This window comes from Rhinolophus sinicus, chromosome 14, assembly GCF_057876585.1.
Source record: "Rhinolophus sinicus isolate RSI-liver-muscle chromosome 14, RSI-T2T, whole genome shotgun sequence".
In the NCBI taxonomy this organism is placed as follows: Eukaryota; Metazoa; Chordata; class Mammalia; order Chiroptera; family Rhinolophidae; genus Rhinolophus; species Rhinolophus sinicus.
Window position 1 is genome coordinate 26,101,047 of NC_142514.1, and position 141,493 is coordinate 26,242,539.

Consider the following 141,493-nt stretch of genomic DNA (forward strand, 5'->3'; position numbering starts at 1 on the left):
GGCTGAGGCACTGGAGGGGGTCAAACTTGGGTAGCTGCCCTGTGTGCTATTTCCTCCTCTAGTTTTCCTGGTTCCAGGAGCTCAGAAGCTGACGGGGAAACCAATGAGTATGCAAATTCCCGCTTTGTTGGGAAATGGTCCCGGGGAGCTCACAGAGGATGGCCTCCTGCCAGTCCTTCCCTGAACCCCCACAGGCCCCACCCTGGGGCTCTCACCCTGGGCCTGACCCTGAGTTTTCTTGCAAGTTGTCTCACACACAGGTTAACCCCGCCTGGGGAGCAGGATGCCTGTGGAGACCTCAGCCTCCTTGGCAGAGAATGAACTGGCCTACAATGGGATGAAATTCCCGGTCCTGGGTGTCCCCACCCACTTCACCAGCCTGAGGAAAATCCAGCAGTCTCTAAAAATCTAGGGACCTAAAATAGGAGCAGGAGAGCTTTAGGGCTTCAAGGGGAGCACCTCTCCCAGGGCCTTCCAGTGCTGCTAACACCCCAAACATGGCTAATCTCCTGCAGGGTAGTGTGGGGGAGTGGCTGCGAAGAGGTCACCGCTCACCACTGCAGCTGCCACTTCCTCCCTCTTCCTACCAGCCCACCTCCCCCATGTCTCCTGGAAAAGCCAGAGTCTGTCTCCCCAACACAGAAGGGGAAGACTCCTGCATGAAGGAAGTGCTGGGCAGGTCTCTGTCGGAGACAGAGTGAGTGAGCAACAGAAAAACGGGGATTCAATGGACTACAAATCTAGGAGAAGGGGGTCCTGCCAGCCACCTGAGCTCTGGACCCAGCTGGTCCTCAGGGCTCATGCCCCCAAAGGCAGGCCAAGGGTTAGTTAGTACTTTTGCCCCACAGCTTCTCAAACTTCTGGCTCATTTTTTCCCCCTAGAACATAGCAGAGTGGGTGGAGTAGAGGGCAGTGAGTAAGAGCCTGTTCTGGGGACCTCCTAGTTCATGGGAAGGGTGTGGGAGATTTGGCTGAAAGAGACAGGAAGTAGGGCCCTACAATTAAGGAAACCCAAGCCATCCCAGGCCATGGTATGTAAATCCTTCCAGCTAGTTCCTGGAGGGGGAGTAGGCACCAAGCTGTCATCCTGGGGTGTGGCCTCTTGAAGCCCAACTCAAGGCAGCTGCTGGCAATCTTAAACTACTCACTCATTTAAGAAATGGCTGCAAAACTAGGTGGGAGAAAAGGATCAGGCAACCCCACCCCCACCTCTACTGAGCTGGGCATGGTGCTGGAAGGACAGGTCACTGGAAAAGAGCCCAAAGGCTCTGATTCTGGCTGCTCTCCAAAGAGCCTAGCAAAGGCTAGGGCCATCCTGGTGCTCTACCTGCCACCTGCTGGCTCCTACTGGTATGACTGCCTACGGACCAGGGGGCCAGCTTAGCCACCCAAGCCACCAGCACTGGCCTGAACAAAGGGCCTAAAGGATCTTCAGCAGGATCTGAAAACAATAAAGAGAATAATATGGAAAGTAAGTTCAAGTTCAAAGGCAAAAACATGGAATTCTTAATGGCATCCTGCGGCTCTACCCTGGAAAGCAGCACCAGAGGTCACAGTCAAGGCACCTACAAAATTTAAAGCTATAGAAAATGCCAACTGTTCTGAGTAACAAATTACCCAAGTAAAATTCTCCTTCCATCACCATATAGTTGACCCCCTTTTCCCTCTTCTACCATCCCCTTCCCTCTTACCTCTGGTAACCAGTAAATTGTTGTCTGTGTCTATGAGTTTTTGTTTGTCTTGTTCCTTTGCTGCTTTCAGTTTTACATCCCACATATGAGTGAAGTCATATGGTTCTCGACTTTTTCTGTTGGATTTATTTCGCTTAGCATGATAATCTCAGGATCCATCCATGTTGAACTGACTCTGGGCGGTGAACACACAATGCAATATACAGATGATGTAGTATAGAATGGTACACGTGAAACCTATGTAATTTTACTAACCAATGTCACCCAATAAATTTAATTAAAATGTTTAAAAAGAAACTTTTGAATTACAAAAAAAAAAGCAATGTAAAAAGTCATTCCAACAAATAGGACTATGTAAAATAAAAAGGGTAAACATCAATGGGAAAAAATTCTCAAGAACTGAAGGAACAAGAAAGGAAAAGAAGAAAACTACAAGCATTCGTTTTTAACAAATGATCTGGAAGATGAAGTTACAATGAGATCTGTGTGTTTTAATCCTTTGACACACAACCTTTGGCTCAGCAATCACACTGCTAAGAATTTATCCTACAAGTACTTCACATACTTGCAAAATGAGGTGTGTAAAACACGAGTCTGAAACCGCGAAAGATGGCAAATAACTGTAACGTCATCAGTAGAGGACTGGTTAAATACATTTTGGTATACACATGCAATGGAATATTAAGTAGCCAATAGAAACAATGAGGCAGCTGCTATGACAGAACATTCTCGAAGCTGTACTGCTAGATGAAAAAAACCAAGGTTCTATCAGTGCACGTCGTACACTACCATTTTTGTGAGACACATGTACGTGTGCATATTGCTCACATATGTACCAAGTTCCTCTGGAAGGATACACAAGAAACTGTCTCTGGGAAGGACAGCTGGTAGCTGAGACAGGTGGACTGACGTTTCGTTGACTCAATTCAGTACCGTTTGAATGCCTGCCATTTGAAAGACTATACTTTCAGGGATCATTTCTATAGTTTGTTACTAGAGAAGTTTCTCTGAACGTTTAGAGTACCTGACTGTATGCCATTTGTATTGCTCGTTTAAATTAAAATTGTAAAGGCCCCTTGGAGAACAGAAGTAAGTTATGGGGGTGCAGGTGGGGATCTGGGGCGGGTTGTACTGTCCTGGGGGTCTCTAGTTTATTCTTGTACACGAATAGTAAAACCTTGGAGCATATATACCTCTACTATGCGTATGTGGTTAAACTGTGATGACTGTCATTTTTGAAGATCAAAATGGTTGAATATCAACAATTGCTTGTAGTTCAACCTTTCATTCATAAATCATCTACATGTACTAATAAACTAACATTTAAGTATAGTTTATAACACACTCAAAGTGAGGAACCGAATAAGGTTGAGCCTGAAAGTAAATATAAATCAAAGTCTTGATATATTCTTCCCACCGCCCATGAGCCCCCCTCCAAACCCTCCCCACTGGGGACGACTGCCCTACAAAGTGAGGGTCAGAATCAACTCCACCACAGCCCAGCTCAGTGGTGAAAACTTCTACTCTACAGAAGCAGTTTTGCAAAGTGAAAACTGTTTCAAATTGTAAATCTTAGTGCTTATAAAATTCAGACGTGATAACATTAATTTAGATTAACACAGGAATGAGTCCCAATCCCTTCTTTTCATTATCTCTGCATCTTCCGCACACATCAATTTCCCAGGCACTGACTATGTCACCAACCTGGGAGAAGTAAATGTGTACAAAGCAGCATGATCTGCTCTCTCCACACCGCAGCCAAACCAGAGCACTGCCCCGGGGTTGGGCTTCACGTGTGAATTGTTAGTGTAATAATGCCTCAGTAATTTGGAGTAAGGTTGAAGGACAGAGAAATCAGAAAAGCAAAAACTAGGTCATAGTCTATTTCAAAACAGCATACTTACTGCTTTCAAGCTCAGGCATTTCACACTTGCCTGGTTCCCTTATTTATTGCGTAGGTCAGGATGTCAAGAATGCTGCTTATAGAGTACTTAGGTCACCGCAGCACACAAAGACTCAAGCTTGGAGTAATAATTCTGGTGCCTGCTTCCTACTCTTTCAAAGCAAGGGATTTTTTTCTAAGCAGAAAGTATAAAGTCAGTTGTGGGGAGACTGTTTAACAGCAGAGACCATTTCTCAATGGGTATCACAGACAAAGCTGGTGCCAGCCAGTGTGGGGGGAGACATTTGTTCCAAGAAGGGAGAGATTCAGTTAGCAACTTGATGGGATTATAACCATGTCTTGGTCTTCCTGCAGTTCTGTTACTGGTATTTTTGATCAATTCCTTAGAGCACTCGAGCCCAAAATGTGTATTGCGACTTTGAAAGTCCATGCTCTCATCCCAGTGGCCCTGTCCAAATTCATGCTGCCTCCCTTCAGTCCCCCACCCTGGCCCTATGGAAAACCATCTTTTACTTTGTCGATTGTTCCTGCAAAGTTGCTGTAGGCAACTTATAGGGTCTGAGGGTGTTTAGAATATTGAGTTTGAATAAACTATTTCCTCAGCCCCCTGGGAGAGCATACTTGAGACTTGCCAGGAAGCTTGGTACAGACACCACCTTCCCAAGATAAGACATAAAACGTTAACTACAGTGTCTGGACTTGTTTTTAATGTCTTAAAACTACCAAAAGGAGCAAAGGACAACCTATTTCTATCTAAGAGTTGAGAAGGCTAAAGTACAGAAAACCAAGTTTGCCCAGATGGCAGAAATCCACCAGCATGACTGCCCTCAGCGCCCCCTGCCCTCTTGTCCCTCTGGATTACAGGACAGGGAAGAAGGGAGTCATCTTGCAATTTGGCTCTCGTTCTTTAAGCCGATTCATTTTCTGTCCCTCAGACCTGAAGCAAAGTACTATTCTAAACCCAGCTAACATGGTGAAGCCATGGCCAGGAGGAGGCATCTTCTGGGTGGTCCTGGCAGTCGTGCCAGTTCAGAGGTCGCTGGTGGGGGCTGCTAAGATGGGATATCGTAGGCCACCCAGCAGACTACCTCTCCCAAACCTTACAGATGGGTGCTCGGAAGGCATCTGCCACCTAAGTGACTGTGTCCTCCTGGGGTAGCACCTTTGTTCTTTTCATCAATCACTTGATCAAAGTCATTACCTTACCTCCTTTTAAAGTCAGGCAAACATAGTTTATAATGGAGGTTACAAGTATCACAAGCATGGTAGGCAGGCAGCCCTTGGTGCCTCTTTCTAAACCACCCCAGTGCAGAGAATCTAAGCGATCTCTCCGGACTTGAAAAATCTCCAGTACACCTGGGCAACTTATAGGAAAACTGGGAGGTTCCCATAATCAGTGATTAAACTTTGTAGAGAAAGTAAGTATAAAGCAAGCAGCACGACTCTGCGATCAATATACATGTGGGTATATTCATATATATATATACACACACAGATATGCTTTTAAATAATATACTTTTTAAAGAGCAGTCCTACCCTACCTTTAGCAAATGTCAAACTATGAAAGTCAAATATTTTCAGGTTTGCCATATACTTCTGGCAGAGTTAAGGGAAGTGTAGGTATCCCACCCCCACCCCACCCCACCCCGGAAAAGGAGACAAACTGATAAGGATATAGACTGTTTCTGGTTTCCATTGTTACTTGTTGTTTTTTAAAATTTTTTTTTAATTGGGGAATATTGGGGAACAGTGTATTTCTCCAGGGCCCATCAGCTCCAAGTCATTGTCCTTCAATCTAGTTGTGGAGGATGCAGCTCATTGGCCCATGTGGGAATTGAACCAGTAACCCTGTTGTTCAGAGCTCGTGCTCTAACCAACTGAGCCATCTGGCCGCCCCCCCCCCCCCCTTTTTAAGGAACAACCTAAATATAAGAATCTATTTCCTTAAAAACCCTGACATTGGGGGCAGCTAGTTGGCTCAGTGCTTAGAGTACAGTGCTCATAACACCAAGGTCGCCGGTTTTATTCCCACATGGGCCAGTAAGCTGCGCCCCCCACAACCAGATTGAAAACAATAACTTAACATGGAGCTGATGAGCCCTGGAAAAACACAGTTCCCAAATATTCCCCAATAAAAAAAAAACAAAAAAAAAAACACAGAAAACCCTGACATTGGAGTTCTGCTACCAAAGACATAGCCAACGACACCTAAACAGCCAGAGTCCAAAACAAAACAAAGTTTATTTGAGAATAAGAGCGAAAGCTTCTGCACATCTGACAAGGTAGAATTGTTTTGATAATAGACATCACCCATATTCAGCTCTACCAATATCATCACAAATGGAACATATTTTTTCTAACAAAGATATGGGCATAAGTAAAGGACTATGACTAAATAGAGGCAAAGGAAAGGTAAGGCCCAAATCTTACCCCTTAGACTGCTTCACCACAGAGGCTTTCAATCACACCACCCAGTCTCCTAACGTAGTGGTTCTCAGCTCGGCTTCCTATCACAATCCCAGGGACTCTTTGAAAGGAAATTCCCTAACTAGATGGTACCCTAGTCAAGAGTCTCTGGGGGGTGGGACCCAGATAGCAGTAATTTTTTAAGCTGCCCCAGTAATTCCAATGTACAGTCAAGCTACCTTGACCACTGCTCCAGAAGCAGGGAACAATCACCAGCGAGTTCCTCGGCCCATCACGCCCATAAGAAAGGGGGACCTGTTGGGCACTGATGGTTCTCGTTGATCCTATCTTTCACCCTGTTCAAGAGTTCCATACGTTATCAGCTTTGAGCACAATTTTGAGGCTTTCCATATGCCTTAAAGATTTTAAGAGCAATATTTAATCAGGCAAATACCAGCAAAGAGAAAAAAGATGGAAAAAGAAATTTTCGTAAGGCATGATACAAATAAATAAATGAAAAAACAATCTCAGGTTTAAAAGTAAAGCATGAGAAATCAAAGCCTATGAAATTTTATTTATACAAAAAAATAAAAATATCTATTTTAAAAGGACTGATTAAAACTTAGTTTTTCACCTTTTCCTCTTCCTTGAATATGAAACTGCTTCCAACTCAGAAAGATTTAAGATAGGTAATTATTAAATAAACACTCTTTACCTTTCCCCTGCAACAAAACAAAGAGCCAAGTTCCTCATTTTATTTGTGGTCAACCAGATTACCTTCAGTTAAGAATATTGGCAACTCCACGAAACAGATTATCAGATATGTCAGCAGGAAGGTATGAGCTGTACAAAGGCATTACAAAAAAAGTCCCAAAAGAAAATAAGATGATAAAAACAACAATAGAAAAATGATAAAACACAAACAAAATAAGAAAATGCCAGGTATTTACAACCTCCCTCTGAAATGTAACCTGCGTTCTACTTTCAGCATAAAACAAAAGCAGAGACCATTTCTCAATGGGTATCACAGACAAAGCTGGTGCCAGCCAGTGTGGGGGGAGACATTTGTTCCAAGAAGGGAGAGATTCAGTTAGCAACTTGATGGATTATAACCATGTCTTGGTCTTCCTGCAGTTCTGTTACTAAAAATGACACAAAGTAAATGATCCGATGTGGTCTTACGAAAACGACTTGTTTGTCACCACATTTCAGAACAAACTACTCAAGAGTCACAGGCACTGGGTCTGGGAAAGCAGAGGTGGATGGCCACACATTCAGGTGAGGGATGTTTATCTTTGTGAGGTCGGAGGAGGGAAGCAGGGCTCTACAGCCTGGAAGCTTCTGCACTAATGAGTCTTCTAATAGTCCTAAAGAGAGAAAACGAAGTCCCAATTAATTCACAGAAGAACGCTGGTTTGAACCTAAAGACAAACAAAATCTCATAAACAACTCTGCTAGGGGATTGTCCTGTAGCCAAAGATTCTCTCTTAAATGTAATGTACAGTGGTACCTCGGTTTTCGAACATCTCCGTTGACGAACATTTCGGCTTACGAATGCCGTAAATTTTATGAATCTATGGTATCATTAGATTGTAAAATTCACGCTAAATTTGCAGTTTTAGGGGTTGATTTTAAAGGTATGGAACGGATTAACCCATTTTGCATTACTTTCTATGGGGAAACCGTGCCTTGGGTTTCGAACGTTTCAGAACTCGGTCTTCCGGAATGGATTATGTTGGAAAACCGAGGTACTACTGTATGTTATTTCGTATCTGAAAATAGCCTGTCTTCTGAGTCCGCCAAGGGACTAAAAGACCAATTCTGCCTTCATTAGACATCCTGAGCTCACCAGTCAGGAAAAAAAGCTAGTATAACAATTCTTTATTTAATCAAAGAGAAGGTATCTTCAGTAAAAATGTGCGACTCCTTTCTCTCTCCAAAATATAAAAAAAAGTTAACACTTAAAAGTTGAAGTGGGTACAGATGGACACCCCAGATTTTAAAATGAGAGTCATGACCCCGGATTAGGAACATTCAAGCTCTGAAGACAAATACATTTTTCTAATCATCTCCAGAATTACCAGCCTCTCTAAAATGGTCCAGCTGATACTTACGGCTCGTGGTTTTTTGTTTAACTTCAGATCAATCCTGTATAGGAAAGATAAAAGATATTTGCATTTTAATTTACAGAAAGAGTCCAAGAATCAGCTACTGCATAGGGCATAAGCTATAATGAAGACTATTTGGTTAAGTAAAATCCACATTCTTCATTAGACTATGTCATATTTAGTTGTTTATCCAGTTATTAAGCAAGTATTTAAAACATGAGCAAATATTTTTGCCACAAGGCAAACTTAGATGACTCAAAAAGGAAATACATAGCAGTTATGAAAGCCATATAATTTTTAATAGTGATTCCAAAATTACACGTTAAAGAGATTGGATTAAAAGGGCATGCTCTACGTTAATGTGTTAGCTCTGTAACTACACCACTGAGAGTCACTGCGACACACAGTGATTACGAACAGGAAAGAGACTAGGAGTTTGTATTTCTGGGCATGAAACACAAAAGAAATTAAACAAATTTCAATTTTTAAATCTTTCCAAAGCAAAATATCAAGATCTTAAATTATTAAAATCCTTATGAAGCAAAGCCAGAAAATCAATTTAAATAAGAATTAAAGTAAAAGTTATCTATTTTAAAAGCAATTAAAATGCATAAAAGTGAAGTTTACTTAATTTTGCTGAAGTTATTAAATAAAATGTTACCTCCATCACGTTTTTCTGTTTTTAAAAAAAACTTCCCAGCCTAACCTAATATACATACCTACAATTAAACAGATAAACTATGGGTTAGAAAGGTCTCAAAAAGGCACATTGGTCTCTACACACTAAACAACACAGCACAAATACTAATTCAAATCAAACTTACTCAAAGTCATAATCAAACATGCCAGACGGGCTGAGGGGCAGCATTTGAAAGGAAGAAAGCAATAGAAATTAATATACTAATTGAATAAATTAGTCGATTAGCCACCCTAACAAGATTTGTAGAAACAAAATCAGCTTTAAGAATCTAAAGCCATAAAGTTTCAAACATCAAAGCACCAAAGATTTTGTGGTTGAGATTCCCTTCCCTCAATGGTTTTCATATCAGAAGAACAGACTATGAAAGGAAAAGTTATTGCATTAGAAATTAGATACCTGCAGGCCTTGTATTAGCGGTCAGATTCAGAGTTAGAACTTTGAAAATATTTCATTGTAATGACAAATAGAATTAGGGCATTAGAAGAAACAGAGAAAGAAGGGTTTAGTCATATAACAAAAGGTGCTTTGAAGACAGTACTAACAACTCAGCAAAACATACTTGCACTACAATAAAAGATAAAAACATTATACATTTTTTAAAACATTATACAATTTTTAAAAAGGAAACATTTTACAACTTTTAACTCCAGTTATATGTTCTACTCATGTCCAGGGATCATGGTACTCCTTTTCTACAGCATTCATTCTAGAAGCCAAGGGTCGAGTGAATAAACTTCAGTGATAGGTGAGTCTTGTTCCAGAAACTGCAGAGCCTGCCCTGGTGATGGCAGTTAACTGTTTATGTCAGGGCTACAGTTATGGAACACTCAAATCTGCTGCGCCCCTATGAAAACAAAGGAAAGTTGACACCCACAAGCACCTAAGCCTCGTGGATCTGGATGGGAGCAGTACGAGGAGGAGGCCATTTGGGGCCATCACTGCTGACAGACCATGTCTGGACAGACCTCTATAACAAACATGAACCTGGAGCATGACACCACCAGCTTCATAGGTGGCTCCAAAGCTTTTCAGATTATAGACAGGTGGTAAAACAACATGCAAATGTCTGTTTTTTCCTCCTAGCCAGTGTTTGCAAGAGTGAAGCTGGAAGAAAGAGGATACAGTAAGTGTACAAACCAGGAACTATCAAAAATTTAACTTTCAATCTTACTTAACTTTGTTCACAAATTAAAGTAGACTGTACCTACTTAATGAAAAATTTACAAACTATCTTAAAGAATTCTAGAGTTTGGTATAGTAGTTTATCTAAAAGAAAAGCTGTAAGTTATTATTTTAACTTTTTTCTTTAAAGATACTGGGACTTAATCATTCAGATATGTAAAATATAAAAACTCAGAACAGCATTTATGAATGCTAAAAATTAACTGATAAATTTTCATATTCCTGAAGAGAACAAATTCAAAAGTACTTCCTTTTTGCTAAGTACCATATGTATTTCCCCTTTGCTTTACTCACCACTAAACAGTGCCTGGCACATAGTAGTTACACACTTGATGAAATAATTTACTATTGGCTTTATCTGACTATATGGGGTGTGGCACGTTGGAGGAGAAACTAGTACTGGACTGGGTGCAAACTTAGAAATGTGTGCCAAGTGCTCCACCCTCAGCTCCACTCTGTCAGACCCACTAAGACATTAGCCAGGGGGCGAGGCGTCTGGGCCAGACACATTGCTTAACGAAAGGTGTCAGGAATCTGCTGAGACCCTTAACTGACTCCGGAGGTGCCATTCGGGCGCTCGGAACCTGTTTTCCCTAGGAAGAAGGTAAATCAGCTCCACTCTGCTCCCTTGGAGCAGGCGAGTACCTAAGACTAAGGGAGTAACCCAGCCTGATTAAACCAGGAAAATAGCCAAAGGATCCCGTTTCCCAAACAAAAAGCACTTATTTGTGAAAACAATAACTAACATCAAAGATCTTTATAAATCCTAGTAATTTTTCTGAAAGGAGTTAGCTTCCAGGGACAGGAGAGAAAAGGATAGGAAGAAGTGCTGTTCCTATGGAAATCTACTAGAAACCTGCAAGAAGTATGTTAAGTTTAACGCCTAATCCCATTTTATCACCAGGTCCCTATGGAAACCATAGCTATCTAGAGTCTATTTGTATCAGTAATGGGGAAAAACGGTCCCAGAGACTTTCATGGGACCCCCTACTCTAAACACTGTGAAACAGGGAAAACATCATTATTTTAAAATGACAGTGGAATAAATTTAAGAAAAGCAACACAGAACGTGACATTTAAGTATCCTGACAACTGAAAAACTATATTTTTAAGAGTATGGTTCTCTGCTACTGTTTATGATAAGCTAGCATCGGTCCTATCAGTGATCAAACAACATGTCGCCTTTACAAAAAAGAAAAGATACGTAATTTGTTCTATGTCTTACTGCACTTATGAGATTGGCATGATGATCTGTGGTTTGCAGAAAAATGCTAAGCAGCAGTCCTTAGTCACTGTTTGGAGGAAATACTAGGTCTGCAATCTAAAAGCTACCACCACCACCAAGAAAAAGTCCTAAACGAATAAAAGAATCCGTTGATGCCCAGGAGGCTTAAACCCGTTAGAGTTAATTCTGTGTTACCCCCAAGTGCCATGCCCATGGCACCAGCAATTCAATACCTTGGGTGCACGAAGGAATACCCCACATGTTTGTAAAGCAACCCACCCCGGAAGCACACCGGAGAACAGGGAACCCCACCCATCCCCTGCACGCCTCCTTTCACCTCCTCCGCACGCAGGCTCCCAAGAGGAGCGGAACAAAAGCTGCCTTATGGATACCTGGTTTCCATGCCTTCCAGAAGGCCTGAGGCCAGGGCAAGATTCCTTACTCTAGAAACTATGCATTATCCTCTCTGGGTGCAGCTGTATTTCCCATTATCAGAGTTAATAGGCAACTGCATTATTATACAAACCCCAAGCAGAGTGAATGCTAAAATCCTCTCTGGGTGACACCTGACCTCTCTGTCCACTGATGTCATTCCTAGCTCATTATGCACTGCAAAAAAACACAGTGGACAAACGTTAATCTAGGAAGGCACTCTTACGTCTTAGACTTTATGTTACTCCTCTGATATCTGAAATCAGCATATTGCAGATACATAAAAACAGAGAAATCACAAGCAACCATAGAACTTGTATTTGAAAAAAAAAAAAAAGGAATGTTAGTTCTCTGCATGCACAAGGGAATAGAGTAGGCAGGAATCAGAATTAAGAGCAAAGGACTTTATCCTACTTTGCAGCTTCCCAACATGGACGAGTGGCATTTTTCAAACACTATTACATAGGTTCTGCTTCTATTTCCCCTTTTCCACTTCTAAAAGGATTCCAAATTCACCATATTAAAGTTTTTATGGAATAAAATTCTTTTACACTAGAAACAGTGAGAAGTCTGTCCTTCTGCACGGTTACACTAATGTCTACCAATTCAGCCCTCAGACAAATTAGTCTGTTTCCTTTGGACCAATGGAACTTCTTCCCAATAGCAACAGAAGGACAGAACCAACCTTGAAGAATTTTTATTCTAGTAAAGTCCCTTCACAGCAACAGTCCTGGAAGCTTTGGGTGGATGGGGGTGGGTTGGGGGGTGGGGAGATACAGGGTGTGGGAGGTGGTCCCTGCCACTAACCTGTGCCGGTTTTTATTCTTTCGTTTTTTATGGCTGCTGTGATGACTCCCTGAGGAAGTAGAAGAAGCAGCCTTCTGAGGTTTCACTCCCTGCACAGAACCATCCAGTTCCTCAGGGTCTTCCTGGCTGGGCTCATTTTCCTGATTGTGGAAGTCTGGAGAAGTATCACTTTCTGTCCCACTTCCTGGTTCCCCTGGAAGGGATAAACACAAGCCCCCAGAAACATCATCAGTATTCTTCAGGCAATCTGTCTGTCAGTCAGGAGAGATGTTTTTGAGCACTAATGTATAGGAAACGACTATATTTCTATCCTCACTGACCATACCTTCTAACTGACAAGAAGATACATACAGACAAAGCATTAAAGCTAGCCGAGTTTCTGAAGAATGTGTAATTGGAAACAGTGAAACCAGAGGCAACAGATCTAAGGACTGCTGGGAGACGGGACCGTACAACCAGGATAACCTCAATGCATAAAGGTTATTTAAACACAGATTATATTAATGGGATTAACAATTATACAAGAAGCATTACCGAAAACAGTTCTTTGGGACAGGTGAGGGATGACCGTGGGAAAACTTCCTATAGCTGGTCCTGGTTCTTTCCCCAAAACCACACAGGAATCCTGTCTTTCTATCAAGAAAAGGGGCCCATGAGGAGAGCCCCATTACCTGAGTTACTCTGAGAAGTCTTAAGAATAGTTTTAAAAAACAGTAATCATACTCTTTAGCTGACACACAGTCCCAATTTTAAAACATCCTTTAGCTATATTAAACAAGCAAGTTCAAGAATTATTTGTATAAATATGTGTATATATATAAAGAATAATTACATATATTTTGGTAAATGCATAGTTTTTTCTTTCCTGAAAGAAAATTTCTTCAAACTGATAGGTAAGGCTGGGGTTAGACGTGCACTTTACTCCGCTGCTGAAGGCTCCTCAATATGTACATTATCTGCTTCCAAAATGGTTAAACGAGGACAGCAGGACCAGGGACCACTTTTCCTCTTTTGATGTTTTTGTATTTTAAACTGCTGGGAAGACTTCAAATTGAGTAGCACATGAATACGATTAGTGAAAGGAAGAGATGGTCCCCACAAAGCAAAAGAGAAACAGAACCAGATCTCAGAACTCATGAAACTATTGTTGAACACTTCATGAAAGCAACAGAAGAGGGAGCTCTAGAATTATGAGTCTAGAAAAAGTATATTGACCAATCCGGCCCTTCTGAAGTTCAAGAAAACGGATTTTATATAAAAATTTGCAAAAGAACTGCAAAACTTACCACATTGAACTACAGTAATCAAGACTGTGTGGTCCTTGCATGAGAACGGACATACAGATCCAGGGAAAAGAATTCAGAGTCCAGATATAAACTCTTAACATTTATGATCAATTGGTTTTCAACAAGGGTATACTGGCCAATCCATCCCTTCTAACATTGATGGGGCAATTCTATTAAAAGACACTGATGAGCAAAATGAACTATTTATTCACTTTGGGCCAGATGCTATGGGAGTATTGAGTAAATGGATGAGGTGGTCATATTCTGTAAGTTAAGCACACGTGCATACACACGTGTGCAAACACATACAAAACAGTGTAAATTGAGCCAAAGCCCTATGGAGAATCCACCTATGTTACCTCTAAAGAGGTTAACATCCCAGGCAGTAACCTATGTGCCAAAGTACTGATACGGATATTAAGTATCATGTGAGTCAGAGAAGAAAGAGTGTATTATGTAGGAAAAGCTTCATTGAAGGGGTGAAATTTAAACTGGACCTTGAAAAATGAGAAGCCAAAATAAGTGAAAAAAAATAGCGTAAGCAAAAGTGCAGAGGTGGGAAAACACAAGGTATATTTGGGACAAATGAATCAAACAACATCATTTGAACAGAGAGCTTGAGAAATAAGAGGTGAAATGGAATGACAGGTTAAGAGGACTCATAAATGTCAGATTAAGGGATTTCATCTAGGGAGACAGTATGAGGTGATGGTTAAGAGAAGTGACTTGTTGCTTAACCTTTCTGAGCCTGTTTCCCCATTTGTAAAACAAGAGTTATGTTTCTTTTATGTGTTGACTGTCTCTTATGGACCAGGCATTGGGCTACAGCAATATTCCCTGTTCTCAAGCTTTAAGGATTAAATGAGATCATGCAAATAAAGTGTTTGCTTAGTGTCCAGAACACAGTAAGTGTTCAAATCTCAATATCCTTGAGGTCAACAAGCATGCAAGTCAAATTCTAAACAAACAGTAAATACTATTTGCAGTAAAACAGTTGTTAGCAGGACATAACAAAGCGAAGCTATCAATCTCTGAATATACAAAAATCCATTGCATTCCTCTACACTAACAATGACATTTCAGAAAAAGAAATTTAAAAAAAAATTCCTTTTGCAATTGCACCAAAAAGAATTAAAACTTAACAAAGGATGTGTAGGACCTATACACTGAAAACTGCTTAAAACATTTTTAAAAGAAATTGAAGACACAAAGAAATGGAAACACATTCCGTGTTCATGGATTAGAAGAATCAACATAGTTAAAATAGCCGTATTACCCAAAGCAATATACAGATTTAATGCAATCCCCATCAAAATCCCAATGGCATCTTTTAAAGAAATAGAACAAAAAATCATCAGATTTGTTTGGAACCACAAAAGACCCCGAATAGCCAAAGCAATCTTAAGAAAAAAGAACAATACTGGAGGTATCACACTCCCTGACTTTAGCTTGTACTAAGGGCAACAATAATCAAAACAGCATAGTATTGGCAGAAAAACAGACACATAGACCAATGGAATAGAATTGAGAACCCAGAAATAAACCCACATAAATATGGACAGATAATTTTCAACAAAGGAGCCAAAAATATACAATGGAGAAAAGAAAGCCTCTTCAATAAATGATGCTGGGAAAACTAGAAAGCCACATGCAAAAGAATGAAAATAGACTGCTATCTGTCACCATGTACATAATTAACTCAAAATGGATCAAAGACCTAAACAAAGGACTTGAAACAATAAACTGCATAGAAGAAAATATATGTACTAAACTTATGGACCTTGGGTTCAAAGAGGATTTTATGAATTTGACCTCCAAGGCAAGGGAAGTAAAAGCTAAATTAAATGAATGGGACTATATCAAACTAAAAAGCTTCTGCACAGCAAAAGAAATCATCAACAAAACAAAGAGGCCACCAACTGAATGGAAGAAGATACTTGCAAACAATGCCTCCGATAAGGGGCTAATATCCAAAATATACAAGGAACTCATACAACTTCGACAACAAAAAGACAAACAATCCAATTAAAAAATGGGCAGAGGACATGAACAGAAACTTCTCCTAAGAAGACATACAAACAGCCAACAGATATATGAAAAAATGCTCAACTTCATTTGCTATTAGGGAAATGCAAATCAAAACCACTATGAGATATCTCACCTCACACCTGTTAGAATGGCTATCATCAACAAGACAAATAATGACAAGTGTTGGAGAGGCTGTGGATAGAAAGGACCCTCCTACACTGTTGGTGAGAATGTAAATTGGTGCAGCTGCTATGGAAAACAGTATGGAGGTTCTTCAAAAAATTAAGAATAGAATTACCATACAACCCAGCAATCCCTCTCCTAGGTATCTACCCCAAAAATCTGAAAACACTTATCTGTAAACATATATGTACTCTGGTGTTCACTGCAGCATTATTTACAGTAGCCAAGACATGGAAAGAACCAAAATGTTCTTCAATAGATGAATGGATAAAGAAGTGGTGGTATACATACAAAATGGAATACTACTCTGCCATAAGAAAAGATGAAATAGTGCCATTTGCAACAATATGGTGGATCTTGAAATCATTATGCTAAGTAAAATAAATCAGACAGAAAAAGCAGAGAACCATATGACTTCACTCACATATGGCATATAAAACTAAAGGCAAAAAACACACAAAAAACTAACTAAAGGCAACAAAGGAACAAGACAAGACTCATAGACAAACAACAGTTTAGTGGTTACCAGAGGGTAAGGGGAGAGGGAGGTGGTAGAAGAGGGTAAAGGTCAAATACATGGTGATGGAACGAGAACTGATTCTGGGTGGTGAACGCATAATGCAATATATAGATGATGTACTATAGAATTGCACACTTGAAACCTATGTAGTTTTGTTGACAATCATCACCCCAATAATTTTAATTAAAAGAAAAAACACTCCAAAAAACAAACAAACAAACAAAAAGAATCTCTGAATAGAGATTTACCCAACAATGACTACTGAGTTCTCTGTACAAATCCACAGTTTAGAATTATCGGGCTAGAAGTGGTTTATAAGAGGGTCTGGAGCTAGGGAGACTAGATTAAACACTGTTCAAACACAAAGTGAGACACAAAGTAAGAATAATTTTCTTCCTTGGCACATGGAAGCAGAAGAGGAGTGACAGCAAAAGGGGTGGGTGACAACATCTCAAAGTGCAGCAGCAAGTCAGCCAACCGAATGACACTGCCACTAGGGGAAGACATATGAGTTTGTTTCTCATTGACATAAAAGTGAGCAATTGATTTTTAGAGCAAAGAACATCAGGTTTTGATTAAGTTTAATACATCTTCAAATAAAATACTCTACTTATTAAAAGAAAGGAATAGCTTTTACATAGTGTCAATGCAATAACTTCTGAGCAGCACAAGTTTAAAGGAGCTAAGGAAGATACCCAGAGCAACAATTCATGCAGTCGTCTACTTACCCACTGGAATGACATAAATGTTGAGGAGAAATTTGGTTTGATGAAAGCTTCAGAGGAATCCAGTAAAATAAACAGTAGAGATCCGTTAAAGGAAACTGGATAAAATATGCCTGTTTTGTTTTTCTTTTAGTCTTTTAAAAAAAATATGCAATGCTTCACTAATTTGCATAAAATTCCCCTCTGGGGACCATGCGAATCCACTTTATCATTCCTTAGCCAAAGGAAACAAAAATTAATGCATTTTTTAGGAAATTTTTCAGAATGGTTTCAAAATAAAATGCTGAAAGTGCAAAATTCTAAAATTCTTGAGATCTAAGAATATGCAAGTCAAAATTCAAGAGAAAAGAATGTTCACGTCATTGCCACCAAAGATAAAAAACAGAAGTCATTCCAAAAGATTTGTTGTACAGAAATTCTGAGCCATTGAAGAGATTCTGTACAAAGGAAAAGAAATGAAAGGCAAAGTAGACCATTCCACTCATGGAATTAAAACTTCATTTGAATCACCTGGGTCATTTAGGGACACCCAAGCCTTGAACTTGGTCTAAAGAGGTCCGCGTACCTAGCAGAAGCAAACACAGGTCTTCTCTGGAAGACAGCACCTTCATCCTAACCCTCAACTTATTCTACAAATACTTTTAATAATAATGAGCAAGACACAAAGAAAACCAAGCACACAGGAAATTAGATTTCATGAGTAATGACCAGCAGAAAACAGTAGCAAAAACAAGTCCTTAAAGACTTCAGAAATTGAAATTATATACAGACTATAGAATGACTATGCTTATCATACTTAAAGAAATAAAAGACAAGTTTGAAAATAACTACAAAGAAAGCTATTGAAAAATTACATAACAATTTTTTAAATAATTAAGTAAAATTTTTGGAAATAAAAATGTAATAACAAAAGGTTTAAAATCAAGGGAAGGTTTAACAGCAAATCAGATTTAATTGAAAAGAGAATTAGGAACTGATAAGTCAGAAAAAAATTACTCATAATACAATACAGAGACAAAAGGATAGAAGATATAGAAGAGATAAGATAATGAAAGACTTAAAGGATAAAATGAGAAGGTTTAACATACATTTAACTCAAGTACCCAAAGGAGAGGAGAGAAAGCATAAAACAAATGTAGTATCTAAAAGGTAACAGCTGGGAATTTTCCAGAATTGATTTAAAAAAAAAACCAAAAACCAAAAAAAAACCCAGTTTCATGAAGTTCAGTGAAACCCAAGCCAGAAAAAAATTTAAAAAATAAAATCATACTTAAATACATTGCAGTTAACCGCAGAAAATCAAGACAAAAATATAATAAAGTCTTAAAAATAGCAGTGGGAAGTGGTAATAGAGGTGGTGAGATAAAATGCAACAGAATTACTTTAAAGGGGCTCTAACCATTTGAATTAATGAACTCCAGTATTTATGTAATACTCTATATTCTGCTTTATTCCAAAAAGAATTCAAGGCAGTTTACTGTGATTCGTATAATGAAATTCAATAAAACAAATTTAAAATGAGATATGTAAGGCAAAGACGAATAGAAAAGGAAAGTAAGCTGGATGCAATACTAAGATTCAGTCCTAAAATGCATGCTATAAATTCCAATTTGCTTTCTAGAGAGGAACCACAAATTTGGTTTTAAGCACTTTAGCAGTCAATTACAAGATTTTCAGTAAGAAACACCTAGTCAGTCAGGGAAAACTATTCCTAAAGGAGATGATAATTAGAATGATAGTAAACAACATTTGCAACATCCTCTTACAATAGACACATTTTACAAGACCAAACACAACTTTATACAGAAGGCCAAGGAACACCAATAGGAGGTATTACAGAGGTGAGGCTCAGCCCAGGAGGAAGATCTTAGAGTAATGGGCGGTCAGAAAATCCTTAATACATAATGGACTTGCCTCAGTCAAACTTCTAGTTTTAAGAGTCTTTTCCTAGGTGTAGCTATTCTATGTGAATAATTAGGTACAGAGCCATATACTAAACTATCTGATAAGCCAGGGGCAGGATAATAGGCTCTTGTGAAAACTGAGAAGTCAGGTATCATTCCTTCTCAACTCACAGGAGTGAGATCCAGAATGTTCCTTAACTGTCTTATTTACTGTACAAAGCAGATGAAATGCCTCTACATTCTAAAAGTGGCATTAATTGAAAAGAAATAAGATTTAACTGACAATCATAGCAAAACAGAAATCAAAAAGACTTGGTACAGCTGATTAGGTCGGCAGAAAAAAGTAAAGATGCCTCCAGGGGCGGCCAGTTAGCTCAGTTGGTTACAGCACGATGCTATTCACACCAGGGTTGCCATTTCGATCCCCGCACGGGCCAGTGCGAGCTGCGCCCTCCACAACTAGATTGAAACAACTACTTGACTTGGAGCTGATGGGTCCTGGAAGAACACACTTAAAATAAAAATTAAAAAAAAAGAAAAAAGAAAAAAGATGCCTACAAAGTTTTGAATGCGGGAGAAGTACCATAACAGAAAAATTGGGCAGACATGTGGTGAAGGAAATAAAACAGCTCGGTTTTAGACAAAATGTTCGGGTTGAAGTATCTGTGTGGAAATGTCTAGAAGGCATTTTTCTAGAATGTCCTAGAAATGTATGACTAACGCTCAGAAAAGGGTTAAGGATAGAGCTAAAAATTTAGAAATCTGTACCTAGAGATAATTGAAGTCACTGAGTAATTCTAATTTCCAAACTACCAAAATCGCTTTTCCTCAAACTACTGCCCCAATGCAAACAAAAGAACTGGATCCCACAACACGATATGCCACCTGAAAGAAGTACACAGCCACAATACAAAAGACAGGTTGTATTTCAAAGTGAACCAATACACAGGGACACAGAGTCTGACTCAGAAAGGTAAGTGTACAGGTCTATAGCCCATCACTAGAAATTAAAACAGAATTAGGCTATATGGCTTACATACAAAGAATGACAATTTCTCTACAAAGTAAATGCTACCTACACTCCACTATTATATTTAAGAATACACAGGTACATTCTATTTGCAGGATCAGAACTTCCTACGAATTATTAAATTGGGTATGTGGGGAATTTATTAGATTAACCTGAAATTTTCCATGATAAAATACTTAAACTTTAAAAAAATTCCCTACGACTTATTAGGAGTGAAGACATATCTTTATGTCTTTGAGCAGCTATCATCAACATACCTGTGATAGAAGAGGCAGGAAGGAAGGACATGATAATTTCTTTCTCATAAGAAAGACATGATTAAAGATATGCAAGAGAGTTACTAACTTCTAGAAAGACAAGAGTATAACAGATACAGTCTTCAGATACACAGCTGGATAGGAGTTAAAGATAGTTACTATGGTAGCTTCAAAATAAACTGATGAGAGGCCAGCCCAGTGGCTCAGGCGGTTGAGCTTTGTGCTCCTAACTCCGAAGGCTGCCGGTTCGATTCCCACATGGGCCAGTGGGCTCTCAACCACAAGGTTGCCAGTTCAACTCCTCACCTCCTGCAAGGGATGGTGGGCTGTGCCCCCTGCAACTAACAACGGCAACTGGACCTGGAGCTGAGCTGCACCCTCCACAACTAAGATTGAAAGGACAACAACTTGACTTGGAAAAAGTCCTACAAGTACACACTGTTCCCCAATAAAGTCCTATTCCCCTTCCCCAATAAAATCTTTAAAAAATAAATAAATAAAAAATAAACTGATGAAAAAGTAAAAACATAAACTTACTCTTTTCAATGAGCTGGTCCTGAACTCCTGCCAATGCACTTACTGCCTGAAGAAAAAAACCACGCGTTACTAGAAAGATTATCACAGACCTCAGGAGAGCACTCACAGACAGAAGGGAAAGAGAAAACTCAGAAATTTAACTGAGGGCTTCCCCAACAAAGGGCCACATAAAGATACCCCGACCTCACTTACGGCTGCTGAAGTAACTGAGGATTTACTGAAGAGCCGCTCAGCTTCCTTAAACTTCCGGTTCCTTCGATCATTTTTGCTATTGGAGTTTCTAAAACACACACAAGAATTCATGATAAGCACCAAGCTCGGTCTACGGTTCAAGTTGAAGCTGTCCCAGGGCAAATGTGAGAACTGTTTTTCATTACCTCCACACCACTCAGATTGACCAAAATAAGCTTTACACTGAATGCCTATGAAGACACAAATGTTTTCCAATGGAAGGTACTCCTCTGTGATACACGAGATGACTTCAGCGGGTTCATAATCATTTTCATTTTAATATGTAGTTAACGACTATTAAAAACAACTAGCAGACTATTGATATGAAGTGTCTCTGTTATGCAAACTTAATTTTTAAAATTTAAAGAAATAAACCAAGATTCCTTAGAGAAATGGCTGATAATTAGGTCTGAGACAATAAAAGGACATGACAGGAAAAGTGCTGAGACTAATAGGATCATATCAAAAGGACAAAGGCATCGGGTTGAGGAGGCTGCCTCTGGCCACATTCGGGATAAACTAAGCATTAAAAAGGATAACAACGGGTGTGTTGGCTTTGTGAAGTCACTGAGCTGTATATTTATGATTGTTGCACTTCTCTATCAATTTCAGTAAATTAATTTATACTAAAAAATAAAACCTCAACAGTAAAAAAGGGACAGCACTAGATCCCAACACCGATTTAAAAAAAAATAATTCATGAGTCTATAGTGATGCTAAAGAGGGACAGAGATAGAATGAAAGGGAGAGAAGATAAAAGGGGAAGGCTCTTCTTTCAGAATACCAGTAATAAATGTAAAAGGAACAGTAAAATTAGAACCACCATTTTGCAACCTCCAGTATAATAACTGATTCAGGTAGGAATCAACAATGTATAATAAAACCACTGAATAAAATTTGGGAGGAGCAATATATTCCCAGTCTAAAAGTATAAGCTCCAAAATTACTTGTCAATTACAAAGAGAAAAAATAAGCTTTCATAATGGAGAAATCATATCATCAAACTTAAGCAGCACCAATAATGGGACAATCTGACATTATGTGCCGCCTAATAAAATAAAGGTAAACAACAGGAGGTACACAAATCACTAATGCAACATTTCTGCCAAAAATGTTTAAAGGATCGCTCATGAAGTCACAATAAGAAAAATCTAGAATTGGGACAATCTACAAGACAATGTTGTAAACCACAACTTCACCAACAAAAAGGGTGGGAGACGCTCTTATTAAGAAACCAAAAAAACATCAATGCAACGAAAAACTTTGACTGGATCAAAACAAGGTAGCAAAGCATGTTGGGGACAATTAGGGAAATTTGAATAAACACTGCGTGTTAGAAGATACTATTAACGTAGTGCTAATTTTCTAGACATGATAACTGTGGTTAACTAAGAAAAATGTTCTTATTCTTAGGAGATAATTGCTGACATAATTAGGGACAATGTGTCATGATCTCGGCTTCTAACTTTTAAATGGTTTAGGAAAAAAAACAAACCCAAAGTATAGGGCAAAAGGGATACAACCACACAGGGGTAGAGTTAGGTAACAGATCTTTGTGGTGATGGAATAGTTTTGTATCTTGACTGCAGTGGTGGTTATAGGAATCTACACACAATGATAAAATGACAGAACTACATATACACATTGTACTCGTTAATTTCCTGGTTTTGATGTTGTACTATAGTTACATAAAAACGATCGGGGAAAACTGGGTGAAGGGTACATGGGACTTCTCTGTATTATTTTTATAATTTCTTACGTATCTATAATTATTTCAAAATTAAAAAAAAATGTTTTTAAAATGTAAATATAGGTATGTGTGTTTATATATATTATAGTGAGGAAAAGAGAAAAGAGCAAGAAAGCAAATGCAGCAAGTTAATCGGTGAATGCCGGTGAAGGGTTTCAAGTGTTCATGTACTATTCTTTCCATTTTTCTATAGATTTTAAAAATTTCAAAAAGTGTAGAAAGTTTTCAGGAATAATAGCACTAAATAAATAGTGGTAGGGTTGGCACACAGGTCTGGCAACTATTGTGAGGGTGGAACTCATGACGACTTAAAATGTGGAAGACACTAATAGAATGCTGTGGTGTAAGGTAGTATAGGCTGTATTTCATTTCAGCTTCACACATCCCTGTGCTATGGACCAGACCTTCCCTAGTCTATGGATGTAGGCTTTGTCTAGCATGACTCAGCGAGGCTGAGCCAGAGTGCAAAGTTCAAGCGCAAACCGCTTTCCACACTGCTTATTTCTGCCTCCCTGCAAAGTTGCCACCAATATACACAGCATTAAAAACAAGTATTAGTAGGTCACAGTACAAACACTACAGGCTTCTGACACTCACTTTTGATTGGTCAGATACCTATCCCAGCCACGAATAATATTGCCATACATCTGAGTGTCTTCCAGGTAGCTTCCTTCAAAAGCATAGATTTGTCTCTCCAAGTTTGCCAGTGTTTCCTGAGAGATGAAAAACAAGGAAACGGATAATGCCTTTTAAATGCAAATATTAAGTCGGACCAAACTGAAATCTTAATATTAGACTTAGAAACTCAAGCACAACTACACTAAACTACCCTTGTGGAGAGACAGATGGTATGGGAAGGGACAAGCTGTTTCAGACTAAGACAGTTTAGACCTGTCTTGTTGGATCCTTTTGAGAATAGAATGAAATATAGAGAGCCTGTCCCCTGAAAAATGTACACACATGCAAAATTTTGTATATACTTCAGAGGGTTCATGGAAACCCAGCTGTCAAAAACCCCAGCTCAGGCAGGCTCCACTCATAAAAGGCATTGCCAGTGGGGAGGGAAGGGGGAGCAGCCTTCCAGCGCCAAGTCGCTCCCCGCCCCGCAGGCTCAAAAAGGCTGCCTGCAATGGTCAGCCAGTTGCTATGGAAACATGGAAGGGCAGCTTCAGGTGAGATGAGCCTCCCAGGTGCCCAAGCCAAGACTCAGGGGGGGAGGGAGGGCTTAGCCACCAGGGTGCATGAGACCTTGGGTCACATTCCTATTCCCGAGATTGAATCCGCTCCCCTCGGCTGTCACCTTCTAGATATTCCCAAACACGTCACATCCCTGCCCATCAAAAATTCCATCCAATGGATCTACTCCTAGTTCCCAAAAGGACATGCGCCCCTCCATCCTCCAAAGACCAGACTGGATGACTGGGTCCCCCTTCCACAGCCGCCTCCTACCCCACCCCGCCAAAGCCCACAGGCAAGCCCGAACCAATCTCCTACAGCCCACCGATACGCCCGCCCCCCAACACTCAAAGATTACGAACCACCCGCCCTCACCCACCGCCAAAGCTCACGGACACTGCCTTTCCGGGGCTCCCACACCTAAGCACCCCAGCCCCACGCGCCATCCTTCCTCCACGCCCCCCGCCCGCCTCGTCCCCCTCCCCCTTCTTCCTTCCTCTTCCTGGCTTCTCGCCCCGCCCTCGGGGCCCGGGCTCCCGCACCGCCAGGAAGCCGAGGCGCCGGCGAGCCGCGGAATGCGCAGCCCAGGCTCGGGCCGCCGGACTGTCGGCCGCCGCGCAGCGCCCGTAACGGCCTGGCGCGGCGGGGCTGGGGCCTGGAGGTGGGGGCAGGCGCGGATCCTCCACCGTGCGTCCCCGATGCTAGCCCCTCACCGCCAGCTCCTGCTTCCTCTTCACGAGCTCCGCCAGCTCCCGCCGGGTGTCCGGGATCTGCGGCGGTGCCGCCTTGTTGTGCATCGCCATGTTGGGCTGAGGCGGCAGCGGCGGCGCCGGCTTGTGGGGGCGGTCCCTGCCCGCCGCCGCCCGCCAGGGGGCGCCCGCGCCGCACTGCGCCTGCGCTCGCGGCTTCCGGAGACGCGGGCCTGGCGGCGCTCTGGGCCTCGGTCCCGCGCGCGCCTCACCTGGAGGCCGGCGGTGATGGGCGCTCTGCTAGTCTTGGTACTACAGGCGTTTCTGCCCCTCATGGACGGCTGACGTTTCCAGGCACTGCAAATTCACCGTGCCAAAACCAGACTCCTCCTAAGTCACATCAGTGAATGATTTAAACTGCCCGCCGAATTGCCCAATTCAAAAACCTGGGTCTCATCCTCATTCCTTCACCCCTTAATCCCATACAAAACGAAGTCCCCTGGGCCCTGGAAGAGCCCGCAAATCCATTTGCTTTTGTTTGCCATCTCCCTCGGTCATCCCGGCCTTCCCTATTTTTGGCTACATTATTCCAACAGATTCCTGTTTCCACACTTAAACTGCATTTAATCTCTTATCCACAGTGGTGCCAGGATAACTTGTTTTTGGAAAATGAATGTATCGCTCGCCTGGTTTCAACATTTCAGTGGCTTCTCATTGCCCTTTAGAGAGACAAGTACTGTATGTGTGGTGGTTAAGGACGAAAACCGAAAACCGGAGCCAGAACTACCTTGTTCAAAATCCGACCTTAGCGTCCACTGATACGCTGAGCCACCTTGGGCAAGTAACCAAATTTCACTGTCTCAACTTCCTTATCTCTAAAATGGAGGTAATAATAGTACCTACTTAATACAATTGCTGTGAGGAGTAAATCACTTTATGTCTGTAAGGGGCTTAGCAAGTAATAAGGACTACGTGAGTGTTAGCTTTATTCATTAAGTGCAGTCTCCTTAACTTTGTTTTCACTTGGCCCCTGCTGCTCCAATTTTCAGTTATGTAAATTTCACTATCGTTAATCTCGATAGGATTTTTTTTCTTCTTTTTTCTCTTTCCTTTCTCCTTCCTTTCTCCTTCCTTTCTGCCTTCTTTCCTTCTTTCCTTCCTTCCTTCCTTCCCCCCTTCCTTCCTTTTCCCCTTACTTGGAAGTCTTTGGGTTTCTACAATCTATAGTTTGGTATCTTTCACCAGTTCTGGGAAATTCTCAGCTTTTTTTCTTCAGATAATGCCTCTGCCTCATTTTCTCTCTCCTTCTAGATGAAACATAATAATCCTTCAATTTTTTTTACCCACTATCTTTTTTGTCTCTCTCTGCTACAGTCTGGATTTCTTTTGTGTGTTGATCTTGTAACCTGGGATCTTGCTGAACTCCCTTATTGGTTTCAGGAGGTGTTTTTGTAGATTCCTTGGGATGTTTTACATAGATAATCATTTCCTCTTCAAATTGGCAGTTTTATTTTTTCTTTTCCACCCTGTATGCTTTTTATTTCCTTTCCTTTCCTTACTGTGCTGGCTGGGACTTCCAGTTCTATGTTGAATAAGAGTGGTCAGAGGGGACATCCTTGACTTTTCTCTGTCTTAGGAAAGTAGTGTCTTTCACCAGCAAGTATGATGTTAGCTGTAAGGTTTTGGTAGATGCTCTTTATCGAGTTGAGAAATTCGCCTCTATTCCTGGTTTACTGACAGTTTTTATTATGAATGGTATTGAATTTTGTCAGATTCTTTTCCTGTACTAATTGACATGATTGTGATATTTCTTCCCTATCCTCTTGGTATAGTGGATTACACAGATTCATTTCCAAGTGTTGAACCAGCCTTGCATATTTGGAATAAACCCCACTTGGCCATGTTGTGTAATTCTTTTTATATATTGCTAGATTCAATTTGCTGATATTCTACTGAGGATTTTTGTGGCTAAGTGCATGGGGTATTGGTGTGTAGGGTTTGTACTTTCCTGTCTGACTTTGGTATCAAAATAATAACGGCCTTCTAAAATGAGTTGGGAGGTATTTCCTGTTTTTCTAATTTCTAGAAAAGAAGGTACACAATGGTGCTAATTCTTCTTGTAATGTTTGGTAGAATTCTTCCACCATTTGGGTGTGGCTATTTCTTTTCAGCTTTTTAATTACAAGTTCAATTTCTTTAATATCTGTACGACTATTCAGATAATCTACTTCCTATCAGGTAAATGTTGGTAGTTTATGGTTTTTGAAGAATTGGTCCATTTCATCTAGCGGCTCAGGCTGGCTGCCCACCACTCATGGCAGCCTGCGGCAGCTCATGGCAGCCCAGCTCCAGGGAGAGCTGTTGTTCACAATCTTAGCTGTAGAGGGCGCAGCTTACTGGCCCATGTGGGAATCAAACCAGTGACCTCGGCATTAGCAGCATGAGTCACCAGGCCAGCCCGTTATTTCTGTTGTTTCTCACCTATAATGCCTTTTCTTGTTCATTAATAAAAATAATTGTATTTTGGGGGGGAAATGTGGAAATAACTAGAGGGGAGATAAAGAGTCCCTTCCTCCAAAGATGAATTTCATTTGTTTCAGACACCTGGAGGCACAAGGTCATCCTAAACCAAGTTCAAGGCCTGAGGTTTCCTGAGCTTCCAGGCTATAAATACCTGGGAAGATTCAATTTCTTATCCACTCTTTTATTCTAAAAGTTATAGACCTCTGATATGCCAGCTTTTTGTGGGAATCATGTTCTATTAGACTATTGCCTGTGGGCTTTGGGTTTTGATTTCTGTCCCATTCAAGCGAGGGTAAGATCTGATTTGCTAGAATCAAATGTGGTTTGCCTTTAGACCAAAGGTGGCTTCCAGACATCTACGGTCCATCTCTCTCTGGATTCTTATTTATCTTCACTTTTTGCCTGACAACTGTTTTACTAATTTGTAGGTTCTTGAATGCTTTAAGAAATTGTTTTGCTTATATTTTATCCAGAAGTTTGAGCTACTTTCAAGCAGGAGGGTTCAGAAACCAATAGTCTCACTCATCCTTTTTTCCCTGTTGAACTTCAAGTGCTTCCAAAGTTTCATTAGTTTGTTACTTCAGGTCTTTTTGAGTGCTAGTCTATCTGCCTAGAAATTCATATGCCTTTCTTTCCTCATCCCCACTGGCCTCTTCTGAGTAACTGACTCCTAAGGCTTTATTGAATACTGTTTCTCTGTGCTTCCATAATCCCCACTGCTTCTCCTCTCTAGCACTGTTTGTAGCTCCGGGTTATGTTGCTCTGTGAGGGCCAGATCTTGTAACTCTCATGGCTACAAGAAGCAGTATATCACAGTGGTTAAGCATGTGGCATCTGGAACCAGGGTGACTGGGTTTGAATCCTGGTCCTACCTACCACTGTGTGATTTGAACAACTCTGTGCCTCAGTTTTTGCATCGGCAAAATGAAATGGTAAGAGAAGCCTGCCTCGTAGGATTATGAGGAAGAAGTGTGAAGGTATCAAGGTACGCGTCAGTGTACATGTAAAATGCTTAAAGCTATGCCTTATACATAGAAAGTACTCCTAAGTTTTAGCCAGTTTTATTATTGAGCTCTCAGTTCATGGCAATTCTTAGCTACCCGATTATTGAATATTTGTTTACTTTTATGAAAACATAATGATTTCCAAGCAGCTCTGGCTATGACTTGCTGAGGTGAGGATTTGCCTGAGCCACTCTTTATCCCTGGAAATCCCAGCCATTGTGATTTCCTTGAACCCCCTATGAATGGACAACCTAATGAACCAGCTCAGCTGTCTTTTCCCTCCGCAGATTTCTTCACTAAGCTCTGTTAGGCAGATGGGAAGCCACAGTCCAGAGGAAAGACCACTGAACCGGGACTGAGGTGGGTTCTCATCCGAGCTCTTCCACTAATTTGCTGTGAGTCTTCAGGTAAACAGCTTAATGTTATAGGATCCTTTCCACATCCTCCACTCCCGCTCTGCTGTCCCCTGGACTGCTCAGTCTGAAACAGTGCCCTCCCTCTACTGATTCAAAATCCACTTCATCTCTAAGGCATACCTTAAATGCCATCTCTTGCACATGGTGCAGCCCACCTCTAAATTACTGCTCGCTGCTTCTAACTCACAGCTGTAAATCAAATGCGAGCATGGTAAGCTTATGCAACTATTGATTTAGTGAATTAATTCACTTTAACTTTAGGGTACATGTGAACAAATTAACTGTCTTAAAATTGTTTCCCATTTGATAAATATACTGGAAACTTCACCCAGGAGACCAAATGAAGCTTCCAATTCCAAAGCTTTCATTTCAATCAAGTAGCCTTTTCAGTTGATATAAATTCACATACCCAGGATCATCGTGGTCTCAGAACGTCATCTCACAAGCAGTCATTGCTGGTGTGTGGTGTGTCACACTTAGGCTTTGATTAATATAATTTCATTCCTCACATCCACAGATTTCCACAAAGGGAAGGATGTTAAAAAATATCACCATTTGGGTACAATATCAACTAATAACCAACCTGAAAATATGTTAAGTTCTAAGCCTTTTAAAACCAAGCTACATGTCTATTGTATACTGACATACTCAATACAAAATTTTTTTAATTTCAGTTGTCTGAATTACTGTGCTTTTACTTACAGCACCAGCTGCAGTTAATGAGCTGTCCTTTGCCAATATTAGAATGAGGAAACTAGATGACCAGAAAAAGGTTTTATGGGGAAAATCTGAACACTCTGTCCCATACCTTGGCAGGACTCAGACCACCAGAGGATTTGGGGGAGGGGATCAGAAGCAAAGGGCTATTTTGCAGATAGCTTGATTTCGACAGCAATAATTTGTAGACAAGCCAGCCAGGGTACAGAAAAGGTGGGGAATAAAGTTGCAAATACGTAGCTTAGATGAACATGAGTTTCTAAGCAATGAATTCATTCAAGAAAGCTTTAGGATTTTGTCAGCTTCAAATGAGAAGTCTGCTGGTGATATTTGGCTTTGGAGATGGGTAGTATCTTTTCCTTGACCATCTTTCTTAAAAAAAGGTGTGTGTAGGAGGGACACTTTCCCAGATATTGGGCATGAAGACTCTCTTAAGCCACAGGAAGCAAAAGTTTACTCCACAATTGGGACCTGTTATGGAAAAATGTAGACAAAATAGTCATCTATCACAGTGCCCACCAGGCTGGTGTGTGAGGCAAAGCCCAAGGCCTGCAGGAAGCAATAGTACGAATAGAACAGACTGAACAAGGAGGCCTTGGAGTGAGATGCCAGATTAGGCCTAATCCCTGAAAGAGAAAACCATCACTCTGGATCAAGAGAAAAACTCATCAAAACAAAACCCACCTTTTAGACATGCACAGATGTAACATATGATCTATGTGGCACAATTAAATTGGGAAAATATTAGTTATAGTGGCCCATGTGCAACACATTGGGGGGATGCTAATTGCTCTTCCGTTGTCATGTCATCTAACCTTTCATCTGAACCTTATTGTGTTCACTCTTCAAAGAGGATCTTTCCATTTCTTTTGAATAAACATTAGCCAGCTGCCCCTCCCCACTCTAGTCAACATTTAGCCGAGTACACATGTGTACGTGAGACCTCAATGGAAAAACAATTGTAAAGAAGACAGTCTAACATAAGTTTCGACCCGAGAGGAATAGTTAGCAGTAGCACTGATTGCGAGTTGTTATCATTTCTCCTTTCTCCCCATTCCACACCCCAAGGGTGAAATAGCCAGGACAGGGATCAACTGGGGTGAAGCCCCCTATATGTAACCTGTCCCAACTATTCTGGGAGGGAAAACCCCTTCACTGCCAATTCAGAAAACACTGCTGCTTCACCAGGACCAACACTCCATTGCCGAGATACGGGGCTATATTTACAAATTTTATTACCTTTTTTATCCCAAAATACATATAAATGAAACCTGCTCTTCAAATGCAGGGAGGCCTTTGCCTATAATGTAGTATTACATTTACATCACAAAACATTCTCATATGAAAATCAGTATGCAACTCTTTCACACAATTTTATATACATATATACAGTGTACACACACAGAGAGATACAATATATGTAAGTAGTTATGACTTTTCTACTTACATATATTCCTCTAGTGGAAAATTAGGAAATTGGACAATTCCCATGCTTTCCAGCCTTGGAAAGGTAAATACAACCTTTCTCAATGTTTTCTTTTAAAAAAATGAAACATGTAAACTATAAACTACACCATCTCCTTTAGACATATACACGTTAGAATAAAGCTAAGACCCTGCCACATAAATGACAGTGTGTTTCTCAAAAGAGGAAGAGATGGGCTGGCCCGGTGGCTCAGGCGGTTGGAGCTCCATGCTCCTAACTCCGAAGGCTGCCGGTTCGATTCCCACATGGGCCAGTGGGCTCTCAACCACAGGGTTGCCAGTTCAATTCCTCGAGTCCCGCAAGGGATGGTGGGCTCCGCCCCCTGCAACTAGCAATGGTAACTGGACCTGGAGCTGAGCTGTGCCCTCCACAACTAAGATTGAAAGGACAACAACTTGACTTGGGGGGGAAAAAAAAAGTCCTGGAAGTACACACTGTTCCCCAATAAAGTCCTGTTCCCCTTCCCCAATAAAATCTTAAAAAAAAAAAAAAAAAAAGAGGAAGAGATAACATTTGATTAAAAATGCAACGCTGAAGAACAGATAAGATGATCAAAATTGTTATGTACATGCTCCATGGAGAAATCAGAATTCTTTCACAGAAAACACATTCTCGACATATTTCAGCCTTTTGTGACATGAAATCAGCACCCACTGGCAGTAGTCATGATCTTCCTGTACAGTCATCTGCTTAAACAGCCTCCATAAAGCATCTGTTTAAATCCAAGTCAATAATGAGGTCATGTGGTCAATTCCCACCTCCCAAAAAAGAAGTGCAAAATCAAACTGTGACTCAAGAGCTCAACCAGATCAAAGCTTTGGTATATACTGGAGGCTGTTCTGGTGATAACCAAAGCTTAGTAAGATTCTGTTAAGGGGTTTGCCCCAGAAACAAAAACAAAATCCAGTCCACAAGGTGATAAATAAAGTAACTGTACAAAGAGAACAAGCCACAATTCCCCTTTAACCAAGGGTTTATTATTTCCTAGGCAGCAGTTCTGAAAGCACCAACTAAAGCCACAGCGCTTCTATGAAACAATGTGTTGGTGAGACTGTTCTGAAAACGTATGTCCACAGGCATGTGGCTGATGTGCCACAGAAAAAAGTTCAACCAAACATAAGTCGGTTTTCTTACACTAACGTAAGCTGGTCAGCCACCGAGGAAAGACTTAAGGCAGTAAAAGGCATTATGGAGCCCACCGCGGTGCTCTCTGAGTCAGTCCCAACGCCTTCGAGGAAAGACCGGTCTCTCCAGAGTCTGGGCTCTTCCGAGTTGCTAGCTGTCGGATACTTCCTCCTCTTCCTCCTCATCCTCATCTTCTTTCCTGTCTACTTCAGAGGTGTCAGAGGACTCATGAAGCAGAACATACTCTCTGCTGCTGAACCCAAATTTAAGTACATCTTTTTCCTTCAGTTCGTAGTATCTCTGTGGCTCAATGCGCTTATTGTTCAAGAATGTTCCATTGCCTGAACCAAGGTCAATGATGTAGGGCCTCACTCTGCGGCCAACTGTCCCATCAGCACGGGTGTATTCTACAAGCCTAGAAAAGATGACGGAGAGATACCTGTGAGCAAAACCCTGTCTCAGATCATCCAGCTTTTTGCTGGATAACTTGGCTTCAACACAGTTCAAATTCAAACTCTAAGAAATCAATGGGAAGGCATGACCTTGGACTTAGAAATTGGGGGCAAGTTAAGTAATACTTAACAGAAAAGGTGAGAACTGGTTGCTGGAGGGCGGGAAATTCATGGTATATCAAAAACTTAAAATGCAGAATTCAATGCCTCTTTCCATACTTCAGAAAATTTTAATACATTTTTTTGTGTTGTTTATAATCAATATAACGCTTCTTTCACCTATATTTCAACATATTTGATCTCCTATCACAATGGGAAGAAAGCAGTGGATTTGGACTTCAGAGTTAAGGGAGCTAGATTTGAGTCAGAGTTCTACTATGGTGAACATTTACTAGGCAAGTCACTTGGCTTTACTGAGCTTGTCTTCTCACCTGGCAAATGGGGATATTAATACCTGTCCTATCCTCCTCACAGGATTGTTGTGAGCATCAGACAGTAACAGATGTACTATGCAAACTGTCAAGAGACAGATGTGACTAACATATATGCGACTAAGAAACAGATGTGGCCACCCAGGCATTCTCATTTATGTTTCCATTTAACCCTCATAATAATAGTCCCGTGAGGTAGGCAGAAACTGAGGCCCAGAAAGTGGCTTGCTACAGGTCAAACACCTGGTACGTGACCGTGTCAGGATTCAAAACTTGGATTCTTGACACCACGTTCAATGCTCTTGTACAAATATAAGTGATTACTCAAAGGGCAGTTAGGCTAATACTCCTTAAGGCTAGTGTCAGCAGTGAGGGGTATGGGTTCTTCTGCACATACATGTACACAAAACTTAGCACCTCTAACTACCTGAGGCATTAGCTTCTGCTCACCCTTGAGTTTCTTCCCACAAATGTATACCCACCGATACTGAAAGACCGCGTGCTGCTTTGAACACGAGGGGTGATCGATTGGAATGTCAGCGATGCGGCGGTGGCGCCCCAAAAGGTAGGCGCTCTGTCGATGGATGTACATGACCGGGAGCACCTCATCGTTTTTAAAGGGGTAGAGACGCCACCGTTTTTTGGGGATCCGTGCTTCTGGGGGCTCGCTATATTTAATGACTACACCCCGGAAGGTGTTGGTGTCCTCAAGAAGTGCCCCAGAAAGTTCAAAGCTTGGCTTTTCCTTAGCGGGCACCTCTTTATCTTTGTTGTTGCCACCAGTTCGAGGAACCAGCTCCTGAGACTCATTACTGCTGGCACTAACTTCATTCTTCTGGCGATGCTCCCGCCGGCGGGCGTTATAAAACTCCCGCTCTGCTTCCTGAGCCTGTAGGTTCTGAAGGTTTCGGTCCCGTCCCTGAGCCTGCCCACTCCCAGGCCTCTCGTTAGACGTTCGCCTCTGGTGGGAATGGCCCCTGTGCCGGTCTCGGTCACTGTTCCTGGCTCGCCTGTGTTCCTGTCCTGATGCTTCCCGGTGCTGTCGATCCTCCCGTCCTCGCCGGGGAGGATGATCCTCCCGTTCCTGAAATTCAAACCCATTCAGGAAATCAAAGGCAGTTCACAGCCTATGAACAAGCCACATTCAAAAGGAATGTGATTTGGACTTTGGCCTTCAAGAGCAAAATGTCCCACAGAAATAAGGTTATCAGTGGTGGTGATGTACCTGTCCAAGGTCACACTGTGTACCCCATGCTGAAGCCCAGCTAGAGCTCTAACAGTGCAAGCCCATGTTCAGAGCCTTAGAAACAAGAGCACCTGCAGGCAAACTTATAGGGGAGCATATACAGAAGAGAGAGCTAACAGAGAGTTAAGGAGTCATGTACAAGACAAATACGTAAAGAAAAACAAGCTAGCTTTCTCTTATGCCAAAAATGAAAATGTGATAGTAATTTTAAATTATTTCAACAGTAACAAAAGTCATTCAATACCTAGGAATAAACTTAAGAAATATGTAAGATCTGATGTGACAAAATTATAGAAATGGACAACAGAAGTTGCCAGTTGAGGGGTACAAGTGGGAAAGAAATGGGTGTGACTGTGAAAGGACAACACAAAGGATCCTTGTGGTGGTGATGAAAATGTTTTATATCTTGACTGCGTTAATGTCAATAGTCTGGTTGTGATATTGCACTCGAATTTTGTATGATATTCCCACTGGGAGAAACAGGATACAGACTATATGCCTTTATTACTTTTACAGCTGTATGTGAATTAATAATTATTTCAAAATAAAAAGTTTCACTTAACAAAACAAGCAGAAAAACCCCCACCCAGTTTTGAGAAAAGCCCATTGCAGGTATAGGTGAACATACACACAACACTCCAGCTAGGATGGAAAGAGGCTCCAGATTTGGACCCAGTATCAAAAAAGCTCAATCCACTTACCAGCTTCACTTTGACTGTTGAGTGGTGAGGACTTCGGCTTCTGTTACTTCGAGGAGACTTGCTTCTTCTCCCTGAGGACTTTTTCTTTTTGGCTGGGGATCTTAAGAGAATGAGACACACAGGATTTTATCTCAATTTCCCTTCCCTGTATACATTACGTTCCGATATCAGGCTTACTACTACACAAACACCACATTTGTGAAGGTCTCTGCTTTTCACACTGTAGGAGTTAGGAGCTTCACTTTCCTAGCCCTAACATCTCCCGAGTTCCAGACCCACAGACATAACCGCTTACCAAACCGTCTCACTTACCATGTTTCCCTGAAAATAAGACCTAGCTGGACAATCAGCTCTATGCGTCTTTTGGAGCAAAAATTAATAGAAGACCCGGTATTATAGTATATTATAATTTTAATTATATTATATTATAATACCCGGTTTTATAATAAAATAAGCTGGTCTTATATTAATTTTTGCTCCAAAAGATGCATTAGAGTTGATTGTCCGGGCTAGATCTTATTTTCGGGGAAACACGGTAGATATGTAACATAACTCTGGATTACCAACCCTTCAAAACCTTTCCTTTTTGCCATCTCAGTAAATAGCATCACCATCCACCCCGCTACTCAAGCCAAAAACAATAAGTCAACCTTGATTCTTTTTTTTCTCACCACCAACAGCTTCCCACACCCCTCCCTGCAATCACATTCAATCCATCAACAAGTCCTCTGGCTCTGTCTCCTCTCTCTCCCACCTCATTCCAACCACTCTCTTTGATCGCTACACTGGATTTTTTTCTATTTCTAGAACAATCACAATTAATTCCACTTCAGGTTCTTGGCACCTATTGTTTTCTCTGCCTGGATCTTCACAAGGCTGGATTATGGATTAGTCTTACTCAGGTCTCAGCTCAAATGGCACCTTTTCAGAGATGCATTCTCCCCTTTCCCTCCAATTTCTATCGCATTACTGTTTTAATCTATCCCTAATACTTGTTACTAACTAAAACTATTTTCTTTATTTGCTAGTTATTTTGTCTCAGGGCTAGAGCATGTTAATTCTGAGAAGGTAATGACCATCTACCTTGTTCACCCCTTGTGGCCCCAGTACCTAGGGCACATAATACTCAGTAAAACTATGTTGAATGAATAAATGAAGGAGTCTAGCAGGAGACTTTTCCCCCAGAAGTTCTATCAGGTAGATCTCCTAGGCCTTCCATATGGAAATCTTTGGGGCCAGGTTCAATGTAAAGACAACACTCGCACTCCACTCGCAGGCAGGTGGGGAAAACCTTTCATTTCAACGTAAACGATCCGCTGGGTCATCCTCGGCGGAGTGCTGAGCACACAGAGATGAAAGGGCAGGATACCGTGCATTAGGTGCTTAACACCCAGCTACAACCCAGGTTGACAGGTAAACAATAACACAAGCACCACCCCGATCTCTTTCACCCCTTAGAATGAAGTCCAAGCCGCTGCGCTCAGCATTCAAGGTGTGTTTCTGACGCTACCTCGGTCCCCCTTTCTCAACGACCCGACCTAAGGTCCCCTCCAGGCTGCTTCCCACTTACCGACTACGTCCTCGGGCTCGGTTCCCGCGGTGACCAGGACGTCCCGGCTCGCCGGCCGGTGGGGACGCACTACCGCCGGAGGAGTCCGGACGGCGGTGGACCGGAGGAGCGGCCTCCGGGCTGAGGCGCTCCTGCTTCACCACCACCGCCGCCGTCGCCGCCACTATGTCCTCGTCCCGGTGCTTTCGCCGGCTCCCCCTCTCTCGCTCGCTCTTCACGTCCTTCATGCTGAGACAGCCGAGGAGCGTAGGAAAAACTACGTCCGTTGCACTTCTCTCGCTAAAGGAAATGACGGGCTAGATCCCTGGACTTCCGCTTCTGCGGTGTACGCTCTCCCAGAAACCCTCGCGACGGAGAAGCCAAACACGTGACAACGACGCTATTGTGGGCGGGGCTGTAGTGCGGCGGCTCGGGTGGCGCGAGTTTTAAGTTTCTAAAGCCAACCTCTCGAAAAAAGCTAGTTTCGAGGCTATTTGTTGTCGCATCATTAGTAATTATTAACACGGAGACCACCTAAATGCCCATCAGTAGGGAGTTGTTTAGCCAATTGATGGATGTTATATTGCCACTCGCAATGCTATTTACAAACTCTCTATGACAAAAGGAAAAAACCCTGACTTGTTAAACGACAGAAGCGGGATACAAAATTGTGCGCAAACTGTGCTTACATTTACGTTTGGAAATACGAAGGAAATGAACTCATACATGGTAGCCCGTGGGCAAATCATTAGTATTTTCCCCTCTAGTTTTGAACTTTCTGTTATGTTGTCATTTCTCCATTTAATTAAAAACAAATACTTTTTAAAACCTGAGAACTACAGATGTCTTCTGGGAATCTTCCCCAATCCTTCACTGAGAAGTCAGATGACTTCCACCTTTGCAGGTAAGAACATTGGGGATCAGCGAAGGAGACCTGCCACCTCATTCAGGTCGAGAGCTAGACGTGGCGCAGGAACCGAAACCCCTGTTTTTCTTTCTCCCAAGAGTGCCGGAGCGATCCGGTGAACAGGAGGCCTGACAAGCTAACCACAGAACTTTTCGTGAAAGCCACGCAGAAAAAAACTGGAGCTCTGCTGGCCCCGCCCAACTTCGAAGCCCCGCCCAGGCTATGAGACTGGAAGAGGAGGTTTCCATGGTGACGGTAAACAAGGCCCAGCCTGGAGGGGCCGCTGCTGGGCTACTTACTACTCCAGCTGCCGCCATGATCCCTCCCGCGGACTCTCTGCTCAAGTATGACACCCCGGTGCTGGTGAGCCGGAACACGGAGAAACGGAGCCCCAAAGTAAGGAGGAATCTCAGGGGACGCGGGAGCCCGGTAGCTCTGATGGGGAAATGACAGATTCCAGCCTAGAGGATCGGGAATCCAGAGGGACAGAGGCTGAAACGACTGGGAGTAAAGGGAACTGGGACGGGGGAAGGAGGGTGGGAGAGAGGTACAAGAAGCCCAGATGTTGGGCGACTCCAGAGGGCAGATTTAGAATGGGGAAGGAAGTCTCAGGGAGATGAATGGGGTTCCTTCTTTTTCATGGTAGCCGGGTCCAAGAATAGATCTGGTAGTGATTGCCCCATTACTAGAGGTGTGAAAGCAGAGGCCCGAGCACCGTGCCAGAAACATCTGTTCAAGGAGATACAAGCCTTGGGTTGGGGTGAGACCAGAGACTCTACACCGCCTCCTGCAGCTCTGAGACATAACTTCTGTTGAGAAGACAGATGGGGAAAATGAGCTGGGAATAGGGGAGGGGTGTACTGGAGACCTGGAGCAATCCAGAGTGCCAGGACCTGCCGAGCTCGGTGTCTGAATCACCTCCTGTCTTAACTTGTTCCTTCTTCTCAGGCTCGGCCACTGAAAATCAGCCCCCAGCAACCTGGACCCTCAGGTCCAGTCCCACAACCACCAAAGACCAAGCTCCCCACAACTTCCTGTATCCCAGATCCTACAAAGCAAGCAGAAGAAATCTTGAATGCCATCCTGCCTCCAAGGTAACAAAGCAGGAGCAGTGGCTGGGTGAAGGCCCAGGCTTTTGCAACCCAGAACATGGGAATGTGGAAAGAGGAACCCTGTCTCTGTTCCTGGTTGGAATTTCCTCCCACCATCCTAGAGCTCCTCGTGCTGGCAGGTGGCTGGATCTTGGAAGGGTGGTGGGGAGATCTCTATCTACCCTCATTTCCTGAGTGCTCTCACTCAGGCTCGTGGCTTTAACTACCATCTATATGCTGATGGCTCCCAAATGTGTATTTCCAGCTCTGTCCTCTCCCCTAAACTCCATATATTCTACTACTACCTCATTACCTCCATGAAGATGCTAGTAGATAGCTCACACTCAACATGTCCAGACTTAATCACAATTTCTTCTTCCCCCAACCTGCTCATTCCCAGTCTTCTCCTTTCTACTAGAGGCTCAGGTCACCTCTCATTCCTTTCAGTCTTTTACATCACAATGTCCTATCCTTCATCAAGTTCCTTTGGTTCCACAAATCTGACCACTTCACCACCTCTACGTCTACCGTCTTGTTCCTAGTTATTGTTAGTCACCTGCACTACTGCAGAGGCCTCCTTGCTATCTGAAAACCCGGCTCCACTCTTTGCCCCTACAATCTATTCTCAGCACAGTCCCGAAATCATAAGGCTGATCACGCCAGGTGTCCGCCAGAAACTCCTTAATGGCTCCCCATCTCACTCAGACTAAAATCCAAAGTCCTTACAGTGACCTGGAAGACCTCGCATGGTCTGGCCCCTGATGTACCCATGATCTTATCTCTTATTCTCCTTCTGTTCACTGTGCTAATGCCACAGGGGCCTCTGCTTGCTGTCTCTGAAACACTTCACTCTTCCACCTCAGGGCCTTGACAACTGCTGTTCTTACTGCCAAAGATACTCTCCACATGATATCCACCTGGTTCCCTTCTTTCTTCACTCAGGTCTTGCTCAAATGCCATTTCCTCACGGAGGCCTTCCTTGAGAATTCTTATAAAAGAGTACCTTCTCCCTTCTTCGTTACTCTGCTTCTTTCTTCTTAGCCACATTTATCACTATCTGACATGCTTTTTCTACTATTTTTATGTAATAAGTTGACAGTTTTTTTTGGTTTTTGTTTATTTAATTTTTAAGTCTATGATGAAAAGAGACTGCAATCTCCTCAGAGATGGAAGTCAAAGAAGAATGGGGAGAGGGTGATCTCAGTAAATTCCTTCCCATCAATGCATGAAAGTCCTCTCCCCCATGATGGTTCTGCCCTCGGGCTCCCCCCTAATGATTCCAGAACGGGGCCATGCCTCTTGACATGAGGTTTATTATAGGGAGGGCTACATGCCTTCAAGAATTTCTCCATTCCCAAATCCACACGTTGGCCTCTTTCTGACTGGCACAAGGTTTATGGTGCCCCGTGTCTCCCACCCCACAAATCAGTGGGCAATTCCTTCTGGGCCTTCTGTTCAGATGAAGCAACAACCACAAATTTGCCCTCTACACATTAGGAGGGTAAGATCTGGAACATGGGTGATGATTTCACAGAGGGCTGTGGGAGAGTAGAGATTGCCCAGCCCCAAGGTAGGGGACCTGTGGAGGCAGCTTAGTGGACATGGCTTTGGAGCCACACATTCCCCAAGGAAGAAAGGGAGACAGAGCTGCCCTTCACTCCTGCTCAGGCAGAGAGCTCATCTCACTCGTGTCCTGAGGACCGTCTCTGGTCAATGGGTTTTGCTCAGCCTGGCTGTGTCTGCGCCACAGGGAGTGGGTGGAAGACACGCAGCTGTGGATCCAGCAGGTGTCCAGCACGCCCAGCACCAGGATGGACGTCGTTCATCTCCAGGAGCAGCTGGACCTGAAGCTGCAACAGCGGCAGGCCCGGGAGACTGGCATATGCCCTGTCCGCAGGGAGCTCTACTCGCAGTGTTTCGGTGAGTGGCCTGTGGACAGGGGGAGGGTACACTGCATTCTCCTGTCTCCTTCCCTTCCCCTCCAGCACAGCCCCATGCCCTGAGGAGCCCCGAGCTGAAGCGCCCCCATACGACAAGGCAAGGATGAAAATCTGTCTTTCTACCTGCCCCACCCAGGAACTGCTAAATACATCCTCTTCCCCCTCCCAGCCCCGCCTCTCCTACCAGGACACCCACTTGCCAGTCAACCTGGTTCCTGACAACCTGGTTCTTCACCTCTTAGCAGATGTTTGGAGTAAATGAGAACTTCCATTTTAAGTCTTTGTTTTTTCAAAGATTTCTATAAGTATGTGTTAATTTTTTTCATCAGAAAGTTTTATGTTCTATATTTATATCCATCCATCGACATTCGGCCCTTGGTCCAGAAAAATATTTCAGGGTAATTTGTTAACTGACAGACACAGGGATTTAAGATCTCCCTCCCCAAGTGCTGGTGTGACATGGCTGTCCCCCAGCCCAGTCTCACTGGCCCATGTGGACTCTGACATGCAAACTGCGTCCAGTTTGCACATGTCTGTGCCACCCTGCTGCCTGAGTATGATGATGGTTTGCCCTCCAGCTCAGCAATTATGGAGGAGATGGGTGGACAAGCTGTAAGCTGTGCTGTTTCCAGCCCTAAACCAGTCCAGCCAGGGAGGCACATTGGATTTTTCGGCTGCTTTAAAGCAGCTACCATCTTCAAATTGAAAAGTCAGATTTCTATGAATAGTACCCTGTTCTTGGCTGAGGATGGAAGAGAGGAGCCTCACGGCTGCAAACAAACCTGGGGCTCCTGTCGCCCTCTGCCCTGGGCTTGCCGACTGCCTGTACTCCCAAGTGCCAAGTTCAGAGCACTGGCTGCACGGCACGGCTCCTGGGGCCACTTGAAGGCCCCTCCCCAGGTGTGTCTTCAAGTGAGCAGGACACACCCTAAGCACTCGTCCCAATAGGAAGGGAGGCTTGCAGTGGACATGGTGCATTTCCCCTCCCGCCTGCCTTCTCTGACCTCCCTGTGTTGCGTGCATTGGAAGATGAGCTGATCCGTGAAGTCACCATCAACTGTGCGGAGAGAGGGCTGCTGCTCCTGCGAGTCCGGGATGAGATCCGCATGACCATCGCTGCGTACCAGACCTTGTACGAGAGCAGCGTGGCGTTCGGCATGAGGAAAGCGCTGCAGGCCGAACAGGGGAAGTCGGACATGGAGAGGAAAGTGAGTGGGGTTTACCGCCCTCCAGAACTCTTCTGCCTGTCTCAAGGCCATGAGGTGGTCATTCTGGCCGCCTAGGCTGCACTCCCATCACCTCAGTGAGCGCCCCTTGGTGCAGAGTGGAAGGGCCAGCCTGGTCATTGCCCTTACAAGGGCTCGTTGTCTCCTCTCCGACGAGCCGTGCCAGTCACTGACCTCCCACTGGGTGGCAGTACAGACCCTGGCAATGTCTTGGGTTGGACAGCCATGTTCCGGGTCCCCTCCGCCCAGGCACTCAAGCCACTCCATTCACTTGGCGACATCCCAGGATGACTGGGGGTTCTGTCTTTAGATTGCAGAATTAGAAATGGAAAAGAGAGATTTGGAGAAGCAAGTGAATGAGCAGAAAGCAAAATGTGAGGCCACCGAGAAGCGGGAGAGTGAGAGGAGACAGGTGGAGGAGAAGAAACACAACGAGGATATTCAGTTCCTAAAGCGGACGAATCAGCAGCTGAAGGTAATCCTCACACAGGCCCAGGTGGAGGTGCTCTCCCACCTGTCCTCCCAGCCACACAGGCCAAGCATTTGGTTCCTTTTCCTCCAGGTGACTTGAAATGCTTGTCCACATGTGCTGCCAAGGAGTAAAAGCAGCTGACTTTTGTGGGGCTGGGGGGTGGGTGAGGGCCCATTACCCAGATTCTCCATCCATCTGGCTCTGGAGGGGACTCTGCGCTCAACTTTGAATCACCATGACACCTCAGCCTGGCTCTCCAAGCGAGAGAATTTGTTTCCCCTTGGAAAAAAGCTGACCATCCTCCGGAAAGGTGGCTATGGGCAAAGTGGAACTTTATTTCCGCGGCAGCTGGTGATTTGAAGCCTTGAATACTTTTCTGCACCTGAGCTGAAGGGAAGGCGGGGCCAGGTTTCTGAAACTCCAGGCTTTCTCTCTGCTCCAAAGGTTCTTATAGGTTGGGTTCCAGACCAGCAGCATCACCTGGCAGCTTTTAGGAATAGCGATTATTGGGCCCACGCCAGGTCTATTGAATCAGAAACTGGGGTTCGGGCCCAACGATCCATTCTAGCAAGGTCTCCACGTGATTCTGATGCTTGCTAACCACTATTCCAGATATAGCGCCTGGTGACATTTAGTGGCTGTCTCCCATGGCCCTGGCCAGAAGGGGCCCCTGGATTTTTCTCCCTCTTCTCCCTAGTCTCATAGAAACCTTACATTCTTGTGATTGGCAGACTTGTTGGCACTACAAAGCAAGAAGGCCAGGCACTTGATAAAGAAGGGCTAGTGGGGGATGACATAGGTTTTCTTGTTGCTGATCTTAACAAAAACAAAGAAAAGCTAGAAACATTCACAGCCAGATGTGCATCTGTTTACTTCGCAGCCTCTGAAGCTGCCTGCCTTATCTGCCATATTCCTTTATCGTAAGCCCACATTCCTTAGTTCCTCCTATAGTATCAGTGGCAAGAGCAAAACAGAATACCTTGGCATCTTCCTGACATTTACTAGCAACTTTGTAATCCCCAGGGTGAAGGACTCCCTAGAAGTTATTTTTATTGGCTCGAAGCCACACTACAAATAAAGCAGTGTTTGCCGTCCCGAGTAGACCTACTTAAAGATCTGTCCACACAACATGATGGTAAATTATGTTACTGGCTGCCAGAGGAGAAAATAACTCCCAAGTGTCTTCGGCTTTACGTAGAAGACGGACAGCTCCTTACTCACTGGTAGCAATTTTCTCTAATTGGGTGTCAAGTCGTCTCAGTGGCTGAAAATTTGCTGTTTCCCAAACCTCTTGTCCCAATACAGAGCTCCCAGGATTCCAAAGTTTAATTTAGCAGACATTTTTAGGCCTGAAATCTGAGCCATGGAAAACCACTATTTCAACAACTTTTATTCAATTTCCTTTGCAATGCTTTATATTATGCACTGAATCATTATTGTATGGAAACCAGGACAGCTCTGGTTTGTCGTCATGTAGCAAGACTGTTGGCCAAGCCAGAAACCAGCTAATCTAGAAAATACGGAGTTGGGAATGAAAAGGAAAAATACTTGGCGTGGCAGCAATGGGATTATCTTTTCCAGAGACTTTTATCACCTCTCAGCTATTTGTGTTAGGCTGCAAATTGCAAATATTAATGGAGTTCGTTTTTGTTTTTCAGGCCCAACTGGAAGGCATTATTGCACCAAAGAAGTGATAATTTCCATATGGGTCTCACAAGCACGACTACCCCGTTGTAAGCCCTTTGTAATAAAAAGCTAGTTTCCTGAGTGAACAAGCCATACCCTCCCCTGATCACCACCTCCGTATTTGTCAGAAGTCACACTATTGCTCGTGTCATGAAACACCTGTCTGGCGGCTGGGCTCCCACTTGGCAGTGGACGGTGGTGTAGCCCAGATGGTCTCAGAATGCGGCCAGCCTTGGCATTTGCCAACTCAAGTAGTTAAGATTTAGAATTCGCCCCTTTCTGCTGTATTCCTCACGGGTGAAGCAACTTTCTCATCACCTAGTACCATCATTTATTTCTGGCCAAATGAAGCTGCTTCTCTGTCCCATTTCTGGTCCACATTCATCTTGTACTTTAACTTGGGATTCTCTGGCCTTTCCCTTATTTGATGTCTTTTCATCATCCCTGACCCAGTGCAGTTCTAGTAACTCATTTTGGAGTTTGGGGTTTATATTGTATCATCTGACCCCTTCCTCCTTAGTTTCCAACTGCCTGGGTGAGGAGGCAATGGCAGTCAAACCCCTGGCTTATGAGAAAGTAAATGTTTGCTGGAAAGAACTGCAAGTCACAATGTCCACCGTGAGCCGCTTGCACCTTAGCTCTTCCCCCAACACTGATTTGTTCACTTTATTCTGCAGACAATCAAACCCTGGCCCTCCATCCCTCTAACTAGCCATGTTTAATTAACAATGGGAGTGGTGCCCAAACCTCACATGCAGTTCTAATTACTAATGACAGGGTTATGCCTGTAGACAACTACATTTTACTATTCCTCTTAAGTTGAACTGAAGTTTGAAGGCTCAGGACTCTTCTGGTTCTGTAGGCCCAGAAGACTAAATGAGCGGACCCGGATGGGCTAGGGCAGCAAGCTGAGTGACTTCTGCCGTTCAAATTTCACAAGTAACATACCTAAGAAGGCACCAACATTCCCAATTGGATGGAGTGCCTCAAGTGCTTAGTATTCCCCCGAAGAAGTGTGAAGAGCTCTCCTTACTGGAGCCTTGACCCAACACCCATCCTGGCTAAGACTTCAAGTCTCACTGAGGAGCTGCTGTCCGACAAGGGCTGGGTTCTACCAAGGCAAACAGGCCCCACACTCGACTCTCAAATCTGAAGCCACAGTTTCTACGCTCACGCAGGTATCCCGTGGAATTCTAAGACCCTACTGAAATGACCTGTCTGTGCTCTGTCATTTTAATGGAGAAGAATGCTGTTTATTGACACGTGCTGGTTCCACGACTTCCTGACAGTAAAGCACTTATGTCCTCATTGGATCCACCTAACAGCCTCAATGAGGGACAACAGAAACTGCTGTAGCTTTTTCCTCATATTTGAAAGCCTAGACCATGTACAGTACATCTTAAAATGTTGTTACGGTTCTATTCCAAATGGCTCCTGTTCCAAATTGCTAATTGCCAGTACAAAAGAAACAGCATGCTTTTCCGTCTTATAGATCTCGTCCCTGTTTCTGTCAGCCACTTACATGACAGGGTTACACTCTGAAGGAATTAAGAAGGCTGATTTGAGTGTTAGAAGTGCGACTGGACCTCATCGCTGAAATCCTTGGGGCTGAAGGGCTCTCTCTATTTTCACTGGCACTAGTGAATGGTTTCAACTATCAAACCTCAGAACAAATGCTTTGTGGCCTTGGAAATGCCAACTGGGCATGAAGAAAATGAATACAATTTCTAATTGCATATTTTTGTATAATTTAATAAACAACTTTTAAAATGTTACTGCTTAGGTTTGAACTTTTTGTGTTTGTGTTTCTGTCCCTCTGAGTCATTGGTCTTCTTTTTGTTCCTGTTCCTATTTTTCACATTGTGTGTTTCATAGTAGCGTACACCAACTTTTCTGGGTTGTTGCTTCCGTGCTGCTCGCCTCCGCTGTAAAAAAAATAGCCAGAAAATAAAAGCAAACTAATCAAACACGGAAAATCATAAAACAGGCCCCTAACCCTCTCTGTGCTCCATTCCCATGCCGCCTCCAGCGCGAAGCAGTCAGTGCTAACAAGGGAGGGTTCACCTCCCAGACCCAAGTTTGCGCTTCCATTGTGAGCTGTGACAACTCCAAGTTAGAGACGGTCAACTGGCCCAGCCCTCACCCAATGCTAGGGTTCTTTCTACTGCACACCTGACAAGTGGTCCTCTGGTAAAAGGCCAAACACTTCCAACAAGCTCTTCACCTCCCAAGAGGGCCCATTCCAGCTCTGAAGAGCCCAGTTACAAAGCTGACTTCCCAGAGGGCAGTGATGTCTGCCTACCAGCTCTGCACATCATGTCATTTCCCTGGGACCATATAAAACCCATGGGCTCTTCTGGATGACAGTCCACATGCTTGAGGACAGGGGTCAGGAACTTCTAAGCTACAAGACACGAACTCAAGGACCTTCACCCCGTGGGCCAACCCTTGATCTTATTTAACTGCCCTCAAGTAGCTCACTTAGGGCTGGAGTGCCTTGAATTCAACTCTAGTCCATTAGTTTCGGAAAGAGTGCGTCTTAAGAACTAGATTTCTACTTTCTACAGCTAGATGATATTTAAGACCAAAAACACGTACTTCCTTAGATGTAAGCGTCTTGCGAGTTTTATTTGAATGCTCCTCTTCCCTCTGTGCCTTCCGCTTCCTTCCCTTTTTGGCAGGTGCTAGAAACAACATCAAACACACACAGAAAAGAAACAGGAATTTTCTATTCAAAATGTGTCTGTGAATCATAAGGTGGGAATGAGTTTGATGTGTTGGAGGAAGAAGGAAAAAGGCCAGTGGGAGTGCAGTACGGTGAGCAAAGTGCAGAGTAAAGTAGGATCAGGCGGGGGGGCGCCAGGCCAGGAAGGACGTCGTGGGCCATGGCAGGGGGTGCATTTACGTCATGACAACACACTCTTGTTATAGAAGCCGTGAGTCCAATGAAGTGAAAAATAAATGCACGAACCACCTCGTCCCCCGCAAAAAAACTGTCTGCAACCCATTCTTAAATTACAAGGTTAATATTGTACCGTTTAAGAGGAACTTGAACCAATTTAATCCTGAATTACCAATGTAACCCTAAAAAAAAATGTGCATAATGAAAAGTAGATAATTGTATTTGTATTGTAAATAGTATATGGAAACAAGGTAATCTGCCAGATATAAATAAACATCTGTGGGGAAATGATGTGACAAGAGATAATGTGGAGGTTAAGCTTGGATTTCCCAGAGATGCAAATCACACCTAAATGACTGAAATGATTTACCTCTACTTGCATCTCCCACATCCTCTTCAGCTGTTGTTCTTTGTTCTTCAGATTTTGCAAAAACCTTTTCACTTAGTCCCTTGGATATTCTGAAACAGAAAAGCAAAGTAAGGAAGCTGTCCCACATTCGCCTCCACTGCCCAAGTCACGTGCTGACTTGTGACAACCTCGCAGTTGAAGACACCCCACTCCACACCGTTACCACCACTGGCAGAAGGCAACACCCTACAGTTTTGCGGCTCCCTGGGCATTTGTAAAACACAACAACGAAACTTCTCCTATTTCAGGGAGCCAAATTTTTTTTTTCATTTGACAGATCCTTTTTTAGAAATGTGGGCAATCCCACACCTGCCCCCACCGTAGAACCATCACTCCCAATACCCATGGCAAGTTTCTGGGAAAAGGAGGGAGCAAACTGCAATTCGTGAGAAGAGGAAGGCAATACCTGACCGCTGAGAACTTTTTCGCTTTGGCTTTGTCTAAAAACTTCTGGTATTTAGCGATCTTTTCATCCAGGGCTTTAATAACTGCCTTGGTGTCGTTTTCCACGTGTTCTTCCTGGGACTCAGGGTAAGACTCTTCCTCGTCGTCTCCTTGTCGCTGCTGTCCCTCCTCCTCCTCCTCCTCCTCCTCCTCTGCACAAGAGTTCTCAAGCTCTTCATCGATATCCGACATCTCCAGAGGAACCAGGTCATCCCCAGAAAACTGAGGCACGACATTGATTTTGCCGAAGTTCTGCCGAACCCGTGCGAGAATCTGTTGCATCTCTGAGTTGGCGTCACAGTGACTGTTCTCTCCTTTTTCCTCCTCGATGACAGATTCTGACTCCTCACTTACAGTTTCTGTGATTTGCTCCTCTGCGTTGTTCTGGGTTGTCTCTGTGGCAGCTTCCAGAGCTGATGAGGATGGAAGCTATTCAGGCCAGAAAGAGGTGGGGTTGGGGACAGGAAGAGAAATGGAATCAGAAGATAAAAACTGAATTTCTGAATTTACATCTTGCTCTCAAATGAGGCTGTCCTCTTCTCAGGACTAGGGGAGAATACTGAAAACACCCAAATTGGAGTCAGATCCTAATCAGTTGTAAGCCAATGTGCATCAAACCCAGAACCCATATTAAAGGATCAAAGGAATGCAGCTGCAGTTTCAAAGGAAGCACCGACTACAAGAGTATATAACCATTACAACCAATCAACCATTTACTGTTAGACAGGTAAGATTCCCTACACCCTCCCTGAGGATTTTAAGGAAAGGCAGTTGTTGAGATAAGCACATTCAAAATTCACACACACAGCAAGAATGAACGCCAAGCTGAATGGCAAGCATGAAAGCAGCACTAGTGTCGAGTACTAAGGCGAGGCACTGAGGAGACATCTCGAAGGAAGGGTCTGAGGTAAGGGGAGAACCTGTGAGGAGAGCTCAGAAGGAGCCCTGACTTCGGGAACATTAAATGACTGGCTTGCTTCCGATAACGGTGAAAAGAGAAGTTATCTGCCAGGCATCAGACTGGCGCGTCACATATGTGATATCATTTTACTCTTGCAAGCGAGACTCACAGAACTTAAGTGATTTTCCAAAAAAGTACTAAATCAGAAATCCATGAAAGTCAGGAAACTATCTAAAGAATGTGTATGTACATTTGTATACATTTTCCCAGTAAGGTCATTTTTTAGCTTTTGGATTCTCAAGGGGGTTTCTGCCACCACCAAAAAAAGAAAAAGAATCGCAGAGTGTGGGGGGGGGACTAACTTAAACTTAGTGACTAGACATGGAGGAATGAATCAAGATAACACCACTGTTTCCACACAGGATCATGAGAGCGGTGATGGACGTCCTCAGAGCCAGTTGCTCGCTAACTTAAAACTGTCCAGCTTCCCGCCACACCACTTTCGCCCGACACACTGCAGGCCCATGACTTCCTGTCAGGACTATGAACCTATCAAGCACAGCACCGCCTCAGGTGCTCGGGCGCACTACTCCCTTGACCTGGAATGTTCTCCTCCCAAGACATCTGCATGGCCCCTGCCCTAGGTCTCTGTTAATCTGCCACTTCCTCAGAGGCCATCCCTGACCACCCAACATACACAAGTACTCCCGTCTCCCACAAACCCCTTACCCTGGTTTAATTTTCCTCTCAGCAATCAGTACTTCTGGACATTATATGATTATCTGTTTACTGTCTGTCTCCCTGTAGTATAATGAAATACCTATTTGGTCTTTGACCCTGGTTCCTGGCACAAGAGCTCCTAAAATCTTTGGAATCTTCTGAATAAAGATAGGAGTATCTTTTGTTATTCATAAAAGTCCCTTTCTACCACATCAGAGTTTATGCCAATGAGATGCCTCATGGTGGGGCCATTCAGTGTGAGGGCTGGTCATCAGAAAGGCCAAGCACTTGATTAAAGGGCTGGCAGTTGGGCTCAATCACCAACAGCACACAATTTTGATTTAATCCATAGTGCCTACGTAATAAAACCTCCACAAAACCCCCGAAGGACAGGGTCTGGGGAGCTTCGGGGTCGGTGAACACACTGACGTGCTGGGAGGGTGGTGCAGCTGGAGAGGGCGGGGAAGCTCCAGGCCACCCCCCAACCCCAGACCTCACCCCATGCTCGTCTTCCATTTAGCTTTTCCTGAGTTGTATCCTTTATAATAAACCAGTAATCATAAGCAAAGCACTACTCTAAGTTCTGGGAGTTGTTGTAGCAAATTATCAAACCTGGGAACCCTTGAATTTGTAGTCAGCTGGGCAGAAGTGGGGGTAGCCTAGGAACCCCATCTGCAGCTGGCATCTGAGACCTTAACCTGTGGAGTTAGTGTCAGAACTGAAGTACTGGACACCCAGTTGGTGTCAAAAAATTCTTCCACTGGTATGTGTGTGTATGTGTGTGTGTGTGTGTGTGTGTGTGTGTGCATACATATACATACATATACATACAAGAAGGTAGGGACTCGTGTGCTTTCCACAACAGTATCTCCAGTACACAGAAGAGTGTCTGGCACACAGGAGATACTCAATATATTTTTGCTGAATGAATGAATTGATGAACAAACAATATACAAAGAAGACGGCAGAGGAATTGTTTTGTTGGGTGTTTGGTGGTTTTAGGGGAGAGAGGTAGAAAGTGGATGAACATCAGTTTCAGGTATGTTGATTTTGAAATGCTAGAGAAAATTTTCAACTGGAAATTTCTAGCTGACAAGTGAAACTCTCAGAAGGGCGCTCAGGTTAAGAGGAAACCAGAGCTAAATGGACTTAAAAGATTTGCATGGAAGCCACCTCCTCTTCAAGAAACCTGGCTGACCTCTGAAAATGATCCTATAAAACAAACAGAAAAGCAAAGTGCCAAAGCTGGAGCCTGTGGTAGTCCACTGCCAGGGTGAGGGAACTGGAACTACAGGGAAGCTTCTCAGCGCAGCCCAGAGGTCGTATATCTAAGACTTCTTTCCCTGAGGATCAATTGCTGCACTCGCCTTTCCCACCTGATTATGAGCTTCTTTGAGGGCAACAGCTATTATTTATTCCTACATGCCCTGTGCCTGGCACATGGCTGGGTCTAATAAATGTCTGTTGAAGAAATGGATCTTGGAAATGCCTGTTCCTCAATCGTAAGAAATGATACAAGTGCCAGAAGAGCACTTACATTTAATGTCCTCTTTCTTCAAGGCCCTAAAGAGACTGATATTTAAACTTGGTCTTCTATCAGGCATCTACTTTCTGGTCTCTAAGTGCCACCCCCAACAAGGTCATGGCAACGGCACTCTGTACTGGGAGCTACTGCAGCTGAAATACTCTAACAGGAGAAGACAATCCGTAAAGGGAAGCAATCAAAAGACACCACACGTAAGTCAGCAGCCATGATTTCCAAGAGATGGGCCCACCCTGTTCTTACCTGGGGGGTGGCAAGGGGCTCTGCATTGGGCGGCTTGACAAAGAAAGGAATGCGGCCCCTCTGCCAGTCATTGAGAACCATCTTGCCCACAGTCTGCAAGTCGGGCTCGCCACCCTGAAATGTCACAGAAAGATTCCCAATTGAATTCAAAGGACAAAACCACCTCCAAGTTTGGAAGCATGACAGCTCTCCCAGGTGTTCACCACTACCTACTTTCCAGGTTTCATACTGTTCACACGACACAGATGTGAAAAATAGGAAAGGTCCAGACCACATGAGCACATGGCTGAAGGACGTTCCAGTCTAAAACCTCACAAACCTGAGCTCACCTTTAATAACTTCCCAGTCCGGAGAGCTAGCTTCTCAAGAAAGTCCTCAGCATTCTCCCAAGACTCAATCTTGTATGTCTTGCTGATATAGTCTGGCTTGGCGCGTTCGAGTACAGCACCAATATGGTCTTCAGGAGTCTTAATTTTTTCAACTTGAACCTAGATGTTAATAGGAAATCTCGTTTGCAAACCTTATTATAGAAGCAGGGAAGTTCCCAGTGTTCTCTGTAATCATGTCTGAAAGTGGATTTCAACACCACACGGCAAGCGGGGCCTGGTAGGAGCCCGCCCCGAGGTGGCCAGACGTGGTCGGCTGGAAGGGGTGCCACAGTCAGCCAGCCGCCGCCATGGGGCCCGGGGCCCAGCCTAATCCCTGTTCCTCACAAACTGAGTGGCTTCTGCAAGCAGTTTAAGTTTGGAATGCTTCTTGCTACTCCCTTGCAGAAATGGTTAAAAGCCTGCCAATCCCAGGACACAAAGAGAATGGAATAGTTTACGAGAGGTGGGGAGGAATGCGCACAGGATGTATAGCCAGCAGCGCTGGTTAAGGTTAAGTGGAACCAGTTAAGGTTTTCGGTCATATTCAGAAACATGTGAGGAAATGAATGAGGTCCAAAATGACTCAACCCATAAACCCACGAACATGAATTATCACTAAACATAAACAGGCCCTGCTTCCCTTCGGATCCTGTGTGTAAGCTCCAAACTCTTTTGTGGGATGACATTGACCAGATATGCCCACGGTTCCACTAACTCTTCAAACAGGCTTAAGTAGAATGGAGAGGCCGCCCTGTTCAGCATCATGTTCCTCAACTTTGGTCAGACAGGTTGACCCCAAACTGTCTTCTGAATGAGTAAAAAGCAAAGGTATCCAGTGTCCCCCACAGAACGTCTTCCCCGAAAGGCAAACAGAGAGCCAGTGAGGAGCAGAATACTCACAACTCCTTTCAGCACAATGTCTGTCTCTGAATCCTCAGAGGGGTAAACCACACCTGGACAGTCAATAAGGAATATCCGACGCATCAAGGTAATATACTGCCAGACCTGAGACGGAAAAAAAGCCAGACACTTCCCGGGTCAAACACGAGGAATCTAATTTCACAAATCCCAGATGCTCGTGAAGCTATAAAAGGAGGGGTGCGGTGGGGGGCGGGGGGGGCGGAGAGAAGCAACCTGCTGAGTAATGAAGCTACGAAGTCTCTCCTTTACTTGTGCCATGCACGAGGCACTTCACTAAGTATAAACTATAGTTTCCATCAGCTAAGAGTCTAAAAATAATAGAGGCAAGATCTCCATCCAGTATTGTGCAATAATATCCAGTAAAACTTCCCCTGATTTTTAAAAGTGCTCTTGGAAGCTTAATACTGTTTGGCGTCTCTTTCTTTCAGCAGAACCATGCTGCCTCCCAAACTTTCTATGTTCTAGGGAACAACCCTCAACTGCCAAAATCTCCTTTTATGTTGAGTTTTCTTTCTTAACCCAGGCATCAAATATTCTTGGGTTAGTTTTGTTTATGAAAGTAAAAGTGACAATTTAAAACAGACTTACATGAGTGGCACTTATCAAATCATGCCAAAGCCACACAGTGGCTTACAAAGTATTCAGTCTTATCAAAATGGGGAGAAACAACTCTGGTACGTTCCAAACTATTAGATGGAGACTAAACTCGAAGGTGGTCCTCATTCAAGGGAAGCAGATACAAATCTCCATGTCTTAAATAATCACCTTCCATGGAAATAAAATATGTAGACGTAAATAAGACCCCCTCGAGCCAGACGTACCTTAGTTTCACCTGCGATGGGGGCCACATTGCAAACTTTCTTGGAGCGCAACGTGTTTATCACAGAGCTCTTGCCAACATTTGGATAGCCAATGAACCCGACGCTGATCTGTTTCTTGTCAGTGTGCAACTGTTCAAAAAAAGAATATGCACTACATACATATAGTCATGAAAATCCCTTTGGACAAACAGATTGTGTTACTTTGCTAATATAAAAAATACAATGCAAAACTGGTGCTTACAACTTGATTTAAAGCCTGGACATACACCACCTACGTATTCTGAGCAGGCTGGATATATATACTTATTAGTAAATCAGAGGTGAGTAATGTCCTCAGTCATCCATGTGAAATTACTCTCCAAAGTTTTAAGGTTAAAAGTATGTGGGTCAAGAAACAAAGGAAGAAATTGTTAGTCATCAATTTAGAACACCAACCACTGATAAAATGTCTTCAGGGAAGAGAACTTCAGCAGATGCTCTAATTGACATCCCACGACCCATCCCTCCTTTTTCCTGCACAATACATTTTGCGTTTTCATTGCCAAAAATAAACAACAAAAGGAAAAAAAAGCAACCTCAAATGTTAGACCACTGGGTGAAAGTACCAAGGAGGCAGAGCTCAAGATGAATCTACAAATGGATGGGAACTTCTGATTAAAGATGGTGAATTCAACATCCAAGCCTACCTCACTCCCTAAACTCCACTAGAATGATGCAATGGGAATTAACACATATAAATCCATAGAACCAAACATACAAAACCAAAGAATGAGCTAGAGACGAGATAATAAAAAGTAACATGGGATTTAACAAACTACTAGCAGCTAAAAAGTAGTATCTAACCTGGCCCATTACAAGACATGAAAACTAAGTGGCTGCAAACATAGGCAAACTAAAAATCCAGAAAAAACATTGTCAATGAATTTCAAAAGGCCTCAGGAATTGGCAATACGGATGGCTCTAAGGGTGGGACTGAAATCAAGAGAACTGGTGGAAAGTCTGTAGAAAGAGTCACCTCTCCATCCCTTCCGTCACTCATCATGGGCACACAACTCCTCTCCCAGAGCCTTAAGGGATAATGATTTTTTTTTTTAAACCCTGCATTCCTGAAAATATCTTCAATTTTCAAACGTGAAAGGGTCTCCAGATTTAGAGATAGCAGTGTCTGAAAGAGTTTCCAAAGTGATTAACTGAAATTCTAAATATTGACTAGTGAGACCCACAGGCCCTTACAATCAAGAGTTCCCAGAACCCTGGCCAAGCTTATACACCCCCGAGCTAGAGATGAGAAGACTCCTTCCCGGGGAAACTCTCAGGCTGAGAGTAAAGACCTACAGACACTGACATCTAGGGTGTCCTCCAACAAAATACTGTTTCCAGCCAATCACCCTACAGTGACGTCTATCGTTCAACAAGCCTACCCCCTGCACAAAATTTCTATTGGCTTCTTTTAGTGGCTCACTCTTAAATATGAATGGAGAGCCAAGAATAACCAGACATTTGAAGTGTGAGTCTACTAGAAAAGACGAAACACACAAAAAAACTGAGAGAAAACAGAATAAATGTAGGAAGAGAGGAAAATTTCAAAATACCACTATCAGTATCATTCTCATTCTCAAAGAGACAGAAGATATTCCATCCGTGAAAAAAGAACAGGTTGGAAAAGGGGGCAGGGCAATTCAAAGCTAAACAACAACTGTCAGGAATTAAAGATCAAAAGTGAGAAGCAAAATAAACTTTGTGGTAGAGTAACTACATGATCAAGTCAAGGAAACTGCCTAGAAAATAGAGCATAATGGGGTGGCTGGTTAGCTCAGTTGGTTAGAGCGTGGTGTTAATAACACCAAGGCTGCCGGTTCAATCCCCATATGGGTCACAGAGAGCTGAGGCCTCCTTTAAAAAAAAAAAAAAAAAAAAAGAAAGAAAAAGAAAATACAGCATAGTGTGATTAATGTACTGAAATAAAGATAAGAAAATTCAAGGATTAAACCAAATTCTTGAATGAGAACAGAGATCATGGTGGGGGTGGGGGAGTTTCCAAGAAATAATATAGGACAATATCAGATTGCAAGTCCGATCCAATGCCCAGCTCACTGAACAATAAAAGACGCATCTTAAAGCACATCACTGTGAAATTTCAGAACAGGAATATTTTTTTAAAAAAAGATCCCAGCCACCAAAGATTAGGAGTCAGAATGGCTTCCAGTTTCTCCCCAGGAACATCAGAAGCCAGAAGACAATGCAGTGGTACCTTCAACATTCTGAGGAGAAACGGTGTGAGGGTAAAGATATTTCTAGAGGGCCGGCCTGGTGGCTCAGGTGGTTGGAGCACTGTGCTCCTGACTCTGAGGTCGCCGGTTCAATTCCCACGTGGGCCAGTGAGCTGCACCCTCTACAGCTAAGATTGTGAACAATAGCTCTCCCTGGAGCTGGGCTGCCATGAGCTGCCGCGGGCTACCGTGTGCCACTGTGAGTAGCCAGCAGTCAGCGTGAGTGACCAGCAATCATCGTGAGCTGCCATGGGCTACCGTGTGTTGCCATGAGCGGCTGGCGGCCAGCATGAGCTGCTGTGGGCTGCCATGGGCTGCTATTGTGCAGCCAGCAGCCAGCGTGAGTGGCCGTCAGCCGGCAAGAGCTGCCGTGAGCCGCGGTAAGCAGCCAACCAATGACTGACGACCAACTGCCTCAGCACGGGGGGGGGGGGGGGGGGGCGCAAGGCTCCTAATACCAGCATGGGCCAGGAAGCTGTGTCCTATACAACTAGACTGAGAAACGACGGCTGAACTGGGGGAGGCGGAAGATGGGGGTGAAAAAAGATATTTCTAGAATGCAAGGTCTCAAAAAAATGTTCTTTCTTAACACTCCTTCTCAGGAAGCTTTTGGAAAATATGTTCCATCAAAAGGAGTAAACCAAGAAAGAAGAAAAGGGATCCAAGAACAAGGGATCCAACACAGGAAACAGCCATGGGATTTCTGAGGATGATGATGAAAGGAAATGCCAGGAAGAAGACTCTGCAGCCAGCCTGGGGGACAGCCAGTGCCGGCTGAAAGGGAGGTGCCCGAAAGAGCCCACTCTACCAGGGGATTTGGTGATTCATTAGTGACAAATAAAACGGAGCTAATTAACCAGGGAAAACACAAGGTTCTATTAGAAAACAATTATAATCACAGCACGGTGTGGATCAGTTGTGACTGGTATTTTAGTCATAATAATGTAAACATTGAATAAGTAATAATTTAGCCAAACATATGATATAGGGAGAATAGAGGGAGGAAAAGTATGTGTGGAGGGACGATGGCTGTAAGAAACCTAATCCTCATTTGCCATCATAGGAACTTAATAAATATCTAAAACTGGGTGAGGGGAGGGAAATCAAGAAATAGAATCATAAGCTGTATTAAAATATAAAAGAAGTAACAGCTAAGAGTTGGAAGTGTTTGCCTCTGGGAAGTGCAGAAGGGTGGGACAGAGAACATGTGCCTTTTGTTAGAAGCCAGGTAGAATAAATAAATACACAAAGTTGCAGGTACAGAACATGTAGCTTTGAGAACATTTGCTAGGTCGGTCTGGTTTCAGGGCTTCCCTGAGGAACTGACATCTGACAGGGGATCCAAAGCTGGAGTTTGGCAGGGAGCCCTCCAGGCCGAGGGGACAGAAACTGCACAGGCCCCGTGGGTGCAGGAAGCACAGCAGGCCTCGAATGCTCAGCAGGGCAGGGAACACAGAGTGTGGGGTGGTGGGCCCTCAGGTGCCAGGCACACAGCAGAAAGGGAAGCAACGCTGGTCAGGGATGGGGGTAAAGGCTGAGCTAGAAAATATTTCAGAACCCCTTATAATTCTGAGGCTCTATGGGTTTTTACATCTCTAGACCACACGTTTCTCATTATCAAGATGTGGCAAGTGAGGCTGGTAACTTTCCACCACTGTGCAAGAGAAATTCTTACACAAACCCACAGCTCCACGACCCCAGGAGAAACAGATCAGGTGTCAATACCTTTCCAAACTGCCGCAGAAGCTGAATAAATGCTCCTTTGCCAAAGGGGTTAGTAAGACTTGCATGGAAAGCAAGTGTTGGATAATCCTGGGAGAGGACAGCAACCCATCGTTTCTAAAGGGGAAAAAGAAAAGATGCTGCTAAATTGTAACTTGTTTATTTACAATACAGGAAGAATCAGAGCTTGAATTACAGGACTGTGCTTCAAATACACAGCTGTCTACGGAAAATGTTAGCTATAATTCTGTGAAATGTTTTTTTCAAGTGTGACAGTTAATGCTTTGTCTTTTGTCTTATAAATACAAAACAATATTCCAAAAATGCCTTCAATGCAACTTAATGAAATAATGTAACATGTTGTGAAATGGGCCAGTCCTACAGCTGCCACCTTCTGAAGGGGCCCGCATCACTCACTCTGGGCACCCTGCAGCTGCCCCGTTACCCACCAGCAGAGGATAAAAGGTTAACTCTGCCCAGCCGATGAAGCACATTTTGGTTGTGTTTCCAAAGAGAACATTTCAATAATGACTACAGTCTCAGGAGGCCAATGCTTTAACTAATATTCCAAGTCCCAGAAACCAGGAAACTGATTGATTTATGGACACTCTAAGCTTACACAAGCTGAGTGGCCTCGGATGTCTGTTTTGCATTAGCAGCTGTACTTACTGTTGCCCAGGTCGGAACAAGGTCACATTTGTTAAGAACAAAAATGAGGTGTTTCCAGGGTTTTTCCTTTTTCAAGTAAGTCTCAATGTGAGGGGACCGGGTACCCATTGGGTCTCTAGCATCAAGAACTTGAACTACAACATCTGAAGAATCTATCACCTGCAAATTCAAAGAGGCAAAAATGATTTGCTATTGTACAAGGGCAAAACGAACGAGGGCTGACACTTAAGGCAACCCAGGGGAAAAAAACAATAGTGATAACTTCAAAGCAATCTTATGAGGAGAGTAGGTTGCAGCCAACCTCAATGCCCAGTGATCAGAATTCAAAAGTTTTTTCATCCTGTGGTATGTGAAAGTTGTCAAATTTCAAATAGGAAAAGTCGCTTAGAAAAATCCATCTTATTTCATGACTACTATGCATTACTGAACGGTATCATCTACTTATTAGACTTCTGAAAGTTTCTTCTGTTACAAGTTTCATGTATTTTACAAAACACTGAAAAATTTAGTTTGCTTCCATAGTACTAGCTTCCTATTACCAGTATGTTACTCTTTAATTATGTGACTATGCTTGAAGGTCTTTGTTCCCAAGAATATTACTAGTGTGAAGACATAAACCTCAGCCAGCTAGAGAGCAGTGGACTCAAGATACACAAAGACTCTTCCACTAACTAGCTGGGTGAGCTGGTAAGATATTCATAGATGTGTTCTCATCTATGAAATGAAAGGCCTGCACTAAGTAACTTAAAAATTCTCATAAAGGTCTAACCATGTATGATAGATCTAAACAGCAATATCACTTTAGCAGGTCATCCAAAGAAATATTGACAGAGAATACGTGAATGTGTATAAGGTAGCTGCTATTACACGAGTAGTAAACAAATAGTTATTTAGACGGATGACAGTATGTTCATGGCTACATCAATCCTGGTTTCTTTGTGGTAGAAAGAGGATAGAATGGGCAGCAGACTTGATACTGTATCTGACAGAGCTTCAATATATCGAAATCAATTTTCTCATGTAAGATTGTGAAAGCCAAAGGAACCACTCAATGAGAGAGAATTTAAAGTCTTACCTTGTAGAGCTCACCCCATATTCTTTTGGACTGTCCCTTTTTATATATCTCCTCTTGGGCTTCATTTCTAAATAAGAAAGCACACAAAGTGAGCAACTATAGCACTACAAAGATTAAAAGGATATTTTAGGGAAATATCAACCATATAACAAGGAAAATGGTATCAAAACTGGTTGCAGATGGACCAAAAACAAACAATTTTAAAAGTGACTCTATCCAAATGTCCACCCACAGATGAATGGACAAAAATAATGTACATACATAATGGAAAACTATTTAGTAATAAAAACTAAAGTACTGATTAGTGTTACAGCATGGGTGACCTTGAAGACATTATACTAGTGAAGTGAGCCAGACACAAAAGGACAATTACTGTATGACTGCACTTATATGAAGTATTACTCATAAGAGTATTCAAACTCCTAAGAGACAGAAAGTAGAATGGTGGTTGATGGGCGGGGAGAGGGAAAATGGGGAGTTATTGTTTAATGGGTGCAGAGTTTCAGTTTGGGATGATGTGAAAAAATTCTTGAGGTGGATAGTTGTGATGGTTTCATAACCATGTGAATGTACTTAATGCCACTGAACTGCATGCTTAAAAATGGTTAAAGTGGTAAATTTTGTTGTGTATATTTTACCATAATAAAATTTGTTTTTGAAAAAGCAACTGTAATTAGGCAGTATGTCAGAGAATTATAAAAGGAACTGGCAAGACCTGAACCCTAATCTATACTCCATAGCTGCCAGGTAAAGTGAACTTTTTCTGATGAGGTTGAGAATCTGTTTATTAGCCTCAAAGACACTTATCCAATGTCTGAAACAAAAATAGTTTTGTTTGTCCCACCTATTGCACCTTTTGGAGGAGGAAAAAATTTCAAATCAACAGAAGACTACAAAGTTAACTGGAAAGTCCAAATAATTCTGAAAAATGAACTGCTGCCTCTTTTTGCTTGGCTTCAAATGGCTTCACATTATCTCCAGGAGGCCCAAAGCTTGAGACGGGCTGACAACACCAGTAGGAGGCATTGCTGCAGTCAGTGGACAATGCCTTTTTGCTAAGTCACTTAAGAGACATGAGAGAAAGAATAGGGATTCTCTGGCACTACTTAGGGGAAACTAAATTAGTAAACCCTTCTGGAGAGTAATGAGGCAGCTGCCTATCAAAAAGCGTGCATACTCTCCAGTACCGTAATTTCCCCCATAGGAATTTATCTTTGGGGAATAATTAAGGATGAGAAAGGTTTGGTCACACTAATGTTTTACCTTAATGGTGTTTACTATAGGGAAAAACTATAAACAGTATAAATGTCCAATAGTGGAACTTGTCACAACAAAATACTACTTTGACATTAAATATTATATTGCTGTTAAGTATTGGCACAGAAATATATTCTTAATAAGTTAGAAAAATATATGAAAATAAAAGGCAAGTTAAAATACAGTCCTAAGGTATTATATTTGTAAATAAAAATTGAGTGTAAGAAAGATCTAGAAGAATATATATATATATCGGTGGCTGATTCTTAACCTTCTTTTGGGTATGGACCCCTATGAGAATATGATGAATGTTACAGATCCTTCATCTCCTTTTCCGCCCATCCCAAAACAGTACAAAACAAAAATAAAAACAACAAAATGCCACCTTTATGCACTTCCATAAATTCTCCATATTATTTTCAAAGGGTCACAGAAACCTCCAAGGCCATCCATGTACCCCGCAATGGTCCAGACTTCTGGTTACGGAAGTCTTGATATTCACAAGGCTTAACATAGGTAGTGGGATTATGAGTTCTTATTTTCTTTTTGTTGTATTTCCACTTTAACAATATTTTCTAATTTGCCCATGACAGAATATACTGCTATTATAATGAAGAAGAAAAGACTTTTTATTTTGGGGATGAAGAAAGAGACCTATAGTAAACAAGCCACCTTAAATTATTTTCAACCTGGCCCCAATTTCACTAATTCTTCTAGTCTAAGGATAGAGGAGAATTCTCCCATCTATGAGTTAAATCACTCAGCATCATGTAGGCAAAATAAGTGTAGAGGAAATGTTTTGTTGCAGAAGAGCAAATGATGAGGCCTCGTGAACTTCAAAACTGTACCTCACACCAGTGTCTTCAGTGACCAAATCACGGTCCTTGCCCTGGTCATAGCTCTCAGTGGACATCTCTGCATTTTCGACAAGAGACTGCACGTCACTTGCGAATAAATTTGGTCGCTTCCTCTGTGACTTAGGGCCAAATGTAGTTTCAAAGCTTTCAGTATCAAGAATGTGCACCTTTGCATTCTAAAGAGAAAGGAGAATTATTGGTGAAAGTAAGGAAAGCACTGAGAAAACAAAAAATTAGAAACCTACCTGGGAAGTGCTTCCCCCCCCCCCCCCCCAAAGCTCAACCTATACCAGAATCTACAACATGCATGCAACCTGGCTTTAAATCAGCAGTTGCTTACTTCAACGGCCAAAGTACATGTTCCTGTATTCTGAAGTTCTATAGGCTTCCTCGGAGAAATACAAAAGTAATACAAAGAGTCAAAGCAAATATGAAGAGTTGTGTAAGACTTGCCAAAAACTCTGCTTTTTTCCCATTTATCCAAACTTTTGTCAAATGTAATTAAGGCGACAATGCTAAAAATTAACTTACCTTTTCTGAACTTTTTTTTTTTCTTTTGAGCTTTCAAACAAGTGTATGAAATTCGCCAAATTCACAGATTTTGTCAAGGACAATTATACTCAAATTTGTGGGTATTTTTTTTGTTTGTTTTTGTTTTTTTAAACCAACTGTAAATGCCAACTTTTTCTTGGAAGTTCATTTCTTTCATGGCTAAAAGGAATTGCTTGTTTTGTAAGATGCATTTTAGTTTCAGATAACATTTTCCCTAATTTAGGTAACGTTTTTATTAAATGCACATGGAAAGTCTTCAGATGAAAAACATCTAGCAGAAGTCCAAAATAATAGTTTAGATGTGATAAAAGGAACCTGATACTAACTAGAACTTGATGTGACTGTAAAGGAGTTACGGGCATAGGAATTTTTGAAGCCGGATAAAAGTCAAAGTCTGAGTTAGGATCTATCACGTAACAGAATGTTAACAGCCGGCAGGGAATATCCTCAAAAAATGTACCCTATGCCCCTAAGTATAAGCTCCTCTGTAAGCACCAGCTACTAAGCACGGATCATGGAACCACACCTGTGGCTTCTGAACTTTCAACAGATTCCGACCTCTAGCTCCTAAAGACCCTTATGCTGTTACAACTTTCTCAGACCCTCTAACCCACTGCTTACTTTGGTTTTACTTGCTACCCTGCAACAAGAGAACACCCCCGAGCAGGGTCGCATTTACATGGCAACCAGGTTCTGATGTCACTGGGAAAATTGTGATCCAATTTATCCTTGAAAATCTCTTAAATAACCTATAAAGGACAGTATACATGGATTTGTGTACATAAACCTATACATTAGTAAGTACAATGCAGTAATATGCAGTATATAATGAAGTACACACAGAAAATAAGTTAGTCTTTACTGTACTGCTACAGAAATACAGTAATTATAATGCACATGAAGCTGAATGTGCAAAAGTTAGAAGCATATCTGATTGGACTCCACTGTGCAGCAACCTCAGAATTAGATTTTCTAATGAGTGGTAGATATCACACTAAACTAAAATAAGTAAGGTTTCTCCAGGTCAAAACAGAAAACTCATCAATTACTCTGAGTTCCTATCTGCATCAAAATATTAGCTGACTGCTACAGCTGGAGAGCCTTCGGCCTTCATTCTATGTATCAGATATTTAGGCACAGAACAACTGGAATGGACAACAAAGCATTAAATCCATAATAGAATCTCTCTGTTTTTCTCATAAACAGGATTCAATATTTTGTTGAAAGATGGCTTTAGGGAGAACAGACAAAGAGAACAAGGGAAATGAGCAACTTGTCTGTGGTTCATGAATTACACTCATGTGTTTCCCTGAAAGAAAACAGTCATTCCACTAATAGGTGCCATTCTTCTCGTCTGTCATAAAACAAAGCATAATTGATAAAACCTGAGGCAATAACCAGGCCTTGGTTTTTATTTTGTTCTGCAAGTAAACACTTTTCTTTGAACTGTTAATCCATGTATGCATGTCAATGTTTTCTTCCCCTCCTTATACTGGAACTGAAGCTTACATACTGGCTCCATTTCTGGGAATTATTATTCACGCAAGTAAAAACGTGCAGGCAATCATTAGGCCATTTCTTTGGTTCTGTGTGAAACTCATTCTACTCAAGCCAGATCCAGTGCTTACTGTACTTTGAACTTCAATGATTAACAACCAATATGACCAGCACCCTTGACTTCAGCTCAAAAGAATCTCCAAGCATCTCACAGAAGCCACAAGTACACGCGACCAAAGGTCTCCCTCCTACCAACTCAATCCTAATTCTATGGTTGCCCCAAAGTTTGATGGAATTACCACTTAAACAAGTTTGCCTACCAAAAAAATGTTTAAATGATACTAGTAATAGCTATGATCTATCTAGCTCTAATTAGGTAGCAGGCTATGTGCTCACTATGTGCCACGAGTTTTACGGATGGTTCATCTGCATCCAATCACCTGAGGAGGTGAGTTATCTTGACTTTACACTTGGGGAAGTGAACGCTCACAGAGAAACAGAACTAAGGCCATAGGAAGGGGTAGAACTAAGAGGTAAAGACTAAAATTTAGGTCTCACTCCAAAGCCTATGCTTAGATCAACATACTACTAAACCTCCCCGCAAAAACGCAATTCATACTAAAGGGGAGACCCCCTAACAAAGGTGAAAAGAGAAGTCATGGAAAACTCAGTAGTATTGCATTAAAGTTACTATTCTCTAATGGAAAAGCAAAAGACAAATTTGGTAGAGTATATGCATGGCATTTGCCAAAGAAACTCCATTGCCAGGGAGCTCTCCATCTTACATGAGGCTGGATTCGATCATGGAGAAGAGACATGGGTAACTTGCTTTGCTTCATGACAACTTTGTATGGATCCTTCATAACTGTATCCATTTCCTCTTGAAATTTTTGTAATGATGACTGCTTAATCACCCGTGTGTTTCCTGTTTTACAAAAGAATGTTGCCATTTAATAAACAACTCCTTTTTGCTTCTGTATCCATCTTCCCAATGCCACAAGGAAAGATTTTGAACTACCCTTGCTCACCCAAACACCTGATACACCATCCCATGTAGTCATTTTCAAACTTAAAAGAGGAAAAAAAACTGCCTCTCTGAGAACTAAGAACTAATCAACCAACCCAGACACATAAAGGGTTTCAATAGTTTTCCCAGCCCAATTTCCTGACTGGATGAAATTGAAAAATAAAAATCACGGAACAGGGCTGAGAGTTGACAGATGTCCTACTGCCTGTCTGCTCTGGCAAAGAAATCTGAAGCCAATCACAGCTGATCAGTTGGAATACACAGAGAATCCTGAAACACAGAACCTAAGAGTCAGTTAGTTTTTAGGGTTATGAGGGCTTGAAAGGGCTATTAAATTAACCAATAAATCCATGCAAGGGAACGAAATAAAGCTATGAACACTACTACCTAGAGAACACCTTGGAAGTGAGAGAGCTCAAAGAACGTATTTCATTAAACAGCATGTTGTAGCACAATCACAAAACTCAAGATGAGGGTGACTATGACGGTGGTGATGGCGGTGGTGAGGATGACGACGGTAATGATGAGAGCAGTTAATGCTTATCTTGTACTTACTATTTACTAGGCACTATTCTGAGCACTTTACATGAACTTATTCATTTAATTACCACAACAGTCCTACAAGATAGGTACTATTTTTATCTTCATTTTAGAGATAAGGAAATTGATGGACAGACAAGACTTAATAATGTGCCCGCAGTCACAGAAATGGCAGGATCCAGAGATTCAAACCCAGGCAGTCTGGACCTGACATCACAGTACTTAGCCACCATGCTAAACGCCTCTGTAAGGAGTTTTCTTTGATGTTTTTCTGCGTTGCAGTGTCCTAGGAGGTATCCCATCAAAAGATGTAAGATGTATTCAAAAGTAGTTGCCACCTGCCCCCAAGCACAGAGGTAAAATACCAAACACTGGGGTCTGACCGTCTGACCCACACACCACACAGTGGCGAAGGGAAAGCCTGAAAGCCCAGACTAAAATGAAGGTGGAGTTCCCAAAGAAAGAAGCCCTGATCCCTCTGTGACTCTGGAGATACTCTATTCACCCCTGGGAAGGACCGACAATGAGGTGCTTTCATTGTCACTCAGTTCAAATACAACCCCACTAAGAAAAAGTATTTCAGAGGAACTTCTGGCTAATGTACTCACTCTTCAGGCCAAAGGCACAAACATACCTGCAAGGACCCTCTCAGACAGTAACCTCTCCAGGCAACCAGGAATGAAGACATGAGAGTTCTACGGTCTGTCAGTGCTGGTCATTAAGGACGGTCTTACCTGTTTCAGAGGGTCACTTAATGAACAACAATGAGCCCTTTTCAAAAAGAAGTTACTTATGGAATCCACCTCCACTACTTTTCTCTGCACTTTTTCCACTATGGGTACTTTTTATCTCATCTCTTTCTCATATAATCCTTGACAGTTTCACTCACCCCAAAACTCCTGCCTTTTAGACACCTGAACACTCTCCCCTTTCTACACAGCACACATTTTGTAGAGCAAAAATAACAGAGGACAATACTCACCAAACCATTTAATATTTGGCTCCACTCTTGCCACTGTGCCAGAAGCCACCGTTGATTGATATTGCAGAGGCTTAATCACTTTACCACGATTGTTCCTAAATTGAGGAAATTAACAGATTTTGGTTGACAACAGAAGAAAGGCAACAGCAAAGTTTGGTTTACAGAATACCCTTTCCATCAAAAGGACATTTTCTTTTCTTTTCTTTTTTGGTTGTAAATGATCATGAAATACAGATTTCAGTAAACAAAAAGTACTACATTTGAAACAGATTGCCCAAAAGCCATTTAACCTCTTGCAACAGAGCACATAATGATTTCTGCTAGATGAATAACAAATAATGCCAAGGTTTAAAAATCTGTTTACTGTTTTTTGCTTAAAAAAAAAAATCACATAGTTGAGTTTTTTGGGTAATTACTTGAAGGCTGGTTTAAATGAATTTTAAGTAGAGGGTGATTTATGCTGTAACTCAAAATTCTAAAACAAACTGCAGAGTAGGTGACTAAGGCAGATTAAGTTCATTGACGTTGGTGTTTTAGACACATCTTTTAGAACGGATGAAGAATCTAATTACCAAACAAATTAAGACCAGCTAGCGAAACGCCACACTCAGAGTTTCTGTGGTAGAGGCTGCCTCAGCAGAACTCAGAGTTGGGATGAGTTTCCAAAGGCCACAACGTTGTGATCTAAAGTTTGGCATTCAAAACAAGTCCTCTGGCTGCTTTCAAGGCAGTCCTATATGCCTTGTTAAAGAAAACCAGATTTCTATCTGACAGATATTCAACTTGAGATTTACACTTGTGGGGGCCGCAACTGTGAGGAACAAGACCTCTAGTTGTTGTGACACAATCATGATTTCACCACCCACACTACCCATGTCTGTAACCAAAAAATTCACAATTTATCATAACAACACCCATCGAAAATGATAATTGAAATCACACTACCCGGCTTTGGGGCTATAGCGGGGGTGGGACTATCAAAGGCTTAACGGGTCTCAGCTACAAGTCAAGGGCATGAGGGGGAAAGGATGACTGTTCAGTGCTCACCTGCGCTCCTTCTGCCTGTACATATTCAGGCGCCTGATTGTGGCCCGGTCCCTCATGTTTTGGCCTCCAGCTCCCTGTACTCGATCTAGGAAACACAAGTAGACCGCATACTATTTGATAACCAATCAGTCAAAGTTTGATCACTGCTTCCAACGCACCCACTAGTTCATTCAGAGTAGGCAGGCTGCCGCCTCACTGAAAAATCTCGACTTTTTCCGTATGTTGTTCCCACAACATTATAATTACTGGAAGCTACATGGCATGACACACCTGACCTAATCTTTGATCCTCGATAGGATTGTCTTTGACAATGACAACAGCCAATATTTTGGGGCATTAACACTGTGCTGTCCACATCACAGGTATTGCCTCATGTAATCCATACAATAATCCTATAAAGAGGGACACATTATCCCCATTCTGTAGGCTAAGAAGCTGAGGCACAGTGGTCAGACCCTTGCCCAATGTCACACCGCTCCTAAATGGCAGAGCCACAATTTAAACAAAAGCATCTGATCACTATCTGTGCTCTTAACCACTAAGACACCTACCTCTGGGTCTCAGTTTAACAAATATGAGTGTCTGCTAAGTGCAAGGTACCGTGGGAACTACAATTTTGATACCATGTTCCTAATGTAGTAGTTTCTTAACTTCCTAATGTTTGATTTTAGTTTACTCAATAGCTAGCAATTCTTGCCTTATAGTTGAAAGAGAAAGAGAACAAATAAGCAGAGGGTGATTTGTGCTGTAACTCCCTTCAAATCACCTGTCTACTCTTGAAGTCACGCAGTAGTAAACAGGCTAAAATCACAGGAGTGGCAGCCCTACTGCTCATTAACTGTACCAACTGTGACAAGCCACTTCCCCTATTTTGGCTGTGTCTTCACTTATAACCTCATGATCTCTAAGGGCCTGGGGGGAGGTTCCTGACATTCTAAGTCTACACAAACTGAATATCAGCAATCCAGAGAAAACATTCAACATGAATTCAAGTCATCAAAAACTTTAAACCATATTTAAAAAGTTTTATTAACTAAACCTGAATAGAACAGACTCCTCCAAAGGCTATCTTGTTCATCCTTTAGGTAGAACCTAGACAAAACTCATACACAGCTCCAAAAACATCTTTATTTATCTGTAGGATTTTCTCTGCACTTTGCTAGACAGGATGACTCCAAGAGCCAAATCTACAATCCCTTTCTCATTTAAATGGTCAAAGCTAAGGTGGCAGGCAAGTGTGGTCAAGTATAAAAGGCCACATGGATTGGCCTTATATCGCTTTCCATCTGACTTTATCTAATTTACTTCTGACAATTCCTTGAGTTGGGAAGCTGGAATCATACAAGACTGAAATATACTGGGGGAGGAGCTTCAACACCTGACCCACGCTAAGACGCAAGAAGAGGTCAAGTTTAACTGCCCCTTCCAGCTCAGAGCCTCCCAGTCTCTGCATCTCACAACGGGAGTCGTCCCACGGCTGCCAGGCCTGAATGTTCACTTTCCCCAGCTTTAGACCTGGTGTCTGACAGCCGTGACAGGCGTGCACGATGTCAGCCCTCCTCAGGGCCTCCGAAAGAAGAAACCACCTTCTCCGTCCTCATCCCCAATAGCCACTCAGCTCGAAGTCACTCCAAACAATGCCACCCGTGTTTCCCCCCCCCCCCGTCTCCTCGAAGCCCTCCCCACAAGCTTCCTCCAAGCTCCACCCTCCGCGAGCTCTGCCGCTTGTACCGGGGTTTGTGCTGGCCTTAGATGGATTGATGGTGCTCCGTCCTTTGTACTTGGGCTTCACCATCTTGCCGGCGGGACGAGGACCGGAGTGCTAGCTCCGGCCTACGGCTGGTAAACGAGTTCGTCACTTTCCAAGAGCCGCCGAAGTGACCCGCATGAACCACGCAGGACCACGTGTGCAAGGGCTACGTCACTTCCGCTCGCGCCCCTTCCTTCCCCGGTGCGACTTCCTGCGAACTCGCTAAGCGCGCGGCCGCATTCCTGGCTCCGCCCCCGTGCCTGCCGCTCAAACAGCGCCCTGCGCCCAGCCCCCGCCCCGTCTCTCTCCCTAGCAACCGCCAAGCTGCCCCTCCATAGCGACCGCCTGGATACCCAGGACCAAGAGCCCAGAGCTCCTAGTTGGGCCCACCCCAAAACACAGAAGCCTCTTCCCTGGACGATGGCACAAACTTAAGTTTAATTATCTGAATTTGTCCTCTAAGCCCTTCCAAAAGCGACTGACCACACAGCAGCCAGATAACATCAATCAGATTTTGTCACGCGCTCATTAAAACTCCAATGGCTTATCACTCTTAGAGCTAGAGACAGAGACAGAGACAGAGAAACTCCAACTCCTGGTCATCCCTATAGAATTCTGCATGATCTGGCCCCTGCCTATTTATCTGACTTCATTTGTACCTCCTTCCCTCTGGTTATTCTGACATTTACAGTGAATGTTCCCGTTACCTGTATCATTCTTTCCCTGAATCTTTGCATGGCTAGTTTCCCCTGGTCATTCAGTTCTCAGATGAAATGTTACCTGCTGGGTAGGGTCCTAAGATTTAGCCAATAAAAATATGACTAGTTAAATTTTAATTTCAGATAAACAATGAATAATTTTTTAGTATAAGTATGTCCCATGCAATGTTTTGGACATACGTATACTTTAAAAAATTCATTGTTTGTCTGAAGGCAAGTTTACCTGGGCATACTGTATTTTATCTGGCAACCCTTCCTATTGGGAGAAGTCTTTCCTGTTGTTAAAAAAAGAAACAGCAGGCCAAAATGGAGGCATAGTGGCTAAGCCATGTCACCAAACCAAAACTTGATATGGGATGCTGCCCGATTCTGTGAATCACTTAATAAAGCCGATTAGATCTTCAAATTTACTTGGTTGAGTTTTGTTTTTCAACACTGTCTAAATCAGCCATCTCTCACCCTTCTGCAGTCATTCCGTCACATTATTCTATTTTATTTACTTCATGGCATTTATCACTATATGAAATTATGTTATTTACAAGTTTATCGGCTGCTTCCCCAAAAATAGAATGTAAGCTTCCTGAGAGTAGGGACCTTGTAAGTTTGTCCACCGCTGTATTTCCATGATTTAGAACAGCACTTGAAACTTAGTGAGGATTCAATAACTGTTCACTGAAGGAAGGAGTGAATAGATGGTGTCTTAGCTCTGCCTGCTGTAACAAAATACCATAGACTGCATGGCTTAAACAAGACATTTATTTTTTACAATTCTGGGGCTGGGAAGATCAGGGTGCCAGCCTGGTTGGGTTCCTGGTGAGAATTCTCTTCCTGGCTTGCAGACAGCTGTCTTCTCACTGTCCTCACATGTTGGGGAGATAGGGACAGCTCTGGTCTCTTCCTCTTCTTATAAGGGCCCTAATCCCATCATGGGGGCTCCACCCTCATGACCTCATTTAAACCTAATTACCTCCCAAAGGCCCCACTTCCAAGTATTGTTGCATTGGGGATTAGAGGTTCAACCTAAGAACTTTAAGGCGACACAAACATTTAGTCAGTAGCAGATGGGAATGCCTCTTGCCCTGAGGGGAAATGACAGTGGTGAGACCCAAGAGTTTCTGTTTCTACTAGTCAAAATAAAGTCTCTAGATGCCAGTGTGTTTCAACCAAGAAGCTTTCTCTCTCTTTCTCTCTTTTTTTTTTTTAGCACCTGAAGTTGTCAGGAAGTGCCTATGGCTGTGCCTTCAGGATCAGAGAAGAGGTGGTTAGGCCCGAGGAAGGTGGATTCCAGCCTGTGGTGAAGCTCGTTTCATAAAAACAAACAACTTGGTATAAAGTGAGGTACTCTAATTGTGAGAGGGATGATTCTTTATTTCTGAGTCTAAAACAAACAAGCCCCAGAACATTCTTTCTAGAGCAAAAGCAGGCCATGTCCTAGACAAGAGTAGGAAATACCTTCTCTCCCTTGAGACTCACTTTTATTGCCCCCAGGGCAAGTATCATGAGATTAAACACAACTTTGCTAGAAAGTCCCTGAGCCTGACATGGTGTCTGAGGGAGTCTCTGAGAGCTGATCAGAAATAACTTCATGCTGAGTGAGGATCAAAAGATGTCTCGTTCTGCCTCACACTGTCCCTTTGGTTCCCCAAATGAGGGTGCAATAGCCCACTCCCAGAGAGAAAACTAGGATAATGTGTTTCTGATGCCTCAATTTGGTTCAAACCAGAATAAACACGAATGGCAAAAATCAGCCCATGAGCTCATTCAGGCTTTGATCAGAGACATAATTTCATTATGAAATTTTGAATCAGGCTGTTGTGAAGTCTTGCCAAGGAGTTTCATTTTCCCAGATGATATGGTGGGTTGTTTCTCTCCTGTTCTCATACTCAGCTTGCGTTTATCATACGAACTTTCTATCTATTTTTATAACCTGATCCATCAATTCTTTTACAACACTGTTTTCTGATCCTGACAACCATCCTCAGTTCTACCAGCCGAAAATAAGCCTGGTCAAGGTGGGTCAAGCTTAAGTTATTGGTTTGGTTTGCATGCCCTGCTTGCCACAGTTATAATACAATGACTATTTTTAACTCTCCTTTCTGATGTCGTGGTAACCAGAGGAGGCAAGACACACCTCCAGGCCTGTAATTCCTCAGCTTTAAAACAGACATATTAACTACTCTGAAAGATTGCAGCGTGATCATAACAGTTACAGTGTATGAAAGTATTGCAGACATGCTACACACCGTGGAGATGGGCTGCTTTCTCCTTTCCTCAGATCCATGGCTAGCACCTCATTCCCTGAACTCTTGTTTGCAGGAACCACAGGTTGGTGTGAATGGGAAGACCCCAGCAGGAACTGGCTGAAAATGCTATCCTTCTGCAACAGCCTCCTGCCAAGTTCTGATAGGAAAGAATGGGCTGGTGTTTCCATAGGAAGCAGAGACTCTAACCTTACTTTTTTCTTCATTCTGTAAAAACTTTTTCATTAGGGTCTAATGAGCAAGGAGCAGCAACTTCTACAGTTGCATTTTTCAAAGTATGATCTGAGGACCACCGGCATCAGAATCATTTGGGGGAACAGGTTAAAAATGCAGACTCCAGGGCTTCACCCCAGAGGTAATGAAATCAGACCCTCTGAAGGTGGGGCCCGGAGAATACACATTTTTACGAGCTTGTATTGTGATTCTTGTATACACAAAACTTTGAGATCTGAAAAGCAAAGTATTTTCTCAAAGTCACCCTGAGGCTTTCTGACCAGCTGACCAGATGGTGGTCCTAGTAAGACCCAGCTCCTTTCCCACCTATCTTAAATCCTCTCGTTTTTCTCAGCAGAACCACGGTGAGGAAGGCTGCAGCAGTGTCTAATGCACTCTGGAAATATATGTCTTGGCTCTGCCCCAAATGCCTTGATATTTATGCTGCAGCTGGAGGGTCGTTATCCTTTGGCAATGCTCCATTGTAAGGCCATTAGCTCTTAATTAGTGCCAGCTTGTTGGTTTATCCTTCCCAATTGAACTGAGAGCAGAGGCTTCTCTTTTCAGTCTCCTGTGTCTCTCCTCTGGCAAGTCCATGATGAATTGACCCCGGCCTGCTGGGGCCAAGAGTTAGGCCCCTGGAGTGGCTGCTGCTCAATGTGAAACAGTTACTAGCCGCAAGCAGAGGTTCTGGGACCCTGGAAGGACAGGGAAGCACTTGGAATATGTTTTCAGGGTTTTGTTGTTGTGTTTCGTTTGTAGAAAATAAATAGAGTCCGTGCTCATGCAACCTCAACAGTTTACAAGGGAATATAAGAAAACTTAGGTGTATTAAATTGGAGTTTTGTGGGCCAAATTGCTCTCAGTTTTCAGTCTAGGATGCCTAGGGGTTTGGGGGACCAGGATACGGCAAACTAGTGGTCCGGATGGTTATGAAAAGTAGCTAAGATCCTTACCTCTGGGAACTCCAGGGAACCTATCTTCATGGATGATGTTTCTGGTCACCATTTCTAAATGGGAAAAACATAGTCTGTATTGGTTTTGGCCTTCATCTCATGGCAGGGTAAGGAGCTCTTCAAAAAGATCCCTAGATTAAGCTTTGGAAAAATAACTAACAGCATTTTGCTCCTTCCTATCATTGAATCCCGGTGGTCCTCAGCACATTCCCCTTAAAAAAAACCTGAGAAGCCGTTTTTTATGAGATGCTATTAATGGCCTCTAATTTTCAGCCTGGTTTAGATAACTCAAGATTGCTGGCTGCGTCCTGAGAAATAGATCCAGAGTACACACCAATGTGGGAATTTAAAGTATAATTCCAAATTGTAGATAATTGTTTAAGTTCCAAGGAGGCTGGAGGGCCCATATTAAATCATCTCCCCAGGATCAGTGTGTTTCCTATTACACTTGATATCTATCTGTCCAACGATCCTTTTGATTTTTAAGCCGTTAGACTAAATCTTTGTGTAATTCTTTACCCCCTCATCTCCTGCCACACCTCCCCCTTTTCCTTAAGAAAACACTTTTTAAAAATGTTAACCAGGTCCCTTGGATTGTTTCCAGAAGAATAGTGTCACGTTAAAGAATCTGAAAAGTCAACTCCCAAAACCAGTGTGTCAGGGGGCCCTCTGTCTGTCAGAAGGTCAGTCTGGCCCTAGAGGCAGCTTCTACCCAGCAAGACACTAAGGTTTTCCTCGGCCCCCTGCATCCATCTTGCTCCCTTCTCTGGTCTAGTCTAGCCTGGGAACAAAATCTTACTTCCAAGTAGGGACTCAGGCTGAGGTGTGGAAGGAAGACAGAACAAATACCTTCTTAAGCAGCAGCTGAAGAAGTGGTGAAAACCTTGATTTATGTGACTTTTTAGAGCCTTGATTGAAAAAAGACAAGTCTGCCACTCCCTCATCTCAGGAGAAAGCAATCCTTCCAACTTACTGTGTAACCAGGTTGGAGGAATCTTCTCGGGGCTTTACACATCTATTTGAGAGACTTTAGAATTGTCAGTGTTGCTTCTGGCCAGAGTTGGGTGAATCCCCAGGATACCTGGCCACTATACCCAAGACCTGGGGACTCAGGTTTCTGCTGTGCTCCCTCACCCCCCACCTACCCAGTGAACCAGGCATAAACCAAGTACTTTATCTCCAAGGGCAGGGCTAGGTAAACTACCCCTTCCTCCCTCCAAATCCTATCAGCTGCCTGTTTTTATATGGTCCACCAGCTAAGAATGGCTTTTACATGGTTGAAAAATCAAAATAAGAATATTTTATGACACGTGAAGACGATATGAAATCCAAATTTCAGAGTTTATAAATAAAGTTTTATTGGAACACAGCCACGCCATTTGTTTACATATGGTCTACGGATGCTTTTGCACTACAGTGGCAGAGATGAGTAGTTGCCCCGCAAAGCCTGAAATATTTACTCCCTGGCCCTTTACAGAAAAAGCTTGACCACGACTCCATCCTAGGGCTCTGGTGTGTATTCTGCGCATTGAATAACTGTGTAACTGACTATTAGGGCATCGTCTAGTTTCCACTGTCCTCTGAGAGTGAACGTTACATGTCCTGATATGGAGGTACACTTAGGGTTTTTTGTTCTGGGGGTTCAAATGACGGGTCCACTACACACATCTGAGCGTAGCTGATGCTTTAGTGGACCAGCAGGCGGCGCTCTGGCGAGGTTTAAGTTTCCTGGGGAGAGGGAAGAGGGAGCCAGTGTGGAGATAAAAAGGGGGTCTGGGAGGAGCAGCACGGGTCAGTCACTCCCCTCTCCCGTCCTCGGGATTTTTTTTTCCCCGAGACCAAAGAGGAAGGGGGCTTCAAGCAGAAATCCAAAGAGCCTCTTGGTCCAGTCTTTGTGAGACTGCCTCTGGTGACTTTGACGCAAAGCCTGATACAGGTAGAAAAGAGCCTCTTGGTTTTGCCCAGCATGATTCTGGTGCGTTGGAGTCTTCAAGGGCAGCACCTGGGTGGGCAGCTTCAGGAACGTTCCAAAGCAGTTCCCATGGCCGGAAGCTGGCACCACATGCTGACAGTCAGTCTTGAGCAGCTTCATGAGCAATGGATATGATGAAGGGCGGGAGTGGAGAGGCAGGGCTTGTTGGATACCTGTGAGGTCCCTATGGCATTATTTTTCAACACATGTAATCCATTCCCTGGATCCCCCTCCTCTTTCCAATAAAGGAGTGACACTCTGAACAGGCTGGACATCACGGCATGCAGGTGGGGAAAGGACATGCAAAACGTGAGTTTTCACAAAGCTAGGCGGGAGTGTAGCCAACTACCTGAGTTCAAATCCCGGCTCCACCACTTACTAGCTGTGTGCCCCTGGTCACATCCCTTCACCTCTCTGGGTCTCAGGGTACTCATCTGTAAAATGGGCATAACAACAGTATCCACCTCACAGGGCTGTGCTGAGAGAGGATTAAGGAAGGCAATACCGATAAAGGGCTTAGTAGTGTAAGTGCTATATAAGTGTTCGCCACTGTTATTATAAGTGAGTCTCCAACTGCACCCACAGCTTCGTGAGACCTGGGAAAAGACAGGGGGTGTGATCATGAATCCCACAGCCCCTTCTCTTAGATGCTGACATTCACCTGGGATCATACTTAGATGTGACAAAGGTTCATAGACAGTCCATAGAAACACAGAGGGGGGAGCAACTGCCAGGGAGGTTGCTCCTTCCCATAATGATTTGATCTGGGTATGAAATATGAGTATTAGGAGGAGGAAACAGCCTGGACAAAGGCACTGAAATGTGAAAACTCTTTCATATTGGGCATAATTGAGTGGTTCTGAGTAGAAGAGTAGAAGAGAGGGGGGATGGGAGTGGTCGGAGACGATGCTGAAAGCTGGGTTGTCACACCCAGTTGTGGCCAAATGACAAAAAGATCAAAGTCAGGATGCTTTTGGTCTAGTGCTCTAATAAACTTTGATGCTTCCAGAAGGAAAAAGGAATAGGCACTGTCAGTAAGTATGATCTCCAGGAGTCACACGAGAGCAAACCCATTCAAGGGGGACCTTTTCATTCATTCAAGTTTTTCATTCATTCAACAAATGTCAGGCCTATAATAACAAAAGACTAATGCAAATGGTCAAATATGCGGGGGGGTGGGGAAATGTGGACTAGGCAAGCTATGGTTGTGAAGAACCTACAGCCGCACATCAAAAGCAAAGGATGGCAGTGAGAGGGGGCTGTAAAAGTTCTCAGGAGTTGAGCAGAAATACCAAAGTGAGTTGACATGGAGAAAAATCAGAAGGACTAGAAAGATGAAGCAGGTTTTTCGTTGTTGTTTTAAAGAGGGATGGGGGAGGGGGTTATCACTTTGTGAGGGTGAAATGCCTAACTATTGTTTTGTACACCTGAAACTAATAATAAAAAAAGAAAAGAAAAGGGAAATAGGAGAAGGGTAAATCATGGGAATGCGAAGAGAATGTGTTTGTGAGAAATTGAGATGCAATGTCTGTGGACATTTTGTTGGTTTGGTGGCAGGAAAAGAATTGTAAATATGCGTGGTAGGCAAATACCTCGTTCAATAAAATACCTTGCGAGAATGAATGTGAGGGCACAAGAAAAATCAAGCAGAGTCAATCGGCACCGGGCCTGCCATTGGGAGAAAGGCCAAGTGTATATTCAAGGCAGTTGTTGCCAGTCTCCTAGCCCCTGGGCAGATTCGAAGTCTGAACCAGATGGATTATGTGTATCTTAACTGACACAAGCAACTGCTGGGCCATCATCAGGCTTTTCTATCCACTGGGGAGGCGTTGCTCCCCTTCCTCCACTTGGGGCTCCAAGAGAGGTGGCTCTGGCTTTAGGCCAGTGCCAGAGAGAGACTCACTTAGGGCTTTGCTCTGCCGTTGGTTCCCCAGTCTCTCAGAGCATCATTAGATCGAGTTGAGGGCTGTCTGAGGCCCTTTAGGAGGTGGTTTCCTCGTGCTCCAGGCACGAGCACAGAAGTGAGACTCTGGCTCAAATCAGGAACCATTTATCCAAAAGCAAAACCCTCAGAGATAAATCTAATGACAGATGTTCAGATTAAAATGCTGGATTCTGCAATCGTAAGACTGCTCTTCACTTGGCCTTGACACCTGAGACCTGCCCCTTTGAATCCTCTGAGATAAGACAGTGAAGTTGAATTGCCCAAATGGCCTCCTCATGTGCCCACCCTGGGGCTAGCAGAGCCAGAGGGTCCAGATCTACCAAACCCACTGCCCCAGCCTCTTTCCGTGTTGGTGTCTTGCTCCAGCTCCCAGTCCTTGAGAGGACACTTCCCATGGTCCCTGGGATTGTGACACCCTCATTGTCACCACCTTTGCCAAATGAGTGTTCCACGGCTGGCCTGGGAGAGCACTTTTCTTTGTTTCTTGAGCTGCCAACTTGTTTGACAGGCTTTGGACCTGGTCTGGCTGTTCAAGCATCACTTAACCCCCCCACTACCCCCAAATCCCTGTTCCCCCTCCTCCCATTCCCCTGCCCTGCAGGCTGCCGGCTTATTCCTTTTGGAGATGAACTCATTGTTGACTTTAACTCACTTCGATGTTTCCCAGGGAAGCATGCTGGCGGGAGGCCCACCGCAGCTCCTTGAAGAAGACAGCCGGGCCAGTGCCAAGACTGGGTGCCAGGGGCCTTGGAACTGCCAAAATGCCTCCCATTTTATGGACAGGCCTGGCTCGACCTGAGGACATTCCAAGTATTTAATCAGCAGCCCATGGTACATATTGGGTTGCAGAGGGAGCCCTCAGAAGCCAGCCCTTTCAGGAGATGAATCTCAGCCAGAGGAAGGAACCGGCCTTCTCCATGAGCTAGGCTGATGCTCAACAGATGGAAAAAATGCATCCCAATAACAATAATCAATAACCAAAGGCTGGCAGCTGCTGCAGCATGGCCTGAGGGATCCTCGGGGGCTTGGCTCTGCCCTCTCTCTCACACCACACTGAGTCCAGCCAGGAACCCATCTCACCCACCTCCCCGAACCAAGCTCCGGGAGAGCGGACAAGCGAGGGAGGAACCATATTTCACATACTTTCTCTTTCAAAATGTAGCCCTGTTTCGCAATTTCCTACTTAAGTTCTGGAAGGCTCTAGGGTAGGGCCCAAGCCACCTTCTCCAACTACTGACCTGGGTCTCTTATCCTTCTTACCACCAGCCTGGTAAGCTGGAGATGCCCGAGAAAGCAGGCCCACGTTTAATAGCTGTCCCACCACCTCCATCAATGGCAGTTCATCCAGACTCTATGGGATGCTGAAGGAGCCCCAGCTAAGCCCCAGGCCAAAACCTGTTTATCCTTCACCCTGCTGTCAGCTCTTTCTCTCCAGAGAGCCAGGAGGTTTGCCACACCAAAGCAGGTGCACCCAACTGTGGTATGCTCGGCTGCAGCAGCCCCGAGGCGTCTAATCTTCAGATCTCTGCTCCCTACAACTAGGCTTTTGTTCCATCTTACTCTTACAAGCCAGACAGTCCTCCAGGCCCTTTGCAATGGATCCACTTTCAAAATGGAACCTGTTCTCTCTGGTTGTTGTTGTTTTCCTTCTTCACTATCTTTTATCAGGGTTTCCACCTGTTGTCTGTTTCAGTCTGGTCTGGACCACAGCTGGAAGCATCAGGGGCATAAAAGGAAGCACCTGATTACTGGCTCTGTGTCAGGACTTGACTCAGGGCCCAGGAAGCTGACCCTTTTCCTAAATTCCCTCTCAGTCTTTCTAAACCAAACGAAACCAAACAAACCAGAGGGGGACAAATACTTAGAAAAACAAAACCAGAAAACACAACCCCATCACCCAAAATATTGACATGGAAAATAAATCCATTCTCTGGAGACTTGGTCTGACACATACCAGAGCCAGCACTGAGTAAAGTGGCCAGAAATGTGTTAGTCTGGACAAGTCTGTGACCCTGTAGAGGAAAAGCTAACATTTTCCAAATGGCGATGGGAGCAGATAACAGCCACATACAAATCATGTGCTGCTGTTGCCTAAACCTGGAAGCAGGGGTAGGAATCTTGACATGACTCCCTCGCTCCAGCACCCCGCTCACTCGGAAAAGCACCTGTGACTTCTGGTCAATCCTTATGGTCTCTGGCCTCAAGGTGGGCTGCTTCCAGGGCTGTGAGGAGGTAATGGCTCCCCATCTTGAAACTCATACCCCAACTCCAGCAGGAAGAAAGTTGAGACAGACCGGAGCAAGTCCAGGTGGGGCTGTTTTCAGGGACGCTCTGGGATCACACCTGGAAGCACCCAGCATATCGGTGTCAGGAGAATCCCTTCCCACCGGTAGTTCTGCAGACATGGAAGCTCAGAATGTCCCTTCCCTGAGCTGCCTAGGGCTTCAGGCGCAGCTTTAGGAGGCTCGAGGAGGTGATGCGGAGAAGCTGAATGCCAAGGTGACGCAGGAGATACAGCAGGATCCAGATCGTTCTATGTCGCTAAGATGCTGGATTTTTGTTTTGATGTTGTTTTAGAGGAAAAATTAAGGCAATGCTTCTCAAACATTTATCATGAACATGAATTACCTGGGGGATCGACTCTAAGGCAGATTCAGACTCTTTAGTCTGGGAGAGGCCTCGGATTCTGCGTTCTGTATTAAGCTCCCCAATGAGACTGAGGTGGCTGATTTTAGGCCATACTCTGAGTAGCAAGGACCTAAGGACATGGGAGATTGGGACAAATCAGAGCCAGAGCCACCTAACACACACAGCGATTGAGGATTAATACCCAGAAAAGACACAGAAAAACAGAGAAACAATGGTGCATACAAATAGAATCAGAGGTTGAGGTGAGAACAGACAAAGGGTGACAAACTGAGAGACAGAAAAGGGGACAGAGTCAGAGAAATAGGGAGTGGCAAAGGCAGAGAGACCAAAACCAGAGATGGCCATGGGCAGCCGGTGACCACCCAGTGAAGGGACTCAAGTTTTGGTGGGATGAGCCCCAGTGCCCAGTGTATCAGGCACACGAACCTGAGATGCCCCACCTTCCAAGCCCCCAGCCTTCCTACACCTGCCGCACACTCTCCTTGCTTCTGTAAAGCTGTCCCTCCCCCCAGAGCCTTCCACTACTGATTTCCCCATTCTCTGTCCTATGTATTCATCCTCTTTCTCTTAACTGGACCCTTCACAGCAGGTTTTAAACATTTTCAAATCTTCCTCGCCTAGGGAAAAAAAAGACTCTCTCTTGACTCCACATCTTTCTAGCCCCTTTCCTATTTCTCTCCTCTTTTTGCTCAGCTAAACTTCCTGAAGAAACTGTCTGCCCTGCTTCCTGCCTCCCTCACCTTCCCCAAACAGCTCTTGCTGAGGTTCCCATCGGCACACGTGTGAGAAGCCCAGTGCTCGATTTCCTGTCCTCATCTACTTGGTCTCGATCTCCCCTCCTGCTTGCTGGCTTCTGGGCCCTGACACTGCCTTGGTTTTCCTCTCGCCTGCTCTGTCTCTGCCTCCTTTGCTCACTGATCTTCCTTCCTGTCATACGTGCTGGGCCACAGAGCTATCCTGAGCCCCCACCCCACCCCATCCCCACCCTGAGTCCTCAGCCCTCTCGCTACCCTGTACTCGTTTTACTCAACCTCTTCCAAACCCAGAGCCTCAATCACCTGCTCTGTCCCCGTTTCTATTCCAGCACAGGCTTCCCTTGTGCACTCTACACCTGTGTTTGTGTCTACACAAAGGCTACTCGCCATCTTCACCAGGTTGTCTCAGAGGGACCTTGGACTCAACCTGGTCAAAACCAAACTTATGTTCTCCCTTCTCCTCCTCAACTGATCTTCCTCATGGATTCCCCAGCTCAGAAGACAGCACCATCATCTGCCTAGGTGTTCAAGCCAGAAACGGGGACTTTGTCCTTGACACCTCCCTCTCCCATGTCCAGTTTATCACTAAACTCTGCCAACTTTATTCTCCAAGTACCTTTAGACGTCTCCCCATTTCCACTGCCGCCAACCTAGCCCAAGCCTTTGACCCCTCTCACCTGGATGACAGCAACAGCCTCCTAACCATCTTCCCTTCAATCTCTTTTCTACACTACAGCCAGCATAATCTTTGTGAAATACAAATCTGACCATGTTGGCCTGCAGCTTAAAAAACCCTTTAGCAGCTTCTCCTGGCTCTAAGAATAAAGATAACTCCAGGCGACCTTTCTGGGGTTGTCTCCCCTCACATGCGCTCCAGGCCTCCCAGTTATCGTGGCCTCTTTTAGTTCCTTCAACACCAAGCTCCCTTCTGCCACAGGACATTTGCATGTGCTATGCCCTCTGTTGAAAGCTATGCTGTCCAATATAGTAGCCACTAGCCGCAGGTGGCTGGTGAGCACTTAAAATATGTCTAGTGCAACCGAATAAATGAATTGTTAATGTTCTTTAATATTAATTAATTAAAAATTCAAAACATACTCAATTTGGTTATTGGCAAGTTTACCTCTTCTTGAAACAACTTGAGTTTGTGAATCTACTTTTCAACTTTAATTTTTATGAAACCTACACACAGCTCAAGTATTTCTGGTGAAAGTTTAGTGTCTAAATTAAGATATGCTATAAAGTGTAAAAATACACACAGAATGTTGAAGAGTTAGTTTCAAAAAAATGTAAAAGATCTTGTTAATTTTTTATATTGATTACATATTTAAAAAGATGTACATTTTGCATGTTTGGTTAAAAAAAGATACAATTAAAATTAACTTCACTATTTCTTTTTACTCTTTAAATGTGGCTACTAGAAAACATTAAATTATATAAATGGCTCATGTTATATTTCTATTGGACAGCACTGGATTAGAATGCCATTCCTTCTCTTTGTCTTAACGCCTTCTGCTTGTCCTTCAGAGCTTGGCTCAAATATCACCTCCTCCAAAAAGCTTCCCTGAGATAAAGTCTTTGACTTTTATTCACTTTATTTACTTTCATTGCTATGTGTCTGTGACAGTGGTTGCCTGCCCTTAACTCTGCCCACTTGTAATTACACATTTATTTGAATGATGACTTGACTCACACCTGTCACCCCCAGCAAACTCTAAGCTCCACGGGGACAAAGCCCATGGTTGGCTCCCCACTGGAAACCAAACACTTAGTCCAGAGTCTGGTGCACAGATGGCTGCCAGTGGACACTTCTGAACGCCATCAGAGGTGATTCCATCCACTGTGCTGCCTCTGGGTCCGACTGTCACCAACTATCTCAGAGCACTCCCTCGTCCTAGGAGTACCATTCAGTATGGAGATTCTACCTCTCCCAGATGGAAAGTCTTCCTCTACCGCTGACAAAAATCCCTTCATCCTTAGAGGTAGGTAATTAGAGCGGTGCTTCTCAAATGTGAATGCACATGTCAGTCACTTGGAACCTTGTTAAATACAGACTGTTTCACCAGGTCTGGGATGGGGCCTGAGAGTCTCATTTCTAACAAGCTGCCCAGTGACAACACTAATGCAGGGCCGCAGACCACACTCTGGGTATAGGGAAGCTGGTTACCGTTCTGAGTATCCGCCAAGTTTTCAACCTACTCTGTCCGGGAGGACATTAGGGGTCTCTTAAACTTCAGCTGCATCCCTTCCCACTCCCATGCACCCCCCAAATTCCTGTACCCTGAAAAGAATGTGGTTCCTGTGGCTACTGTTGTCATTTGGGTTTTGTTTTTAATTTGAAATAAACCTTTAAGCAGTTTTCAGAGCCGGGCAGCCCTGATATGGATCATGGATGTGTAACAATACTCTCCAATGAAAAAGTCACACAGCTGGAAATGCTGAGCAGTCCCCACGCTTTGGCTTCTGTCTGCCACTCTGGGCCAATCCTATCAGCTCCTCCAGAAGGCAACACTCTGCAAAAGTTTGGGCCTGGATGCTGGGCAGTGTTGTGTACCAATCCACTGTTAGCATCACAAACCAAGTGGGTGCTGCTGAGCCCTCTGCCAGGCAGAGATGACCTCTTCATCCCCGCCCTGTTTACATCATGATGTCCGAGGGATAGAAGTGTCTTCCAGTGGCCTAGAGTGTGTGTGTTGTATGTGTGTGTGCATGTGCGCACACGCACATGTGTGCATGTATGTTGGCTGCATGTTTGGACACGGAGTCTGTGCCTCGTATGTGGAGTGTGTGTACTCCAGTTCCGTAAAGCTTCCGTCACACAGAGCAGTGCTGGACTCTTTCTTCATGGGCCTGGAGGCTGAAGAGTGTCCCTAGGTGGGCCCTGCAGATGTGAGTGGCCCCACTGTCCCTTGCTGCGGTGGCTGTTGCTGGCCCTTGCGTCTCCGAGAGCCTGTGCCTGCCTCCTTGCTCTCCTTTCTGCTCGGGTTCCTGTTGGCATTCTCCCGCCGGCCCTGGCCTCCCTTCCGCCTCTTCTGCCCTGCAACCCAATAGCAGGAAGAGTCAACAAAGGATGTCCTCCCGCAAGCCCGGGCATGGCCAACGGCCCTGGGAGGGGAGTGCTGAGGAGGCTGGGCAGGGGGAGGCAGGGAAGAGGCTGGATATGCTGCCTTTACGCAGTCGGGGTCTTCTGAAGGCCTCCTCTGGCCATCAGCCACTTCAGAGGACCCTGCAACATGGGAACTGAGAGGGGGTCCCAAGAGCCTTTGTACCTTCTACCCCTCAACGGACCAGACACCCCCCTGTTCCTCATGTCTTCCTTGAACCTTGCGCCCCAATGGGTCAAGATGTTCAGTGCAGCTTTCAGGACAGGTAGGATGGTCCCCAGCCCCCTCTGGGGCCATCAGCCACATCAGCAACTGTAGGCTGAGTGACCTTAGTCAAATCACTGCACCTCGCTGGGTCATAGCACCCCTTCCACACCCTGTCTGACCTCTGAGGGCCCTTCCAGTGCCCACATCTGCAGGCTCAGAAGAAACAGAGGAACTGGAAGGATGTGGACACAAGTTTCCAGCTCTCACCACACGGACTTCTGGGTCTCTGAAAGCACCTGGCACTGGTTTGCACAATGTGGGGTCTTGAGTTGGGTGCTCCCCACTTGTCCCTGGCCTGGGACCCTCTCCCGGGCAGCAGGCAGGCAGCAGAGGTGGTCACCGCCATGGCTGTGCCCGACCCCCGGCCCCAGGGAGGCAGGGGTTGCAGCTCACCCTCAGGACAGGGTGTCCTCCGCACTGTACATCTCCTCATCTCCTTGGTGTCAGAGCAGATGGCATGGTCCCCCCCTGGGGCATGGAGCACCCTCCGTGTCCGCTCCTCAGAACCCCTCCGGAAACCACAGTGCCTCTTCTTCTTAGAGCAGGGCCCCCATGGGGACCACTCACTCATTTCACAGTGTGCTGGCAGGAAGCGAGGGAAGGAGAGAAAAGAAGGGGTCACATCTCTTCCTCTGGCCCAGAACACCCCAGGGGAGCTTCTCCCACCTGCTCTCTGCCTGGGGCTCAGGCCCTGAGGGCAGAAAAGCCCTGAGAGAAACCCCAGAGCGTGGTGGTGGGGGTGGGGGGGTAAGCTTTCTCTGGACAGCGCCCAGCGCACACTCCCTGGCCACCCTCCTCCTGGGATCCTGGACCCTCTGCCCGCAGTGCCCATGGTGCCTTACCAGGACTGCTGCACTCTGTGGTGCCATTGGCAGCTGCAGAGCCCTCGGGACAGTCTGGGTAGCAGCGGCCCTTGTGCAGGTATAAGCTCTCCTTACACTTGGTACAGAAGTTGTGGCTGAAGCAGGCCTCGCAATGCTCAATCTTGCATTCTGAGGAGAGGACCAAAGCGGGGGCATTTGGCTCAGCCTGGAATAGACACTTCCCCTCGTCCCCATCTTAACGCCCACCAGTCCAGGCCCACCCACACTGAGAGCAGGACAGTGGCTTGGAGCTGGGACCTGCAAGAGAGGAGTCTTGGGATGGAGGGAAAGGCAAGGACAGGGCCGGGGGAGGGGAGCGAGGAGGCTGATGTGGCCACTCACCAGGGTCAGCCAATTCCAACCCAAACCCTGGAACCTGAGGTGAGGCCCAAGAGAGCCAGTTTCAGAGGAGGAGGGCAGGGCCTTCTGGGATCAAGGAGGGTCCTAGCCTCTCATGGCATCCCAGGGATACAGTGACCCTCTGATTGTGGCTGTGTGGCTCCCTCTGCCCCCATTGTTGGGTATCCACAACACCCCAAACCCGGGATCTCTTCCAACCAGGTAAAAAGAATCAGTTTGGAGGAGGGGGAAACAATCCCAGGGCAAATTCCTCTCCCTCTGCAAGTGAGTTCCAGGAACCGCCTTGGTTAGGCTCTTGGGTCCCTCCCTGATCACCTACTGCCAGCTCTCTTTCCTCTGGGGAAGTGGGGGAGGGTGGGTTGCAGGGTTGGAGAAGCAGGCAGGGTCTTTCACAATCTCTCCCTTCCCTGATTGTGGGCGGGGCTAACTCCTTCCCAGTCTCTGGCACCTGGAGCCTGGGCTGCCAGGTTCCCAGGAGCAGGCACAGCCAGGAACTCCCCATCCCAAATACCCTGAGGACCAAGCGGGCAGCCCCAGGGTCCTACCTCCAACCTCACAAACTCTCCACCCCACCGCACCCTCCTCTGTGCCTCCTAGCCTCTGTGGCTTTATCTCAGCTTCTCTCTCCCTCCTTCCTTCTCTCATGCTCTGATTCCTGGTTTTGGTTGCAGGTGAAATAGAACAATAGCAGTTAGCATTTATTGAGTACCAGACAGAAAGGGCTTTACACATGCCTCTCACAACAACCCCAGGGGTAAAAACTAGTACTCTTATTTTAAAGGTGAGGTTTTGAGAGGTTGTAACATGCCCAAAGTCACACACCAAATAGGTAGCAGAGCTGAGAGTAGAACCCCAGTCGTTGTCCCTCCAGGCCTCACTGTCTCCCTCCAAAGGGTGTTGTGAGCTCAACTGACAGGAGATCTGGAAATGCATTGCAAACTTCAGTGCCCTGAACAAATGGGAGGGAGCGCAGGCTTTGCTCGTGGGACTGTGTTCACAGCATGTCCCCCAGGATGTCACAGCTAAGGCGGGATGGAAGTATGACAGTACAAGCCTTGAAGCACATGAAACAGTTGTTATATGGGAGAGGAACAGAGTGAGAAGGAGGGAGAGAGCAGGCTCCCTGGGGCTTGAATTCCTCTGCAGTCAGTAGAGCCAGTGGTGGTTTTTAAGCAGAAGTATGATGGGATAGGTTGTGTGTCTCAGAAGCATCTTTCTGGCTGCAGTGTGGAGGGGAGATTGAAGGGAATCAGATGAGGGTTGGAAGACACATAAACAGACTATTGCCATCGTCCAGGAGAGAGGCAACAGGAGCCTGGGTAAGGCGATGGCAGGGGGATAGACGGGAGATGGAGCAGGTACGATTCAGCTATTGGATGTGTGGGAGATGGCACACATGAGAGGCTGGCTATCAGGTCTATGGTTTGGGTGATGGCCTGGGACACCGGGATCTGTGGGAATACAGGTTGGTGCAGGTCTGGAGGGAGGAGATGCCGTTCTGATATGAACACACTGAGCTGGAAATGCAGAGGGGATATTGAAGGAGGATGTCTGGCTGCGGCCACATACTTGAATCAGAATTCCTATCGCACATCCTCGGGGTCCCCCAATCCTCTTGCTGGCTACCAACAGTTCCAACTCCCTCCCCCAGGATCCAGAGCCTCCGGTGCCCTTGTGCCCCCTGCCCACACTCACTGATGCACTTGTTCATGTCGGGGTTGCGGGCATCGAAATATCCAGGAGGGCAGGACGGCAGGCAGACGCCCACCTGGCGAATGTCGTTCCTCTCGAGCAGGATGAACAGTTTAGGCGAGCACTTGAGGCAGCCGTTGACCTCGGAGCAGAGCTCACAGCCTTTGGTGCAGGCCTGATTCCCCTCGGCGCTGACTGCAAGTGTGGAACAGGGGCGACAATGTGGCTGGAGGAGAGACGTCTCTTTCCCAGGCTCCCACAATGATGGGAAGTGAGCAGATGGGAGTTTCCTTCTACAGAATGAACGTGCTTCTCAGAAAGCCCAGGCCAGGCTGGCAGCTCTCTGCAAGGTTGCTTTATAAATAAACCTCCCCAGTGTCCTCTCAAGGGAACAGACCCTGAAGCCAGAGCTCCCAGCCACCCTAAACGCCTCCATAGCTCCAGGCACAACACAAGCTCACCCTCCAGGCTCGCAACACCCTCCCCAGAGAAGCCACAGAAGTGGCTTCATGGAACCTCCTCGTACCCTTTCCCGAGGAAGAAGAGCTCAGCCTCAGGTGTGGAAGTAGGGATTTTGTTTTAATCCTTGAGGAAGTTTTAAGGACAAGAGGGATAATAGGCTACCTGCTCAGAGACAGGAAGACAATGGGAAGAAACCCATGTCTAGAACAGTGGTCGTAACCAGAGACAATTTTGCTCCCCAGGGAACATTTGTCCTACTGGAGACCGGAGTTGCGACTGGCATCTGGGGAAGAGAGGCCAAAAATTCCCCTACACAGCCTACAGTGCATGTGGCCAGCCCCACAACAAATTATCAGGTTCAAACCGTTGGTGGTGCTCAGGCTGAGAAACCCTGGCTTAGAACCCGCCTCTGAGACAGTGTGATCTCCAGCCACAGCATGTCTCAGAGCTTCCATCTCCGTCCCTCAGCCACTTGTTGAACCAACCCCCACTGAGCCCCTCCTAGGTACCCCTTGCCCAGTGAGCGCTGGGGACAAGAGGCCTCACCCCGTCACTGATCTTCCAGTGGTGCAGACAGACCCGTGAACAGGCAAATGCTCAATCACAGGACCAAGCAATCATGGACCCGAAAAGAAGAGAGGGGAAGAGTCACAGAAGAGGTGCCATTTGGGTAAACTCTTGAGACGTTAGTAGAGATTTGTCCATTAGGAAAGAGAGATAAGAGATAAGGGCCCCCGAGGAGCAGGACCACAGACGTGTAAATCAACCCAAGGGGAATAGCAGATAATTTGGGGGAGCGGGCAAGAGGGGTAGGAGAAAAGTGGTGAAAGATACGGAGTCCTGTCCTGAGGAGCCTCTAATATCACGCTAAGCAACTTGTACTTGATCCTGCCAGGCTGCATTTCCCCAAGAATATTCCCTGGAACATCATTCCCCTCCATGTTCCGAGGGGACCGTGGAGAAAAGGTCACTGAATCAGGGAAGACTGAGAACCACAGGGTCCAACAAGTGGAACAGGATTCTTTACTTCTTACACCCTTTCTTATGCTCCTCTGCTGAGTGCCTCTCCAAGACGGGGACAGAGAGTTGCATTTCCCACACATTTGGCCACAGAACCCTTGTTTTACAGAGTTTTCTTGGGACCTTTCTGAGAGCTGATTAGCTGACAGGGAGCCACTGGCAAGTTTTAAGCTGGAGCAAGACCTGGTCTGATTGGCATGTTGGAACGGTGCTTCTGACAGCCTGGATGGAGCCCAGAGACTGAAGGACCATGTGGAAGGAAACTGACCATCAGATCATCCTGGTGAGAACGTCTTAAAATTCGGTTCAGTGGAGATGGAGAGAAAAAGACCTCAGAGATGCTTAGAGAATATGATCAGCACGCCACGGTGACCGGTAGGAGGGGAGGAGTCTGGGGCGAGTCCCAGCATTCTGGCCCCAGGTACGGGTGAACAGGGAGGCCAGTCCCTGAAAGAGGCCCCTGGGAAGAAAAGCAAGTTGAGAAGTAAAGAGGTGAAGGAGAGTAGTATGAGTCCCTTAGGAGGAGCCAGGCAGCGAGAAACTATAGATACAGGCGGGAGGCAGGGAGCTGGGGGAATCGGAACAGAGATGGCAGGAGATCACGCAGGGCCCAGAGCTCAGGCTTCAGAGTCACTCGGGCAAAACACTGCATCTTCTGTGCCTCCCCCGCCCCCAGAAAGGGAGATGAGGATGCTGTGGGAGGAACACCTGCTCCAGGAAGGGGCCCTGATTGCAGGAGAATGAGGAAGAGGTTGGAAGGTGAGCAGAGGGAAAAAGAGAATAACAAATGCAACAAGAACAAAATCACAATCATAATAATGGCAGCTGATTACGAAGTGTCCAACACTCGTTCGGTGGCCGCTCTCAGTGCTTTAGAGGTATTGACTCATTTAAGCCTGACAACCCACGAGGTAGGTATTATTATTTTCTTTTTAATCCTCATTTTTACAGATAAGGAAACGGAGATGTTAAATGACGTGAACAAGGTCTCACAGCCAGTATGTGTCCCAGGCAGAGAAAAGAGGGTTTGAAGGCGAGTGATGGGACAATGGGAGTTGACATGGACAGTGACAGGCAGGGCTAGACTGATTGTTTTAAAAATTTAGAATTTATTTGTATAGAGTCAACGTTATTTAATCAATCAATACTTTAAAAAAATTAGTATTGTTCTTGTTGGTTTAATTATTATGAGAGGAAAATTATTCCAAATGTTATATTGGAGTCATGAGAGAGCCCTTGGGATTATTTTTCCACTTGGGGCCTTTATGCAGCTATATTACAAATTAATAAATCACTGCGGATATTAGGTACCATTTCTACTTCAAAGATATTAAATCCTCTATTACTCAAGGATTTCACTTAATTCATTGTGGAAATGAATGCTCCCTCTTGGTTTTTGCCTTGGTTTCAATAACTGAAGTCATCCAGGTGTCCCATTTGCAGCCTCTACAGCTATGTCCATCATCGTTTTTTCCTTCCTTATCACTTTTGTTAAGGACAGACTTGCAAAAAGCCTTCTCAGAATGCTGCGGCCTGCCTCCCATTCAACCAACAACAAATCTCGGAGTGCATTTTCCTTCAGATCTGTCAGTGACACAACAAGAAAAAGTATGGCACACGTGGGCGTCTGAAATTAGTTCAGCGTAGCTGGAATCTGGAGTCCGCGGTTAGACCTGAAGCTGGAGAGGGAAACAGGGCCCAGACGAGGAAGGGTCTTAAGTGCACATGGAGGAGTGTGGACAACGAGCAAGCACTGTGGGTTTAAACTAAGAGCCATGGTCAGGATTCCATTTTAGGAAGATCACTGCTGTGGAGAGAATGGGTTGGATGGAAGGGAGAAGACACACGAGATATGCAGGCCAGACAAGACAAGGTGATGTCAGGAAAGAACAACTGAGGATGGCGTGGAGGTGCTGGGCTTGGGTGACAGGATAGCTGTGGGCTCTTCACTGAGGAGGAGGAGCAGGTTTGGGTGCGGATATGATGAGTAGTTGAGTTTTAGATTGTTGAGGTTGTGGTTTCTGTGGGATACCCAGGGGAAGGTGTCTGTTAGGCAGTTGAACCTGTGGGTCTGGAACTCAAGAGAAACATTTAGGCTGGAGATGGAGACATGGAGTCCTTAACATATAAATAGTCGTCAAAGGCATGGAGGTCCCTGAGATGGCAAGGACAACGGGTGAAGAGAGTGAGACTAGGAATTAGAAATTTAAGAGAAGGACAAAAAACGGAAGGCTAGCTTAGAGGCTGAGAAGGAGCAACCAGACGGAGAGGGGACACTCAAAAGCACATGGTATCATGGAAGCCAAGAGAAGAGTGTACTCAACAGGGGACGGAGGCATCACATGGCAAATGCTGCTCAGGTGTCATGTAAAGAACAGCAAGAAACAGGTGGTTGGTACTCTGGGTGGGGGTGGAGAGCAGGGGCAGTAGTTAAGCAGGAAAAGTAAGGTGAGGAAAGAAGGCCATCTCATTTCAGGAAACCAGCTGTGGAAAGGGGGAGAGAACTCAGGGATCCATTCTGGTCGCTGTCATTGTGGTTAAATCCGCGGGAGGAGAAGCATCCAGGGCAGAAGCTGTGCAGCTGGAGAAGAGGGCCAAGGGCTGAGGCCTGGGCAATACTCACAGTCCACAGACAAGCAGAGGAAGAGGGGTGCAGAGAGAAGCTGAGAAGGAATCATAGAAAGGTGGGAGGGGACTGAGAGAGAGAGGGAATAGAAACTGTTGGAGAGACCACAGGGACCAGGGCGGAGAGGAGATCACGGCCAGTGAGCTCTGAGGCGAATCTGGGAGGCTTGCCTTAGGAGGTGACCTTGACAAGGGCAGTTTTGGTGGAGTGGCAGGGGTGAAAGCCAACCCACAGTGCACTGAAGAGCAGAAAGGCTCGACGTGGGAGTAAAGCGAGAGGGACAGAGAGGGTCCAAGAACATAGAAAGAGAGAGGGAAGAGACCAGCTGGGAGCAGAACTATGACCACAAGACCAGAGGTAGGCTAAAGGCCTAAGCATGGGGAAGGTCCAGACACAGGGCTCAGGTGGTAGGACTGGCCTTGGGCTTGAGGTCAGGATCCAGGACAAGGGACTAGGGGGTTGAGCTCCATGAGGTTTTGGGGCTCTGAAGGAGGAGAGGGGTTACGTGATTAGCAGGGGTTACTTCAATGAGGAAAAGGATGCTTCTCAAGGGGGTTAAGAACCGAAGGGTGTTCTCAGCTTAGCAAGGCAAATGGATGGGCAGGGAGGGGATGGAGAGCCAGAGGGTAGGGAGGCTCTGTGTGTGCGTCCAAGGAAGATAGTGGGTGTTGCATAATGATTTAAAGGGAAAAGCCAAGACTCGTTCATTCTGTGGACGTTTACTGCACATCTAACACATGCCCAGAGCTGTGTTAGGAGCGGGGAATGTGGAAGTACAGCAACACAGGCCCACCTAGGAGTGTGGGAAGCAGGTGGCTGTGCGCTGCGGTGAATGGAGGAGCAATGAGGGCACTCCCTTACCTAGCCGGCTAGGTGAAGAGGGTGCGCCCGTCAGGAGGCAGCCTGTGCAAAGGATCTGAATGTCCTCGAGCCTCCACGGAATGGAAACTAGGACTTTATTCTATTGGCAAAGGGACCACAGAAGGGCATGGTCAGATTCACAGTTTGACAGGCTCCCTGAGGCTCCTGTGCCTATGATGGCGGTGAGGGTGGGGGAAAGTGTGCAGGGGAGCAGCCCTGCAAGGCTATAGCATGGCCAAGGAAGCTGGCTCAGTGTGTGTGGGGGGTGGGGTGGGGTGTGTGTGTGTGTACATGTGTGGGGGTGTGTATATGTGTGCCTGTGTGAGCATGTGTGTATATGTGTGTGTGTGTGCGTGTGTGTGTGTGTATATGTGTGCCTGTGAGTGCATGTGTGTGTATATGTGTGTGTGTGTGTGTGTGTGTGTGTGTGTGTGCAGAAGGGCTCAGAGAGGGGATGGAGCCTCCTTCCCAACTTCCTCACACATCCCCCTCACACAGCTCAGCCCTCCCTAACCACCCTGCCTTCTCCCCCGGCTCCCAAGCACTGAGGGAAGCCCACTTCACTGAGCCAGGAAGGCAAGGCTGTGGCCTCCTCGATTTCTCTGTTGCTTCTCCTCCTGCTCCATCCTTGTCCAAAACCCTTCAGGTTGATATTACTGTAATCAGGCCTTGCCCCAGGGTAGCTTAGAGCCCCTGTCTCCCTGAAGACTGGCTTCTGGCCATAGTCCCTCCTCTTAAAGGGACTTGATTTCTCACAGTTCCCCAACCTTCTCATCTCCAGGGATCTTTCTAAAACCAAAACTCTGAAGGTGTCACACCCCTGCCTAAAATCCATCCATAGTTCCCTAGGCCTGCAGAATTAAGACTCAGCTCCTCCACCTGTCCTAAAAAGTTCCCATGAGCAGATCCCACCTGCCTCATCTCGCAACACTGCCCTTAAGCAGTATGGAAATATTTTTGTTTCTCTGGGCACATCACACTACTTCACACCTCTATTCCTTTATACAAGTTGGTCCTTCTACCTGGAACACTCTCTGCTTCCTCCTGAGCCTGACTAACTTCTTCAAGCCTCAGCACTAAAGTTACCTCCTCTAGGAAGTCTTCCCTGATCTCACCTCCCTGCAGAAACTGAATGGACTATATCTCTGTGTTCCCACACCCCCAGTACTTGAATCCATTGTGGTAGACATCAACATGTGTCATTCTTCACTGCTAATATATCTTTTCCTCCCACTAGAAAGAGCTTTGGAAGGCGGAGCCTATCTTATTTCTGAATGGTAGCCCAGTGAAGGGGTGAGGACCCACAAAGGGATGGGGATTCCCCCCAGAATGTAGGGCTGAAGATGTGGTGAGTGAGGCAGAGGCTCGGGAAGAGGGTACACAGATGAAGCTCACTGTGTGTTTGATAGAGTCTGGGGAGAGGGATTGGATAGGAATGGGGGCTTGGGGTGGATTGGGTGAAGGTCAATGAGGGGTAGAGAGGAACTCGCCAGGACCCAGAAGAGGGATGACCTTGGTATCTAGCCTTCGAGGAACTAGATTCAATAAGAGACCTGAGTTAAATTAGTGGGAGTGGGGTGGGAGGTGACAGAGAATGAGACCTCAGTGAGGCAAGGGCCCTTCTCAGGCTTCACACTCTCCCAGTTGATGTATCTATTCCTGTAGCCCAGGGTCATCCTGGGGCACGCCCCCCAGGAAGCTCTAGCATTCTTTAACTCAACTGGGAGCTTAGTTTAGACCTTCACTCTTTCTCACCTGGGCCCAAGTAGACTGAACTGGCCTTTTGCCTCCCACCTCAAGCCACCTCCCCTCACCCCTTCCTGCAGCTGGAACATGCTGCGTCTCTGATTGAAACCTCTCCGTGGCTCCTCATTACCCACAGCTCAAGTCAGGTCAAGTACAGACTCCTCAGCCTGACACGTACAAAGCAGTCCACCATCTGACCTCTGTGGCGTGGTCCCCCCAGGATGCTCCCTCAGCCCCAGGCAGCTGTGGCTGCTCTATCCTCTGGGGTGTTGGGCTTTTTATTTTACCAGCACAACCCTTCCTTTCAACAGAAAAGATTCTCCATGTATGAAACAGACATGAGCACAGCTGGCCCAGTTAAAGCCCTAGGCTCCCCGGAACTCTGCTTAGAAACTATTTCTCCAGCTACTGCTACTAGCTGTACCCCATTTCCTGAGCAAACAGTCTCAGCCTCCGCCCAGCTCCACACCTGTGCACGTGCTGGTCCCTTGGCCTGAATGCCCTCCCCCTCCCCTACCTCCTACACCTTTGCCAAGAGATCACCTACTGGGCTCTAAAAACAACTCAGGAGGCACTGGCTCTGGGCCCTCCCAGCCCTTCCCCCACCCTCAGGTTGCTTCCTGTTTCCTCCTCGCAACTTGACACTAGATTGAAATTGTCTCTTCCCCTGCCCTTCTCACTCAGGGACTCCTCAAGATTCATCTCTGTGACCCAGGTCCAGCCTCTGTAGATTCCAAATGGATGTTTGTGGAATAGCCCAAGAAATGAATTGGGGGGGGGGGGGACTCTACAAGTCAGTGTGAAAGGGGACAAAAACTTCAGGTGGAAAACAGTGCAGCGAGAAGGGCCAAAAAAGGGGTCCGGCTTCTGGAGGAGTCAGGGTTTAGTGAAGGAAGGGGGCTTCATGGGGGGCGGGGTAAGACTGAGCAAGGGGGCCCAGGAATCCTGTAGAAGGGTCTTGGTAAAGGGAGGGGGCACTGAAGGTGAGGGCGGGTGAAGGGCAGGAAATCCAGGTAGGAAGGCAGTCAGGAGAAGGTGAGGGCCAGTGAGGGTGAGTGAAGAGGGTGCTCAGGGTGAGGGTGGGTCCTCGGTGAGTGGAAGAGGAGAAGGACGCCCTGCCAGGGCTCATAAGTCATAGCCACGGAATTATGTGCTCAACTTCTCCCTCTCCATGGAGGGGGAGACCATCAGTCACACCCGAGATCAGCCATTTCTGGGCTCAGAACTGATGTGTGGCTTCGGATCAGAGCTATAGCAGGTGGTCGTTGGTGGCTCTACCAACACGCAGTCACAAGATGGTGGACAGAGTCCAGAGACCTGAGGCTCATATACCTAGCAAGCTACCTGTGCCCCGCTGGCTACACAGCGCATGGTCTGGAGGCCACACACAGCTGTCTCACTCCTCTCTCTTCCCTCCCCCACTTCCCCTGACACCCGAGGGCAAAATGGTCCCCACATTGTTTATATAACAATGACATGCATCCCCAAGTCAACATGTAGCTTGATATTTCACCAAGTTTTCACTATATATCTCTCTCATCTCACATAAGCCTACCTATATTCCTATACAATGACACTGGCAGCTTTACGGTTATTATTTAATAAGTATTGCCTAGCAACATCCACCATCCTCAGCTCTCTCTGAGCCCATGTCTCTCTTAGACCCTCGCTGCACCTGGAGTCTTTCCCCCTCACCTTACCCCAATCTCACATCTCACCACCAAGGATGTCTGTCACTTACACCACTGGGTTATTGCTGCCAAGGCTGTGGGGTGTGGCTGCAGCGAAACTGTCAAAATTACTGCATTCGATTGGCCATTGCTGGGACTGGGCCCTTTCTGATGGCCAGAGCAGTTCTCTTTTTGTACAACAGTTTAGAACAACAGGTCTCCTGGCCCTGGTTTAGGTGGAGTGTGGACCTGCACGTGTGAGTGGTTCCTCTCATACTCTCTGTCTCATCTCGGAAATTGAGGAGACTGATTACAAACCGCTAAACCGCATCTGGCCGGTGGAGTCCAAAATACTGGCGGCGACAGATGAGAAGGGAGGAAAACCAAGGCCTCGCTGCTGATTAAACCTAACCGTCTCTAATTGTTTGTTAAGACAGGGATTTTCAGCTTCACCAGTTCTCTGAGCTTCTCTCCCCGGGTTCTGCCCTTGGCCGCTCCCGTGGGGACCCAACCAAACTCTGCTGCCTTTCAACTTTTACTGGAGGCCTCAGTCTGCAGCCCTCAAAAGTGAGCTAAGAGGTGGCTGGACCAGGCTTCAGAGGAGCTGCCTGCCTATGGGTGTGACATCTCGGATGGCGGATGTAAACACAGGCCTCCACCCCACTCCCTACGTGTGTCTCTCACATGCACTGGCCACGCCCACAAAATAATGAGCAGGTACAGAACGCCCATCACTGGAGAGTTTAAGCAGAAGCTGGAGGACCTAAATTTTGGGAGCACCTAAGACAGGGCTCTATGAGGGACAGTGGGGGCACTGGGCACAGGTTCATCCTGAACTCGATCAAGCTGTTTTCAAGAAGACTAGACTCACAGGAATCAGAAGACCTGGGTTACAATACGGACTGTGTGTCCGTAGGCCTGTCATCTCTTCCCCTTTCTTAGCTTCACTTTCCCCATCTGTACAATGATAGGATTTATTTTATTTTAAGCTGTGAGAACTCTTTCTTTCAATGAGATCTTATATGGAATCTTACAGAAAACAGGGAGGAGCCAAGTTTTTCTGGTCGGAGGGGCGGTAGGGCCTGTCTCCTGCCCACTTGCCTTCCCTTCACCCCTCCTCCTCCCCAGTGCAGCTCCTTGCTTCCCACTGGACAGGGTTAAAAACCACAGGGGTGGACAGTCTCCTGAGCCTCCTGTCCCATGGCGCCTGCCCCATTATCTGGGCAGGGAAGACTTGTGGCCACCACCAAGCTGGGCAAAGTTCCTGTCCCAAAAGGGTTGCACGTCAGCCACCACTAAAAGAAAGGGCCCTAAACTGTCAGTAAAAAGGGAATCAAACACCCTGGGGCAGGGCCAGGACACATCTCCACAGATAGCACATAAAGCTGGTGTTATGTCCAAGGGCACAATCCACACACTGGATCCTCAGGACAGAGGGGTTACTATAGAAAGCAGAGTCTTCAAAGGGGGAAATAGACAAAGTGAGGAATCTACATGGTGGGCACTCTCAACAAATTAACCCACAAACTGGATAATCCACAAACAGGACAATCTGTTGAGCAATCTACACATCTGTAATAGACAAAGTAGAGCTCGGCAACGGTCACCACAGAATGAAGCCACTGAGGCCCGTCCCCAGGTGGCCCCCTCCCACGCCCATGGCTCCTCGCCCTGCCCTGTCGTTACTCACTCCGCCTCTGTCTCTTCCCTTTGATGCCCCGGCCGCCAGCAGAGAGATGCATCCAGCTCAGAACCAGGGCCACCACACACAGCCCAAGCCGCATAGTCACTGGCCAGCTCTAGGCCCCTGGTAGGAGGGGTGGTCTCTGGGGCAGTGGATGGCGCAGGGCTCTTGCTAACGCCTCCGGGGCTGGGTCAACAGCAGGAGGCCCAGGCCTGGGCCACGTCCCAAATCCACCATAACCTCAGGTGGGGACAGAGTGGTTGTAGGGAGCCCACTTCTCCATAAGGAGGTCCAGAGAGCTTTCCTCAAAGGCACTTGGGAATGTCACATGGGAGAACTCGTCACTTCAGCAGGGACACCTCCAAAACCCAACCTGTTGTGGGAGGAGAGAGAATGATTAATTCCAGGGTACTATGGGGTATCCCCAATTTATGCCTCCTATACTGCCATGTGGTCTCCTGCCCAGGAGACTATGAGAACTCAGAATGTTTGAACATTACAAGTTGCCCACCTGGCACCCCCGTAGAAGAAATCTGTTCCTTTTCCTATCTTGCAGAATTCCCTAACCTGGGACTAGAGCTGGCTACCCAAGCAGCTGGAATGTGGTGGACCCTCAAACTAAACTTCTGGATCATTGGGAACCAGCTGATCCCTACCCAATATTGGCCAGTTCTAACTGGAAGTCCTTCTTTAGGTCTACACTATAGACCTCATGCTGCAGTGATATCATGTCTGTTGAAGAGGAGCTCTCTCTGTCCTTCTGTGACTGACCCCTCAGCTTTCTCTTCCCAGTGTTGCGTCACCCCTATGCCTTTCACCTATCCTGGAGCTAGAGCAGTGGCCCCTGACAAGCTGGCAGACTCGGCGTAGCCCTCTGGGCTTGGAGGGAGAAAAGGAAGTAAGGCTTCCCCGGCCACAGAAACTCTGACACAGCAGGCCTGGTGGGCCTGGCCTTTGTGAGGGGATAAAAGAGGCAGCTATGCCTGCTCTGGCCAGAGACATAGAGAATGGGGATAATCCCCAGCCCAGTGAGAGCCAGGTCTCCGGATGGCTGGCTGGGTGATGGGGGCAGGGGGAGCTAGTCCTTCCCCAACAAAATGTGTCCGGGAAGCTGGAGCCCAACCTGGGAGTCAGAGGATGGAACCCCAGTGCACACTCACAAGATCGAATGCACTCACCGCAGAGGCCAGCCCAGGCATTGCTGAATACCAACGTCCCCTCACGCAGGGATAGGAGGAAACAGGGAGCCTTCAGGAAGCTTTGTAGATGCCAGGGAAGGATCTCCCTCCCACCCACTGGTTAGATGCCTTTGGACAAGTTGCTTAGCCTCTCTGACCCTCAGAGTCCTCATCTATAAGACCGGGATAAATATGCCTATTTCACAGGCTTGCTCTGAGTTGGCCGAGTTTTGGCTTACGAATGAGAAATCTGAATTGCTGGAGTAGAGGTGCCCTTCCCAGCCCCTGTCCCAACCATCTCCCCTTTTGCCTCTCAGAGAGGCCCCAGAAGAGCCCACCTGCATGGCAGATAAATCATGATTCCACAGGGAATATCAGCACCTCCCTCCTCAGCCTCTCCCACCGGCTTTGAAGGCCAGACACACTCAAGTGGTTAAGCTGCCTGTGAGAAGTGTTTACATGAGGCTGATGGATCCCACCTGGCGTTGGGGCCGGAGCCAGCAAAGATGCCCCCAGCCACCCTTAATGCCCTGTGAGCTGCCAGCCCCTACCTTCTCCTCTAGTACTCCCTGTATGACCTGCAAAAGCCTTCCCATTCCTCCCCACCCCCCACTACACACTTCCATCACCTTGAGTTTATCAAACTGGGGTCTTTAGCCCCAAGTACATAGTCTCAGAGGTTTGCCATAGAGCATGACAGTCAAGGGCATAAACTTCAGAGTCAGACTGCCTGGCTTCCAATGTCGGCTCCCCTGCTTGTTAGCTGTTACCTTGAGCTAATTGCTTATCGGATCAGAACCTCAGTTTCCTTATCTGCAAGGGCGTTGTTGTTTTTTATAGTTTCAGTGAGTTAATACATGAAACTGCTTAGAATGATGCTTGGCACATAGCGAGGACGCAACAATGTTCATTGTATTTCCTATGACGGAGACTTCACTTTGTGGCCGCATTCCAATGGTCATCTAAGAAGCAATATAAACTGTTTCTGTTATCATCTAGATATGAATCTGAACACTGAGCATTGTTATGCAATGTCCATAGTTACATTTATCTGTATCATTGATCACCTGGACCCCAGCGTGATCCCTCAGAGTGAGAGCGTTAACCTTTAATTGCAGCATTTCTCAAACTGAGGTCAGAGGACCCCAGGCAGATAGATCCTCGGGGTACCATCAGTCTTTACACTGGACAGACCCTGGAGAAGACCACCTGAGAAACACCTGGTGTTAAACCCTGGGTCTGTGAGACGGGTCTCCCCTCTGGGGTCCTTGGCACAGAAAAGGTCTCTTCCGCACCTCGGCACGCCCTGGGCCTGCCCTGCACCAAGCGAAGCGGCCACTTCAGGATTAGTGCTCAGCAGAGGTTAGCTGCCTTCCTCTACTTCCCTCTAATTCCCTGCCACTCCCCACCAATCCTCCCAGGTCTTAGCTTTCAGCCTGCTCTTGCCATGCTCACCCAAGTCCTGGCCCACGCCCACTCGTAGCACCATTGAACCAGGATCTCAGCTACCATGTTTCCCTGAAAATAAGACTTAGCCAGACCATCAGCTCTAATGCGTCGTTTGGAGCAAAAATTAATATAAGACCCAGTATTATATTAATTCTATTCTATTCTATTCTATTCTATTCTATTCTATTCTATTCTATTCTATTCTATTCTATTCTATTCTAAAGACCCGGTCTTATAGTAAAATAAGACAGGGTCTTATATTAATTTTTGCTCCAAAAGACACATTAGAGCTGATGGTCCAGCTAGGTCTTATTTTTGGGGAAACACGGTAGGAAATGGGGAGGAGGGTCTAGATCTGAATGTCACTGGAGCAAGTGACACTGGTCTCTCTCACCCATCACTGGATGGGAAGAGTTTCAAACACTTGAAAAAAATATGTACAGATAGAATCAACTCTGAAAAGGACCTAAGAGTTTATTAGACCAGGGGTACAAGCAACAAATAGGAAGGAAATTGCATGTGTGCATGTATGTGAGGGGGGGAAGGAAGCGAAGGGCAAATGCCCCATTTAAAGGGAGCATACGCTGTTCAATTCCAGTTGGTTGTTGATAGGCAGAAATAATGACTCGATATTGCCAGATACGATTTTTTAAAAGTTGAAAATTCAGAATTTTATGTGAAATCTGATTTTAAAAGCTGGATGGGTCCCAGACTAGGAACCCTGCAGTACCAAGCCCCAGCTCATTCCTGCCCTTCCCCACCACACACACACACACACACACACACACACACACACAACCACGTGGGCTAGAGCTGCCAAAGGTGATAGGAGCTGATGACTTTCTTTTAAAGTAGCCTGCCTCATTTCTATTAGTTCCCTTGCCCCTTAGGTTATATGGCAGAAGCAATTCATTTTTTGAGGCCCATTAGTCTTCACAGGCAGAACCAGCAATGGAAAGTGCTGGCAGTGATCAAGGTCTCAGGCATCTGTGGGGGGTGAGGAAGGGCATTTTGTCTCAGCCAGGGTGGGAGTGAGGGATTCACATTCACCACGGACCTGCGCCACCTGCCATGTGCTAGGCCCTCATTTACTCCTCAAGGAGGAAAGTAAAATTCTTCCCCTTTTACTGGCACTGACTGAGAGGTTAAGGGTCTTGCACTTACAAACCTCATCAGTGACCAGCTACTTACTAGGACTGGGGAGCTGGAGGGCGGGGCAAAGAGCAGGGAGCTGGTGGGTGTGGGGCCCGAGCCAGCTTAGGGACTAGACCCACAGAGATGGGGAAGGGGCTGGAGGCAAAGGCAGAGCTCGGGTGGGAGACCGAGGAGAGAGGCCACTCGTGCTAGGTGGTCCGGGGAAGGGGAGGGCACAAGCTAGGGAGGGGGACACAGCTGGGGGTGGAGGTGAGGGCGGGGACTCAGTCCCCCCCAGAGGGCTGGAATACCTTTCACCTTCTTGCCTGCAACACTATCAGGATAAATTGGTATTCCGTCCGGGGCCGGACACAGTCCCAAAAATGTAAACCATCCACATCATTTCTCATTAGGCCTCCCCAGGACCCGCTACGGGTGTAGAGTTTTGGGGGCAGTGGGCTGGCGGGTGGGGGCAGAAGACTTGCTAGATGGAGGGCGGGACCAAGTACTTGCTCGCCAGACCCGTGGGGATTAGTGCCCCTGCAGCTAAACCAGGTGCCCCCCACCCCCGCCCCCAACACCAAGGGCAGCGGGGAAGGCTCCCGGTCGTCCCTCCGTCACCGCTCCGAGCGTGCAAATTCTCCCCTCCCCACCATCCCGAAGAGGCCCGACAGGTGCAGGGGGAGGGGAGACCTGAAGTTACCCGACTGCCCCCGCCCGCCCCCCAAATCCAAGAGTACTCTCCAAGTCCGAGAGACCGGTTGCATAAGAAAACTCCTGCCCCCAAGTGCACGTACTGAAAACCCTCCCTTGCCCTCCGGAGCCCGGGGCGAACACACAGCCCCCACCTCCCCCCCAACCAAGCAATGTCATCCTGCCCCGCGGGCCACGGAGCCGCGCCACCTCGCAGCTCACGGGGGCCGCCGCGCAAGCTGCCTGCCACGTCGGACCCGGGCCCGGCCTGCAGGACTGGGGTGTGGATAGGTAACCAGGGGCCGTAGGACCAGGAGAAATCCGAGGTGATGAGACCAGGAGTCAAAGTTTCTGAAATGCGGGTGGTGTCGAGTAGGGCTGGCGGACGTGGGGAGTTCCGAACTACAAGTGAAGACGATCATCGGGGCTGCGGGGTTGAGGGGAACCCGAGGTAGCAAACGGAAGGCGGCTGCCCACTGGCTGGAGGGATGACGCGGGCGGAGGGCAGCAGGATTTGCAGGAGGTGCCCTCTCCTGCCCGCGCTGACCAGAGGGCAGTCAGAAGTCCCCTTCCTCTTGCTGTCTGGCCCCGCACTCAGCTCCGCCAAGCCCCGACGGGAGGGCCCGCGGCACCCCAGGCCCCGGGGAAAGGGGCAGGAGGGTGGAGGACCGGGCAGCTCAGGGGGCACTCACCTCCACGCTGCCAGCTGCGGCGGGGGCAGGCCCGGGAGGGGCGAGGGCGCGGCCGGCTCACCCGCCAGCCGTACGACTGTCCCGGGCTCCCGGCTCTCCCGCGCTCCGCCCGCGGGTTCCCAAGTTGCTCAATCTGCGGGCGGCTCACGCCCTCCGGGGCCAGCGCCCCACCCGGCGCATCGGTCCTCTGGGGCGGCGCGGCTCGGTCCGGCCCCAGCTCTCCGCCGCGTCCCTCTTGGCGGTCCGCTCCCGGCTCTCCTCCCGGTGCGCGTGCTTTCCGTCGCGCCTCCGCTCGGCCGGAGCTCCCAGCCGGGAGAGGAGCCAGTCCTGCGCTCGCACGAGGGAGGGAATCCCCCCCTTTGCAGTCCCACCTCCGGGCCGGCCCCCCTTCCCGGGATCCACAGCAAAAAACGGACTGGAGCGCCAGGCCCGGGAGTCCGTAGCCCCCTCCCGCACGCCCTTGCCCGCGGCTGGGACGCTGCGCTGGGAGCGCAGGGCTGGCAGCCGCACGTGTGCGCTAGACCCTGGCGCAGACCCTCAGCCCTTATTCTTCTCCTCCCCCCGCCCTGCATCCCGGGGATTCCACGCAGCCAGAGCAGACGCCGCAGCTCCAGGCATCCTCAGGTCAAAACAGGGCCGAGGAGCCTCGGGAAACCTCAGTTTCCCTATCAGGATCCCGGAAAATGACAAGGAACAAGCTCAGCCGGGTCTGTTGTCCTGGCCACGCCCGTCTCCTCTCAGGGTCCAGTCTTCAGAGCATCTTCCCAGTTCAGAGAAAACGTGAGGCTATAAGACGGATCCCTAGAACCCAGGTGAGGACACTTCCACACCAGAACTGGTGTAGGAGAGTGAGGGAACCTTTGAAATAAAACCCAAATTCAAATCCCTACTCAATCATTTACCAGCTGTGTGGCCATGCCTAACTTACTCAATCTCTCTGAGCTTTGGGGTCTCATCTGTTTTGAGGATTCAGTGAAGTGAGAGGTCCAATTGCCTGATAAGTGGTAGGGGCTCCATAAGTGTTTGTGGAATGAGCCCTGAGGGGCTGCAGACACCTGCAGGGACCCGGATGATGTTGCAGCCAAGCCTGAAGAAGACAGGCAGGGAGACTCACTTCTTAGGCTGGCACCCAGCAGCTCTCCAGCCTCCTTTCAGAGCGGGTAAAGGAAAATGGGCTAAAACTGTAGTTAGCAGGAGTTAAGTTAGAGCAGAAAAGCTATACTGATTGTGTGTGTGGAGGGGGTAGAGGTGGTGGGTAATGAAGACAGGCTGTGGAATCTCCTTCTCAGGAGAGGAGGGGAAAACACTGACTATTGAGACAAGAGCACAGAGTCTTTTACAGTGACAGGGGAATGGATGGAATGACCCTTGGTGTGCCTAATGGCCAAGGAACAGGGATGGTGGAGGGCACGAGAAAGTGGCGCAGTTGGGTCCCAAAGGCACTGTGTCTGGGCTCAGTCAGCCAGAGCATTGCCAAGTTTGCAGGAGGCAAATAGTCACTTCCGAGTTGGTCCTGGGCCCCCTCCAGCCCCCATCCAGCCCCTCCCTTCTCCCCTCTACCCTGAGCCTTCTCTAGGTCTCACTGGCCCTTGGCTCTGCTCCGTGCCTAATCAAACAGCCCCAAATGCTGAAAACTCAATGTTTATTTTATTTTATTTTTTTACACACTTGCATAACTCCCCGACAAGCCACGCCAGGCGTTGGGCTTTTTGTTTGGCTTTATTTTGTTGCATTTAGGGAAAAAGAGAGAGAGAGAGAAGAGAAGGAATAACACAAACCACCCAGCCCTAGAAGCTGTCTTAGGCCAGGCAGTGGGCTCAGATTTCCTGCCTGAGGAAGTCTGTGGGAGTTAAAGGGGCTCACTTCTAGGCTCAGGAATGAGTGAGAAAGGGAAGAAAGCCACCTGGGTCGGAGAAGATAATGAATTAGAACCATGTGACAACGATGGATGAGTAATGAAGAGCATTTCTTGTGCATCTAATATATGCCAAGCACTGTGCTTGCTTATATATCGTGACTTAAGTTTGCAACCATTTTGCTTTCTTTTTTCTTTTTCTGTTTATCTTATAAATGTGAGTTCTGAGCCTTAAAGAGGTCAAGTCGTTTGCTCAGAGACATATGACCTGCAAGTGGCCAGCCCAGTACCGTACTCAATGACTTGTAATTTCCCTCAGAGAGCCGTGTTGCCCCGAGTGTGCATATGCTCTTCATTCTGCCTAGAAGTGCTTTTTTCTCTGAGCTTTCTCTTACCATCCTTCAAAACGCCTCCATGAAGTTTCACCTGGCCACTGTGCACGTCTGCCTCCCGACCACGTATAGACTGTACATTACTCATCACCAGCCTGCAACTGTCTTCCCCACTGAGCTCCTTAGGGCAAGGACTGTGTCTGACACGTCCTTATGGTCCCAGCACCCTGGACATACTTAATTGACGTTTAGTGAACTGAACCCCCGAGCAGCCAGGATTGTACCTTTTGTAAACCCTGCTAGGTGATTCAGATGACGTTATTCACACGGCGTCCCAGGTCACTACCACTACTCACCTGGGCCAACAGCATCATCCTCATTAGATGACCAAAGGCCAGGGGACCAGACCAGTAACTCCTAGAGATCAACAAAGTTCTTTATACTTTATGTCATCCTTGACTAGGCAAAAAACGATTCCACCACCTGCATTATCACTGGATCAGTATACTTTTAGTTACAAGTAATACAAGACCAAATCAGAATAACTCAGACAGCTGGGTGGTTCATTATTTCATGTATCAAGAAGGGCTGAGATGGGAATAATTAAGTAGCTCAGAGGCCACATCAGATTCTCTCCTATATTCCTATTCTACCATCCTCGGTGTGTTGGCCACTAACTATCCTTATGATCACAAGGTGGCTGCAGCAGCTCCAGACACTACGTCTTTATCAACCAATTCCAGCTGTCTCTTTTAAAGACTTCACTGGCACTTACACATGGTGAAAGTGGTTAATTTTGTGTTATGTGTATTTTACAATTAAAAAGACTTTTTTTGTTTTAAGAGGAGCTAACTGGATCACATGCCCACCGATGAACCAATCAGAGACAAGAGGGATGCTGCTGCTAAGATTAGCTTGAACCCGTTGGGATTCACCTGCATTCCATGGAAAGGGTGTTCACAGACAAAAGCAGGACTGTCTTAGCACCGAAGAAGGGAGAATGGCTTTGGGGAAGACAACTAACAGTGTCTGTGATCATCGCTATTACTCCAAGGAAAGCTGCCTTTGTTATTGTCAAGTTCCGTGACCCCACTGTTCTCTGACAGCTTATCATTCTCTCTTTCATGGAGGCAATATAGTGCCGCAACACTGGAATGAACGCTGTCTGAGTTCAAAGCCCACCTCTACTACCAACTAGCTCAATGTCCTTGGGTAAGTTACTTCACCTCCCTGAGGCTCATCTGTAAAATGGGTATAGTAACAATATCTATCCCACCACAGTTCGTATGGGGGTAACATAACGTAACACATTTAAAGAGCTTAATGCAGCTGCAGGAATTACAGTGAGTCCTTACTTAGTATATGCTGGATAATTCACTATAATTCTGTCCTTTCATTAATTAACTATTCACTGAGTGCTATTGTGTCCCAGGAACCAGGCTGGAAATGGAGGATAGAGAAATGAACAGCACACTGTCTGTTTTTCTAAGGAGTTCCTGGTCTCTCTCTCTCTAGGGAGAGATTTATAAGACAATGCAGATGAGGCAGAGTGACAGCACAAAGGAAAGGGTGACCACGACTGCTTGAGGGAGTCAGAGAAGCTTCTCCAAGGAGGAGAGGCTTGAAAGATTTGTTGGCATTTTCCAGGCACATGACATGAAAAAGGCATTTCAGGCAGCGGGAATGGCATGTGCAAAGGCCCAGAGGCCTGATGCCCTTAGAGAATAACTAGTTCTGGTTTGTGGGGATTTAGGATGAGAGAGTTGGGGAGGAGGCAGAAGCTGAGATCCTTCCAGAAGGGTCTCTGGTACAGGCTAAAGAGGGAAGTGGGGAGCCCCTTGGGTGTTATGAGGTGAGTGAGAGGCAGGTTTGGAGCTGTGCTTTAGAAGAAGTGCCTGGTAGCTCTTTTAAAGGCTGAATTTGATAGGGAGAGACTGGAGGGGGTGCCGAGCCCCAGTGAGAGAAGGGAAGAGGCTCATTTGCAAGAGCATTGCTGTGCTCTTCCCTTTCTTCTCTCAACCTTCCTTCCAGAGATCCAGCTGTGTCAGCTGGGAACCCACTACACTATAAACACGCACTCCCAGATTCTCCACCTTGTGTAATGGAGGGAACTTGGGATCCCCTAATACACACCTGGGACACTGCAGCCTTCACCCGGCAAGGTCTGGAAAACGACCATCAGCCTTCTTTTCCCCTCATCCTCCCTTCCTCGCCCTCCATTCACCGTCCTGCAAATGCTCCTGCTCTTTTCCATTCTTCCTGGCACATCCCTCCTCTCTTCGTCTTTGGGACCCACCATGTGCCCTTTGGTGCCTCCTTTCTCACACAGGACTTTGACGTCTGCCTCAAGGTCCTCTTGTCCACCACAGTCTCCAGCACCATCTTGAGGACCTCATTCTGCATGTCAGTGCCACACCCAACACCTCCTGAGCCTGCCAGACAGTGATGGTAAGACCCCAGACCCCTGGACCCCCAACCCCCTACCTTCTGTTCCCAACCTCTTGCACACTTCCTCCTAATTCAGATTCTTGACATTTCAACCACTTAATGATTTCCGCTTCGCCTCAGCATCTCAATTGCCCTGCAAACCCTCTGCCTCTTCCTGCTAGTTCTGCAGGAGAATCCTCCAGCTACCTGGGACAGTGCCACTGCGAATCCACAGCCAGCCTCAGCTGGGCCCTCAGCCACCAGTGTTGATCCCTCAAGCCACCCAGGCCCCACCCTCATCAAGACAGCTGAGACAGCCAAGCGCTTCAACTTTCTGCCCCCAGAACAAAACTTGTGATCCCTACCCAGAACCGCTTTCTCCCCAGATTTCCCCCATCTTGGTAAACAGCAATGAACCTGATAAACAGGAAACTGGGAGTTGTTTTTCATTCTTCCCCCTCTCTCACCTCCCACATCCACTCCATTGGCACATTCTGTTCGATCTTCCTCCAGGCCATTTCGCAAACCCATCCATTGCTCACCTACTGCTACTGCTTTAAGCCACCTTCGCTGCTTACCTGAGCGATTGTAAGCATCCCTGACTGGTTCCCCTGCTTTCACTCTGCCCCCCACCAACACAGGCTTCACACAGTAGCCAGAGAAAACTTAAAAAATTATAAAGCAGATCCCATCACTCACTCCCTGCTTAAACTTTCCAGTGATTTTCCATCGCACTTAGAATCAAATCCAAACACCATCCCTTATAAGGCCACATCCTTCCAGCTTCATCTATCACCTCTCTCTCAGCTTCAACCTTACTGGGCTTCTCTCAATTCCCTGAGAACGCCAGACTCTTTCTTGACTCAGGGCCTTTGCACAGGTCCTCTGCTGGCTCACCCTTTCGCTAGGTCTTTATACGGGCGGCATTTCTTCCTTCCAATCTTAGCTTATACATCATTTTTGTTAGACAGGCCTTTCCTGACCTTTCTATTTAAGTAGTTTCCTATCATTTCCTATCACAGCTGCCTCTGTGTTTTACTGGATATTGCATTTTGTAATCACTTACTTGCTGGCTCCCCTACTAGACTTGAGTTCCCAGTGCTTGCATGTGAAAGAGCCCTTCTTCCGTTTACCGTTCTCACGCTCCCGCATGCTCCATTGCTAAGGGCACCAACAACCTCCTCGTCCCCATGTTTTGTACCTCCTTTGTCTTCCTCCTACTTTCTCTCTGCAACTCTTGACATCCCCTCCTTCTTGGAATGCTTTTCCCCTGTCCCGACGCCTGGTCCTTGTTCTCCTGCCTACCTCTCCTCCTGGCACTGAACGGTGGGCAAGCCCAAAGTTATTCCTGGCCCTCTGCCCTGCTCTTCAACCATGAACTGATATAGATAAAAAACACAATGTCCAATAGTCAGTCAAATAAGTGTGATGGTTAATTTTATGAATCAGTGTGGCTAGGCCATGGTACAAACATGAATCTAGATATTTCTGTGAAGGTAATTTTTTAGATGAAATGAATATGTAAGTTGCTGGACTTTAAGTAAAGCAGATTACCCTTCATAATGTGGGTGGGCCTTGTCCAATCAGTCGAAGGCCTTGCTACAACAAAGACTGACCTCCACCGAACAAGAAGGAAGTCTGCCAGCAGATGGCCTTCAGACTCAAACTGCAACACCAACTTCTGCAACTTCCCTAGGTCTTCAGCCTGCCAGCCTACCCTGCAGACGTTGGGCTTGCTAAGCCTCCACCATCATGTGAGCCAATTCCTTAACACACACACACACACACACACACACACACATACACTCACACACACACTCTCACACACACACACACACACACTCGCACACACACAGGTTCTGTTTCTATGGAGAATTCTAATACAGTAAGTGTTAACTAAATGTTAACTAAAAATCTCCTAAAGTCTTTTCCTTAATGAGATTATTTCAAAGATCCAAGCATGTTGGGCCTGAAAGTCAAGACACCCAGGGGTTCTAGCCCTGGCTCTGCCACTTGCTGGCTGGATGACCTTATCTAAGCTCCTGACATTTCTAAACTCGCTTCTCCCCCACTCTTCCATTTCAATAAACAGCATCTCCACCCACCTGACTGTTCAAGGTAGAACCCAAGAGTGTTTATCTTTGGTTGGCATCTTTTCTTGACTCCCTACATCGGATCCATCAGCAAATCATTTCACTTTTGCCCCCAGAGGGTCTCTGGATCCACGAATTACATTCCATTTCTTCTACCATCATTCTGCTCCAAGCACCCATTGTGGTGGAATTTGTTCCTTCCAGGGATGCTGCTTTGCAACCATGATGTCGCTCATCCCACACAGTCTATCTCAATTGTCATTTTGCTAGTATTGGGCTGTGTCTTTAAAGGTCTTTTGAAGTACCATTTTGTACTTCTGTAGGTGAATATAATGATATATATTTACCTCTCTTCCGTTGTTAGACATGTGGGTGGGTTTTTCCCCTATGATAAGTAATGCACAATGGATATCACGATTCCACAGGCTCTGCCACTGACTGGGCAGTCACTCGAGGTCTGGGGTTTTATACTTTCATTTGCTTAGTGTTAACAACAACTCCGTAAGCTGGATGTTACGATCCTCATTGCACAGAACAGGAAACTGGTTTTGACCATGTAGCCAGCCCCGCCAAGGTGTCACAGCCACTAGTGACACACGCTGGGTTTGGATCCATGTCTGTGTGAACCACCACCTGGCTCAACCATGTCAGTTAATGCCGTAGACGCATCTTCTTTGTGTATCGCTGGCGTGAGAGCTTTATAGGCCCTGCACCCTTATTGCCAACAAGCTTTCTGGCCCCCCGCACGGTGCCTGGTACACAGTATGTACCTGAGAAACATAGAATTGATGAATGAAGAAGGTGGTGGTTTTTGAGGTCATCTTTTTCATTATGATATTACCTGTACTGTGCATTCTCTTTAAAGAAACATTGCTAATCTAATAGGCAGAAATATTATCGCTTTAAATTTCCTTTCTTTGATGGTTGATAAAATGAAATGTTTTTTTAACAAATGTCTACCACTAAACGTTTATAATTTCTCTCCTGTGAATTTCGTACCCATATAATTTGTCCGTTAATCTCCTGGGGTCTTTGTGGGCTTTCCCCCCTTAAGTCGTATGAAATCATTCTATGGCAAGAATTGTAATTATTTGAATAGTCGCTGCAACTATTTCCCCCAGCCTGTTGTTTGCCCTTTCCCTCAGATTACCTCACTTTGTCCCACGGGGCTCCTGAATGTGCGTCCAGTCTCCTGGGAAGATGATGAGTCTCCAGCAGCCGGTGGCAACTGGATCTCAGGCCTTTCCTGTAGCTGAGATCCTTGTCAGGGGCCTGAGTACAAAGCAGTTTTCAAACAAATTGACCTTACGGGTCACATGACAGTGTGCTTCATGGACGCTCTCCTTCTTTGACCAAAGGCTCCCCTACAGGGAAGGTATTACCATTTCCAGTTTTCTGATGAGGAAACCGAGGCACCGAGAGACGAAGTCACTTGCCCATGAGAACACCAATTGTAAGCGGCCAAGTAGAAAGGACCTCGGGAAGCACCTGGCCATCAGCTTTCCTCCACCTCACTGAGGAAGGAACCAGGCCCAGGGAGGGACAGTGACTCGCCCAAGGTCACACTGCAACTTAGAGAACAGAACCCAACCTCTCCAAGCAAAACCAGGTTGTCGATGAGGAGACTGTGCTGAAGGTGTCATTCATTCACTCACTCATTTCATTTATTCAATTAGTATTTATGAAGCACTTACTACATACCATGTTTCCCTGAAAATAAGACCTACCCCGAAAATAAGCCCCAGTGAAGATCATCAGCCAGACGGACGCATTTAGTACGTTGTGACGATATTCCAGAAGGAGATGACATAACTATTTGAATAAATGTAGATTGTTGTACATGAAAAAATAAGACATCCCCTGAACATATGCCCTAAGGCGTCTTTTGGAGCAAAAATTAATATAAGACCCGGTCTTATTTTCAGGGAAACACGGTATCAAGTTCTAAACTGAAACAACAACAAAAACCCAGAAAACACTGACAAACAAGACAGAGTTGGTCCTTGCCCTTGAGGGCAGCCCAGAGGAGAGGGACAAGTAATGCAACAGTTACAATTCAGAGGACTATTGCTTCCCTTGAGATGAATTGGAGGCAGTGCGAGCCCTGAGCAGAGTGAGACGAGCCATAAAACTTCCTGGAGAAAGTAACTCTCCGCTGAGACCAGAGAGCAGAGTGGTCAGGCTAACAGTGAGAGGGAAAGGTCCTGTATTGAGGACAAGGGCACATGCAAAGTCCTGGGGCTCAAGGTAAGTCATCCTCAGAGATCTGAAGTAAGTAGGAGATGGAGGAGGAGACAGCCTGCAGATGGAATAATGAGAGATGAAGCTAGATAAGCAAGGCCAGTGGAAGAGTCAGCTCTTTATCCTGAGGGCAATTAGGAACTCCGCCTTTCTTTTTTAGTAGGGGTGTTACACGGTCAGAATTCTGAGACAGGCTACCCTCACTGCCCTGTGGAGGGCAGACTGGAGGGGGACAGCATGCAGGCAAGGAGGCCAGGGAGAGACAGGCACCTGGGCAGAGGGGGAGGAAGGGCACGGTCCCGGGTCCCCTGGAGACCAAGCTGGAGAGCTGGCCTGGTGCAGGGACAAGGCGGGGGGCAGGGGCCTGTCTGACCACTTGTGCCAGGCCCTCCTCCAGCCTGCCTCAGACAAGAGCTACACGGAGCAGGCTGGATGGAGAGCCGCACCCCCATCCTGCAGAGCGAACCCTCAGTTCAGCTCAGTCCAATGCTGCAGTGCAGGTCAGGGCCTAAGCGAGCTCAGATGTGGTGGAGACACAGGGTGGATGGGGCAGGTAGAGGAGTCAAACAGGAACGCCCGTGATGGACTGAATCTACTCATCGTGCCGTGTGTGTCTGTGGACCATCTGGGTCGGCGCGGGAGGAAAGTGAGCAGAGCAAGGGCTTTACAGCCAGACAAGCCCAGCTCTGCTATTTACTTGGCTGTATGACCTTGAGCAAGTTACTCAACCTCTCTGAGCCTCAGGTGAAGATAATATAACATGGAGATAATAATCATACGTGCCTCATAGAGTTATGAGAGAAGGACAGGTATTAATTTAGTCAACATATATTGATTGAGTACCTACCATGTGCCAGGCACTGTGCTAGGCATCGAGGTTACAACAGTGAGCAAAACAGAAAAGTCTCTGCCCTCATGGAATTACCTTCTGGGAGACACATACCAATATGTGTATTGTCCTGATGCAATGCCTGGCACACAGTAGGTGCTCCATAAATGTTTATTTCTTACCCTCTCCTCCCACCTGATATCATTTCCTAGGTAAGGAGCAAGGCAAGAGCCCCTCTCCTCACCCATTCTCCTCCCTCGGTAGTTCTTGACTCCAGCCCAAACACCTTCCAGCCCAGAAGTCTTCTTCAAAGAAGGGTGCACAGAGGAAACCCTGCAGAGGTGCACTAGCTAAAAGCAAAGTAGTAGCAAGTGCTGCCTTTGACCTTGGGATGAGGAGGGGAAGAAGGGCTATGTCCTGACTGCACCCCTTATGGCTGGGAGGAAGATCTCCATTGGAGGGCCCTGGGCAGCTCCAAGCACCCCCAGCACCACCTGCCACCCAGTAGCATCCTTCCTTTTCCAAGGGCCTATAGTCTTTAGGATGTAGGAGATTTGACAGGAAGATTGGAAGAGCCAGGAAAGACTCCCAGGGGGAGACACTGCCCCTCCTCATCCAGGAAGGATCTTCCTCCTACTGAGGTGGAGGCCCAAAAGGGAGTGTTTGCCGAAAGAGGGAATTGCCAAGCACGCAGCCTGCCCATGAGTGGAGACAGGTGACCTGACTCCAGCATTGAGTCAACAAGCTGTCACTGAGCACTTAGTATCAGGCCCTTTGTGTCCACTATCTCCATGGGTTCCCACCATATCCTCCCATTTTGCAGGGGAGCAAACCAAAGCTCGGAGAAACTGAATGCTTTGCCCCAAATCACCAAGCAAGTCAATGGCTGAGAGCATCTGAACTTGGGTCTGTTCTGACTCCAAGAACAGAGGGAAGAAGGAGGAGGCCTCAGTTTGCCTAAGAGCCCAGAGCTCAAGCAGGGAAAGAAGGGGAGCTGGGGGGTCTGGGGGCCCTTGGCAGCAAGGCTCTGACTCAGGCCTCCCAACACACACGTTCCAAGCTAGGTGCTGGGCAAGGGGGTGCCCCAGATGCCCTGGGCTCATGGAAATCTAACAAGGAAAACCCCTCCTCCCACCTGCTTTGGGTTCTGGGTTAGGGGAGCAGGAGCTGTGACTCAGACACACGTCATAGACGTGGATACTGGTGGGTCAGCTGGGAGGAGGTGGAGGGCGGCAGCATACTGGGTCCTACACATCCTTCTCCCTGATGCCTGCTTCTCAGAGCTCCGCAGCCCCACAGCAGTCCACCACCGTGCCCATCCTACTGGGGGCTCCAGGGTCCTGGTGGAGGGCTCAGCTAAGCCTGTCTGGATAAGAGAGGTCCAGACTGATAAGATAAGATAGGTCCGGGGTTGGTCTGACGCAGCCATTCTGGAAGCCACCTGTGGTTGGCGGGAACTGGGAGAGGCAGGAGGTCAGAGAGAGGGAGGCTCTTGTTTCCAAGTTCATGACGCAGATCTGGGGGCTGGCGTCTATGGACACAAGGTGACAACCAATGGACTATCTGGATAGAGGAGTCATCACACTGACCCTACTGATTCGCCCACCCCCACCTCTAGCCTCTCTTTCGCTCAGAGCTACTTGGAAGTTTCTCCAGATGTGGGGTGACTGGTGTGGTCACTGCCAGGCATCAGGCTGGTGTTTACCATCCCCCCCACCCACCCCACCCCCAGCCCCAAAGTTGGGTGGGGCTGGTCCCCCTCCCCACACCAACAGTAATGCACTCAGCCTGCCCAGAAGCTGGGGAGAAGTTGACTTCCTCCCTCAGTCCCCACTCCAGCAAGTCCAGCTCTGGACCCCGGAACCCACCTTCCTCCACCCAACTAATCCCCAGCCCCTCCCCCGGGTATTCCAGTGTGTGGAGCTGGGCATGAATGTGTGAATGGCTGAGAGAAGGGGATGCAAAGTGCAAGAGCTGTGATGGTGCGCATGTGTTAAGGAATGCGTAAGTGGGAGGTTTGGCTTCGAGTGCACGTACATTTGTTCACGTGTGTGTTGAACCGGGTTGCTGAGCACACATGCGTATGCAGCTGTGCACATCTGTAAGGGGGGAGCATCAAGAATCACAGAAGCTCAAGGTTCCCAGGAACCCTAGAGACCTTTCAATCCCACCCTGTGCTCATGTATTTAGTGCAGGAGCAAATATGTAAGTGTGTGTGTGTGTGGAGGGGGATGGGGGAAATAGTGACAGTAACAATGACAGGTGCTGGTCCAGGAGCACCAGGTGCCAGGCACCAAGCCAGGTGCTTACACACAAGATTTTAACCAGTACCATAGCCCCATGAGCTAGGGAAGGTGACGACCCCATTCCGTAAATAAGAGAACTGAGGCTCAGAGAACCAGAGCAAGGTCACATGACTCAGAGGGTCAGTGTCTAGACTGGAAGCCAGTTTACAGGCCACCCTCTGGTGCTGTGATGCTCACCTGTAGCTGGTGAGGTGTTCAGATCGTGGAGGACCTGGGGAAGGGGCTGGGAGTCCCCACAAGGGGACAGATGCAGGAGAGTGTAGGCATGAGGCTGCGCATGCTGGTTTGCTGTGCTGACTAGCTGTGCAGACGTATCTTGGAGGTATTGCAGGTCGGTTTCTGACCATCGCACTAATGCAACTATCGCAATAAAGCAAGTTGTCATCTTTTGCTGGTGGTGGGGCTTGCCTTCAAATTGTAAAAAACGCAACATATGTGAAGCGCAATAAAGTGGAGTGCAATAAAACGAGGTGTGCCTGTGTTGGGGTTTGAGCACATCTGTGGAAGCCGAGGTAGGCTTGGGAGTGTGAGCTCTCGTGTGCGGTGGAGTGAAAGTGAATGTGGTCTGAGTGCGGGTGAGGATAAAGGAGTGAATTGTGAGGGTCTGTTGGGGGTGAGAGAGGAAAGGGGGAGAGGGGTAGAGGAGGGGAGAGGGAGAGGGAGAAAGAGGGAGAGCAAGGGAGGGAGGGAGGGAGAGAGAGAGAGAGACAGAGAGAGAGAGAGAGAGAGAGAAGGGAGAGCGAGGGAGAGAGGGAGGGAGATGACAGGGACGTGTGATTCCATGTGCATTTGAGTGAGGGTGTGCAAAATGCATCGAGTTGTCCTTTTTTCTTTCTCTTCTCTGACTTCAACCAGGAACAGATGTCTGAGCAGGCTAACGAATTGGAAACATCTGAAACAACTGTGTGAGCTAAAGTATAATAAATAGAGCTTTCATCACATTCCCTGCAAGGGGGTCGCTGGGGACAGGCTCCAGGGAGCACTAAGAAGGGTCGGGGGTTGACAGTGGCCCAAGGATTGGTGGGTGGGAGGACAGACTGGCCTCCCCTCTCCCAGGAAGGACAGACTGCCCCGGGAAGATGGGCAGACAGACTGCCTCCTAGCATCCACAGGCCTCGGTTTTCCTATCTGTGTAGTGGGCTTGGTGTTTGTTCTGGGATCTGAGACCTGGCCCCTTAAGGAAGAAGCACCTTTAACTTCAGGCCGACAATTGGCCAGACATGGTGCTGAGGGCCATAAGCCAGGCCTGAGGAAGCCCTCAGTCACAGGTGCCCTCGTCCCTGGCCCTGCCCTCCTTGGGCCTGGTCCCAGCACCCCTACATTCACACACAGGCCTCCTTCTGGACTTCAGCTCTCCAAAGGAGGACATACTGTCCTTTCTGTCCCCAGATGTGTCAATTTGAAGGGTCTGGTGAGAAAATTACGGTTAGGCTGGTGGGGGAGGGCAAGGGTCCAAAGAGGGGTATCAGACATGGGCTGTCCTGACAGGCCTCACGCCCACCCCTCATCATGGCCTCATCCCAGGCCTACGTCTGCCACAGTTGCAGACACTCACTGCTGAGAACTGCCCGGGGAATGGAGGCCTACAGACATTGCTGTGACAGAAGCCAGATGCAGCCCCCAGGAATTCCAGGGATGGAGAGATGGGCAGAGGTGGGCCCAACGAGTCAAGGCCTCCTATCGAGGCCGTCAAGAAGCTGAGTGTGGGAGGAAGTCAGACCACAGGCTCAGGATGGACAGGGTCTCCCAGAAATTTGGGCTCAAGGTATTTGGATCTCAGAGACCCCAGGGGCTGTATCTCAAAGGAGAGGGCCTCCGTGGCCTGTCCCTCGCTTGCCAGTTCCTGCCTGGGTCTTTGTTCAGGAGTCCTCTACAGTCGCCGCAAAGAAACCTTCCTCTGATCCTCCAAATGAAAGAGAAGGCAGAGGGTCCTGACTCTATCCCTGACCCACCAGCTGTGTGACCTTGGTCACCTATGTGAGTTGCTAGGCCTCAGTGTCTCTGTCTGTGAAATGGGAGTATATTTCACAAGGTTGCCACAAAGATTCCATGGGATGAAATGTGAATGTCCACTGCAGGAGTTAGAAAGAGATCAATGCCGCATTCAACAAACATTAACCTGGGCTTTCCTCTGGGCCAGACTCTGGAGCTTCTGACAATAACCTAGACATCGTGCCCTCTGGGCTTTTGTACATGCTGTTCCTGCTGCCTAGAACGCCCTGCTTCCTGCTTGGGAAGTGTGAGAGGAGTGTGGGTGAGGGTAAGGGGCCTCACCCTGCATGTTCCTACCTCAGGAGGCACCTCCCCAATCCACTGCCTAGGTGAGGAGCCCTGCCTGGTGCTCCCCTAAAATCCTGCCTTCCCCCATCACAGCAGCCCTCACACGTTATTGTAGCTAATTGATCAAGGATGACACCTCATCCTCTCCCCGACCCCAAGACTGGAAGCTCCCTGTGGGCAGACACTGTGCCCACCTTCCTCACTGCCATGTCCCCAGTGCCTGTCCGTGTCTGGCATGTGGCTGTCCCTTCTTTCACGCTAACATTTGCGTGGCACTTACTTTGTGCCGGGTGCTGAGCCGTGAGCTGCACGTAGGACTCATGCGATCTTAGAACCCTTGAGGAGGGTACTATTATTATCCATCTTTCAGAGAAGAGAATTAACGGCCCCAGGTTATGCAGCTGGTAATGAATGAATGAGTGAATGAATGAATTACGTAAAATAAGGTCACCATCTAGTGATGGAAGCAGGTAATTGGTCCCAGTACAGACAGACTAGTTGCAGTCCAGGAGCCACGGGAGAAGAGAGGTAGGCTGTAAGCCAGGAATGAATGAGGGGAGTCAATGAATGGAACTGGGTGACCAAGAGCTCAGGCCTCAGGCCCCAACAGAGGCCAGTCTTCTTCTGTCTCATTCTGGTCCTTCTGGCTGTGGACACGACCCTCACCCCAAAGCCACTCCTCCCCTCCAAGCCATGCTGCCCAGAGTCGGGGGCCCAGACTAGCCATCCTGCTCAGGTGCCCTGACCTGTCCCTGCCGTGGTCCCCACCCCTGCGTGTTCTGTTGAGGACACCACAGGGACAGACCTTGGCCTCTTGCTCCTCCTTTTTAAGGAAACCAACCGGATGTTCTCAGCTTGGACAGGACAAGTTGTCCTCCCTAATCCAAACCAATGCTTCTCTTTGGCAGGGGCCCCCTGGAAATCCTCCTACTGCCCCCCCCCATCCAGAACCCCCTCCTTTTGAGAGCCAGCCTCAGGCTCCAGCACCTGGCAGTTTGAGTCACTGGAAGTGGTTCCCAAAGGACCAGATCAACAAGGTCCGTCGGACTAAAGTCGGATGTCATGGGAACCCTTGGCCTTGGAGTCAGGCCCAAGAACTGGGGCTCTCCCTGGTGGTACTGCAGTGACTGAGGAGGGGCTGGGCAGGGCCTGCGGGCAGGGCCTGGACCAGCTGCACTTTCAAGGCCCCTTCAGCAACGGGACCCTAGGGTTCCTTACGTGTCACCCTGCCCTGAGGATGAGGACACGCTAGAGTCTGTCTGCAACATGCCCCAGCGTGCGTATCTGTGAGTGAGCCTGCTGACATGGGCATGCCTAAGTGTGTGTCCCCAGAAGTGTCTGAGTGTGTGACTCTGAGTGCCTCCATGGGGGGGCTGTGTGCATGTCCACGTGTGTTAGTACATGGCAAGGTCTGTGTGTGGCTGGAAGTACAAACATCTGTGTCTGGGGAGTGTGCCTCTGTGAGTATGCATGTGAGTGCGAAGGTGCATGTGTGCGTGTCCATAACCAGGAGTGAGGGTCTCAGGGGTTTCCGCGTGCCTAGGTGGCTGTGACAGGGACTGTTTGTGCACAGTGGGAAGTGACAGGGAGCTCTGGCAGCTTGACATTTACACCCTGCTTCCCCGGCCTGGTTCAGCCTCTCAGAACTTTAGAGAAGGTGGCATCCTAGCCCTGCGCAGTCACCCAGACAGACCCTCTGGGTGGGGAGGAAACCGGAGCCATCGGAGGCTCCCAGGGGCCTAACTCAGTTACATGCTTATCACACAGCTTCTCTGCTGTGAACCCACACTACATAAGGGGGGGTGGGTGCAACGTGCCCCACCCTCAGCTCTGCAGGCCCATGCTGTCCTGCTGATGGGGAAAGGCTGAGGCAAGGGGCCCTGGTCCTGGAAGACTACTCAGAGGAGCCCCAGCCCTGTCCTCGGGGAGCCCGGATCGGAGGGCGGTCACTAGAGGAGCGTAGGGCTGAATGCCTCTTCCATCCCTGGATGCACAGATGGATGCAGACGAAGGCAGTGTGGCCTGGTCGCAGCCCCACTGGACCCCCTGCTCCTCTCAGGAAGCCCGGTCCCTGACCCTCCGGGCTGGCACTCGCTGAGGACAAGGGCACAGCTGTCTCGAGTGCTGGGAGTCACCCCGGGAAGTGGGAGGGGCCTGACTGCTCTCCCCTCACACGAGATGCAGTTACTCACACCCCCAACCTTCACAATTAGATGTGCGGTTTTCCAAAACCCAACACCAGCCTAATGTGAAGCACATTGTCTCCCAGAAGCAGCTGGGAAAAGGAGAGGGCAGCTCAGCACCGTGCAGCCCTATGGACGGCCTCCGAGCTGCCCGCCGCCGAGGGAAGAAGGCCAGCCAGGCTCTCTGCCTACCCCCTCCAGCCCCCCTTCTCTTGCAGCAGTGTCCCCAGGCCATCACCTTCCCTCCTGGGGGGGGTGGGTCATTTGGGAGCCAGATGTGGAGCTCCAGCCTCTGCAAGGCAGGGGAACAGAGGGAGCCGGAGAATGGCCTTTGGAATCAAACAGCTGCAGACACTGGAATGTGGGCTCCACCACTTGCACAGGAACTGTGTGATCTCCGGCAAGTTTCCGAACCTCTCTGAGCCTTCATGCCAACACCCCCACACCCAAGGGTTGCCAGAGGATTAAAGTGGATCCCTGATGCAACACCAGTGAAGCAGTGCCTGACATAAAAGGTGTGTCACACTTGGAGTCTCCACGGGGAGATAGAGATTTAGCTAATATGGCAGCAGATCCTGTGGGTAAAGGCAGGTGCTGGGTGCTGAGAGCACAGCCTCGGTGAATTCCAGCTCCCTTGGCCCTGCCCCCTCTGCCATGGAGAGACAGGGAGAAGCTGCAGGGTTGGGGCCAGCTCGCCAGGCTCAGTCCCAGCTCCACACTTACTGGGGGAGTGACCGAAGACAAACCAGTCCCCTCTCCAAGCTGTGGTTTCCTCCTCCACAAAGCAGCGAGTACAATAGTCCTGCCCACCCCAGAGTGGTGATATGAGAAGTAAACGACCATACAGGGATCCCAACTGTGTCTGGTGCGGGGTAAGCCTGCAAAGAAGTTTCTCTCTCCTTTCTCTATTGAAAATTATCTGATATTGACTGATCTAATCCCTTTACATACAGTATCTCACTTAACCCTTAAAATACCCTCTGAACACCCAAATGTCCATCAACTGGTAAATGGATAGATGACATATGATCGCCCACCAATGGACTACTACTCAGCAATGAAAAGGAACGCGGTGCTGATACATGCTACGACATGGATGGATGAAAAGCAAAAGTATTATGCTAAGTGAGAGAAAGCAGACACCAAAGACCACACATGCTATGATGCCATTCATAGGAAGAGTCCAGAAAAGAGCAGATCCATAGAGGCAGAAAAAGGATTAGTAGTTGCCCAGTAGGAACAGGAAGCGACTGCAACTGGGCGTGAGGGATATTTAGAGGGTCTAAAATGGTGCTGGGATGATGGCTGCACAGCTCTGTACACTCACTAAAGACACTGCATTGAACACTTGAAGTGGGGGATTGTACATTTTATCCCTCAAGAAAGCTATTTAAGAAACAACCTATGAGATAAACATTATTAGTCCTTTTGCCCTTAAAAAAATTCATAGTAAATTTCTGGGATTCTATGCCAGGTTGGTTTGCTTTCAAAGCCCATTACTCAAGTGCTTTAATTGGGAGATAAAAGAAAAAAACAAAAACCACGTTTGTTTTCCACTCAGTAGCCAAGAATCGGCTTACGGAAGTGACATGAGGAACGAGGAAGGGGCCTGGACTCCAGACATGGTCATTCCCCAGGGAAGGTGTCCCTGGCACTGGGGGCTTCACAAGGGACCACTGAGTGCTGGCTGCCACTGTCCTCCCCTCCACTGTGTACACAGACATATCATATACTACATATAAAGCCGTGTTGTGAACACCTGTTGAGTTCCAGGCTTTGCACTCAGTATTGTCTAGAGCAGGGGTGTCCAAACTTTTTTCAACGTTTTTACCAAGGGCCATATGCGGTAAAATACACAAACAGCCGGGCCACTCACTCGAGGTGAAGTACGTATTGCCTCACCTGGTTTATTTAAGTAAACTAAATATATTTTTGGAATTTGCTGCGGGCCAATTAACAATGGATTTCGGACCGCAGTTGGCCCACGGGCCACAGTTTTGACACCCCTGGTCTAGAGTCTAGACAGTATTTCTATGTTTCACAGTGATACTGCAAAGTAAGAATTATTACTTCCGTTTTGCAGGTAAGGAAACTGAGCCTTAAGGAGATGAAGTAGCTTGCACAAGGCCACACTACGTACCAAGTGTGAGTTCAAACAGAGCTGAACAGTCCAAAGCCTCCTTTTTTTCCTAGAATCTCTCCTCCATTTATTTTTCTTGGTCCCTCCAAGTCTGTCTACCTCCTCTGTCTCTGTCTTCCCAGCTCCCTCTCCTATCTGCCTGTCTTTCTTTGTCTCTCTTTGCTTGCCTCTGTCTCTCAGTCTCTCTGTCTCTGTCTCTGTCTCTCTCTCTCTCTCTGTCTCTCTGTCTCTGGCTCATTTATTTTTTAATAACCACAATAATGAGAAAAGCTCCTTTCCGACCCTCCTGGGGAGGGAGACAAAAGGAGGGGAGCCCAGGGAAGAGGGGGAGGGATAACCTTCCCTCTGGCTCCTGAGAAATGTAATAAAGGGCCTGAGAAAGTGCTGGGCTCCACTGCCGGCCAGTATCCTGGGAAAGGGGGCGACCCCCTCCCCCACCACAGACCCGGCTCTGCACGGGCCTGGGGTCAGGGGAGGGAATGTCTCCGTGCTGGGCCCCCCTTCTCCAGCTCACAGGCTTTATCTCTCCCCTCCCTGCTGGTGGGAGCAGTTCCCCCAGCTAATCCGTCCCTGAATATGGTCCATGCCAGACGCCCTCCCCTGACCCAGACCTGCCAGCTTTCCCAGGAGAGCTGCTCAGAGGAGAGAATCACTCAGGAATTGTAGCCTCTGGGCTCACAGGAGGTCAGGCTGTCCAGCCCCCTGCCTTCTGCCTGTTCAGGCCAGCTCCCCATGAGGCTGTGCCCAGCCCCCCACCAATGTCTGGCAAGAGGGGCCTGGGCCTGCCACCCCATCACGGCCTGCAAGGAGCCTGATGCCCGAGTGCTGGCTGGCCCCAGATCCTCCCCAACTGCCCCCAGGCCCTGGCATGAGAGAGCCCAGGATCCCCCAAGGAAGAGAGAAGGCTCTGCCCTCCCCTCTGCCCCCTGGAGGACCAGCATTGGCCAAGACAGAGGGAGCAAGTTAAAGTGTCCCCATCAGCCCCCAGCCTCACCTCACCCTCCAAGGGCGACTTGGAGAGGGGCTTAGCAGGTCCGAGGTGGGAGAATGCCTTGGTCCGAGCTCCTCATGAGACTTGAGGGAGCCATGGGGATGACAGGTGAGAAGAGACTTCTGGGGAAAGGGAAAGGAAGGCCAGGTGTGGCCATGCAGCTGACATGGACCCCTGGCAAGGAGCAGGGGGTTGGTAAGATGCAGCCTACTCATCAGACAGGACACTGAGGCCAAGTTCACGGTGCAGGTGGGCATATCCAGCTCCCTGCCCAGGACCCGGGGTCCTGTCTGCCCAGGGAGGCTGTGGGCCGTGAAGCTGCACAAGCATAGTCCTGCTGCTCTCAGGTGTCTGGGGAGTTTTTCCGCCGCCAAGAAACCACATTCTGGCAGAGCTGACAGCATCTCCCACCTGGCCAGGGACGGGAAGGAGGGGTTGGGAAGCTGGAGCTGGGGGGGGGGGGCCTGGGACTGAGCATACGTTCACCCACTCATTGGCTACACTCTACCCAGCCTGGTGCTGAGTTCCAGGAACAGGGCGAAAGAAATAACAGCTTATTCTTCAGAGGGCTCGCAAAGCGCCAGGTACTGTGTTAATGCAGTATCTCACAAGACCCTCACCGCAACTGCAGTTTAAAAATTAGAGGTACAGAGAAATGGGGTCTAAGGTTGCACAGCCAATCACAATTCAAACTCAGCACCGAATGGCAGTGCTTAGAGCGCGGCTGACTCCACAGCCCGGGCAACACTGCTCGCCCAGGGATAACGAGACACCCTTCCTATTTCACAAAGCTCACAGACGAGAAGGAGTGAAGGAGGGCTAGGGTGCTGGGAGGTGCTGGGAGACGCCCAGGAGACAGAGGGTGCAGAGATGTCCGAGCTGGGACACAGTCCACATCGTTAGAAGCAGGAAGGCAGAGCAGTGACCTCACTCACAGGCACTGCCAGCAGATCCCGCGCTTTAGGCTCTGCGCAGAATCCCCGAGCAGCCTGGTGCCCAGTGGGCAGCCAGAAACCGCCCACACTGCAGCACACCTGGCTTGGCCTTGCCCTAGGCGCCCTTGGCCTTGCCCTAGGCACCCTTGGCCTTGCCCTAGGCGCCCTTGCCTGGAGCCATGGGCAGAGGAAGGGAAAAGGGGTCCAGATGGAACGGGGAGACAAAGACATCCCCAGCCCGATTCTGTCCGTGCCGGAGCCTGCACTGGGTTTTGTGAGCGGTTAGACGAGGCCACTGGGCAGCTAGCTCCCTGACCCACCTTAACGAGCCAATGATGTGGCTTCCCAGCACCTCCTCCGAGTGGTGGCCACCGGAAGCAGAGTGAGGTGGGCACCAAGGGAAAGGCAGGCAGGACAACTCCAGAGCTTCCAAAGGCCCCTCTCCTGGGTTGCAGGATGGTGTGGTGAGGGCAGGCCTGGCTGCTTCCTTTTCTAAATCTGCAGGAGCAAAGGCCAGACAAGTAAAATCTTTCCTAAACACCCCATCCCATTGGCACAACACTTGTGCCTTTTAAGACCCTTCCTCGTTCTCTCAGATGATTTTGAACCTCCAATCCTTCAAGATAGGAATTACAAAACTCCTCCATTTGATGAAAGAACCTGAGGCCCATAGAGGTAAAGAGTCCTGCCTGAAGCCGCACAGCCCGTGAGGAGCAGTGCAGACGTTGTATCGCCCAGCTCCTCATCCCGTGCATGGAGGCCCCTGGTACCTGCTGGAGTAGACGGAGCTTGGGGGTTCTGAAACCTTGTCTCCCTCGCAGGCAGCTGCAGGTGGATGGGCATAGCTACCCCCCCCCCCCACAGTTTAGCACCAGACACAAAGTGGCTAGTGGGCAGGCAGTGGGGGCTCTTCAGGACACATGTTTCCACTTTCACTGAAGTTGGGAACTAAGAGCAGAAAAACCTGTGAAGTTGCTAATGGGATAATGGAGAAAGTATTTATTTATTTTTTGAAGGGGGCCTATGAGGATCTGGGCGGGCTCAGTGTGAGGCTCAGAGGCAGGAGGTCAGCCTGCTGCTAACAGGGATTAAGCAGACACCGTGGAATGAGGGGTTTTCCGGAGCAGAGGCTGGAGGCAGGGGCTCTGCTGCTCTCAAAGCCAGCTCTCCCTGGAGAGGGCAAGGCTGAGCCTGAGGACTCAAGTCACTTCTAGGTAGGGGCAGGCATGCTCTGAGCCTCCCTCCACACCCTGCTTCCTGCCGCCCCACCCGAGATGCAGGCCTGTGTCCCCAGCAGTCTTCCGAGGAAAGCTCCAGTAACTGCCTCCCTGCATGGGCAGCTTCAGGAGGGAGCTGACCATATTGCTGCTGCAGCTGGAGCGAGACCGTCCCCAGGAAGCTAGCTCTAGTTGAGAAACGTCTTCATGAGAAAGGACCAACGGGCCTGGCCTCCCCACCCCTACTGTTGAACCCGACATCTTTCCAGCTGATAGCACTGCCCTTGGATCTCCCAGTCCTGAACCGCTTAGGAGCCCCACTGAACTTAAGGGCAGCAAGTCCCTTAGACGTCATGTGGTCCCATGGCTTTCAGCCATGGATTTGCGGGAGGTGCCCAAGGCTGAGCAGGTAGGACCCCATGCCTCCCCGACTCCAACCAGAGCAGCTCTGCTTTTATTTTTTTTGCATATGGACATTCCACCTCAGATTTCTCTCCAAACTACTAAAGTGTCCACTACTATATAAAAAAAAAACCAAAACAAAGCATTTAAAAATCCTGGCCCTCGCCCAGTCTGTGCAGGTGAAATAACCTCAGGGTTCAGAGAGAAGAGACTTGCCCAAAGTCACACAAAGCTGGAACTTCACTGCCAGTCACCTCCCTCTGCTGGAGTAAACAACACGACTTCAGGAAACCGGACAGAGACTAAAAACAGCTCCCTAGGGAGTGAGGAGGAGGGTAGGGGTCGATGCTCCTGTGGGTCTTATGAGGTTGTTTCATTTCTCAGGGCACAAGGCCCGCATAGCAGAGGGGACAGTGAACACTGGGGTGAGGACGGAGAGGATGGCAGTGGCCCATCTGCAGTCAGACTGGAGGCCCCTGCCTTTGGGGCTGACCCCGACTGGAGATAGGGTCCTTCCTTCCTGCAGAGGCCCCTTCTTGCCTAGTGGCGAGTAGTCCTGGCCCAGGTTCCGGAGTCCTCTGTCCAGGCCGGCCTGAGTTGCTCCTTTCAACCCCAGCCCAGCCTGGGAAGGCTGAGGTTCTGGAGAGTCCCGCCCTGACTCTGTTTCCTCCACCACCGAATGTCTGCTAAGCATTCCAGGATTCCTGATACCCCACTGTGCACCAGCTGGCACCCACCACACACTTGGGGAGGCCTGGCTGCCCAGGGCTTGATAGCTCACCCCTCTTCATTGCCAATGCCCTTCCACCAGGAAAGCTCTTAAGATTCTGGTCAGATGCAGGCCCACTTCGCCAAGCCCCGCTCACCACAACTACATTCTGTCCTTGGAAACATGTGCTTGACATTTGTCAGTTCCATTTCTAACCTGCCCCCTACCCCCACTCACTTCCCTGTTCTGGTCCCGCATGCAGTCTTTTCCTTGGGGAAGCAAGGAGAGGCATTTAGGAAGGACACCCATCTGCCTCCATGCTGCCTGGCTCTGGGACAACAGGCTTAAGTTATTCCTGGAGATTTAGGCAGACATTGGGAAGAACTTCCTGACCAACATGGGCTTAAAAATAGGAATGGGAGCCGAGGAAGATGGTGAAATCATTGGCCCTGGAGACATTCCATGGGGGCTGGGTTTGGGTGGAGGCCTGAGGGGCTGTCCAAGGAGGAAATAGGTTACTGTTAGGGGCCCCAGTCCCACACCTGGCCACAGGCCCGAAGTCTGAACCTCACCCTTTTGTTTGACAAATATGAGTCGAGTGTCTTCTCTGTGCCAGGCATCTACTGGGCTCTGGAGAAGAGCAGAGAACAAGAGACATGGTGCTTGCCCATCCGTCCTCACGGACGAGGAACCGGGCAAGTTCACCATATGTATGTATTATCAGTGACAAAGAATCAGGAACCAAGGGCAGGACACTGGACCCAGTCTAGAGAGGGATTGGGAAGGACTTCCTGGAGGAAGAGTCTGAGATTAGAAAAAGAGGGGAGGCAGTAAACAGAAGATCCTAGAAAGATGTCACTCAGGACTTGTGCCCCATTGAGATACACCCAGCAGCTCCGCTAGGCGGTGTCAAGGCGCCCTCTTCCTTTCACTGATTTTCAAAAAACGGAGAGCACAGTGAGGAGAGAAATATAATCACCAGATCACATGAATGACCATAACGTGGGTAGATGTCCCTATCAACTCCCTATTTTTAGCCCAATGTTTGGCACACAGTAGGACCTCAATAAACATTTGTTAAATGAACAAGACATTTGGTTAGTCAGGAATTTACCCCTCCCACTGGCTCTTTTCCTTCCAGACTGCAATACAGCTCAGCTTCGAGCCCCACCAAGGAGAGGAGTAACCTCCAAAGTATTGAAGTAATGTATTTACCAGGCCTTTCTCCCATTACTGCGTCCTACAAAGAAATCAAAGCAATGACAGTTAACGTGTACTGAACGCTTACCATGTGACAGGCGCTGTTCTAATCACTTTACATGTGTTACCTCATTCAGGCCTCACAACCACCTGCCTCAGGAGATAGACTCCAGCATGGTTTCAATTTACAGGTGAGGAAATTGAAGCACAGATAAGTTACGGATCTCACCCAAGGTTACACAGCTAATACATAATGGAGGGAAGCAGTTTACGTGTGTCTTACAGGGTGTCAGGCACATTCAGGGCCTTTCCTTCTTAGAACAATTAAGAGAAGCAGGTATCATCCCCTTTTACAAATGAGAAAACCAAAGCTCGGAGAGCTAAGTAACTTACCCAGCCTGGAAGTTGCTCCTCTGGGATTTGGCTCCCCGTACAGTGCTCTCTCTCCCTTACACCCCATCGGTTTCCTGGGGCCTTTCCCGAACTAGGGTGCAAACAGCTGCTCCTGGTGAGCTCTGGCAAGGAAGCAGCTCCAGGAGGAGAGCTGGCCTGGTGACTCGCCAGCAGGATTTATGTCCTGTCCAGGGTGGACAGTTTGGCTGCTGAATGAAAGGCTGAACAGAGCTCAAAGATGGAACTTATTCCCATTAAACGATTGCAAATGTCAGGCAGCAGGGCCTGGGAGCTCCTTGAGCACGCACCCAGGCGGCTGGAGGCCAGGCTGCCCATTACGAGCATGCCCACTGACCTCATGGTTGCTCCTAATGCAATTAGAGCCAGCTAGGAGACAGTGGATTCCATCACAGAGCCTGAGCAACGTGCTCCCCAGGAGAGCCAGGGGCCCCTCCCGCCTGAAAGATGGCGCTGGGACAAAGGGTGTTGTTCTAATTAATTGAATGAGATCCGTTTCAATGCAGATGGATGCAGAAATTACCTGCAGATGTGACTATGCACAGCCATTTTAACTGTCCGGGCTGTCACGCAGGCGTGGGGAGCCAGGGCCTCTTGGAGCAGGATTCATTCCATGCAGCCCCCTGCCTCCAGGCAGGGCAGACCTGTGCCAGCCTGAGCTGAGGAAGTGATTGCTACCTCTTTTGGGTCTCCTGGCCATCGGGGACCACTGGGGCCCTGCTGTCAGGATGGGACTCCCCAGGGGTCCTGGCTAACGGCCTTGGGAAGGGCTTCTGCAGGGGCACCTTGGTGCAAGGTGCCAGTGGTCCTCTGCACACTCCCCAGGGCCAGAGTCCTCTTCCACGTGTGCTGCAAAGTCCCCTTCCCTGGGTCTTTGAACCCCTATGCATTTTTGGATCGTATACAACCGGATCACACATTTTTAAATAAAGATGCTATAGCAGTGGTTCCCACACTGATGACGCAAGATGCATGAAAACACGAATTGATTGATTGATTCATTTCAGCACCCATGAGACTCCAAACTCTGTTCCTTGTTGGGCCATAACAGAGGGTCAGACCTGGGCCCTGGCCTGGAGGAACACACAGTCAAAGGAAAGGAAGCAGATGTATTAATAGTCAGTTACACAAGGTGGGATGGGCTGACCTACTGGAGGACATGATACTAGGGGGACGCAGAGGAAGGAGGTGACAACATGGGGGGACAGGGCCGACTTCACAGAGGAGGTGAGCTTTCAACTAAACCACGAAAGGGGACTAGAACCCCCCCAGGTGAGGAAGGGAGGAAGGCACGAGAGTTTGGGTTGCTACCTAGAAACTCTGGGGATCTTTGACAGGACAGGAGTAAGAGGACAGTAGGGTTAGATTTATATTTTAGATCGATCCTCTTGGCACAGAATGAACCAGGAGGAGAGAGACTGGGGGCAAAGGCCAGCAATAGTGCCGGCCGTGAGAAAGAAGAAAGGACAGATCTGAGAGGTGTGGACATTGCCACCCTCGGGGACTGCTGGAGCACAGAAGGAGGGGAGTGGAATGAGGCCGCAGATAAGAGGGAGGAGTCGAGGTGGAGGAGCCTGAATGGCTGGTGGGAGGGAGAGCGCCACGCGGGAAGGAGGGGAGGCTCCGCAGGCGTGGCTGTCCAAGGGGACCGGAGCCAGACAACCAGGACCTCCAAGTTATGGTCCTGCTGCCTTCCGAACTTTTGTTGAGGGATTCTCTTCTTTTTTCCTACATCACTCAGAATGTTAATCCCCACCCCAATTCCATTTCCTCCCAATATGGAGAAGGCACAGATCTTTGAGGGGAATCACTGCCTAGAACCAGTCCATTTGGTGTCTTCTGGGCCCTCCAGGTCCACGCTAGGTGCAAGGACAGAGAAGTCCTAAGCCCAGGCTTCCCACTGAGTCTGGCAGTTTCCTCACCCAGCATCATAGCGGCCCTCCAAATCTTCCCCTCTCTCTTCAGGCCTTCACCTGCCTGCTCCTCCTTCAGCAACCCACCATGCCTACCTGCCATCTAGATGCCACCCCCTCCACTTCCAACCCTCCCCTCAAACTCACTGTAACTGCTTCCGTCCTTCCCTCCCCTGGTCCTAAGCCGGTTTCTCACCTGTGCTCTGGGACTTGGTGCCATCAGCCATCCCCTCTCAGCCTACACAAAAGGTTCCTGTCTCCCCATCCTAAAAGACCCCCTTTACACCTCCTTTAAGTTACTCTCTCCCTTTCCCTCTTGGAAGTCTTTCTGCACGCATGACGTGCACGTCCTCATCTCTTTTCACCCTCAGCCCAGTGCAAATTAGTGTTGCCCCCAACTCAAGAAACGCTTCTTACAGCGTCCTCATCCTACATGACCCTGACCAGCCCAGACCTCCCTTCTTAAAACTGTCTCCTTCCTTGGCTCCTGGCCCCCAGGACCTCCTGGATCTCCTCTGACCCTCTCTGACACCCACTCGCCCAAGTTGCGATTCCCCAGCAAAGTGCCTCAGAGGCCCTTTCTTCTCTCCGTACATATTCTCCCAAAGCTTTGATTATCACTGTAGCCCTGACTCCACTAGGGACGTCCAAACCCATCTATTTCAGAAGTTGGATGTCCCCTGACACTTCTAATATTCTGTCTGCCACGTCCTACCCTAAAACTCATCAGCTCCTGTGTCCCCTACTTTGGGAATGGCCAGCAACCTGGACCCATCCTCCCTTACTCCCTGTATTCAATTCATCACAAGATCCTCTTGATTCCACCTTCCAAATATCATTGGAATCGACTTTTCTCCATCTCCACTGCTGGCACTCTGGCTCGGTCGTTTTATCGCACACCTGGACAGCCTTCGGGTCCTCCTGAGCCTGAATGAGTCCTCCCTCCAGATCCACGCATGCCTGGTCTCTGCCTCCCCTCCGACCTCATCTGCCACCGACCCCTTTCCCTCTTCACTCCGGTCCCTTTGCCTTCCTGCTCTTTTCTGAACACACCGAGTTGTTCCCACCTCAGGACGCTCTGGAGGGCTCTTCCACCAGATCAGCAGTTTTCAAACTCTTTGATCCCATGACTCTACTTCATGCTCAGAAACTGAGGATCCCGACGTGTTTCTGTTTGTGTTCATGTGGGTTATAGCTATCGCCACAATAGAAATTCAATCTGAGAATGTTTTAAAACACTAGAATACACAAGTCCATGCCCTGTTAGCTGATGTCATTACACTTCACGGGGCATCTCAAACCTCCCTGTACACTTGAGAGAGAATGAGAGTAGAAAAGGCATATAGCGTCTTAGTAAATGTTTCACCTGGCAGACACCCTGAAAGGGTCTGAGTCCCCAGGCCACACTTTGACAACGACTGTGCCAGAGGACATGTGTCTCTCTCTTTCACTTCATTTAGGTCTCAGTGCAAATGTCACCTCCTCAGAAAGCCCTCTCTGCCCTTTACCCCCTCCCCAAGTCATTCTTTCCTGTTACTACGTCCATGTTCTTTATAGCACTTATTACCATCTGAAATTATCCATCTTGCTTATTTTGTCTTTCCGCACTGGAATGCAAACACCATGTGGGTAGAGATTCAGACCTGTCTGTTCACCTTAGAGCCCAACATAGCACCTGACACACAGTAGACACTCAAGAAAAGATTCTTAAATGAATGAGTTGTATAAAAGCAGTTGTTCTCAGCCTTTGCTGCATCGTAAAGTCATGGGGGGCGGGGAAGGATGTGTTTTTAAACTTCCTGCATCCCAGCCAATTAAATCAGAATCTCGGGGTGGACACAGGTGTCAGTGCTTTATAAAGCTCCCCAAGTGACTCCAATTGCAGCCAAGAATAAGAACCACTGGTCTAAATTCGTAAATCCTCACTGATGGAGAGCTGTTTATTCCCCACTGGGTGAGAATTATGTAGGGTGTAAACCCTGGCAACTCGAGGTCTTGCCTGTCCTGTGCTGGGTCAGGCTGCCAGGCCTAGGGGCGACTGGTGGGGGAAGCTATCAGGCTGAAGTCCTTCATGGAAGAGAAGTGCCCTCCTCAGATCCTTGGACCAAGACGATGGGCTCTGCAGCCTACATAGTTGGTGCTGGTTATCCTCACACACATCTGCAGGGATTGCTGTGTGGCTGCATTCTCCCCCCATGCAATGGTGTGGAATTCTGGTGCTTTGGCGACGCCTGGAGAAGGATGATGATTCCAGTGGATAGAGATAGAAATGAGACAGGTCCCCAGATTGCCCCGGGCAGGAGGGAGGATCACAGCTGCTGGCCTTGCCTCTGAAGTGCAGCCAAGTGTCTCCAGGAAATGACACACCTTACGCGATGAGCAAGGCTTTCCTCACTGAGGGGTCACCAGAACCTCTGCCTGCTTCAGGGAATCACTGTTCTGGGAACCACTGGTTCCCCACAAAGGCTGGAGTCAGCCACCATCCCCCCCAAAGCAGCTCCTGAGGTTAGGGCTGCGACGGAGAGAAAATGCGCCCTGCACTATGCCAGGTACTCTCCGGTAGGGTTTCCGGGCGGGAATTCCCACCTGTTCTCAGGAAGTTTTTTCGCTTTCCCATTCCCATATCCCAAGATACAAACTGTTTTCTGTTCTCCACGATGAAGCATTTCCACAAAATGACAGCCAATACTATCAACCACCTGGGTTCAAGGAGCCGATTTTCCCGATTTCCTGAGCAACTTTTCTTGGGATTCGGGAACAGAAAAGCAAAAAAAATTCCCAAGAATGGGTGGGAATTCCCACCCAGAAACCCTAGCGATAAATAGGAAAAATGTCTAATAGATACATTGTGAGTAGTACATTTATTTCCCATTGTGGGTATTACTGGGTTCAAAGAGCCGATTTTCCTGATTTCCCAGCCAACTTTTCTCAGGATTCCAGAATGGGAAAGCGAAAAAAATTCCCGAGAATGGGCGGGAATTTCACCCGGAAACCCTACTCTCTGTACATGGGCTCTTGCATCCCAGCGGTTGTCAGAGGGAGATAATGGTCTCCGTTGCAAGGGGAGGAAAGAGGCACAGACAGGTTTAGATGACTTGAGTAAGGACACCTGCCAGCTCTGTCTCAGACGACTATGCAGCAGGCTGGAATGCTAGAGGTCATCAACTACTGAAATCTCAGACCAACAATGTGACCAGGGAGAAGTCACTTGACCTTCCTAAATCCGGCTCCTTATCTGTAAAACCCGGGAAATAGTACCTGCCTCACAGGGTTGTTGGACCGGATATAAAAGCACTAGACATAAGCCTGAAGCAGAGAAACTGCTCAATAAATCGTAAGTATAGTATTATTCTCAGAGGCTCCCAAAACCTTCTTTCCATTACAGCCTGCTGCTTCTCGGAGGAAAATTACTTCAATTTGTATGATGCGACTTCAAAGTTCTTTCATGTGTATTAGCCCATTTCACGTCGGCAGCGGCCCAATGAAGTTGAAACTTTTATCTACCACCCCACTTTGTTTTTGTTTTTTCAATGAAGACATGGGTCCAGAGAGGTCAAGTCACCTGCTCAGGTCCTGCGGGGATGAGTGACAGATGTCCCAACTCCCTGTCCAGAACCTTCTTCACTGCAAGGCAGCAGCCACAGAGGCCGTGACTGACCCTGGCCCCAGGCAGAGGTTACACCCTGGGTTCTCTGGGAAAGAGAGGCAGAGAAGCCTGAGGTGGGAGGGCTTGTGGAGAGGAGGGTGGAGCCCTGTCCTTGATGTGGTGGCTGGGCCCAGATGGGGTTGTCGCCACAGTCCTAGGGTTTGGCTGGGAGAGCAACCACCGTTTCCTCTGGTGTAGCAATGCCCAGTGGGTCTGGGAACCCGCGCTGGGCGGGGCTGGAGCAGGGAGGGGGGATGCTCTGCCTCGCTTGGCCTGGGGCTTCTTGTCATTGGGTGGGAGTCTGCTCCTGTCCTGTGTCACTTCCATCAGCAGGCCCAGCTCCTAGAGGAGCTGGCACCTTCGTCCTGGTGGAGTGGGCTTAACTACAAGTCTTTGCTGAAAGGTGGTAAGGGGCCAGGAGCAGGTGACGTGACACTTAATGAGTTGGGATTGGGAGGCACCTCTTTAGGGCGGTTAGAGATACTGTCACGTGACAGGGATTGGCTGTAACCAGAAGACGGGGTAATAGGAGCCTTTGGGAGTGGGGCAAGGCCACATTCCTCATTAACAGGTAAGTAAGCTGTTCTGCGCAGGCTTGGACTTGGACTTGGGAGGAGAGAGGGTCGTCCACAGCTCTGGGGCAGCTACCTGCATTGCAGAAGGAAGTGGGGCAGGGCCAGTGACGCCGTTTGCAGGGCCCAGCGCAAAATGAAAATCTGGCCTCTTGTTCAAAAACTATTAAAAGTTTCAATAGGGTGACAGCAGAGCATTAAGCCAAACTGGGGCGGGGTGGAGGGGACCCTGGTAAGTACAGGTCACAGGCCCATGAAGCCATCCTGAAGTAGGGTCTAGGGAAAGTGAGCAAAGGATGAGGCCACGTGAAGGGCAGCAACAGGGGTCGTCTTCCATCCTAGTGGCCTCCTGACCAAAATAAAGAGACCCTATAAACACCTAAGTGAATAATTCTGGACACAACATTTCCTAGACGGACAGCATGCTCCACCGAGGTGTTTATAGCTTTCCCAAGTAACCGAGCTACCTCAGCCAACCAGCATCCTCAGAGAATCCAGGTCTTGCCTTATTTGGAGGAGGGATGGCATTTAAATTTCATAATTTCATCTCCATCTTGGGGGAGCTGGAAATGCTGGGAAATGCTTGGAGACCATCTGGGAAAAAGGCCTCTGGAGCTGTTTCGTTAATTTACAGAACTGACAACCAAGGATAGGGGCCTTTGGCAAGTACCAAATGTGATGGCTCAGAAAAGAATCAAAGTATTAATAACGGGCTCGGCTGGCATGGTCCTCCAGTGCCCTACGCGGGGGTTCGTGCAGCTGGGAAGCCTGATGTCTCCCTTCCACCAGAGGGATCAAAACCAACTTTCAGAGCAACATAAGCCAGGGGTAATTTTTAGTACAGACGTAACTTTCTAGTTCCTTTTTCCTACCCCTCATTTTTCAGTTGCCTTTAAAGAGGCCGCACAGAGCTAAAAAACAAATCCAAGTTTAAAGAGACAAGTGCAAAAATGCAAACTGGGCAAGGGGACAGAGCCGCCAGCTGGACAAAATGTGCCTGGAAAACAGCACCCCCTGCTTGGCAGGTGTCGGGGATTTATGGTTAAAGTTTTGCAGACGTTTCATCACGTTAGGAGCCAGCTCAGGAGACCCTCATAAAATCCTTATATGAAAGAACAAACTAGCTGATAAAAGTCAGCTGCTGCCTATAAACGCGCTGTGGGGATTGCGATTGAATAGTGGATTTATTAGTCTGGGCTCTCTGAGAATTAAGGACTACTGCGCACGTCTGAATGGGGAAGACAAGCGCCTGAGCGCAGAGCATTGCTCCCTGCTCACATGATGGCCAAGGGACCATGCTGACCCCCTCCCCCGTCACTTACTCCCTTAGAGACCAGAGGGAAGATGCTCGCTGGAGTCAAGTTGCTGGGGATCCGCTCTTACATTTCCCTTTCTTGCCTCCCACAAAAACCATCAGTCATTCTCCATGGCATTCCCTGCGCGTTTTATGACAGCATTTCTCACAACAGGCGTATGAATCTGCCCGGCCTACTAAACTGTGTGCTTCTCTTATTGATCTTTGAATCACCGGTAATCGGTTGTGTGCTGGGCACACAGGGAGGCCTCTGAGTCAATGTGGCTGTGGCAGGCTGTCAGGCAACATACCACGGACGTTCCTACTACCCTATTGCACGCAGCATGAGGGGTGCGGAGGACAGGGCTGAGGTGCCTGCTGGAATTGAAGATGAGCTGGGTGCTGGGAAGCAAGAAAAGGGGAAAAAGGGGTACTATGAGGACAGTAAGGCTAGTTTCTTCCCCAAAGGGCAATCGGTGACTACTCTACCCGGTGCTCGCTCGTGCTCTCTCTCTCTCTCCCCCCTGCTTTTTCTCGGGATTAAGATTATCTCTTAAAGAATGACCCTACAACAGAATGAGGGGTACTTGATAAGACAGCAGATACCTAGACCCTCCCTACATATATTGGATCAGAACCTCTGCAGCTGGGGCCCTAATATGCTGTACCAGGTACTAGTCTTGGAAAAAATGACTTTCCTTTGCACTTTGTAGAAACCAAGAAGGAGCCTTCCAGGAATGATGGGGAGGAGGGAGAGTGCCTGGAAGGGGCAGCCTCCCCACCCCCACCCATCATTCCTTAAGGACTGGCTTTCTCCTCCTAGCACCTGGCATTAAGGGCAAAAGTGTAAGACTCTGGCACACAGCCCCAGGACTCACTCCAGCCCTCCTGGCTATGGGATCAGAAGGGAGATTAACTGGCAAGGTTGCAGCTGCCCTGAGAGAACCTTGGCTGCCTCCTGTGCCACTGCCAAGCCAGATGAGGGCTGCACTTATTTCTGCTGTTTGGAAGAATCATGTTCTAAGCAGGGCTGGGTATTCAGGAAACCCAACTCTTGTCACTGCTGAGTAGGTGTTAGGGATGCTTTTGCTTTCTACGGCAGAGAGGAAACAGTGATGTAAGGGAAAGACCCCTTTCACCAGAACCAAGAAAACCCTGGTGCAAATTCTGGCACTGTCACTGACACGCTGTGGACACTTCGAAAACTATGTCTCTCAAGGCATACTTGTTTCACAGCACAGAGCTATACATTTAGGTGACTAATAAATCTCAAGTGAATTTCAACCCCTTAAATGTTTATAAATTTCCCCAAAGCCCTCACATACCTCCTCTCACTTCAAACTTATAACCCTGTAAGGACATATATCACCCTGTCCATTCTACAGATGAAGAAACTGAAACAGAGAAGAAATGACTTACCCCAGATCACTTGGCTAGTAAGAGGCTGTGATGAGACTTGAACCCACGTCTGGTCATTTGCAGTTCAGCAAGGTTTTCCCTGCGTTGATTAGCAGTGCACTGGTTCTTTCCCCGCACCCCTGAACCTGCGTCCCCAGTTGTGCACTCTCCCTACCTTCTCGAAGGGAGAAGAAATTATAAACCACCCAGAGCTGGAACAAGTTGCAGATGGCGCCTGGCCCCTACCAGCCTGATTCGAGTCCGACATAATATAACCACCAAAAAGCCCAGACGCTGGGCAGGGGCAAGTCCTCTCCAGAGCCTAGGATCCCACTGGGTTTGAAAAACCCCTCCTCTGCCTGGCAGAAGACTCTTGTGATTGATTTCTAAATGTGGATGGAAAGAGACAGGAAAAAGAAAGAAACCCAAATTCCTCATTCATCCCAACAGATTGTCTCATGGACAAGGAAGGGGGTTCTGAACACAAAGAGTCTATTTCCCCAACTGAGGGAACAGAAAAGAACTCACATTTGACATCTCAACCCACAAGCCAGTGGCATGCTTGGAGGAGGGCTAGAAGGACTCCCACGATGACGAGTCTCCCAAAATTAGTTTCTAAATTTAATGATTCCACTAAAAATATCAACAGAATTCTTTTTTTATTGGGGGGTGAGTGGGTAGGGTGGGATTAGCAAATTGAAAAATTCCAGGGAAAAAGGCAGCATGAGCAGGTGGGAGTTGAGGGAAGGTTGCTGATACCTACAGATAGTAAGACTTTGGAAATAGCCTATATGTCCGTCAGTAAGGGACTAAATAAATTATGGTATACCCAGAAAACTATGCAACTGTTTAGAAAAAATTAAGGACGCGCTTTATGTATTTACATAGAATGATCTCCAAGATATAGTACGTAGAAAAAACAAGGGCAAAACTGGGTATACAGTATGCTACTATTCATACAAAATTATGGGGAACACATAAAAACATAGTTGCTTGTTGTATAATAGTATCGATTACCCCAAAACTTACTGACTTAAAACATTTATTATGTGTTTCCATGGGTCAGGAATCCGGGCACAGCTTAGCTGGTTGCGTCTGGCTTAGGTCCTCATGAGGTTGTAATCAACTTGTTAGCTGGGGCTGTGGTCTCACCTGAAGGTTCATCTGGGGAAGAGAGGCTCTACCTCCAAGCTCACTCAGGTGGTTGTTGGCAGGCATCGGCCTCTCACAGGAGGTCTTTTTTCATAACCTAGTTTCAGAAGTGACATCCTATCACTTCTGTTGTATTCTTTTCCCTAGAAGGAAGTCTGTAAGTCCAGCCCACACTGAAGGGGAAGGGACGTACACGGCGTGAATACGACTAGAGGGGGATCACAGGGGCGAGCTTAGAGGATACCCAGCACTACACTTCCATAGGCAAAGAATATTTTTGGAAGACTACACCAGAAACATTTAACATTGGTTGCCTCCAGGAAATGGAAATGAGTAACTGGGGGAGACCTTTTCATTGAATATGCTCTTGTACACTTTGAATTTTGTATAAAGCAATAAGCACAATGCCTGGCACACAAACTTTTGATACATGTTGCCTTCCATTCTTTCTCAAAAGCTGTCCCCTGTGCATGGAACGCCCCACACTCCTCTCTTAGCAACCAAGTAAAATTAGCCTCAAGCCTAACTCAGGTGTCGCTGTCACTGTCACTACGAAGTATTCTCAGGAGCAGGTACTAGTTGTCACCTCTGTTCTCCCACAGCATTCTGTTTTAACCTCAAACACAACACTTTAATGACTGTATTACAATTTAAATCTCTTCAACTCCGTCTGGTCCTGGGATCATTAGCATCAACATTATCTGGAACCTCAGACATGCAGAATCTGGGCCCCGCTCCAGACCCACGGAATCAGAATCTAAATTGTAACAAGATACCAGTGACTTATATGTGCATTAAAGCTTGAGAAACACTGGTTTTAATCTTTCCCTGGTTGAACTAGAAACCTTTCTAAAGCTCTCTTTCATCTCTGTCCTCAGAATGCATCATAAGACCTAACACCCAAACGTCTTTTGAGTTAAGTTTTATTTACAATTATTATGCAAGTAATAGGATAGTTTAAAAAAAGTTCCTAGAAGAATATATATCATATTGTTAAAAACAGTTATCTGGTAGGTGGACCATGTACACTTTCACTTTCTGTTAATACTTCAATTTTTTACCATCAGGATGAATTGTCTTTATAGGCAGGCAAAGGTGGAGATCTGAGAAAACAGGCAAAATGTGAGATATAATACATTCATAAAATGGAATATGATAATGTATATGATGGTACATAATTGTGGTGGTCTACATTTACTGATATGAAAAAATGGCCAAATTATATATTTTTGAAAAAGACATTTAACACTATGTATAAATGATACCATATATATATTTTTTAATTTGTGAATATGGACACTGAAAGGATACATATAAAAATCTCTCTGATGGAGCTTGTTTTGTACTTTTGTACATTAAATTTTTAAAAAATTTTCCTATGAGTTTTTAAAAAGCATATATCACTTTTGTAACAAGAAAACAAAAGGTCATTTTTATTTTGAAAATTATCTATATTCTTTGTTAAGCCCCTTTACACCCAACGACCCAGATTTTTACAACAGCCTAGGAAGTCGGTGGGTCTGGAAGTACCACGACCATTTCACAGATGAAGACACCAGGCCTCAGAAACACAAACCTGATCACCGGACTCGGGGGTAGTGTTCTCCCACCCACGCAGCTACTCCAAGATCAGAGGAATGTGGCAAATCAGTTGCCAGTTTTGGTTCAAAAAAACCCCTGTGATTTTAGGAGACCCATTATCCTGTGACTTACTCTCAGATATTAAGAGCAACGAGAGAGCACCTTCAAGGACAAAGCATTCCGAATCTTTCCTGCTGCACCACCTCCCCCTGGCGGTAGGCTCTGGAAACTAAAATGGGCTGAATGGTAAGGACCTCTGGCAACTGGAAAACAATTACTGTTTTCCATCCACATCACTCCTATTTCTTTAAATCATCAAAGTCACTTTCTCTTTCTTTAAGTGGTTGAGGACTGACACAAAACCAGGACCTGGTATCAACTAGGCTCAGAGCGCTGCATGACACCAAGGGCGGCACGAGTCTCCAGCCCCGTCCTTTCCTTCCCTCCCACTTCTGTGGCTGCTGTTCCTGCCCCCTGTGGTCCTCTGCACTGCTCTTCCTCCATTCTCTCTGCCTCCATCCACTCCCCTGAGCCTTAGGAAAGGGTGACGGGCAGCCCATGTACCCTCAGCCATGACCTGGCAGGGAGAAGCCCCAACATCAGAAACATCGAGCACAATTCTCCCGAAAGTCAGTCCTTAGGCTCATCACACTGATTTTTCAAACATGTCAGGTTGCGATACTGAAATTTCTTTACAAATACCAGAGGGCAGCACTATCAGTCTTCACCTGGGTTCCCCTGGCCTCCAGATAAACACACAGCTTCCTTACTCTTCCAGGAAGAAGGAAACATTCAATAGGGTATCTGGAATAGGAAGAGAGAAAGACTGTGACATACAACCTCTCCAGAGAACACAAAACATCAGACTGGTAAAGGCTACAGAGGCGCTGGGAGGGCATCTCTACAAAGCTTCCAAAGAAGTGACACGGCAAGAAAGGAGGCGAGGAGACATGGGGGAGTGAGTGAGAACCAGTACCTTGTACGAGGTCTTGGTGTTCATCCTCCGAAATCCGGTCCCAGGCCTTGGGCACAGCTTGGATGTTCGGCAAGTCTCCCCAGTGGATTGAGGACAGGAGGTACTTTCTCTTCAGGTACCTTCCTAGAAGTTAAGGGCTGCTCAAAAAGAAAATGGAGGACGCTGAAGGGAAACAATACCCTGAAGAGAGCTACAGGGGCATAAAAGGGAAAGTGCAGCTATCATGACATTTTCCAGTGGCAGGATCCGCCTACGCTACCTGTCTTTACTGAGCACCTCACTCACGTGGCTCTGTGCTGCACGGACAGAGGGACAGAACACTGCTCCTGCAACCTAGGAGCTCACCACGACGAGGAAAAAACTAGAAACTGAAAAGGAAGACTCTACGTGAGATAAAACTCAGTGGAAGTTCAGAGGATGAGTTCATCCAGTTTAGAGGGTAGCAGGAAGGTTCCAGCTCGGAGGAAAAGCATATGCAAAGGCACAGAAGTAGGGAAGCCTGGAACGGATTCAGAGACAAGTAAACCGTCCAGTCTGGCTGGTATGGAACAACGTGTAGAGTAGGAGGAAAGGTGGTTGAGAAGGCAAGTTGAGCCAGAACACAAAGAACACTACAGACCAAGATGGGGCGTCTGCACCCTGCCCTCCCCCAACACACGCTACCCAAAACTCCTATACAAGCAACAGGATCAGCACTTAACCTCCTGAAGGTATACGGAGTGAGGTCACTCACTGGGGATGGCTTAGAGGGAAAGAAGCTAGAGACAGAGAAACCTGTCAAGAAGCTGCATGTGATTAACGTCCAAGTGAGGAGTAAGAAACTGGAAGAGGCAGTGGGGATAGAAGAGGAAAGTACAAAAAGCAGCAGGGAAACAGAATCAAAGGACTTGACAAGCGCCTGTATAAACATGCTCCGAACAGTACGTGGCGCAAAGTGCTCAGTAACGTTAGCTGCAGTTACAGCTCCTACTGTGCACGCTGCTGCTATGCTGCAATGAAAAAAGAAGAGAGGGAAGGGTGGGGGGGCGGATGGCTCAGCTGGTTAGAGCGCGAGCTCTCAACAGCACGGTTGCCGGTTCAATTCCCGCATGGGATGGTGGGCTGCACCCCCTGCAACTAAAGATTGAAAAACGGCGACTGGACTTGGAGCTGAGCTGCGCCCTCCACAACTAGATTGAGGGACAACCACTTGGAGCTGATGGGCCCTGGAGAAACACACTGTTCCCAATATTCCCCAATAAAAAAAGTTGAGAGAGAGAGGGAGAGAGAGAGAAAGGGGGAAGTTGTTACTTAAGTTTCCACACTGGGTGATTAGACAGGGTTGATTCTACAACTAATGGAAAAGGGAGTTGAATGTGAGGGCTAGACAGAGGAGTTTGATTGTAAACCTGACTCTGTACTTCTGTGAGCAATCCAGTTAGAGGTATCTCCAGGAAACTGAAAATCAAAATTAGAGACAAGAATAAAGACTGGATTTGAAGTTATTCAAATGAATGTAGAACCTTAAACCAGCAGGTAAATGTGAGTATCAGACAAGAATTGAGAAAAAAGCCAGACTCCAACCAACTGGTCTTTCAGCTTCTATCTGGCCCACACCGCCCACAAGTCTTTCCTCAGAACACAGCCAGGGTGATTCTGTTACAAACATACTCGTAGGGGGTGGCCGGTTAGCTCAGTTGGTTAGAGCGCGGTGCTCATAAAACCAAGGTTGCCAGTTCAGTCCCCACATGGGCCACTGTGCGTTGCGCCCTCCTATGAAAAAAACAAAATAAAATACACGTAGGTTCGATTATGCTAGAACTTTCTAATAGCTTTATGTCTCAGTCACAGTAAAAGCCAAATCCTTTCAAAGACCTTTAAGGCCTACATGCTCTAGCCCCGTCTCCCTGACCGCATCTCCTGTTAGGCTCCCCATCTTCACTCTGCTCTAGCCACCCTGGCCGCCTTGCTAGTTCCTGAACACATCAGGCACACTCGCACCCCAGGGCCTTTGCACGTGATGTCTCTTCGGCCAGGAACACTCTTCCCCCAAATAGCATATGGTTCTCTCCCTCACGCTCATCAGGTTTTTCCTCAAATGTCGCTTTCTCTGTGAGTCCTGTCCTGCTCACCCTATTTAAAATTACAACCTCACCCTCACCCCTCACTTCCCCTGCTTTATTTTTCTACATAACACTTATTCTGTTTTCCTTTTTTTTTTAAATCGTTATCTTATTTTTATTAATCCTTTTTTTTAAAGGAGGGTACAGCTCACAGTGGCCCACACAAGGATCGAACCGGTGACCCTGGTGTTATTAGCACCGTGCTCTGACCAACTGAGCTAACCAGCCACCCCCTCTGTTTTCCTTTTCTATTGTCTATCTCCCAGCACCTAGAACAATGTCTGGCAGGTAGTAACTACTCAATAAACGAGTTGAGGAATGATTGTACGCAGGAATGCAGGAAGAACCCAAGTTCAGGAGCCAAAGAAAACTAAGCTATACTCTACAGTTTTGTACTCTTGTGAATTTTGAAATTAAAAAGACTTCCTGGAACAGCTCTGGACACTATCTGAAGTGTGTGCAAAGGATACGAACTTCGATAATGTCTCTCAATGTCTTGCAACCACTCCAACATGTCAGCCACAGAGGGGCTCACACCTGAAGCCTGCAGGACAGCGTCAATGCCGATTGTGTCTGCGTGCTGCTCATAGATCCGAAGCACTTCTCCCACGTGGCTGCTGACCGAGTCACGCACCTTGAGGAGGGCAGCTCTGAGGGAAGGAGTCCGACATTAGGCTCCTCATGAGCAAGGCGAAGGCACGTTTCCTCAGGCTTGGCACACTGACATTTGGATCGCATGGTTCTTTGCGGTGGGGGCTGCCCTCTGCACTGCAGGATGTTTAGCAGCTTCCCGGGCCTCCAGCCACTGGATGACAGGAGCAAACCATGCCCTCAATCCTCCCCAAGTTGCAACAATCAATAACATCTCCAGATAGTGCCAAATGTCCCAGTGGGAAAAACTGCCTCCAAACGAGACTCATTCATCTATGGAGATTGGTTACAGTGGCCCAAGACTTAAAAACTGACTTAAAGATGGAGAAGCTGAAGAAGTGACATGGCTCTCAAACCTGTGTGATGAGCCCAGCTGCCAAAGAAAGTGAAGACCAACAGGCCTTTCTGGGGCTGCCATAAGCTATAT

At 46.9% G+C, this 141,493-nt stretch overlaps 6 protein-coding genes and 1 pseudogene across 15 annotated transcripts in view; 2 read left to right on the top strand and 5 right to left on the bottom strand.

Annotated features, from left to right (window-relative positions):
- The first annotated feature begins 2,646 nt into the window (after nucleotides 1-2,646).
- On the top strand, nucleotides 2,647-2,720 carry LOC141572616 (small nucleolar RNA U3; annotated as a pseudogene).
- A 3,096-nt stretch (nucleotides 2,721-5,816) lies between these two features.
- On the bottom strand, nucleotides 5,817-24,952 carry MEAF6 (MYST/Esa1 associated factor 6). 8 transcript variants are annotated; one of them, XR_012497142.2, is made up of 9 exons: nucleotides 24,795-24,952; nucleotides 23,503-23,618; nucleotides 21,117-21,204; nucleotides 20,925-20,970; nucleotides 12,455-12,647; nucleotides 8,933-8,962; nucleotides 8,770-8,827; nucleotides 8,115-8,148; nucleotides 5,817-7,367 (listed from the first exon to the last, which is right to left on the bottom strand). XR_012497142.2 is itself a non-coding variant. In XM_074334408.2 (8 exons), the coding sequence occupies exons 1-8, from the start codon at nucleotides 24,882-24,884 to the stop codon at nucleotides 7,359-7,361; spliced, it is 606 nt and encodes a 201-aa protein (XP_074190509.1). In that variant the 5' UTR covers nucleotides 24,885-24,952; the 3' UTR covers nucleotides 5,817-7,358. The 8 variants fall into 8 exon arrangements, 2 of the variants coding, with proteins under 2 accessions (XP_074190509.1, XP_074190510.1); XR_012497144.2 differs by lacking the exon at nucleotides 8,770-8,827 and adding an exon at nucleotides 17,200-17,246; XR_012497143.2 differs by lacking the exon at nucleotides 8,933-8,962.
- Nucleotides 24,953-30,640: 5,688 nt separating this feature from the next.
- Nucleotides 30,641-36,745, bottom strand: SNIP1 (Smad nuclear interacting protein 1). Its single transcript, XM_019726552.3, has 4 exons — nucleotides 36,442-36,745; nucleotides 34,872-34,971; nucleotides 33,407-34,008; nucleotides 30,641-32,456 (listed from the first exon to the last, which is right to left on the bottom strand). The coding sequence occupies exons 1-4, from the start codon at nucleotides 36,666-36,668 to the stop codon at nucleotides 32,192-32,194; spliced, it is 1,194 nt and encodes a 397-aa protein (XP_019582111.1). The 5' UTR covers nucleotides 36,669-36,745; the 3' UTR covers nucleotides 30,641-32,191.
- An 820-nt stretch (nucleotides 36,746-37,565) lies between these two features.
- Nucleotides 37,566-45,517, top strand: DNALI1 (dynein axonemal light intermediate chain 1). The gene is made up of 6 exons (XM_019726554.3): nucleotides 37,566-37,723; nucleotides 38,276-38,421; nucleotides 40,169-40,338; nucleotides 41,388-41,566; nucleotides 41,895-42,059; nucleotides 43,715-45,517. Exons 1-6 carry the CDS (start codon nucleotides 37,574-37,576, stop codon nucleotides 43,748-43,750), a joined length of 846 nt encoding a protein of 281 aa, XP_019582113.3. The 5' UTR covers nucleotides 37,566-37,573; the 3' UTR covers nucleotides 43,751-45,517.
- GNL2 (G protein nucleolar 2) lies at nucleotides 45,479-68,434 on the bottom strand. Its single transcript, XM_019726553.2, has 16 exons — nucleotides 68,241-68,434; nucleotides 66,510-66,594; nucleotides 65,463-65,557; nucleotides 63,699-63,838; nucleotides 60,856-61,040; nucleotides 58,751-58,817; nucleotides 57,676-57,834; nucleotides 57,010-57,123; nucleotides 53,015-53,143; nucleotides 52,173-52,277; nucleotides 51,234-51,392; nucleotides 50,905-51,018; nucleotides 47,460-47,926; nucleotides 47,015-47,103; nucleotides 46,341-46,426; nucleotides 45,479-45,667 (listed from the first exon to the last, which is right to left on the bottom strand). Exons 1-16 carry the CDS (start codon nucleotides 68,302-68,304, stop codon nucleotides 45,515-45,517), a joined length of 2,211 nt encoding a protein of 736 aa, XP_019582112.2. The 5' UTR covers nucleotides 68,305-68,434; the 3' UTR covers nucleotides 45,479-45,514.
- Nucleotides 68,435-82,038: 13,604 nt separating this feature from the next.
- Nucleotides 82,039-101,553, bottom strand: RSPO1 (R-spondin 1). The gene is made up of 6 exons (XM_019726607.3): nucleotides 101,231-101,553; nucleotides 96,091-96,457; nucleotides 86,019-86,210; nucleotides 83,943-84,092; nucleotides 83,494-83,682; nucleotides 82,039-82,766 (listed from the first exon to the last, which is right to left on the bottom strand). Exons 2-6 carry the CDS (start codon nucleotides 96,182-96,184, stop codon nucleotides 82,600-82,602), a joined length of 792 nt encoding a protein of 263 aa, XP_019582166.3. The 5' UTR covers nucleotides 96,185-96,457; nucleotides 101,231-101,553; the 3' UTR covers nucleotides 82,039-82,599.
- Nucleotides 101,554-136,663: 35,110 nt separating this feature from the next.
- AIRIM (AFG2 interacting ribosome maturation factor) overlaps nucleotides 136,664-141,493 on the bottom strand; it is a 7,568-nt gene continuing 2,738 nt past the window's right edge. Inside the window, exons 3-6 of one of the 3 annotated variants that reach the window (XM_019726566.3) lie at nucleotides 140,886-141,065; nucleotides 138,314-138,432; nucleotides 138,066-138,141; nucleotides 136,664-136,859 (exon numbers count right to left, since the gene is read on the bottom strand). In XM_019726566.3, coding sequence (XP_019582125.3) covers nucleotides 138,104-138,141; nucleotides 138,314-138,432; nucleotides 140,886-141,065 — 337 coding nt within the window. In that variant the 3' untranslated portion in view covers nucleotides 136,664-136,859; nucleotides 138,066-138,103. Of the gene's footprint in view, nucleotides 136,860-137,009; nucleotides 138,142-138,313; nucleotides 138,437-140,885; nucleotides 141,066-141,493 lie in introns of those variants that run through there. The other 2 variants (XM_019726565.3, XM_074334411.2) reach the window with 2 other exon arrangements.

Excerpts from the sequence above, each read along its gene's own strand:
- MEAF6 (XM_074334408.2), bottom strand. The coding sequence starts at position 24,884 with ATGGCGATGCACAACAAGGCGGCACCGCCGCAGATCCCGGACACCCGG. Across the intron at positions 21,205-23,502 it reads AGGTATCTGACCAATCAAAA|AAACTCCAATAGCAAAAATG; the intron begins GTGAGTGTCAGA and ends TGTGTGTTTTAG. Across the intron at positions 8,149-8,932 it reads ATGTTTGATTATGACTTTGA|GATTGATCTGAAGTTAAACA; the intron begins GTAAGTTTGATT and ends TTTCCTATACAG.
- SNIP1 (XM_019726552.3), bottom strand. The coding sequence starts at position 36,668 with ATGAAGGACGTGAAGAGCGAGCGAGAGAGGGGGAGCCGGCGAAAGCAC. Across the intron at positions 34,972-36,441 it reads CGAGCCCGAGGACGTAGTCG|ATCCCCAGCCAAAAAGAAAA; the intron begins GTAAGTGGGAAG and ends CATTCTCTTAAG. Across the intron at positions 34,009-34,871 it reads CAACAGTCAAAGTGAAGCTG|GAACGGGAGGATCATCCTCC; the intron begins GTAAGTGGATTG and ends TTTGAATTTCAG.
- DNALI1 (XM_019726554.3), top strand. The coding sequence starts at position 37,574 with ATGGTGACGGTAAACAAGGCCCAGCCTGGAGGGGCCGCTGCTGGGCTA. Across the intron at positions 37,724-38,275 it reads CGGAGAAACGGAGCCCCAAA|GCTCGGCCACTGAAAATCAG; the intron begins GTAAGGAGGAAT and ends CCTTCTTCTCAG. Across the intron at positions 40,339-41,387 it reads GCTCTACTCGCAGTGTTTCG|ATGAGCTGATCCGTGAAGTC; the intron begins GTGAGTGGCCTG and ends GTGCATTGGAAG.
- GNL2 (XM_019726553.2), bottom strand. The coding sequence starts at position 68,304 with ATGGTGAAGCCCAAGTACAAAGGACGGAGCACCATCAATCCATCTAAG. Across the intron at positions 63,839-65,462 it reads GCCAAATATTAAATGGTTTG|GAAACACACGGGTGATTAAG; the intron begins GTGAGTATTGTC and ends TTTGTAAAACAG. Across the intron at positions 53,144-57,009 it reads TTCTGCGGCAGTTTGGAAAG|TTGCACACTGACAAGAAACA; the intron begins GTATTGACACCT and ends TTTTTTGAACAG.
- RSPO1 (XM_019726607.3), bottom strand. The coding sequence starts at position 96,184 with ATGCGGCTTGGGCTGTGTGTGGTGGCCCTGGTTCTGAGCTGGATGCAT. Across the intron at positions 86,211-96,090 it reads AGGGAAGAGACAGAGGCGGA|TCAGCGCCGAGGGGAATCAG; the intron begins GTGAGTAACGAC and ends CCACACTTGCAG. Across the intron at positions 84,093-86,018 it reads CGACATGAACAAGTGCATCA|AATGCAAGATTGAGCATTGC; the intron begins GTGAGTGTGGGC and ends TCCTCTCCTCAG.